Below are 138551 nucleotides of genomic sequence, written 5' to 3' on the forward strand. Positions count from 1 at the left end.
GAACAATGTATACAACAACGGAACCAACAGATAAACTAACGAACATCAAATATGTCCAGCTTCATGTACAAAGAAACAGAATCTTTGTCAATTACATCACTATGGCGACCGTATGGGATCTTAGGAAAAGCTGTCCATGTTGGTTTTGTTTCAGGAAAGGATCGAGATAAGCGGCTGATATAGTCTGTCGTGTCCTAGATTTCCATTTCTGGTGGGTATATAACATGGATGTACTCAATAGATATCTCGTTATATAAAGATAAGACGTCATCAATATATCTGAGACTGAAATCTAATGGCTTTGCAAGGTCTTCGTAACCTGTTTTGAGAAGTTGTTCGATAAATTCAACCTCATATAAAATATAACAACTATGCAATACAAAGAAGGTACGTACTCAATTTGCAATTCAATCATAGCAACTTATTTGTCCTCTTCTCGCATTTCAATCTCATATTAAACAGATTGCAGGCACTGATATCAAATTTACCACAGCTTAAACCTCATTAGGCGATGGCACCATCAGCTAATGACCCAGTACGTTTAAACGATGTCAGGCAACCCAGAATAAATTGACTCTTCAATCAAGAGACTTACAATATCCTGACAGTAAGTTACAGATATGGGTAGATTTAATGGATAAGATATTTGATTTAGCCAAAATGTAAATCTACTAGTCAATCATCGTGTCTTGTTAACCGTCGACTCTAAAACACATCTGTCGCTAGTTGTCTTATAGAATGCGATAAGCTGAAAATAGAATCTTCTTTAGTGAGATATTGAATATGACTATAATTACCTAAAACGTTCCTCCAGTCTCCTGATGATACTGCTGTCTACAACACATGTTATTAACCTTATGTTTACCAGTTGAAATCAATGAAAATATACTTCATATGAAACTAAGATAAAGCAATTTCTCAATATCTCAATGGGTCCACCCCAAATATTTACGACAATGATGGTGTATATTATCTTACCTGAATTGACGGATTTATTTCTTTAAGACAAACACATCATGTAAAACATGTAAAAGAAACAAATTACAAGAAATGACTGTACCTTAATGCAGATATCAAGACTACACTTTACACAGTGCTTAAACTGTACGTGTTCTCGTCTTGAAATGGATAATTTAAACAGAACAACATAAAGGAAATACCAATACGGTGACATTATCATGATTTAAACTAAAATATGAACAAAAGAAAGATTTACACGGAGACTCCTGAAAAAGTACACGAGAAAAAGACAGGGTGTTCCGGAAGAATGAGCGTATTCTGCTTCATCGACGACACCCGCCATGCAAACCTTGGCCAATCCAAGTATGTAATACCACGTTCTCAACTGAGATCAAGGTATATAAAAACAGAACCAACAGGTAAAAAAAGTCTGTCTGTAAACACTATAATATTTCCAGTGAAGAACTCTGCTGAAACCACCATATCCAATATTTCAAAAAGCGATATATTGGCGTATAATGCTTCAGTACATCAATTAAGCTAGTTACTGGTAAGTGACAGGGGCTTCATAAACAGCACAGAATAAACGACGTGTTACAGCCGCTATTTGCTCTACCGAACCTTGATCCGTGCTCCTTATCACAATAAATGTGGGTCTCCGACTTTTGTTATATTGTGAATTCAAGCAGGAGAATATAGATTTTGGAAGTACTTTAACGTACACTGATAAAAATGCACGTCTTCATGATAAACGTGTCTTCTTTGAGAACATATCCTTATCCTTTTCACTATCGCGCTATCATTCGTAATGAAACTAAGTCGAAATGAAAGCATTCTTGTTATAACAGTGTATTTGGTTGTGAAATGCTAAATGGAGCGCGTGCCATTCAAAACTGAAACAGTGATAAACTATACTGAAAAAGTGCAAGAACGATATAATAGACTTGTTACCGCACGAGGCTCCGGGCTCGGTTGCATTGCAGAGCACATACATACCTCTATGTGTGATAATAGGACGAGACTGAAAGAAGGAATTTTCTCTTTCGTACTTGCTGGTGTTGAATAATATACTCTATCTATCTTCTCCATTTATGTCTCTTTTTACATCCCTACTATGGCGCGAGTTGTACGTCGGTGCACCATTAACAAGATTGTTTAAATGACACAAGAGTGAATAGCAGCGTTCAAACAAAGTTAACAATTATGATACAGTAGAGACACGTAATAAGTTAAACTTCGTCATACACCAAAGTTGTCCCATGAGAACTCGTCCAAATCGTGGAACCAGGGAGGCAAAGGAAGTAATTTATACTGATCAGATGTCAAGATAAAAAAAGACAGCACGTTTTAGACATGGCAAATATGTCGAGATGTAAAAATAAACGATGTTCGTGATAGCAAGGCTTGATGAAATATACCTTGATTCCTTTACTGTTTCAAAGAGTAATCGCTTATGTACACGCGATCAGCGTAACGCCTCAGGACTTAGCTGAATGTGGGACAAGACGTAATTGAAAGATAATGTTCAAAAATAAGAGTGTTTGATAAATGTAAGAGGACCTAATGACATTCTGTGTGAAAGATAATTACTACACAATACTACAGTTCGTTTCATATACATATATGTGTATGTTTTATACTATCAATACACGTAATGCGTGACCAACGCTTAACAACGCTTGAGATAGGGCAATCCGTACCATACCCAAGTCTCATCTTACTGCAGCTGAAATCAACCTCCATAGAAAAGGATTAATGCATCGTCCAGCTCTCTGCCTAAGAGAATACGGCTTGTATCAGAACTCTTAAGACGATATACTCTCGATGATTACGTTTGTGTCAGCTGATATTAATTTAACAAAATGATGGTGATGTTACCACCATACATACTTTGGTTAATTAACAGCTTTGGTAGAATAACTTATACAGCATAACAATGAAAACAATCATATATTTCAAAGTATTTGATGAGTTACTGTTTCTTTATCTCGAACTAAGTTTTATTAGGTCATCCGACCCGAAGGGTCCGATGACCTATAGTCATCATGCTTCGTCCGTCGTCGTCCGCCGTGCGCCGTGCGCTGTGCGCCGTGCGCCGTCCGCCGTGCGCCGTCCGTAAACTTTTCATTCAAACGACTTCTTCTCAAATACTAGAAGGTCTAGGGGGCTAATACTTGGAACAGAATGGAGTCAAGCGAGTTATAGCCTATGCTAGTCGAGGATTGACGAAAGCAGAGCATCGGTACCCCACACACAAGCTGGAGTTTCTTGCTCTCAAGTGGGCTGTCACGGACAAGTTTTCGGATTACCTCGTCGCTTGCCCATTCACAGTCTATACAGATAACAATCCGTTAACATATATTCTTACCTCCGCCAAGCTGGATGCAACATCACAGCGATGGGTTGCAGCCTTGGCCGCTTATGACTTCAGCATCCTGTACAGGCCAGGTGTGAGTAATGCTGATGCTGACGGGATGTCGCGTCATCCAACATTGCCCAATGAGGAGCCAGTAATCATCTCCAAGGATATTATACAGGCTTTAAGCAAGGGCATCAACGCTACTCCTTACATCGAGACTGTTGCTGTATCAGCACAAGCACTTGGAAAAATACAAGAGACTGCAGTGTTACAGCCAGTTCAGGGATTGAGGGAAGAGCAATTACAGGACCCTTTCACAGGCTTTTGGATTCAGTGTGTGGAGTCAGGACTTAAGCCTGCCAGACATGATCTGCCATCTGCAACTGGACACCAAGCGATGTTGAAGAACTTTGAGAAGTTTAAACTCATTGATGGTGTACTTTGCCGGGATATTATAGATGATGGCACTGCAAGGAGCCAGATAGTCCTTCCAAGAACTGTCATCCCCAAAATCCTCACCATGCTACATGATGACTTCGGACACCAGGGTCGGGACAGAACACTATCACTTGTGAGGGACAGGTATTTCTGGATAGGAATGACAAAGGATGTGGAGAGATGGATCAAGGACTGTTACAGGTGTCTTCTAAGGAAAACACCGGCGAGAGTCTGCACGCCGCTAGTATCCATCAAAACTTGCCAACCTATGGAACTAGTGTGTATGGATTTTCTTTCCTTGGAAACATCGAAGGGTGGCATCGAGAACATTCTTGTCATGACAGATCATTTTACCAGATACGCCATCGCAGTGCCTACTCGTAACATGACAGCGCGTACTACGGCGGAAGTATTTTTCAGTCACTTTGTGGTCCATTATGGTCTTCCCCGTAGGATACATTCAGATCAAGGACCCAACTTCGAAAGCAACATCTTGAAGGAACTCTGCAAGATCACTGGAGTTGAAAAGTCCCATACTACCCCTTACCATCCTATGGGAAATGGGCTCTGTGAACGGTTTAACCGTACTTTACTTGGAATGTTGGGGACACTGTCAGCTGAGCAGAAGATTAACTGGAAAGCTCATGTTTCAAGTATGGTACATGCGTACAACTGTACCCGCCAGGAATCAACAGGACAGAGCCCTTACTTCCTTATGTTTGGACGGAACCCCAGATTACCTGTCGATCTTGCGTTTGGTGTCGGGAGTGAGCAAGAAGGTGGTACCGTTTCTCAGTATGCCGAAGACCTGCGTCAGCGACTACGGCATGCCTATGAGTTGGCAGTAGCTCATTCCGACCAGGCCAAAGCCAGTCAGAAGAACAACTACGACAAGCGGGTCCGCGAAGCTGTACTGAATGTGGGAGATAGGGTGCTTGTCAAAATAGTCGCCTTTGAAGGAAGACATAAGCTGGCCAACCGATGGGAAGAAGATCCTTACATCGTGATAGAGCAGCCTCGTCCTGGAATACCTTCCTATGTGGTACGGAGGGAAAACGGGGAGGGAAGAACAAGAACTCTCCATAGGAACCTTCTCTTACCCATAGGTTACCTGCACATGGACACAGCTCCACCCAAGCCACCAGAGAGGCCGGTTCCCACTCCTCGAGTGAGGAAACCCAGAGCGCCTGTTAGGGGAGAACCTTCTAGTGACGAAGGTTCCACTTCATCTTCGGAGGAGGAGGAAGTGGTAGTGGTTACGACTGATGTTCGACCCAACATCGTTTCCGGACAAGCCACTACCACAGTGCCCGAGGATGTTGTGCATGAGCAGCAACCAGAAGAGATAGAAGAACCTGTTGAGCAACCCGAAGAATTGGAGCCACCAGCTGATCGCCAGGCAAGTCCTGTGGCACCTAGACGGTCACTGAGGAGTCGGGCCAAACCCGCCTGGATGAGAGATGACCGATATGTGCTGAAACAGCAACTGGGTGAGCCTGAGTGGCGAAGTCGTGCCAGATTCCTTTCGGAACTAGTAGAAGTGGGATCTCTGGACAGACAGGATGACAGGGTTGTCTCTGTTCTTCTGAGTATTGTTGCTGGGAAGACTTGAGTTGTTCTGCCTTTTTGATTAATAGTTCCAGATTTACTTGATTAATAGTTCCAGATTTTCTTGTTTTTAGATGATTTTATTATTATTTTCAGTTTTGCAGGAAAGTTTTTACATTTATGCTATGTAAGTAGCAGCATTCCTAGGAATGTCTTTAGTCGTGGACGACATTTTCCGAAGCAGGGGAGGATGTAACAGGGTTATTTGTTATTGTTTTATTTAATATAATTACTTCATGTCGTAAGTACCAGCTTTCGCTTTGCCTATTTTATCGTTGACGTCGTTATATATATATATCCGCGTCCGTCCGTGTCCGAAGGTGTGATTGCCTTTGGTGGCGTTAGTGTCATAGTGTTTTATTATGTCTTGTGTTCTGATTGGTCAGTTGGTGTGGTCATTGTGTTTGTTGTTCTTTGTGTGGTCAGTTGGCGGGAATTTGCCAGATGACAAGTTTGTTTTGGAACTAGCAGTTGTGCTATAGATCTGGCTCCGACAAAGACAGACGATTTAATGTAAGTCTTATTATCTATAATGTCTTACTATTAATCTCACACTTTACTCTATTTATTTATTTATTTATTTATTTATTTATTTATTTGAATTTATGCAATTGGCAATGGCTAAACGTGTGTGATATGAAGTCTCATTGTCAAAGTACATGATGGTCAGATGTGTCTATCTCATGAGAGTTTTTTTATATATCTGTTGACTTTGTGTATATCGGTGTGTAAGAGTGTGTATGTTGTTATTTTTAGAATGTGATCCTGATCCTCAGTTTATTGAGTGGGGTTCGACGATCATCGGCCCTGCACTACATGCAGGTATGATATATATTGTTATATTTTGTAATAACCAAGCATATAGCCTCATACCAGATTATATGTATAATTATAAGAGATAAACGAAATGTACAGTGACATATTTCAGTTAATAAGATCGCTTTTTTAACTTGTACGAGTTACCTCCCCTTGTTGTTTTTTTTTTATAGTATGTAAGAGGCAAGAGTGTAATGTGTTCTATTTGTATTTGTTACAGGGTGTCGTCCTTATGATCGTAATAAATATACAGAACGAACTCCGGTGTTGTGACGTTTCTTGCAACCCCCGATTACACAGAGGATACTGGCATGGAGCTCTACCAAGTTTGTTCAAATGAATGACCTTGACCCACTTTAAAGGTCACAGGGGTCAAATATGTTAAAATCTTTAAACAACTTCTTCTCATTAACCAAAAGGCTCAGAGTGTAGATATTGGGCCTGTGACATGCTGGGATGAAGGACTACCAAGTTTGTTCAAATGAATGACCTTGACCCACTTTAAAGGTCACAGGGGTCAAATATGTTAAAATCTTTAAACAACTTCTTCTCAATAACCAAAAGGCTCAGATTGCTGATATTGTGCCTGTGGCATGCTGGGATGAAGGGCTATCAAGTTTGTTTAAATGAATGACCTTGAACAACTTTCAAGGTCACAGGGGTCAAATATGTCAAAATCTTTAAATAACTTCTTCTCAAATACTAGAAGGCCTAGGGGGCTAATACTTGGCCCATAGCATGCTGGCATGGAGCCCTACAAAGTTTGTTCAAATGAATGACCTTGGCCCACTTTCAAGGTCACAGGGGTCAAATATGTTAAAATATACAAAGGACTTCCTCTCAATAAGCAAAAGTCTATGAGTGCCGATATTGGGTCTGTAGCATGCTGGGAGGAAAGGCTACCAAGTTTATTTAAATGAATAACCTTGAACAACTTTCAAGGTCGCAGGGGTCAAATATGTCAAAATCTTTAAATAACTTCTTCTCAAATACTAGAAGGCCTAGGGGGCTAATACTTGGCCCATAGCATGCTGGCATGGAGCTCTACAAAGTTTGTTCAAATGAATGACCTTGGCCCACTTTCAAGGTCACAGGGGTCAAATATGTTAAAATATACAAAGGACTTCATCTCAATAAGCAAAAGTCTATGAGTGCCGATATTGGGTCTGTAGCATGCTGGGAGGAAAGGCTACCAAGTTTATTCAAATGAATGACCTCAACCCACTTTCAAGGTCACAGGGGTCAAATATGTTAAAATATACAAACGACTTCTTCTCAACAAGCAAAAGTCCATGAGTGCTGATATTGGGCCTGTAAGATGCTTGGAGGAGAGGCTACCAAGTTTGTTCAAATGAATGACCTCAACCCACTTTCTAGGTTTGGCTTGCTTTTTGTCAGATGACCGTTAAGGCCCATGGGCCTCTTGTTTTCTTCAGTATGAATTCGGATGCCCCTTCTGTGTGTAATCATTAGCTTGTAAGTCTTTTACGTAATTAAAATAATTTCTCCGCTCATATCTAGGACCCATCTTTTCGTAGTTTTGCTTATTTTCAATTGTTTTTGGTATTTGTAAAATGTCCATACTGTCAATCATGACGTTTAAGTACTGAAGTTCACTCAAAAGGGCATTGACCTAAGCAACCTCAGTACATAATCCGTGATGTGTGGTTTGCGCATCCCAATACTTGTTACCCAAGCTGAGAAATGAACTGGTCTATGTTGCTGTGTTTGGTTGTTGTGTCAGACTCAAATGGCTCTGAGTGATATGCGACGGGCCTTCCGTATGCTGTTCAGTGAGGTAGTCACAATGAGACCCCATCTCAAAATAGCACTGCCTATTGAATGGCGCGTTGAACTTATAACACATAAAATATAACTACATGCATCGTTACAGCAATGTATCTATTGATATTTAACAAAATATCTAATCTGAAAAGGTGACATGCCTGCGCTTTCATTTCCCTTGGCGAGATTGTCGGAAAGGACAATACTTGATATCTTTATATCCTCGCGTTTTACTTTTCTGTTCCCTTGACACTGCCACATTTCCAGTTTGTATGAGGAAGACTATACTTCTGTGCTCAGGTCATGATCTACCCAGGTTATTAAGACTGGTAAATATTGCTCCCCACGTGACACTCAGCACTAAATTGGATGCTTACGGGGGCGCTGTCTACGTTCATAAGGCCAATTTACAGCCCATGAACAGTTTCTTTTCACTTGAATGTCATTTAGACGGCACGTTGACGTGTCATCTCTGAGCTAATTGTGCTTTTGTGAGCATCAGTATCACTGCAGAGTGTTATACAGAAAATAACCCTTATTTATTTGTGTTTGTACGATTTTGATATGGTTTGTTAAGTCACAGGACAACGGTATCCTTACTCGGAAAACAATTAAACAAAATACTCTTAAAATTGTAATCATTATAGTATTTAGAAGAGTCGTTAACACAGAAAAGGTGGCTAAAATCACACAGCATACAAAAGAAATGGAAAAAAAAGTAATGTCAGATTTCAAAGTTGATAAAAGGGCAAACATTGTCACATGGATCTAAAAGCAGCATAACATTGATCATGTTACTGAAATACTGATTGTCTCCCTAGGGAATAGCACCTTTTGATGGGAAATTAAAATTTGATACTGTAGCGTCAAACAAGGAACTATACTGCATCATACATTTGTTTTATCCTTGCAGACTCCTCCGTGATGCAAAATAGCAGTCGACAGAAGGTTTTTAGGAAACTATCCTAGACTGATTGATGTGAAACTCGATACTAAATATATAATCTATATGCCAAAACCTATTCTAAAATGATACTTTCAGCGTTGTTCACAGCAGCTATAGTTACGAGGTGTAATTGTTGTGTCTGACCTCTCTACCACGGAAATAAACGGTGATAGATGGATTCTTCAAGAAGATACAGGTATACGTGTATCGTTTAAGTATAAATATATTTGGAGATGAAACTACGGTCTCTGACTTAAAATTCGACTCTTATAAGAGCAAAAGTGCACTTATAGTTAAATTGTTTTATCTAGGAAAGTCGAATGTGTCTGGGTACTTCCTAATACCACAAAAATAATTAGAAAATACCAACTTGTCAATTAGTCATAATCCAAACTCAACTAGGGCTGAAAATGAACAAAAGAAAGTTTTACACGGAGACTTCTAAAAGTACACGGAGACTATGATCAGGTGTTCCCGAAGAGTAAGCGTCTTCTGCTTCATGGACAATTTCCACCATGCAAATCCTGGTCAATCCGAGTAAGTAATGACACGAATGAGGACAACATATATAATAATGGAACCAACATGCAAACTAACGAGCATCTATCAAGTCCAACTTCATATTGCACTAAAATAGAATATTTATCTAGCTTCCCTATATTTTGCATCAACCTGATTCTTTTGAAACCCCATGTTAGGATCTGTTTGTCAGTTGACAACTTCTTGCACTAAAATCAAGATAATGGGATCAGGCACTCGAATATCGAATCAACTGCGATATATAAACACCATAGGTTTGGGAAGACGATTTATTGCTTTCCAGAAACGGAAAATTCACAATAAGGGAATAGAACTTATCATACAGCTTGATGGAAAGCTGCCCGTATTGATTTTTATATCTAAGACGCCATCAATATACGACATCTATGTCAGAAAATTACACTGTTGCCCTGTTATTTGAAACGTTTACCGGTCGCATGTGCTTTATTTATTTCTCAATAAAACAGAAATAGCTTTGTTCAAACCTGTTTTGTGGTTTAATTTTATGCTCACTACTCTGGGAATAAAAAAATATCGAATGTTGTCGGGTGTATCCACTGCAGTATAATCTGTCTACAAGGTATCTCTTAACACTTTTTTTACCTTTTTTAATGCGTTACTTGGCTATTTCGCACTACTTGATAACCGGTACCAATGCACGTTTGTTTACTTTTATTGTCATTATTTTGCGTGCTTGTGCATTATACTTCCTTAGTCACGCTAGAAGTCGATTGCTTGTAAGGCAATTGTACTAAAATGCCCTGAACATCAACACGTAGTTAATTTCAGCGATCAGTTATATTTATATTTCTTTCCTCTCTTTTCTTTTTTCTTTTATTGCCTATCGGTTATAAAGTGTGCCTTGAGAACAAATTTCGTCGATGAAACGGAAGACATGTACTTTTTCTTTATTCTCCTAGTACTTTTTCAGGTGTCTCCCTGAGAAGACATTACATTCCTATCATTCAGTCACGCGCGGTGTTGTCATTTCACACGTGTACCTGTACCTGAACATAGACACTGTATGTCAAGTGATATGCGATACGCCATGTCACTCTACTAGCGCGGAAGTCAACGACTCCAAGAGACCACGGCATTTGTTGTCAATTTTTTCTACACTGCCTGATACATTGCAAGAAAATAAAAAGAATAAACTAGACAGTGTGCAAAGTCTGTGGACTTCTGTAATGAATGACTTAATCAGTGTCTCCCCTGATACGCAGTTATCATCAACTCCCATGACGCATTGTATGGGAAACTTGATTCCGTACCATCAAATACGTAATGTGCCACCATCTCACAGTTTCGCTCAGTTTCCACCCCCGGGCAACTTTAGCCTCTCTGGTCATGACGTTGCTCGCATTAACAACGCAGTGAAGAACTCAATCATCACTGACATAAAGTCCGAGATTTCCCGATCTGTCGCCGAAGTGGTCGCCCCAGTACAATCCCACATAGACAGCTTACAGACTGAGTGTTCAAAACTATCTGATAGTAACAGGGCACTTGTTAAAGAGAAAATTGACCTTCGTGACAAGGTCGATGACCTTGAGCAGTACAGTCGCCGGCCCCTCGTTAAAGTAGCTGGTATACCTGAACAACCGTCTGAAGATACCACTGAACTTGTCATTGATCTTGTGAACAAATCTGGACTTGAACTCTCACCAGACGATGTAGAACGGTCCAGCATCTAGCGGGAAAACGCGACAGATAATAGTGCGGCTGAAGGGCTACCAGACTTAGATCCACCCCTAAGCTGAAAAAAACACCACGATCTGAAGCACGTATCCATAAATGAGGACCTGACCAAAAATAGAGGCAACATCGTGTGCGATGCCTGTGAACTAGTCCGGAAGCGTCTCGTAAAAGCATGGACATTGGACGGCAAAATAGTCATACTGGACGCGTCGGACGCAACACATGTGTTATCTAGCGGTCCTGACTGTGAAAAGTTCCTTCAACGCGAGACTCCATCTAATCTATGGAAATAAGAGGTTACTACGTTGTCAAGTATACTGGTTGCATTATATTTACATCGTGTCCCTGTGTGACGCTTACCAATGAGCCTTTAAGAGATGAAGTCCTTAATTTTTATTAATTAACTTACAATTTGTCCAGTCATTTACATAGTAGAAGTTACCAATCACACATAGTAAAATTAGCATATGTGTGTTATTTGTTACCTGAATTTCATTCCATATCTACCTATTGAGTTTTTGTAAACTTCATCCAATTAATAAATATACCTTATACCAGACACCTGAATGTTGATCAAGTACAAACGTATTTTAATTTAGTGTCCTAATTTGTACGAGCATTTCCATGCTATTCTATGATGTACGTTGTATCAAACTCCAGTGATTCACAACACAGTCCTCATTTTATATATTTCTTATTTTTCCCGGAATTCGCGACCATTCACAAAGTAATACGTAATAATTTCCCATAATACTTTGTCATTGTTAGTTTTCTTTCCTATAATTAGCATGTATAATGTCCAAAATGTAACAAAAACAAAAAACAAAAAAAAAAAACAAAAAAAAAAAACAAAAAAAAAAAAAAAAAGTAAACTTAATAATAAAGTTTTCTAATGTATTTTCATTCATTTTAAAAATACTCCAGTATCAGTTACTTACCCTGATCGTTTTTGTTATCAATGGTTTAAGTAGCAAAGCCGTTAAGCATGACGTACCCGCTGTGATGAGTTTGTTAGTTTCGATTATATATGCTTGTACACTTTCGCACGATGCATACAGGTGCTATTTGTTGTCATTTTTCCTTTGATTTTTTTTTATATATTATCGTTCTATATTACTACATATATAACTATTTCCCTTTGTCAGTGCACATACATATATAATACATATACCATATACATAAGTGTTGATAATTAACTGTATATATATATTAATGTTTTAGTTATTCCACTGATATTTTTGTGTATGGTTGTTATCCTATTACTCTATTTACATGTACAATAAGCTGTTTTGGAGACGTTGCGATATCTATATATACATTCATGTCCAGTAATACTGTTGCACAGTATACCTAACTATTCACCTTTTATTAAAACATCATTTTGTGCACACTACTAATTTCTCCTGATTCGCTCTGGGATTACTTAGAGGGTAATCTTTGTGACCGTCCTTGACCTTGATATGCTGTGTGTTAGGCTTTTGCTGTTGATTTTGTATCCCGTTACGTTTTATATCTGCGCATGCGTATTATATGTTGATCAATGGTACCAGCCTAAGTTATCTTACCATTTTATATTTAATGTTTTAAACTTATTCTGTTACTCGTACCTACAATGGTTTTTTATTCAATGGCATCTAGTATTATCTGGTGACAAAGAGTTTAATCCAGGTCCCTCCTCTACTACTACATCTGACTCCTCTCTATTCTCTTCTACCAGTGACCATATCAGTACTGATACTAACATTTCCTTTGTCCATCTCAATGTTCAAAGTCTCAAACATAAGCTCGATATCCTATATGCTGAACTAAACAATTTTTCCATCTATATCTTTTACCGAGACTTGGCTAAATGTTAACGATAGTTCATCAGATTTAATTTTTCCTGGCTATGCTGATCCATTCTGCTATTGTAGAACAGTCCGGATGGGTGGTGGTATATCTGTTTATGTCAAAAACCATACAACCGCAATTAGAAGGCGAGATCTAGAACTACCCACTATTGAATGTGTATGGTTGGAAATTGTCCTTGGAGCAGATATTTTTTTGTATGGTACATCCTAACTCTCCTGTTATTACGTGGTCTCACATATCACAGTCTATCGAACTAGCTTATAACACAGGTTTATCCAATATTGTTATAACAGGTGACCTTAATGCTAACATTTTAGATGATCATTCCATCTAGGTGATATACTTCTCACCTTTAATCTATCACAACTTGTAGAGTCACCAACTTTTAATACGGAATCTTCCACGTCCTTGTTAGACATAGTGTGTACTAGTGACGTTAATATTATTGGTAAATGTGTTGTTGGGGAAGGTTTTCTCGACAAGCCAGTTGGATATCACTGTCCCACGTATTGCTCTTTTAATATTGTAAAGTCGGTGCAGCATACATTCAGACATAGCGTTTGACTTTTTGATCGTGGTAATTTTAATTTGTTTAAAGAGAAATTAAAAGCTGTAATTTGGTATAGTTTTGATTGAAGTAGAAGATCTTAATGCTTCCGTTAAATCTTTACTAATACCCTTCTTGACATCGCCAAAATGTGTATTCCTTACAAAGCTGTAAAGATTAGATCTGACGACCCTCCTTGGATGACGAACGAAATACGGAAACTAATTCGGAAACGTATTCATAAGAAAGCCAAACGTAGTCTTAGTGATGCTCACTGGTCTAAATTTCGCAATATCCGTAATAAATGTGTTAATACAATAAAGCAGGCTAAAGTGAAATATATGAATAATCTATGTAAAAAACTTGCTTCTCCCTCACAACTCAATGCAAAGGACTGGTTGGAAAATGTACATTTACTGTTACCAAACTCTGGAAAATTCTGCAAACAACCTCTTCTTCACAATAGTACTAATGTTTCAGATGACTTTGAGAAAGCTTGTCTATTTAACTTCTTCTGTGGCCAATCATCTATAGATGAATCCAATGCTGTCCTCCCCAACAGTATCGACGAGTGTAACAATAATTTATCTGATTTTAACATATCTATTTATGACGTTAAAGATGCTATACAGAATCTTTATTGTTTTAAAGCTGTTGGTCCAGATCTCGTGAATCAACGATTGCTGAAAGAATCTGTAGATATCATATATAACCTTCTCTGTACCCATTTTAATAGATCTTTGAACTTTGGTGTATTTCCATCAGAATGGAAAAAGGCAAAAAGGCACGCCTGTACATAAAAAATGAAGCAAGTCTAGTCTTACTAATTATAGGCACATATCCCTGATATATATGGTTGGCAAACAAATGGAAAAATGCATGTATAAACATGTCTATAATTTCTTGCAATTACCTATCTGCTCTCCTCATATCGGTCGGGTTTTATGCATGGTGATTCACCTATCAACAAATTTCTTGCATTCACGATGCTTATTCTGCACTAGACAAGGGAAAGGAAATATGAATGGCCTTTTGCGATATAAGTAAAGCGTTCGACCGGGTGTGGCTTAAGGGCCTTCTTCTTACACTTTCAAGCTTTGGGATCCGGGGATCACTTTTAAGTTGGTTTGAAAATTACCTTTATGATCGCAAACAGAGAGTTGTTATCAACGGCAAAAGTTCCAATTGGTCAGAAGTAAAAACTGGTGTTCCCCAAGGCTCCATTCTTGGCCCCCTTTTGGTTCTAATTTTTATTAATGACATCGTTAAGGATATTAATGCCATCATTAAGTTATTCGCTGATGATACCTACCTGTATACCATTATCGACACTCCTAGAGCCAGCGCCGACATATTGAATAACAACCTTTTCAAAAATAAAGAAATCTATTACACTTCTCATTCCCCTCTTGTCATGAATAATACTGTCATTACGGAAGTTGCTTCTCATAAACATCTTGGTCTGTATCTGTCTGGGAATGGAAGTTTGAACGAACATTTTAATTACATAAAATCCAAGTTATCTTCCAAAATTAACATTTTGCGGAAATTTAAATTTACTTTAGATCGCAAATGTCTTCAAACTATGTATTTCTCATTCATTCGACCTATATTAGCTAAAGCCCAATCCGACTTATTGGAAGATCTCCAATTAGAAGCAGCTCGACTTTTAACTGGAGGTTCTAGGCTAACCAGTAGAGTAAAATTATATATTGGAACGAGCTGGCTGCCACTTGAACAAGGACGTAAATATCACAAAATTATTTGTTTTCACAAAATGGTGCACGGCCTTGCCCGTAATACTTACAGGATATTCTTCCCCAACGTAACAATCATATCAACGATCATAATACCCGCGTTGGCAGCAATTTTCGCCCAATTCCCTGTCGTAATAATTTATATAGTAAATCTTTTCTCCCATCTGTACTCTTGCATTCCTTGCCAGACCAAATTATATATAATATATAAACTTTATTTGTTTTACAACAATTGCGAAACAAGTTATTTAAACCAAATTAGAAAAAACAGGTGACCCCTTACCTTTTCACCTATCGATTTTTAAACTAAAAATCACCTCTGTGATCATTCACACGAAGTTCCATTGTTCTACTATATCGAAAGCAGGATGGGTCAGATTCATCATTCTAGATTAAGAATGGAATGTAGTTCTTTAAAATTTTACTTATACAGTAGAAATCTTATCGATAGTACTTTCCGTTCATGTATGGAAAACGAGGAAACTAATGGTCATTATTTGTTACATTGCCGTCTTTTCTCTCAACATTATTTACGTTCCTTTGCTGCAATAAATCGTCCAAATCTACTGAACTGTTACTATTCGGTGATGACGAGCTGTCAAATGACGAAAATGCATTTATCTTTTCATGTACTCAGGATTTCATCCTCAGCTCTAAAATATTTTACTGAATTTCTGATATTTCCATTACATACATGTCTCGGTCGGTCTTCATTGTGATTTAGTATTAAATTCTGTATTTGTGGTATAACTGAGCAACCCCCTCACCCCTCACATACACCCCCAACCTTACTGGTTGTTTTATACCTTGTTCTTATTTCAGAAATTGACATTAAATTCTTTGTTGTTTTAAAACGTGATATCATTTGAATTTCCCTAGATCAATATTCAAACAGAAGGTGAATACACCTATAGAACAAAAATCATTTTGCCGCCAAACATAAGTATTATTTTGTTATATTATCATACAAAAATAACAGGAGAATATAAAGAAATGAACAAAACCATACTCAAATTCAAAATTGATGAACAAATGGTAAGCCGTTAACAAAAGACGAAACAAATACACCGACACACCAGAAATAGATGTATAGATAGTATTTGTACATTTCTTTGCTATAGATGAAGTGAAATATGGGAAATGTGTCCAAACCGAGTTATTCCTTTATATTTTATCTATTTAACTTGATACCCTTCACTTATCAGGTTTATTTCTCGAGGTGATTGGCACGACATGACTTTTATTTATAAAGTCTAAAACTCTCATTAACTAAGTAAACGGTAATCATATTTAAAGAATATCCGTGTGGGTCACAACAGTTATTAGGCTACAAGATATTGGGGTCGTGTGAGTCCTATAAATGATTTAAGGCTTGTACAAGTACTGTTTTCAGGTTCTCTTAGAAATCTAACGACAGTATTCGATGTGCTTAAACACTTTCATTGTCCTCTCGACATATGTTCCCCACTCTATTGTCCCGGGGGCTCAATAAGACCAATATAAATTCAATTTAACAAAGCGATACGCGGAAGAGAACAGTCCTCGTTTACTGAGCGACCTAAACCACGCGTCGTGATTTGATGTACACAAAGGACTTGGACGGTAAATCTGTATTCGACTGTGTCCTGATGTGGTACACGTGAAGTGTCATCAACGCCCAGAAGAAAACATCAATAAAAGAATCAAGAGCGATTCTTTATTTCCATTTTCTCCTCATACATTTCTTTTATTATCGAAATGCTTTGGATATACATTATAGAGTGACATTATCCGTGTCTCGTGTCTATCATTACTGGCCATTTATCAGTCGTCTCAGTAAATTCGTAATTGTTGTGGTAGGTGGGAGTAAGTCTGACCATCGATGCTTTATAATTAACGACACTATATCTGTTTAATTTAGAACTTTTTTCTATTATTTTTCTATCCCTGGCTACGCTAAATCAACTGAAGTGAAAATGCAACATCGAACACAATCCAATCAATCCTTTTGATAATAAACATGATATTTGTATCTACAATAATGGTGTTTGTAGTTTTGATAACTAAATCCATTCACCAAAATCAACTGGAAGAAATGAGTTCAGTGATCACCATTTTCCCCACAACCAAAATAATCGAAATGCTATTGTTTTTCCCCTCTAGATCTGAAAAAAATTATATTCAGGTAACCTATACTATGTTTTTTGTTTCAAAAGTCAAACAAAACACAGGAGTTAAGTTTGCTCAAGTACTTTAAGATGTTGCTGGAAGATACATGAACATGTAACGAAATCTTCAGGAGATAAAGTGAATAATTTATTTCTTTGTTAAAAGCTTTTTGTCCGACGAAGCTGCTGATCTCATCTAGTAGGATTTCTCCACTCGACCTCGGAAAGTGGTTAGTTCTGAAACGTGACAGAGACAATAAAAAGGGATACTTATTGATAATGTAACAATAATTTTTTGAACAAAATCTGTCCAGGATAATTTTTGTTTTTTGTTTCAACTTGCATGTTTTTCATGTTTTGATCTGACTTTAATATGGAATGGTCCAATATAGGTTTCCGTACACTCGGGAGAATTTACTTAAGTCGTATCACGATATCACACAAATACATTTGCTTAGCGTTAAGTTCCAAATACAAAACATCTAACTTTCAAAACTAATTATCTATTCATTTTTTGTTGTTTTTTTTATCAGAACATTTCCTTGACATCGAGGTTCAATTACTGAACAAAGTAAACAACACCACGGTTTGTATCAGAACATTTATATGCAATGATAGTAATGGAACATTCAACGAACGATAAATATATTGCATGGTACAGAAATTGATTCCATCAGCCTTTCTCAGCTGAAATAACAAAAACACTAAACGGTTAAATTTACGACACTTTGTTTTCCGCAAATACTTGATTTATGGTTTCGTAAAGCTTTCACAGTAACCGATCCAATTCTCATAATGTACTTGCATTGTGTTTTACGAACAGCTTTATCATATATTGAGTTAATTATGGCCAGTCACCAGACAAGGCGACATAAAAACCAAATAAAAGATGTGTCTGTGTATAAAGACTTGACCCTATGACGCAAAAATCTGACTATCTTTGTAAGACACCGTCGTCTTATCGACAGCTGGATTTACCATTAAAAGACATTTAAGATTGTTGTAAAATGATTTTATAAAATTTAGGTCTATATACATATTATATCGTATTATTAATTAGCTGATATCTTACTAGCCCCGTTATAAAGCTGAGGTCAGTGATCGGCAGTGGGCCAATTTGACGCACCAAGACCTCATAATTTCAATTAATTTATGACATAGAGGTAAACATTTGAACACAATAAATTAACAATAGTTTAAGTATAAAAAGTAAAACCATTTAATTTCCTATCTTCAGCTCATCTCTTTGGTCAGGGAGAGGAACGGCGTCGGCATTCTCAGCATTTCGAACTTATGCAACTGTTATAACCAGTTATTTACGAATCAGCTACAGTAGTATTGCCTTAATACTCAGTCTACATTATGTACAACTAACTCTGCCAATATTAAATCATGTGACTGATTTCGAATTAGCGGCGAGAAAAACAAGATAGCGGATTGGAAAGGAAGCACCATCGATGATGTTCTCTAATTGTGTATGGTGCATAACTTTAAAGCAAGTTGACATTTAGACCACAGATATTGACGTATAAATAGATTAGCTAGTAATATTATAATAAATGAATGTTTTCAATCTTATCCTAGTTAGTTTCGGCCTCACGCCTATATGACGTGAAAACGAGGTCATTATTAAAATACTAACGATTAGTCTGTCTATGGCCTGCCTTTTATACTATTGATAAACCAAACAGAGCATCACACCTGTTCTTAACTTTAATTAGTATCCATTATGTATCCCTCCCATTTTGCGCATGTGTATTAACTACTCTCTTGAATAACGACTTCCCCATCATGTCCATTTGTTAATGTTTGTGTTGACACGAGGCGGTATGTAAAAAACCCACGGAAATGTAGCGCGCATTCCATTTGGAACTTATTCCATGTCGTTTAGTAGAAAGTTGGCCAATACTGGGAGAAAACTTGGCTAATATGATATTGGCTGAGTTGTGATAATTACATCTGTACTGGCGGAGTGTGACCGTAATAGTGTTGGGCTGGAAAACATACGAATATTGTATATTAGGTAATTGATTAATTATCTTATTAACTAGATGTGAACAGGAGCGCTAAGTATCGATCAGAAACAGACATTTTATTGAGAAAGAGAATTGGGCTGACTCTTTAATTAATTCGTTAATGAAATATGAGAAAAAATAAAACATTTATGAGCAAACCTTCTACGTAACTCTCCTCATTCTTTTTAAGCAGTAGAAAGAGTGTTAATTCTAACCAATAAAGGCGCACTTTTTAAAACATACCAGTGTATTCCGGTAGTGTTCTGATATTTGATATTCATATATAAGTAAACATTGTGTTGTTCAAAAGAAGTAAACAATATGTATGATTCGCTGACACCACAAGAACTTGCAACTGGATAGTTTAGTACCTCCCTTAAATAGGACATCCCGTATGGAGACAAAAGCCGATTTGCTGCAATTGCAACAAGAACATTTTATTCGAAACCTCGAAAATAAGCCGGCCTCGAAAATAAATCTAGTCTGTAAAGTAAGCCTGTGTTTTCTTATTTTTACTATTCAGCAAAATAAGCCTAGTCTTATTTTCGAGATTTAGGGTCTTTCGCTAACCTTCTTTCATAAATATTCTGCTAAGCATATCTTTGTTTCTTCTCCCAACAAAATCAGTATTCATACAACTACGGCTACGAAAGGGCATTGGAAGACCACCAGCGGTATTAGAAAGCTGTTACGCGGATCATGAACCCAGGAAACAACATCTTTTGACTGCAGCTCTAGAGCATTATATTGAGAGCTGGTTTCATGCATTAAAATTACGGGGTTTTAACGTTGTCATTCATCGACCTGTGTTTGCGTTTCAATGTTGTTAAAGTACAATTTCGTATTTTACAATTCAAATTAAATGAAAACAAAATCCGGAAAATCAATATATTTATTAACGGAAGTCGAAGCCAACTTTTGAAGTGACAGCTAATGCTCATTTCATCCGACCAGTTACAGTACTGGAACTCTCTATTGGTGTTATTTGTGAACACCATTAACTTTGTCATTGTCACCAAACTCATTCCGGAAACCTAGCAGAAATAATAAACACAAGGAAGCTGATTTTCCATACAGTGCTGCCTGAGAATTCATCTATGATTGACAGCATAAAGGACTACTTACTGAGTGACACGCACAAAAAGCCACAATGTGTGCGTGTGTATGTGACATACATGCATGGTGTATAGTGACTATCCATGTTCGGTTGTTGTTATCTCATCTAGCAAACATAAACTGGAGCATTCTCAAACTTTCTTTTTAAGTTAAATCCTAAAATTACTTTGTGTTTTAATGGCACCGCGTACAAATTCTCAGCTAATAGGAATTTATGCAGTTCTAATGGATGTTTAGGAAGGTATAATTCCAGATCAAAGTGCGAGAGACAGAGACCTGGTTTCATGGATGTTGTTAATGATAATAATAGAGATATTTGCGTTACAAGCCGCTAGCACATGTAACGTTACACCATTACATGGTAATAGGCCCCAGGCTACATTGTCAATTCCACTCACAACGTGACATGAACATGTCCATTTGTTTTCCTTTTTTACAATTTTGATGGCACATTGTTAGCAACAATTATGTATGAAATTCCTGTTACTATTCCATTTTATGAGGATGGTGTCAAAAGCTATTGATGTGTTCTACGATACATGATGTACTCAGTGCTATATCTATAAATGGAGGGTTTTAAAATCCTGTTTGATGTTTCTTTTCATTTAGTTGTTTTTCTGCTATTCCTCCGCTCTTTATAGAAATTATACATGTAAAACAACCAAAGCTTTGATAATGCAACCGGCGTTATTACCGGATTTGCTCATCGTCAGTGTAATGAAAAATATCATGAAAATACCAATATGGCAACATTATCATAATTCAAACTCAAATTCCATAAAACTAGGGCAAAATATGAACAAAAGAAAGATTTACGAGGAGACTCCCGAAAAAGTACAAGGAAAATAAAACCATATGTTCCGGAAGAGTCACCGTCTTCTACTTAATCGACGACACCCACCATGCAGACCTTGGCGAATCCTTGGTCAATTCTCAAATGAGAGCAGGGTATACAACAACGAACCATTAGGCAAACTAACGAGTACTAAATGCGTCCATCTTCATGGCACCCAAAGAAATAGAATATTTTCTCAATGAGATCACTACGGCGACCCTAACGATTTGTGTATCTGACGAAGGGTTTTTGGATCACAACGTTGTAAGGTGAGTGTATAGTGCGCATGAAGTGGAAACCGATGAACAAATAGAGTGTTTGCTATAGTTTTAGAACTTATCTAATCTCGTGAAATGATTTAAATCCCACCCATCTAAGGATTACATTTGATCCAAATATTGTTTAAAAGAAACACAGGCGAATAGCACATTTAAATACAAATTTAAAGTTTGATAGAGCCAAACAACAAATAAAACTTACTCATACCAATGTTTTGTTCCTCTGGGACTCGAGAGTAATGTCAAGGGTCTCAGTTTTGAAGTCTATAAGGCGACTGAGAAAAAACTCCATTGAATGATCGAAAGAAAATCTAAATGGGGAGGTGAACTAGCCTCATTATTCAATATTTATTTTGAAATTATCATATGTCAGATAATTTTAGAACAATGTCAAACACGTGTACATATTAATTCATTTTGAACTTTCATTTAAATCTATGAAACGCGACATACGTTAACGCACATAAGTGCATATACAGCAGTCATTAAGGTTTTTTTTATAACATTTGACGGTTTGTGTGTGTATATACTGGTCTATGAAGGCTCAATCGAATAGTGACATGGGTCAGAATATACACATAACTAACTTGAAGTTCTTACGAAAATAATGAATAAATAAAATCACCGAATTTATTGATTTACTAGTCTAATGCACTCACTTTCTAACTTTTGCTATTTCCTTCGATCAAGTTTAAATTTCGTTCATACGCCTCGCATATTTCCAAATTTAGGCCAGAAACACCACTGACGAGTACTAGAAACTTGTTGTACTGAGAGAATTCTGCAGGCGGAATTCAATCTGATGTTCAATGAATTCCTGCCGGTCACGTTTTAATCCATTGAAAGAGCGACACGGTTTATGGTATAAACATTTAATTGATCGTACCTTTAATCAACCTGGAGTTATTTTATTTATCTTTTTTTTAAAGTTTTATTTCTCCTGTCACGTTCTACCATTTTAGGCTCTAGCACCACTGAGGAGTCACATAAGGACGAACCAGCTGTATGCGTCTGTTTTATTTCTCCTGCCACGTTCTACCATTTTAGGCTCTAGCACCACTGAGGAGTCACATAAGGACGAACCAGCTGTATGCGTCTGTTTTATTTCTCCTGCCACGTTCTACCATTTTAGGCTCTAGCACCACTGAGGAGTCACATAAGGACGAACCAGCTGTATGCGTCTGTTTTATTTCTCCTGCCACGTTCTACCATTTTAGGCTCTAGCACCACTGAGGAGTCACATAAGGACGAACCAGCTGTATGCGTCCGTTTTATTTCTCCTGCCACGTTCTACCATTTTAAGCTCTAACACCACTGAGGAGTCACATAAGGACGAACCAACTGTATGCGTCTGATTCATTCGTTGTTTTATTAATTTTTTATTGGAAAATGCTTAACTAGCTGGTGCGTCTTTTTATAACACTTCATATTCTATTATACCAATGTATTGTGTCGTGAAGCTGGTAAGAAATGTAAACGATTGGGTTGTCATGCACTATAAACGTCTCTTTGATTAGACCTGTCTCATTTTGACACCATATTCATATAAACATTACTGTTACAAGCCCAAACCATAAAATAATTTAGATTGCGACGTTTTGATATGTAAATATAGAATTTATTCTACGTTCTCCTGTGATGACACTTCTGCTATGCTTAACACAAAATGCTACTTCACGAACAGGCTGTCGCAGATTCATAGCACATGTATTCCAATATCCGCTAGTCATCCTCACGTCGCCTTCTGATAATTGCAACGGGAAATTGATAGCAGATGAGGAACAAGGGGAGGCAGATACATTACATAAGGTTACTCCTTAGGCCAAACCTATATATTTAGTTGGTTACACTCAGATTTAAAAATAGTTGATACCTACGTACTGTTATCCTTTTAAGGCAATTGAATTATCCATCGAAAAACAATCCTGGTAAAATGAACTTTAAGGAAGTGTTCCATTGTTAATAACTATGATAGCTAATGATATTGGAATACGATAAAATACTGAAGTAATAAAGAAACGAAACTTAATTAACTATACAATATTTTATATTGAATATAAATAGCAGTATGAAAAAGAGGAATATTAGGACACCTGACATAATTCTCCAATAAATCTTAAAAATCCGTCATCTGTGACCATGTCCACATCCGGTTCGCCTAAATAACCAATATACAGTAACTGCACAATTGCATACATTTCAACTATTGTCAATTTTTCACTATCACCAGCGCGGGATCGCCAATATGTTTACAATCAATAATTGTTTTTACAAATATGTCGCGACCTCATTAGGCTTGCCGACTTGTGTGACAGGAGATTAACGGCAGCAGAATGGCTCAAAATACCGCTGGTAATGGATACCGTCGAATCCACCGAAAAAAATGAGAAAAAGATTATACTGAACATTTTCGTCAGGTTGGAAAGTAAGGATTATGTAAAGATTCTTTATACACAACCAGGAATTTTAATATGTGACGTTTCGGTGACCAGTACGATCCGTACGCTGTCACCTTCCTCAGACAAATGACCAGTAAAGCATGTACACAAAGGTGTGATATGTGTACGAGTTGTCGTGGAATAGCGTCGATTTCGGACATGCTGACAAGTGCCGAAATGACTGTTAGCGAATAGTAAAACCATTCGGCTACGCTTATTTTATTACTTGCTCATAGATGTGCGAGAGTCTATGAGCCCCCTCATCTCGGTTCTGAGGTTGGGGAGCACCGGAAAAACACCGAAAGCCAAGAGGAAAAGTTCACCCGATCAGAGAGGAAGCAGTCGGAGTCCCAGATAAACAAATCGGCAATCACTGACCATGCCATGCAGGAAAACCATGTGATTGACTGGGAAAACTCAAAGGTGCTCGATAGGGAGAACCATCTTCTGAAGCGACAGATCAAAGAAGCCATCTGGATACGCCGCAGCGGGGCAGTTCTGACAGGTGGTCCTATGTTCGAAGTTAACTATTGCATTTCACATTTAGGAATATTGTTCATAAATAGTATTCTATCCTGCGTTAAGTTGAAGTTCTTTTCATCCTAGTATACAAATATGAATAATATAACATGCTAAAATTTAACGTCCACAAGATTCAACATTCTCCCTTATTGACAGGGCGGTCGTTGATTCAGTCTTGTGATAGCAAAATCAAAACTTAAAACTGTCATGTGGCAACAAATTGGATGATAAACAGGAAATCCCAAAGGGATATTGGCGCCCACCATTGTTTGATCTTTATATACCCTTTGAAATTTGGATCTTTCCCCCTTCTTTTCTCTTCTCTTCTCTGTTTTTGCTCTTAATGATAAGACATTTGGACATTCCTTTGCGGAAGTATATGATAATCTTTACCTGCAAAATCTAAAATGGCCACACCTGGAAGCCATTTTGTTTCTTTTGATCAGTCCAAAAAGCAAACGAGCACAAGGAAATCAAAGGGAACAAACGTATGAAATTTAAGAGAAATCCATTCTGTAATTCAGAAATAGCTATAATTTACTTGGCAAAATCAAAGATGGCTGCATGTCGGCCATTTTGTTTCTCAGATCAGTCCCAAACTCAAAACTGACACAGCTAGGGGCCAAGGGAAACCTATATATGAAATTTAAGAAAGATCCATCCAGTACTTATCAAGAAATAGCAATAACAAACTTTCAATGTCAAAAACAAAGATGGCTGCCTGTCGGTCTTTTTTTCTCAGACCCGAAATCAAATGAGCACAACTAGAGACCAAGGGAAACCTACATGTGATATCTGAGAAAGATCCATTTTGTACTTCACAGGAAATAGCGATAGCAAACTTTCATATTCAAAATCCAAGATGACCGCCTTTCGGACATTTTGTTTATTGTGATCAGTTCAAAAATTACATTGGCACAACTAGAGATAACGGGAAACTTACATATAAAGTTTAAGAAAGATACACCTTTAACTTATCAAGAAATAGTGATAACAAACTTTCATAGTTAAAATCAAAGATGGCCGCTTTCTACCTTCCTATGAAATTTGAGAAAAATCCATTTTGTACTTCTCAAGAAAAAGCAATAACAAACTTTCAAAAATAAAATAGAAGATGGCCTACATTGGCATTTTGAGAAAGATCCATCCAGTACTTCTCAAGAAATAACGATACAAAAATTGTTTACGGACAGACGGTCACCATCGCTGCCACATGTGTCATAAAAGGAAAAGTACGTTAGCTAGACTTGACAGAAATTGTGTTTGTTGCCGTTAACACAGAAGACGGTCAACGTTCCAGATCCAATTGTCTTTTTAACGGCCCATTTCAGAATTACAGACAGCAAGAATGTGTTGTCATTGTCTCTTTGGCGAAACCATAAAAGTCGGCTCCAAAAGGGATCGTCTTTGATTCCTATACACCGGCCCAATGTTAACATGTCGTCTGCCATCATGGACGGATTTTGTCTTATCATTTATATTTATATATGATGATTCGTTTTCGAAATCAGCGGTAGAAGGCATAACAGAACATTTGTAGACCTTTTCCCGGCCATTTTGACCTCAAAGTCTGTCAACAAATGCATACTGTCGTTTTAAGAAGTAACACTCTAAGCATCTTTTCTGAATGTTTCAAACGGAACCGCTACCTTTATTAAACCGTCTTAACACATAATACCGAGCCGAAAGACAACATAACATATTTCAATCTCTAGAAAGTGTTCGCCATGAGGAATTCAAAATCTTTTTTCATTCTTCAATAAAGAAATCCTTAATCTCAATCTCGCCACATCTTAAACAAATAATGCTAATTTTTCCTTTATTTCCCTTAATGTTTTCAGAACCTTTTAACAAGTGCTAACAAATTTGATTAAGAGCACACAGCATTCTAAACTAAGAACCACGCATAATCACCTCAAGTAATTAAAAAGAAGAATCCGTAAATTTGCAGCTTGGGTTTTGTTGCTTCGTGTAAATGCTTGGCACTAATGCAATTGATTGGATTCTGAAAATACCACGATATTGTATTAGGATCGTTACTATATATCTTACTACAGATGAAAAGGATCCCTTAAAACTCTTGAGAACACGCAGGCCGTTCCATGTATCTTCGTTTGGTCACTGCAATAGAGCATCTCAATTTAATGGTGATATAGTAATTTAATTTGCGACACGTCTAAAAATAGGTCCGTTTTAGGACCTGACAATTTTGTTGAGCAAGTTGGCGTTGTCGTGACATTTAGGCGATACGGTTAACAACTAAAATATTTTCCCGTTGTCAAGCAGTCAAACAGTTTTGTAGTTAATATATTTCACTGTCATTTGTCATGTCTTGTTCAACCAGAATTTAAAAAAAAATCAAAACACTTATTAATACCATTGATTGCGATTAAATGGTTCACTGCCATATTGGCCAATAACTGAAAAAAACATCAATGAAAATACAACAGTCAACAGTCTTAATTTAAACTCAAGTTAGATGAGACTTAAAGGGGCAAAATATGAACAAAAGAAATGTTTTTACAATGAGACCCATCAGAAAGTCCAGGAAAACAAGATCAAGAGTTACGGAAGGGTCAGCTTCTTCTGCTTCATCGACATGTTTCATTTCCTCGTTAACTCCATACCTGATAATGAATCTAATACTGTACTATTTGTGAACATGACATAATAGTTCCTTCATCAACCATGTACACCTTAGTTCGGCTCCCTTTCATCATAATAGTACTAGACGGTCATTGTATGATAATATGAACTTTGCTTTTCAACAATTGCGAAACAAGTAATCAGCTTATATTAATCACTCTTGTTGTTCTGGATAGAAGCGGGCTAAAGGTCTTAGTATGGGAGGAAACCAGAGTACCTGAGGAAAACCCGAGTGGTCGGGCAGGGGAATACATACCTCTTCACCTCTGTTCCGGGAATCGAACCCCGGGCAGGTAGGTGAAAGGCGAGTGCGGTACCTCTGCGCCACCCGACCACCTGGTCATTGTAAGGACAGTGCAAATGACACTAGTAAAATTTACGACGGTATAGCCAATTAATGAATTTACCTGTTTCTTAAACAGGATTCGTTTCTCAAGGACTCTTGAGTGATACTAATGTCTTAATTTCGAAACATGGGAGGCGACTGAGGGAAACAATTCCACGTCGACCGTTCCATATTTCGATTTTCCATTTCAGGATTTAGTCTTTGGTATTACATAAAATTCTTCAATCTTTCTCCGTATAAATGGCTACACGTGTATCTGAATACCATTGAAACAATAGTATCTAATATGTTGTTGGTATTCTAGATTTAACGGATATTCTGAATGTGATAAAGATATTATAAATTATAAACATAAGACCGACTAAGTTCTACTTTGTTATGCAATGTGACACGATACAGATGTGTGTAGCAAAAGTGTTTGTAACTCTATCTGTGGATGATAAACCGATATGTGGAGAAAATTACTCGAAATTATAGCACAAACTGCCTTTATGTCCTCCCAGACATCACAGCTTAATTCAATTGTCAAACACTCTTTAATGACCCTGTATATGTTGTACCAAATCTTGAATAACTCTCTCAGATTTGGAGATATTGATTGAAATGTATTTTCCGAAAATAATAGACTTTCATTTATCATTTCTTGACATTTTCATATCATAATTAATGTATAATAAATTAGAGCGTGAAACATGTTTGAAAACATAAAATCATATTTTATTTTTCCTGCAATATTTCAGATATTGATCAATAAGTAACTCAATCACTAACTTATTAGTCCCCCTGTCGTGATCTTTTTGCTATTATGAACAGTTATCGTTATGTCTACTCCTGAAAATTGTCCATGATTTTCTCGAAGAAGTTTTCATGTAATTCCCCACCTGTCTGGTGCCATTAATTTTTAACGGGTGAAATATAGTTATCTTCGTGCCTGCAAATAGACTTTTCTATGAAATATTTCCATAAAGAGATCTTTTGGCCGTGTTCATGTTGACGCCGCCTTCAAATAATCTGTTTATATGACGTGATGTGAGGAACCCCCATTTAGTATTTTTACTTTAGATATGATAATAGTTTGAAACAGAATTTTATTTGAAAATCGATAAAACTAGGGCTACATATGTACATAAGAAATGTTTGCACACAGACCCCTGAAAACTACATGGAAAAGAAGACAATACGTTCCGAAAGACTAAACGGTTTCCACTTCATTGATGATACCCGCCGTGTAAATATTGGTCAATTCAAGTAAGCTACATATTTGTTGAACGCAAATAAGGTTAACAACTTCGGACAAAGCAAATACTAACGAGCACTCAAACGGCTAACCTCATATCACACTAGGCAATAAGATATTTCTACTCGGAAAAAGGGACAATGAAAAGTAAACAGTCTTCATCAACTTGCAGCATCCAAAATTCAGCGTTGGGGGTCTTTTTTGTTAAATGTTGACATCTAACACAAAGTCGTGATATTGAAACAAACCCTTGACGTGAAATCAACAGCGAAATGTACGTGTATTCACCATACGTTGAGAAGCAGAAAGGTTTAGAAAGACGTGTAGTGGAAAGTCGCCCTTGTTGGTTAAGTCGAAGGGAAAGATCTTGGTAAGTGAAAAAAGAACCTTTACTGTCCGAGATTTCCGGATTGTGGTGGGTATATACGATGGAAGTTAAATATTTTGCTATTTGAAAAAAAAGAAGTTATCAATGTATGTAAAATTGAAAGCGTTTGGTTGATCGGATTATCCAGGAATTCAACCTTATATGAAAACAAAAAAGTCAACCACAAGATGGACAGTTTTTCCCGTATGTACATATGTATGCTAATAAATGATTGGCCGATCTTCCCAAACAACATGACAGCATTTAACTACCTTTGGGAAAAAGGAAAAAAACATGCCACGTTTTAAATCATTTGAATTATGACACGCTTCAGAATATACACATGTGTTTGAGGTTCTTCGTTAATTATTTAGAGAATTACAAGTTCTATTGAGTTATGGCTCAGCTAATACATCTTCCTATCTAGAGTTTTGTTTTTGTCTTTGATTACTTGGATTTTCCAAAGTGCCCTCATAGGTTTTTAAATGTCGGCCCTTGTCATCACTGACGAGTCTAGAAGGAGGAAACACTTCTATGACGCAGTTATTGATCATGTGTCACTACTGTGTACCATTCTAAATTTGTATGGAAAGATGTTATTCACTCGTGTGTCTTTCAAACAATTAGAACAATCGCTGAGGATGCAGGTGGTAAACATGCAGGCGGACTTTCAGTCCTGTTTGTCGTAACCTACTTATTACGTTTGAGTTCATTCGAATGGTGGCACACTTCAGAATATACACACGTTCTTGACGTTCTTTTGAAACTTTCACACCTTTGTCAAAATCAAATCTCCTTACAGAGTAAATGTTTTTAAGAGAGGGTATTCGGAATTTGTCTTCAGCTCTTATGACCCTTTTAAAATCTACATCCGATTGTTTAAGAATCCAGTATAAAAGAGGGATGTCCGTATCCTTATCAGTAATGGGCAATAAATACAAAAGATTGTAAAAACTGAATCACGATTAACTTACGTTTCTTCTTTGGAGATATTGGATAATGCTTATGTAGGGTTTACTTCCTTATCGAGCAAGCCATGTAATAACGTCTGCAGATAGAAAATAGTTATAGCTGATAGTAATCTGAAGCTTTATATGTAAGCCCAATAACACAATTATGCAAATTGTTTGGCATCGGGATCTACGAATAAAAACTTGTGTTTGTTGTCCTTTAAGATGGTTAAACGGTTATTTCTTAACAATATAATGGACTTCCATGTAATCAACTGCGGACATGTTGGCAAAATCGATGATTTCTCTGAGGACAAACATATTTACATAGATATTTCATCATCAGTTTGATAAAATGCTTGCCATGTAAATGATTGTTAGATTGCTCATTACAATTTCTAAAACCGTTTCCTAGAAACAAATTTGTTATGGCACTGAGCTCAGACAATGGCGGAAGGGAGACAACTCCAACATAATTCTATTGTCAAGGTTTAGGCTCACATTTATCGCGGGACTGTCCGTCAACAATGTAATGTAATGCAGGTAGTACATGAACTTTATGTCGCTATGCTCTGCTGTGGTAGGCTGAAGGTTCCTGCTCTTTAGATGATACATTATACCTATAAACACGATGCAATCTGCATTTCGACGTCATAATTGATATAAGGGCGAGAAATTCAACAATCTACAAGGAGAATAGAGCAAATGTTTCCAACTTATACTCCTTCAGTGGGAATAATTGGGTTTTGGCCATTATGGAAAAGGGTATCGATTTTATAGAAACGGTAGGTCTAGACCCCATATCCGAAATAAAACAAATGATTTAAAATCTCATTCCTACTTTAAGAATGATTGTGCTTTCTCCCACATGGAGGACTATATACTTTTCTACTTCTAGTTAATGGACCTCGATACCTTTCATTGGCTGTTTTCATTACCGGAGTGTCAAAGTTATCGCTGACATCACTGATCAGAATATTATCAGTAAGGTCGTAGGCCGACTGATGAAGAAATACATAGTTTAAAACGCATTAATGACCAGTCATAATACATATGAACAAAAAGTTGAAGAGGGAAAAAAGTTCTGCATCAATTGATTGATTATGACTCCTATGCCAGCCAGTCCGAAGTGTACGACATCTTTGTCTCCCAAACAGATACCCTGGAATAAACAACTCGTCCCATACAACATGAAGTCACATCTTGATACACAACTACCTTGAGCCACGCTAAATCCCACCATAGAGCTACTTGTCAAGATCACGTGGTTTCAATACACTCCATCTGTTGTTGTACGTTAAAACTTTGTATTCTACATGACCAAACTATTTATATCTTATAATTTGTAGATCTGCCAATCACTGTATTTGATTAACTAAATGTTTGACTGATATGTCCTTATAACCAACACGTTTATCTGAAATACCTATATATTTAATATGTATTAACTTATATTTGTACATATCTATCGAAGATGTACACTACTGTATCGACCAATTATTTTTATCTATATTTATTTGACGTGAGATAAGTTGGGTTTCTTTTATTTTGCTCGAACTGTGAGCACGTGAGACTGTTCTTCACACGCGCGCACGCACGCACATATGTGGTGAAATCATTAAGACAATATCAACACATATACAAAGTTGCCTTGATGAACATAACGATAGAAAGAGAATATAAATTCTTTACATACTGAATTGTACATCATAAGTTATAGTACCGAGTCTCATCCAGCTGATGTGTTGGTAGATAGTAACATTCCTGTGTCCGCAACCTATGGCGAGTCCTGCCAATTATACAAAATTTGTCAAAATCCCTTAAGTCTTCTATGACTGATAGCGATTTGTAGGGAAACGTCGTTGACGGACGGACGCCGCAGTACACCTTAAGCTCTCTTGGCCCTTTGGGTCTGGTGAGAGCACCAGAGACGGTAATGTGCCCAGAGAAACTGTAGAAATATAATTTATAGTGCTTAGAATTATTGTTAGTAACATTCTTCGTGATGTTCATAACAAAAAAGCCAAAGGCACAAAATCTCATGATTATTACAAATTACATTTCACAAAAACGTGTTTGTAGTCTCAGTTTTCGATGATAATAACTTCGTTGTCGTATAAATATTAGTGGATGATAACACTGAAATAAAAGTTGCGTATTATTACTACATTATTTTCTGATGGGAATCAGTTCTATTTTAATGTTATAATGTTATATTATTGATTAACCTCGAATAACTTACCCTTGGTATCTTCTTTTTAATCTGAGGAAAGATTTTTCTGTCAGATGTAGTGGTAACAGTTTATCATTGCACGTGACAGATTAGCGTCGGGATGAAAATATTTCTAATGAGTTGGTACAAAAATGTACAAGTATTCTTTTGATATGGTTGGATATCATAACGTTTAAATATATCTATGTTGATAGTACTAGTCAACAAGTAGGTAGCTTGAAATGTATACTTCTATATGGTGGTTGACCCACTGTTCACACGAGGCTGATAACAACTGTATCACTAGATATAGAGGAATGTATGATCTGATAGGTACTACCCAGTAATAATATCACACTACAGAAATACACTAACAACATGAAATTCACAGCACTGGACTGCAATTATAGCTGGCTGTAACATGGATGGAAAAATGAATATGTCTGCGGAACATTCTTCAATCCTTTCTTCTTCCAGGTAGGTAAAGTATTTCAGAGCTTTAATATGTGATAAAAAATCCGTTCTACTGTATCATATTATATTACATTACATTACATTATATTATATTATATTAAATTATATATTATTTTATATTCTATATTTTATATTATATTATTGATTAAATTGAATGCTCGGATAGTAACCAGAATCTTTAAATTGATGACATATCAAATATATATAATATATACATAAAGGTTATCTTTATAGTTAGCTATCAATCTAACAGGTGCGATATTTTCATATAGTTTTTTTATGGCAATAAGTTGTAAGTTTATACAATATACAATAGGGGCAGGAGTCGTTATGTAATTAATAGAGGAGATCTTTCCGTGCCATTCTGTCTTCCTGTTCTTCAATCCCGTCTTTCTGTGCTCCATTCATTGTTATAGTGTCATTTGGTTTTATATTGTTAAATTCATATCAACAGGGGTCATTTATGTATACGAGGTGAGAGCATGTGCTAAGCTCGTGTGGTTAGTGGGGCCGCGATATATCAGTGTAAGCGTCCTTGTGATAGCGAGGAACTGAAGCCGAATTTATAGTTTTATCACACTGAAGTGTTCTGCGACTGAGCCAAAAGCCTCCCTCATAATGCCGAATGATCACCTCAAAAAGTGAGACAGTATCAAGAGAGACATTAGGGGAGAAAAGTTTCTGAAAGAATTGGGAAATGATATCCCAACTCTAGTCGCTTCTAACGATCACACAATGGAAGGGTTGCATGAATGAGATTAAGATTGTACCGAAGACACACAAATGAATAAAACCTTTCTATATATATTAACAGCTAAATATAGCGGAGCGAACTAATAAGTTATGCTGCATCATACAATTGTGTCGTCCTCCCACGACTCTTAAATGACGCTAAGGGCCTAAACATTTAAACTAGGACGAGTCTTGGGGAAAATCGAAATAGATCGAAAGAAATGTCAAAATTTAGATGGGAAGGTTCACTAGCCCGATAATCATTTCGTGTTTGTATTGTTTACCCTGTACTTATATTCGAAGTTAAACATAGTATACAGGTGTAATTATATTACCTGATAACAGTCCCTTATACAATGTCGTTAAGCACTGTACTACAAGGACTAGATAGCCCTATCATTGATTTTTTATACTTTGACCTTAGATACATGTTTCTATACGAGTTTAATCTACGCTAAAAACAAGAAAATACTGAAATCCTCGACTTAAATGAATTAAGAAAATCAAGAATAAATGAAGATTAAGGCCAGGTGTTTCGTTGATCCAAGTAGGTTACGTTATGTTCTAAAAAATGAGACACAGGGGAACAACGACGGAACTAAAGGCCATTCTAATCAATATTTACATACCTTACTTCATATTGCACACGGAAATATGTTTTTTTCAATCTTATTTTACAAATAGTTCATAAAATTAATTTAACTTATTTGGTATTGAGCTGCAGTCTCTACAAGCCCTGTCCCTACGAACGTCCAAATTATATCATTTTGATGGCTATGAACAGTCCAAAGTTTCTAACCACCTGCATCTCCAGAAACCCATTCCTGTATCATTTAGCTGTCGACATCTTTCATGGACGTTTAAACATTTGAAACAAACACATTCGATATATCCACATCGAAGACAAAGGGTAGCAGCCCTATTGTTCTATTTCGTGGTGCTATTTTCGTTTCTCTTGTTCCCACTACTTTGGTTTGACCAAAATTTTACCCCTAGGAAGAAGAAGAAAGCACTTCTCCATCCGTCACGCCTAGTCTTATTCTCCAAGCAGATTTTCCTGGGTGTAATGTCTGGAGACAAAGTGAAAAACTAAATAAACTCTTTTCTATGTCACTGTTTACACCTGTGTAAATCTATTCACGGATGTTAAAATATTGTATACTGTACGGTTTCAAAATGCCAGAAACGTGCAATTGTATCACCTATTATTCATGTGAACAATCAGAGGACACAGAGTTTTTAACGGAATCTAAAATTAGATACGACCTATCTTCTTATGAATCAGCGGGTCATTAACTGGTTTAGTTGCGAGATTCTTGAAACATGTATAAAATACAAACTAAATCAAAACAAACCAGATGACATATATTTCAAGATGATTAAGTTTCTACATTAATGACTAATTAATCTGGAATCGTGAATGATTTGATATCACGCCTAGCCTTATTTTCTTTTCTTGATAAAAAGACATACAAATAAAAGAAAACGATGGCGATGGGCATTCTACCTCGGGACCCATGGAGTGGAGAACGGAGAGTTTACCACTGTGCTACCGTTACGATACACACAATGCAGTGAAAAATTATGAAATCTTATTACATATGTAATCCCTCCAAATATGCAATGCAAAACCCGTTCAAGGAATACCAAAGGTAACAATCATGTGACCAGTACTTAAAAGGAGGCGTTTCAGATTTACATTGAATAATTACGCCAATATTGCAAACATGTTAATATATCCATATGTTCAAACCCTGTATTCAACTTCCTACACCTTACATCACCTCGAATAATGTAAATTACACAAGTGTGATAATTTATTGAGAAAAAATCCTTCGCAGCTTTCATTAGAAAGGGAAAAGGTAATAAGTTAATCTGTATTTCCCGACGTATCAGATACAACCCAAGTTTCATATGTTGCCAATGAGAACATACTGGCGATTGAAGGTCTCCTTTTGAGGCTAGGATACGCCCACCATCCTCCCTTTGGTGTATTTCTTATACATGTTTTACGGAATCGCCCGTGTGGCTGTAGACTCATTTGCATACAAGGTGCTTGTTCACTTAAAATATAATGCAGCTAATAAAAACAACCTATCGAGAGGTATTCTTGTTTTAAATATCAAACTATAGAGCAATAGTTTCGCGAAAAATTTCAAATGTGGTGAGATTTTGAAGCTATTAGGTTCTGGTGTACTGATCTGTTTTACATACGTTCGATATACGTTGCATATCCCCTTATACACAATTATATCATGTAAAAATATTAAATAAAATGAAGTAAAAGGAGATGAAGACCGAAATTTAGCACCACAATTTACAAAATGTAATACCCGATATTAGTTCACTGTCTGATTTTGCTGGTATTCTTAAAATACTGTACACTTGTATAACGAAACGAACAGATTTGAAACACCGCGTCAAACATTTCCCAAATGCATGTATATAGAACACAAAAGCGAGATTGATACACGTCTTCAAAACGAAACCAGGTGTGATTTGCGTGGCAGGCATGCGTTGTCACATTAAACAAAGCTGCCGAAAATAGTGTTCACCTTACCCTTGGTATGAATTTGGCCGTGATGTTCGTTACGGTATGCTGGGTTTTTGTTTTGTTTTTTTTTTTTTTTAAATTCTCGGGGATCCTTGGGAACTCATATTGACCTTTTCTTTATTTATGGAATATATTAATGGATTCCCCTGGTTTTATGTGCATGAAGCTAAACTATATGAGATATGCCATTCCAACAGGGTTGTGTTTTAATACATTAACATTTAATTTAAGTGCTGTAAATTGAATTCTGTCGATATGCTGTATGATCTAGAGTCCGTCTGTATGAATGTCAGGGTTATGTCTTTCCAATTGGTTTATAGAGACATATCTAATATAACCCTAAGAAATTTGCGCTTATAACAAGTATTCGTTTTCTGTTGATTTCTCAGACAGTGAAAAAAGTCGGTATCGAACCAAGTCAAAACGAAACGTTATAACGGTTTAAAAACATTAATTTGATTTAAACCTATATTGTAAATATTTACTCGATAGGGTAACATACAGTAAATTACATCTTATGTAGAAATGAAGGGAGAGAGAGAGAGAGAGAGACAGAGAGACAGAGACAGAGACAGAGACAGAGAGACAGAGAGAGACAGAGAGAGGAGAGAGATATGACAGGTAAGTTCCAGAGAGAGAGAGAGAGAGAGAGAGAGAGAGAGAGAGAACTCCATATATGGGTAAATCTAAAGTTAAGATATAACGAAAAGTTTGTAATTGAAGTATGTTTCATTTACACATACCTGAAAGCATTTATATATAGTATTTCTGTCGTACTGATACCTGATTTAATTGATTTGAGAGTAGGAGACTTCCTGATACACATATCTATATCATTTCACAATTGTTGTAACTGACAGGGGAACAACCCGCATTCGAAGATGATACAATGAAGTGTTTTGGGGTTTTTCTTGTAAAACCTCACAGATTTATGTTACGTTATTTCGGAATTCGTTGAAGGAAATGTGTCCTGATTATCGAGGGTCCAGTGTATATTTACCTTCCTGTTATGTTATAAAAGTGCACCTATCTATCTTTATATTGATGATACATGTAAGAAGATAGAGTCATGTTAACAAAAAAAATATTATTGAGGCAATAGTGTCACATCAAATAACTATAACAATTTAAAGGAGTGTGATAATTTTCTCACATCATTAACATTCACTTAATCTTTGTCCAGCGAGATATTTACATTGCATTCCTATAAAAAGTGATACAATTTTGGGTTGTTGTGCCTTGCTTTTTGGTTTAATTATTTGATTATTAAAATTCACTGAATATTCAATTGTTATTGACGACAGAGAATGTCTCCCTGCGGAACACCCTCTGACACTTAGTTACTATCACGGAGTATGTGGAACACCTCTCGACAACCAGTCGCTGTTTGCGGGACTGGAATCTGCCGCCATTCAAGCGCCGATTGATCATGTGGCTTTGAAAGTTCCGGAATTTCAACAAGAATACACACTTCAATATATCTTGGAACGGGTATGTGAATTTTGTTTTACATGTACGTATGTAAGAAACTTATTAAGATATCAAGAAGTGGGATTATATTTCTTATTTAAAGGTATATGGAATGAAAACGCATGAAATTATGTGATGTATATAGTTGCTCTGGTGATATTTTGTTTTTCTTGTTTGTATCCGATTACATTGTACTTGCAACGCATGTGGAATCAAGGCCCAAAATGAGAATGCCGCTGCAATGTATTTAAATGAGTTTTATATAAAAATCAAAAGAGTGGGCGTTGAAACAGAACCATCCAACACTAAATAACTGAAGAAAAAACACACGTCTTATAATATTCTCCATTATGCAAAATTTCAAGTCTTTCATTGCATGACAAGAAAAGCTATAGTTATCTGTTTCTCATTTGTTACAGAATTATGAGGAAAATACCTCTTGTATGTCAGTTTAGTATCATCCAGAAGAACAATGAGAAAACGTGTCTTAACAGAGCAGCTAATTCAATCTTACATCAATGAGAGACGTGAAAAAATGTATAAGAACATTTTTTGTTTGATGATGAATAATATTTATACCTATATATTCCTACTGAATGAAATTCTGTTCACCGAGAAACAAAGGATATCCGATATCTGAAATACAATAATGTACATGTATGTGTGTATGATAGAACGTATATATAGAACCGCATCTCCTCGAGCTAAAATATCTGTTGTGAAATATAAAGCACAAATAGAAACATGTCTCTCAGAGCTACAATATATGTTATAAGACAGAACTCACAAATAGAAACACGTCTCTCAGAGCTACAATATCTGTTATAAGACAGAACTCACAAATAGAAACACGTCTCTCAGAGCTACAATATATGTTATAAGACAGAACTCACAAATAGAAACACGTCTCTCAGAGCTACAATATCTGTTATAAGACAGAACTCACAAATAGAAACATGTCTCTCAGAGCTACAATATCTGTTATAAGACAGAACTCACAAATAGAAACATGTCTCTCAGAGCTACAATATCTGTTATAAGACAGAACTCACAAATAGAAACATGTCTCTCAGAGGCACAATATATGTTATAAGACAGAACTCACAAATAGAAACATGTCTCTCAGAGGCACAATATCTGTTATAAGACAGAACTCACAAATAGAAACATGTCTCTCAGAGCTACAATATATGTTATAAGACAGAACTCGCAAATAGAAACACGTCTCTCAGAGCTAAAATATCTTTATTAAATGTAGTGTCTTAGAGCTTAAACATATGTTTTAGAACGTGTAATTACAATCGTGCCTTTTAGATCACAAACATCTGTTATAAAATATAACTATAAAGAACTGTATCAGGGTTTTGTGCGAGGTTGATATTATTCCTTGTTGGTTTCGATATCTGGATTGACTGACAATCTATTTTTGCTTTATTGCTTTTACAAAAGTAAAATGCTTATTGGAAACAAGACTTAATTTCTTGGATCGGACGTTATCAACAACCACAATTAAATATTCATGTTTTTACCTCATAATAAAATTGAATAAACTTGAGTTATTACGTATCTCTATAAGGGACGCGAGATCTCAATAAGTTAGAAAGTTGACCTGTTTCGAGTCAAGTCAATGTATGGCTACAAATGTGACTAAAATCTTTTGTTAAGCGACTCTTACCGAAATATGAGCATTATTGGACTGCAGATGTGAATAACGTCATTGTTTTAGCGACCCTTCCCGAGAACACTATGACGCTTTTGGTGTGACATCATCTTCGACATACATGTAGTAAACTTTTCAAAGCCGATGTCTACTTACGCCAGATTTAAGTATTCAAGCACATGATAATCCTTCTCAAATACAAAAATATCACTTATTATATTTCAGCACCAGAGACGTCTGGATGCTCATGTTTGTTACACTTTGAAGCTATCAGGCAATAGCTAAACCAAACGTCAACCATTACTGAAAATTCAATTTCAGAGTTATATATTTCAGACAAATATGATAGCTAAGTCTTTGGTGAGAATGGGACTTAAAAAAGGTGACGTAGTTATGCTGAACGGTGTAGGCGATGGCGAGTATATGACACTGTACTACGCTACCGTGTCCTTGGGAATGCAGTTTTACGTTGTAAGTATCATTAAATAGCAAATTATAATAATGTTTAATAAATGAAATACATGAACTTTAAAGCAATTAGAAGATTGTACATAGTGCACACAAGTGAATAGCACCTTTCAATATGATTAAGAAAGGGATATAGTAGAGCCAAACAATGAATTCAACGGCGCCATACAGCTAGGACTCCTCAGTGCTGCTAAGAGCCTGAATTATAAAACCTAGGAGGTGACGGGGGGAAATCCAAAGTGATCGGGGAGGTCGACTTGGCCTGTATTCCAATAAATTTGGTAATTTTTTATGTATTGGTTGATTTCAAAAGAAAATAAAGTACATGTGTATATTCTGAATCGTGCCACTAACCAAATGAATTAAAGCGTTGCAAGAATATTATAGCAAACTTCAGGAACTAAAAACACCACTAACATTGTCTATCACCTGCATTTTCGAAAATTTTACAAACAACACTCAATTGAATAACACATTTCAATAACAAATTTGGAAAAAAACTTACACTTTATTCTTAAAAATAAAATGAAGAAGACATTTAAAATGGATGCTGTTTCGTCTTATTGCTAAGCACAGGTAATGAGTCAGTCTGTTATCGGCAACATTATTCATCAATTTCACCGTTGTACAGAATAGATTCCTGTGATACTATTCAATTTTGTTTATCCGCTTACATTCAATAGCTACTTATGTGCCCCATACAGTCAGCTTAGCTTTGACAATGGATGACATGTTGATTACATCACTTAGTATACCAGGACACAAATACATCGTGAGGAACATCTTAGGCCTAGCTGCTGAATAAACTATATATCCACATCTTACCAGCAACTGACACATAACACAATCATTACAGTACATTATCTTTGATAAACATTTGTTGACTTTTCATCCAAATGTTTTGATATATAAATTAATACTTACCTTTGGAGTCGAGGACTACGAAGCGCTGTTGAGAGATACTGGATTTTATCCATCATCCAAATCGGGACATCTTTAGATGACCCTGACTGTTAATAATACGTAACGCACAGATAGACCAAATCTAAACAGGTATTCAGCTAAGCCAAGGTCATCTTTGTAATGTGGAAATCTCCCTTTCAATGTTAGATCTGTCAGAAAAAAGACTTGGTATTATAGAAGCAGAGCATTATGATAGTGATATAGTACGTCTTACAGAGACATATCTCTCCCCAAACATGCAAAGTTCTGACATTTTACTGAATTCATACTCTTCTTCTGATATATACAGGCTTGATAGAAAGACAAGATCAGGTAGAGATGTAGTTGTCTATTACGACAGTGCTATATTTACCAAAAGAAGACTACATCTAATAGATGCTGACATAGAAAAGGTAAACAAGAAAATAAAATACTGCAAGGTTCTTTCTATCGACCAGATGTCAAATGTAGAATATTGGAATACGTTAGATCAAGGTTGATACGAAGCTGGACAAGTTTGATATTTTTTTTGTTTTCTTGTTGGCTCCGTTGTTGTGTACTTTGGTCTCATTTGAGAATGTGACATAACTGAATTGGATTTACCAAAATTTAAATGGTAGTTGTCGTCGATGAAACAGAAGATGTTCTCCCTTCCAGAACACCTGGTCTTATTTTACTTTTTCAAGAGTCTCTGTGTGGATATTTTGTTCATAGTTTGCCCTAGATTTATTGAGTACGGTTTTGGATTACGATGTTGTTCACATGTTGACATTTTCCCGTTGGTTGATGCTCTTGAGACAACGTATACAATACATCACTTGAAATTCTGATAGTTGGAGATATAAATGTAAAATTTTGTAACGTATCCATAAATCAACACTGAAATACACATTTGTTCAAATACAATCTTTTGAATCTTGTTGATAAACCAACAAGGTTAACACAGACTTCTGTTATTGTTATTGAATTTTTTTTCACAAGCAATATTAATATTGTGCAAAAACACAGTGAAAACATATGTACATAATACATATATAGTGACCACGCATATATTAAAATTATACATAATGATGAAAATGGATCTTTCAATAAATGAACAGAGCTCTAAGAATCTCTGATTAATCAACTTGACACATATGTGTTTTTAATATTCAGTATCATAAAGGTAAACCATGAACGAGAAATAATATTAGATGAAACCTCAAGTAGAGAAACAAAGTACACAAAAATGCTCAAGCGAGTAACACGACAGTTAATTGTATTTTTTTTAGAAAGGCGAGAAATGAAAAAATAAATCTAGTTTTTGTTGAAATAAATATGAAATCAAATTAAATAGCTGTCAATACCATGATATATTTATTTTCGAAATTTCTAAACCTATTGAGTAATGGAGCTGGTACACCTTGCGCATCTTGTTTGTGACATTTTGGTCCAGTCACTTTAGATTTTCCTCATTCTTCTTTAAGGTTTCAAATTTTATCCTACGAGTCCTAGTAGGACAGAACACATGTGATATCTACTTACTTCACTGACGAGTCCTAGAAGGACAGAACACATGTGATATCTACTTACTTCACTGACGAGTCCAAGAAGGACAGAACACATGTGATATCTACTAACTTCACTGACGAGTCCTAGAAGGACAAAACACATGTGATATCTACTAACTTCACTGACGAGTCCTAGAAGGACATAACACATGTGATATCTACTAACTTCACTGACGAGTCCTAGAAGGACATAACACATGTGATATCTACTAACTTCACTGACGAGTTCTAGAACGAAGATGTGATAGTGGACACTTTTGCCATGAATCGTTGTTTAACGTCCCCGTTCTTCTTATCAGTGGTTGTACTCACAAGTAAATAACATGATTTAGGGTAAGGTAAAGTGGAGACGAGCAATGTATTAAACTGCATCACTGTTTCGAGCAGTATTATTAACTTTCAGAAAACATCCAAATGAGCTTCATAATATCAAATTATAGAACACCATATCTTTGTTTCAGCCTACCATGCGATACCCGTTTGAGAAGTTCTTTCCCGTAAGTTTGAAGGTAGGTAATCAAATCAAAAACAGTTTTGTTAGTTTTAAGTGTTATGTCATTGAATGAGTTATGCATTATAAGTACATGTACTATTTTCCCCATCAGCGTTGTATTGATGCCGAAATGACGTCATTGTTTTGTATCTCGTTAAGGAATTAACAGACAATTTCAAAATACTTGCATAAAGATACAGATATACATTAAGTGAAGTTCGACATTGTCAGCAGATTGTTACAGTTGTTTGTTGATACGTGTTAAGTAGTTTGCTTAAAACAATTGCAAGATGTATCTGTAATATTTAATATTTAACACAACGTGTTATTTATGCTCTATACCTCTTTCCTTTTTCAAACGAAACAGTTTGCGTTTGGTTATGAACAAACCCGCCTATATTAGGTTTGTAGGCGAACCTGCTGTATTGGATTTTAAAACGATCCATCTGTGTAGCCCATCTGTAATTGATGTTTTGTTTTATACATGTATTTATATATGTATTTGACTTATAGACCAAAATGTCTGTATTAACTGACTGTATTTGAATGTCTGTATTAACTGATAGTATTTAATTTTAAGACCAACCTGTATTTATGACAGTATTTAATAAGACCAATGTCTATTAATATGTATTTGACTTATAGACCAAAATGTCTGTATTAACTGACTGTATTTGACTTATAGACCAAAATGTCTGTATTAACTAGTATTTAATTTTGTACTGTATTTGACTTATAGACCAAAATGTCTGTATTAACTGATAGTATTTAATTTTAAGACCAACCTGTATGAATTAACTGACTGTATTTGACTTATAGACCAAAATGTCTGTATTAACTGACTGTATTTGACTTATAGACCAAAATGTCTGTATTAACTGATAGTATTTGATTTTAACTGATTGACCAACCTGTCTGTATGAATTTAACTCAACCTGTATGAATTAACTGTATTTGACTTATAGACCAAAATGTCTGAATTAACTGACTGTATTTGACTTATAGACCAAAATGTCTGTATTAACTGACTGTATTTGACTTATAGACCAAAATGTCTGTATTAACTGACTGTATTTGACTTATAGACCAAAATGTCTGTATTAACTGACTGTATTTGACTTATAGACCAAAATGTCTGTATTAACTGATAGTATTTGACTTATAGACCAAAATGTCTGTATTAACTGATAGTATTTGACTTATAGACCAAAATGTCTGTATTAACTGATAGTATTTGACTTATAGACCAAATTGTCTGTATTAACTGATAGTATTTGACTTATAGACCAAAATGTCTGTATTAACTGATTGTATTTGACTTTTAGACCAAAATGTCTGTATTAACTGATAGACCAAAATGTCTGTATTAACTGATGTATTAATGTCTGTATTAACTGACTGTATTTAATTTTAAACCGTCTGTAAACTGTCTGAATTAACTGACTGTATTTGACTTATAGACCAAAATGTCTGTATTAACTGACTGACTGTATTAACTGATTGTATTTACCTGTCTTTAAGACCAAAATGTCTGTATTAACTGACTGTATTTGACAAAATGTTATTAGACCAAAATGTCTGTATTAACTGACTGTATTTGACTTATAGACCAAAATTTTAAGACCAACCTGTCTGAATTAACTGACTGTATTTGACTTATAGACCAAAATGTCTGTATTAACTGACTGTATTTGACTTATAGACCAAAATGTCTGTATTAACTGATAGTATTTAATTTTAAGACCAACCTGTCTGAATTAACTCACTGTATTTGACTTATAGACCAAAATGTCTGTATTAACTGACTGTATTTGACTTATAGACCAAAATGTCTGTATTAACTGACTGTATTTGACTTATAGACCAAAATGTCTGTATTAACTGATGTAGACCAACCTGTCTGAATTAACTGACTGTATTTGACTTATAGACCAAAATGTCTGTATTAACTGACTGTATTTGACTTATAGACCAAAATGTCTGTATTAACTGATAGTATTTGACTTATAGACCAAAATGTCTGTATTAACTGATAGTATTTGACTTATAGACCAAAATGTCTGTATTAACTGATTGTATTTGACTTTTAAGACCATCCTGTCTGTATTAACTGACTGTATTTAATTTTAAGACCAACCCGTCTGTATTAACTGACTGTATTTGATTTTAAGACCAACCTGTCTGTATTAACTGACTATTTAATTTTAAGACCATCCTGTCTGTATTAACTGACTGTATTTGATTTTAAGACCAACCCAGCTGTATTAACTGATTGCATTCGATTTTAAGACCAACCTGTCTGAATTAACTGACTGTATCTGACTTTTAGACCATCCTGTCTGTATTAACTGACTGTATTTGATTTTAAGACCACCCCAGCTGTATTAACTGATTGCATTCGATTTTAAGACCATCCTGTCTGTATTAACTGACTGTATTTGATTTTAAGACCAACCTGTCTGTATTAACTGACTGTATTTGATTTTAAGACCAATCCGTCTGTATTAACTAATTGTTTTTAATTTTAAGACCAATCTCGTCTGTATTAACTGACTGTATCTAATTTTAAGACCAACCTGTCTGTATTAACTGACTGTATTTGATATTAAGACCAACGCATTTGTATTAACTGACTGTATTTGATTTTAAGACAAACCCATCTGTGATTTTTGTCGGGCGCCTTGTTATCCCTGAAGTAAAAACTTTACTAAACGATATCGTCCTCAGCAAAAGCGATTTAAGGTAAGATTTTATGAACAGCATGCCAAGTGTACCAATCGAGATGTTAATTATTAACAACACACATGTTTTATATGTAATGATATAACCTAAAGGCACCGTAAACTCCTAACCCGTCATACATATCCTACTTGAAATCATGAAATAAAACGCATACGTTGCATTTAATAACAGTATGAATCGGTCGCAAGGAATGGCAAGACTCTATCAATTTTATATTTTCAGACCATCAAATCTTATTGATGTTGTATCCATGGAAGAAGCCTGCGAGTCTGGGTAAGGTTTGTTAAAAAAGAGGAAATTCTAACTTGTCAGCAGAATGATAATATAAACTCAAATTTAATAAAAGTATGGCAAGATATAAAAAAGGAAAGATTTACTCGGAGACTTCTGTAAAAGTACAAAGATGATAGGACCAGGTATTCTGGAAGAGTAAGTGCCTTTTGCTTCATCGGCGACAGCCGCCATGTATATCGTGGTTTATGCAGGTAAGTAATGTCACGCGTTAATTCTGAATAGTTCTATTCGGCATCATAATCGAAAAGTTGGCACAGGTTATTACAATACACCTAATTGTCTGCGTACTGTTGACATCAATACGTATGGCACATAAGTAAGTGTTGCAAACCAATACATCGTAAGTAAATATGCAATCGATTGATAACATAAGTACATTATAAATCTTGTAAAACTGCGTTACATTACAGTACATCAATGTAATATGTGAGATTTACACAGTTATTTGCGGTAAATGTACGTTCTACTTTCCTGGTGAATTTGTTTGAATAATATTCTACCTGCCAATAGCTGATCTAAATTGTTATCAACTTCTCCCAGCCATTATTGTCTGATTCCTTTTGTGTGTCTCACGTAAAGTACTAGTGAGTATTCATCAACATATACCTTTCATATCTGAATGTTTAATAGTCTCCGTGTAAATCTTTCCTCGGATCATATTTCGGTCGAATTCGTCGATTTTGACTTGGAATACAAGATTCCATGGTCGTTTATAAGAATCAATATAAAGAAACTTTAATTAATTTGAGAAGCTACAATAAGCATGCTGTTGATATACAATAGAAGTAAGAGGTTGTAGTTCATTCTTTTAACAGCGAGTCATCAGCAGTATGTGTAATGTGAATGTGTGTTCAGTAATAGATCGTCAGTTAGTGACCCGATCATCGGCGTTCATATCACCATCGCTGTTATGAGGATATAAAACAGCATTAAAAACTAATAGAAAAAAAAATTGAATGTATAGTATAAACCACATACATTTGTGTTATTAATACGCTTCATGCTTGTAGATGTACTTGTTAGCTCCTTTCTTGTATACATTCTTAAGAAATAACAGTGTCTTTGTACGATAGCTACACACGGTATGATGATTTCCTTGACTCCGGGGCGGATTTAGCTGACGACGCTCTCTCCTCATTGAGATCGCACATCAGTTCTGAAGAATCGGCCATTATATTAACAACATCTGTACGTATATAGAATAATCTTATCCGCTGAACTAATTATCTAGCTTTGTAAGGAAAGCCTCAATGTAGCGTGTTCTCATTGAAACAACACAGATAAAAATCATGATGAATCATTTTACAAATACAGACATTAATTCACTAATTAATTTTTTGTTAGGGGATATTTGATCTTCGGTTATTGATGAATAAATGCAGGCATATGTCTGCCTGAAGAATATGGGGGAAAATAGCGGTCAATCTAATATTCGAGTCGTTTATATCAAATAGGTATATGTTACTGTTACAGGGCACGACAGGTGATGTGAAGTTTGTTTGTCGCTCACAATTCTACATGGTGAATTTTATAAGATTTTACAACAGGCGCAACCCTAAAACTGTGGTAAGGTTTCATACATTATCAATTAGTGTGTGAAATGTAGCTCTACACTGAGAATACATTTACAAGTTTCTAAAGTACGAGTAAATGTTTGAAAATATTCTCTTACGTTTCACTGATACAATGTTTCCTTACTCTTGATCAGCTGTAGATATTTGGATACATCTTCATAAAAAAGTGGTATTGACATGATTCTTGTTCATTTTTAATTATTTGATTTGGTGACAAACATATAATAAGTTGGAAAGAAATTAAGATATTTTGACAAATAATTTGCTTCATTTTGTGAAGATGGGTACACAGTTGCATGTTTGCGTAAAGGCAGCCACGCGCCTGGATTTACTTTATATGACTTGGTAATGCTTGTTACAGCCTGAGATAGCCGGTGTTCGAAACCCCGTCACAGACGACGGAATGTGTGTAATTAAGTGCACAGAGGCGGTGTTTAAATGGCGGACGATGTACGCAGTCTTTGTCCCTTCAGATGTCGATTTCTACATGAACGATATCAGCTGTTTAATGAAATGCATAGAAGAAGAAAAGTAAGTTTATATAACGTTTACGTGTGGTATCTAACTGGATAAGTTACATTTACCCCATATCACGATTTTTACACAGGTCAAGGTCGACGGGAAAGGAGGTAATTAACATGTTTTGGGATCTTCATCACGATTTCATTCACAAATTTTGCCATTAATTTGTCGATTTTGTGAGGATTATTCATATCTCGAAAACATGTCTAAAAAAGTCTATCTGGAAATTTCTTTGGCTTTATTGTATGTATATTAGTATTTAGTTGGTTCAGTTGGACTGACTGTTGATTGAAAGTCTGGATTGTGATAATGTTGACATGTTCATATGTTCTTTGTTGTTTTTGTACACAATTGTTGCCTTCATAAATATATCATTTTGTATCACTTCAGATTAACGTGGTACAGCGGATACCCGTACGAAATTATTAAGATATTATCTTAAATCACTTCAGATTACGTGGTACAGCGGATACCCGTACGACATTATTAAGATATTATCTTATATCACTTCAGATTAACGTGGTACAGCGGATACCCGTACGACATTATTAAGATATTATCTTATATCACTTCAGATTAACGTGGTACAGCGGATACCCGTACGAAATCATTAAAATATTATCTTATATCACTTCAGATTAACGTGGTACAGCGGATACCCGTAAGACATTATTAAGATATTATCTTATATCACTTCAGATTAACGTGGTACAGCGGATACCCGTACGAAATTATTAAGATGTTATCTTAAATCACTTCAGATTAACATGGTACAGCGGATACCCGTACGAAATCATTAAAATATTATCTTATATCACTTCAGATTAACGTGGTACAGCGGATACCCGTACGAAATTATTAAAATGTTAGATTCTCCAGATCTGCATCGATACGACATAAGCTCACTCCGTGCTGGTAAGTTTTCGATTTTATTTTCTTTGTTACATGTGAAATATATAGAATCCATTTTGATTGTTACTTTTATGATACTATGTTACCTTCTAAAGTTGTAGTAACGGGCCAGAGCGTCAGTACCAACAATCTCAACAGGATCTGCGATCAGTTCCCTGACACTATGGTAATCACTTGTCTTTAACGTACTATGTTACGGTTTTTTATTCTTCACATTATTCATGCAAATAAATCCGAGTTTCTGAAATTTCCGTGGATTGTAGAAAATTTTATCTATTTATTTTTGGACCAAGTCTTTGCCCCCGAATAAAGCCTTAAATTATGTATATATTTTGTTTTACAATATTGCCGATAAAATCAATTTTGGAGGTAAAAGCGACATTCACAATACTTTCTAAAATTAACATATTAACATATTCATCTTGACCCCATATTTAGATTGCTTATGGTTCAACGGAAGTCCAGGGTACTATGACATCAAACTTGTACTCTACATTAGACCAAAGACGGAATTCAGTTGGATATCCCCTACCACATATGGAGGTACGCGATCGTGTTATAAGTGATCCGTAATGTTGGCATTGTTTTGCGCCAGTGTTAGTAATAATTTCTCTTAATTAATGTATACAAAGCTGCAACTGCGTTATGCTTAAATTGTCCATCTGTCGGTAGATTTAGTTTACGTTACACAAAACTGTCATATGGAAATAGCTGATAGATACGGTGTGAAGTCAAGGGAGGTAAATACTGCAAGAAATTTCCAGTTGGCAATATCGGCGTTGTGTGTTCATGCTTTCGCAACATTACAAACAATTTTATGGGTTTTTTTTATCAAATCAGTTGAAGATTGTTGGTAAATACGGCGAAACGTTGCCTGTTAACCAGACCGGTGAAGTCTGTGTTCGTGGATGGGCATCCTTCTTGTGTTACTTCAACGACCCAAAGACAACAGCAGCAGTCAAAGGTCACAGCAACTGGATACATATGGGGTGAGTCATCACGGATACGTATTGCCAGGTTTTATCGGATACATATGGGGTGAGTCATCACGGATACGTATTGCCGGGTTTTATCGGATACATATGGGGTGAGTCATCACGGATACGTATTGCCGGGTTTTATTGGATACATATGGGGTGAGTCATCACGGATACGTATTCCTGGGTTTTTCTGGATACATGAAGAATGAGCAACACGTACACCCTGTTATAAAAGAATCCTCAAAATTTCAAACAATCATTTTTTCATTCTCTTTATATTTAAAATCTTTTAGATGCAGTGGCATGATAAATGTAATATGGGTTGTTGGGAAATATGTTTTGCCTAAATCAAGAAATGTGCCTAAATGTAACAGTCGGAGCTGTTTAGTGATGTGTTAAATATGTAATATTACGTAATTAAAACTCGGGAGCGTACGTCTTTTAGGCCCCTTCTCATTCGTGCATTCCAGTGATGTTGGAGTGATGGATAAAACTGGACATGTACAGCTATTAGGACGGATGGCTGAATGTGTGACGTTTAAACACATGGGCGAAAAGGTGTTCCCTCAACTTATTCTGGACACAGCAAGGTCTCATCCAAAGGTCGAAACAGCAGTTGTAAGTAATTCTGTCTTAGAAGGTAAAATATTTAAATGGTTGATGCCCGTTAGTACCCTGATGGTTGTCGTTAACATTTGTCTTAGAAGGTAAAAGATTTAAATGTTTGATGCCCGTTAGTACCCTTGTGGTTGTCCTTAACATTTGTCTTAGAAGGTAAAATATTTAAATGTTTGATGCCCGTTAGTACCTTTGTGGTTGTCGTTAACATTTGTCTTAGAAGGTAAAAGATTTAAATGTTTGATGCCCGTTAGTACCCTGATGGTTGTCGTTAACATTTGTCTTAGAAGGTAAAAGATTTAAATGTTTGATGCTCGTTAGTACCCTTGTGGTTGTCGTTAACATTTGTCTTAGAAAGTAAAATATCTAAATGTTTGATGCCCGTTAGTACCCTGATGGTTGTCGATAACATTTGTCTTAGAAAGTAAAATATCTAAATGTTTGATGCCCGTTAGTACCCTTGTGGTTGTCGTTAACATTTGTCTTAGAAGGTAAAAGATTTAAATGTTTGATGCCCGTTAGTACCCTGATGGTTGTCGTTAACATTTGTCTTAGAAGGTAAAATATTTAAATGTTTGATGCCCGTTAGTACCCTTGTGGTTGTCGTTAACATTTGTCTTAGAAGGTAAAATATCTAAATGTTTGATGCCCGTTAGTACCCTTGTGGTTGTCGTTAACATTTGTCTTAGAAGGTAAAAGATTTAAATGTTTGATGAACGTTAGTACCTTTGTGGTTGTCGTTAACATTTGTCTTAGAAGGTAAAAATCTAAATGTTTGATGAACGTTAGTACCCTTGTGGTTGTCGTTAACATTTGTCTTAGAAGGTAAAAGATTTAAATGTTTGATGAACTTAGAACCGAAAACATTTGTCTTTCAAAGGTACCTGATGTTGTTGTCTTAGAAAGTAAAATATCTAAATGTTTGACCCTTGTGGTTGTCGTTAACATTTGTAACTTAGAAGGTAAAAGATTTAAATGTTTGATGCCCGTTAGTACCTTTGTGGTTGTCGTTAACATTTGTCTTAGAAGGTAAAAGATTTAAATGTTTGATGCCCGTTAGTACCCTGATGGTTGTCGTTAACATTTGTCTTAGAAGGTAAAAGACTTAAATGTTTGATACTCGTTAGTACCCTTGTGGTTGTCGTTAACATTTGTCTTAGAAGGTAAAATATCTAAATGTTTGATGCTCGTTAGTACCCATGTGGTTGTCGTTAACATTTGTCTTAGAAGGTAAAAGATTTAAATGTTTGATGCTCGTTAGTACCCTTGTGGTTGTCGTTAACATTTGTCTTAGAAGGTAAAAGATTTAAATGTTTGATGCTCGTTAGTACCCTTGTGGTTGTCGTTAACATTTGTCTTAGAAGGTAAAATATCTAAATGTTTGATGCCCGTTAGTACCCTGATGGTTGTCGTTAACATTTGTCTTAGAAGGTAAAATATCTAAATGTTTGATGCTCGTTAGTACCCTTGTGGTTGTCGTTAACATTTGTTTGATGCCCGTTAGTACCCTTGTGGTTGTCGTTAAAATCTTTGTCTTAGAAGGTAGAAAATTTAAATGTTTGATGAACGTTAGTACCCTTGTGGTTGTCTTTTTTGTTTATTTCGTATTTGTTTTGAAACGTGATCTAATTTATTTTAACTGACCAAGATCGCGTGTGTTGTCGCTAAAGCAGAAGACGTTTACTCTTCAGGAATTCTTGATTTTATTTTTCTTGTTTTTCTCCTCAATAGAATTTCGTATTTTACTTCTTGATATATAGTCAATATCCGAGGCGGACAAAAATGACCGATTACCGTTTGTATTGAAATGTATAAAGATACATTATACGGGTATTGAATCGTTCTCGTTTTATACAGGTGATCGGTATTCCAGATGATAGACTGGGCGATGATGTCTGTCTCTTTGTGGAGTGAGTTTTATATCTAAATCTCTGCCACAACCCAGAGTCAAATGTTTAAAAATAGTCCTTACTGAAAGATTTGTTTTTAATAGAGGGAAAACTTCACGACTTATTTAATCGTCTTCGTTAACTTTCACCATAACGACTATATGATATTACTTGTCAAGTCGACTTTCATAATCATAATTTGTTTTTCGTTGCCTCGTCTCATCATTTCCCTATTGTTGCCTTGTCTCATCATTTCCCTATGTTGATATACTGTCCCTATTATTACCTTGTCTCATCATTTCCCTATGTTGATATACTGTCCCTATTGTTGCCTTGTCTCATCATTTCCCTATGTTGATATACTGTCCCTATTGTTGCCTTGTCTCATCATTTCCCTATGTTGATGTACTGTCCCTATTGTTGCCTCGTCTCATCATTTCCCTATGTTGATATACAGTCCCTATTGTTGCCTTGTCTCATTATTTCTCTATGTTGTTGTACTGTCCCTATTGTTACCTTGTCTCATCATTTCCCTATGTCGATGTACAGTCCCTATTGTTGCCTTGTCTCATCATTTCTCTACGTCGATGTACTGTCCCTATTGTTGCCTTGTCTCATCATTTCCCTATGTTGATGTACTGTCCCTATTGTTGCCTTGTCTCATCATTTCCCTATGTTGATGTACTGTCCTTATTGTTGCCTTGTCTCATCATTTCCCTATTGTTGCCATGTCTCATCATTTCCCTATGTTGATATACTGTCCCTATTGTTGCCTTGTCTCATCATTTCCCTATGTTGATGTACAGTCCCTATTGTTGCCTTGTCTCATCATTTCCCTATGTTGATGTACTGTCCTTATTGTTGCCTTGTCTCATCATTTCCCTATTGTTGCCTTGTCTCATCATTTCCCTATGTTGATGTACAGTCCCTATTGTTGCCTTGTCTCATCATTTCCCTATTGTTACCTTGTCTCATCATTTCTCTATGTTGTTGTACTGTCCCTATTGTTACCTTGTCTCATCATTTCCCTATGTCGATGTACAGTCCCTATTGTTGCCTTGTCTCATCATTTCTCTACGTCGATGTACTGTCCCTATTGTTGCCTTGTCTCATCATTTCCCTATGTTGATGTACTGTCCCTATTGTTGCCTTGTCTCATCATTTCCCTATGTTGATGTACTGTCCTTATTGTTGCCTTGTCTCATCATTTCCCTATTGTTGCCATGTCTCATCATTTCCCTATGTTGATATACTGTCCCTATTGTTGCCTTGTCTCATCATTTCCCTATGTTGATGTACAGTCCCTATTGTTGCCTTGTCTCATCATTTCCCTATGTTGATGTACTGTCCTTATTGTTGCCTTGTCTCATCATTTCCCTATTGTTGCCTTGTCTCATCATTTCCCTATGTTGATGTACTGTCCCTATTGTTGCCTTGTCTCATCATTTCCCTATGTTGATGTACTGTCCTTATTGTTGCCTTGTCTCATCATTTCCCTATTGTTGCCATGTCTCATCATTTCCCTATGTTGATATACTGTCCCTATTGTTGCCTTGTCTCATCATTTCCCTATGTTGATGTACAGTCCCTATTGTTGCCTTGTCTCATCATTTCCCTATGTTGATGTACTGTCCTTATTGTTGCCTTGTCTCATCATTTCCCTATTGTTGCCTTGTCTCATCATTTCCCTATGTTGATGTACAGTCCCTATTGTTGCCTTGTCTCATCATTTCCCTATTGTTACCTTGTCTCATCATTTCTCTATGTTGTTGTACTGTCCCTATTGTTACCTTGTCTCATCATTTCCCTATGTCGATGTACAGTCCCTATTGTTGCCTTGTCTCATCATTTCTCTACGTCGATGTACTGTCCCTATTGTTGCCTTGTCTCATCATTTCCCTATGTTGATGTACTGTCCCTATTGTTGCCTTGTCTCATCATTTCCCTATGTTGATGTACTGTCCTTATTGTTGCCTTGTCTCATCATTTCCCTATTGTTGCCATGTCTCATCATTTCCCTATTGATATTGCCATTGTTGCCTTGTCTCATCATTTCCCTATGTTGATGTACAGTCCCTATTGTTGCCTTGTCTCATCATTTCCCTATGTTGATGTACTGTCCCTATTGTTGCCTTGTCTCATCATTTCCCTATGTTGATGTACTGTCCTTATTGTTGCCTTGTCTCATCATTTCCCTATTGTTGCCTTGTCTCATCATTTCCCTATGTTGATGTACTGTCCCTATTGTTGCCTTGTCTCATCATTTCCCTATGTTGATGTACTGTCCTTATTGTTGCCTTGTCTCATCATTTCCCTATTGTTGCCATGTCTCATCATTTCCCTATGTTGATATACTGTCCCTATTGTTGCCTTGTCTCATCATTTCCCTATGTTGATGTACAGTCCCTATTGTTGCCTTGTCTCATCATTTCCCTATGTTGATGTACTGTCCTTATTGTTGCCTTGTCTCATCATTTCCCTATTGTTGCCTTGTCTCATCATTTCCCTATGTTGATGTACAGTCCCTATTGTTGCCTTGTCTCATCATTTCCCTATTGTTACCTTGTCTCATCATTTCTCTATGTTGTTGTACTGTCCCTATTGTTTCCTTGTCTCATCATTTCCCTATGTAGATGTACAGTCCCTATTGTTGCCTTGTCTATTGTTGATGTACTGTCCCTATTGTTGCCTTGTCTCATCATTTCCCTATGTTGATGTACTGTCCCTATTGTTGCCTTGTCTCATCATTTCCCTATGTTGATGTACTGTCCTTATTGTTGCCTTGTCTCATCATTTCCCTATTGTTGCCATGTCTCATCATTTCCCTATGTTGATATACTGTCCCTATTGTTGCCTTGTCTCATCATTTCCCTATGTTGATGTACAGTCCCTATTGTTGCCTTGTCTCATCATTTCCCTATGTTGATGTACTGTCCTTATTGTTGCCTTGTCTCATCATTTCCCTATTGTTGCCTTGTCTCATCATTTCCCTATGTTGATGTACAGTCCCTATTGTTGCCTTGTCTCATCATTTCCCTATTGTTACCTTGTCTCATCATTTCCCTATGTCGATGTACAGTCCCTATTGTTGCCTTGTCTCATCATTTCACTAAGTAGATGTACTGTCCCTATTGTTGCCTTGTCTCATCATTTCCCTATGTTGATGTACTGTCCCTATTGTTGCCTTGTCTCATCATTTCCCTATGTTGATATACTGTCCCTATTGTTGCATTGTCTCATCATTTCCCTATTGTTGCCTTGTCTCATCATTTCCCTATGTTGATGTACTGTCCTTATTGTTGCCTTGTCTCATCATTTCCCTATGTTGATGTACTGTCCTTATTGTTGCCTTGTCTCATCATTTCCCTATGTTAATGTACTGTCCTCATTGTTGCCTTGTCTCATCATTTCCTATGTTGATGTACTGTCCCTATTGTTACCTTGTCTCATCATTTCCCTATGTTGATGTACTGTCCTTATTGTTGCCTTGTCTCATCATTTCCCTATTGTTGCCATGTCTCATCATTTCCCTATGTTGATATACTGTCCCTATTGTTGCCTTGTCTCATCATTTCCCTATTGTTGCCTTGTCTCATCATTCCCCTATTGTTGCCTTGTCTCATCATTTCCCTATTGTTGCCTTGTCTCATCATTCCCCTATTGTTGCCTTGTCTCATCATTGCCCTATGTTACCTTGTCTCATCATTTCTCTATGTCGATGTACAGTCCCTATTGTTACCTTGTCTCATCATTTCTCTATGTCGATGTACAGTCCCTATTGTTGCCTTGTCTCATCATTTCTCTGCGTCGATGTACTGTCCCTATTGTTGCCTTGTCTCATCATTTCCCTATGTTGATGTACTGTCCCTATTGTTGCCTTGTCTCATCATTTCCCTATGTTGATATACTGTCCCTATTGTTGCATTGTCTCATCATTTCCCTATTGTTACCTTGTCTCATCATTTCCCTATTGTTGCCTTGTCTCATCATTTCCCTATGTTGATTTACTGTCCCTATTGTTGCCTTGCCTCATCATTTCCCTATGTTGACGTAGTGTCCCATAATTCCTCTGTTTCGTTGTCGTTGTATCCTACCTCCATGCCATGCTCTTCCGACTTCCCCGTAAAATCCATTATTGTCTCATTAAATTCCTTAATGTTGTTTTAAGCCTATTTCTAACATAGGTTTAACCTTAATTGTCCTTTGGGTATCATTTCGTTGCTTATCGAGACTTTTATCGGAAATATCATTTGGTTTCTGAAATCCTTGAAGGCAGAACTCTTACAAAACACTCCACTGAGAAAAAGGAATCAGATGTTTTCAATGAGTAAAGGCCTCAACAAAATAGGTATCGTCATACTCCGAAATCGGATGAAATAACTGCATGTTGTCTTCTACATAGATAAACTGTTATCTCCTTATCTAATCATGGTGGAAATGTATAAAGTTGATTTCGTCTTCTAAACCTTTTGTTGTGTAGTACACAAGTGGTTAGATGAAGTAGGTTTTACTTTCTTAATTATAATGTGTTACGAGAGGTTTAGTAATATACATGTACGAACTGTTGATAAATTCCCATTTCTTTTCCTAGAACAAATTGTAACTAGTATACAATCTTTCCAACAGGAAAAAGCACTCAACAATTCTCACAGAAGAGGAGTTAGAATGCTACTTCCAATCCAAGGTAGAAAACTCTATAAATGTAAACGTTATCTTGTAATATCCAGGTATTTGGCTACAATCCGATTTCCTGTATAGACATATTGATTTAATTAAACGCTAGCTTCATTATACTTTATACCTTTCTGTTGATAGAAAAATCCATGAAATATATGCAGCTAAGTTAATTGTTTATATTTGCCTTTTTCTTGCCATTTTCATCATCAGCTGATGTTTCTACAATGTCCTCTATACTATACTGTGTTAGAGAAACTACCAAGGGTCGGTGCAAGAGGTAAGGTAAGTGAGATTTTCCTTCTAATCCTATGATCTCCTCACTACTGTACTCTATTAGAGAAACTACCAAGGACTGGTGCTGGTGTCAGGGTAACTAGCTTCTTGTCCTATCAATGTTTTACAATGTTATAGTTGAAGTGGTACCGACCAAGGTATGAAAACATATGGTTTCTTTTTGTGTGCAGAGCCAACGGTTTCTTGGCTCAAATATCTCGGTAACAATTTCCCGTGTATAGATAACATCTAGGTTTACAATCTTAAAGAAGTATATAGTTTTAAGGAGCTTGATCGACACATATAAACTTTGTAACGTGTGTATTTGTAAATATTTAGACCCTGCTAGAGTTATCTCCCTTGTCATGTGTTCTAACTGAAATAGCCGAAGGAAATATTGATTGAAAGTTAATTCTGTCTTCTATATCAGGCTCTACCGAAATATTTCAAATGATGAAACAAAAGTATATATTCAGTAAAAGAATGTTGCAAAAAAATCTATACGCTATATATATATATGATTACAGAAATTATCAAAAGCTGCGCTGTCTACTTTCAAGTTATTTGTTTCTTAAATATATTATATGTTTGTAAAAATTGACATAAATGTATAATACAGTACACATTTAATCTCATCTGAAACAATGAACTTTGTGACAACGAATTTTCAGAAATATTTTTTCTGAAAATTTCTTCGAATTCGTGTCCATGGAGATATGGTTAAAACATTTATCATCTTGGTGTAACATTTACTTTGGAAGTCATCGCTTATGTTCTAAATCCTGTATACGTAACAAACATTCTGTATGATACATTATGATACTGTTCTGTATGATACATTATGATATTGTTATGTGTATGATACATTATGATACTGTTATGTGTATGATACATTATGATACTGTTATGTATGATACAGTATGATAATGTTCTGTATGATACATTATGATACTGTTATGTGTATGATACATTATGATACTGTTATGTATGATACATTATGATACTGTTCTGTATGATACATTATGATAATGTTATGTGTATGATACATTATGATACTGTTTGTGTATGATACATTATGATAATGTTCTGTATGATACATTATGATACTGTTATGTGTATGATACATTATGATACTGTTCTGTTCTGTATGTATGATACATTATGATACTGTTCTGTATGATACATTATGATACTGTTCTGTATGATACATTATGATACTGTGTATGATACATTATGATACTGTTTGTATGTATGATACTGTTCTGTATGATACATTATGATACTGTTATGTATGATACATTATGATACTGTTCTGTATGATACATTATGATACTGTTCTGTATGATACATTATGATACTGTTCTGTATGATACATTATGATAATGTTATGTGTATGATACATTATGATACTGTTCTGTATGATACATTATGATACTGTTATGTATGATACATTATGATACTGTTCTGTATGATACATTATGATACTGTTCTGTATGTATGATACATTATGATACTGTTATGTATGATACAGTATGATACTGTTATGTATGATACATTATGATACTGTTCTGTATGGTATTCTGTATGATACATTATGATACTGTTATGTGTATGATATTCTGTATGATACATTATGAAACTGTTCTGTATGATACATTATGATACTGTTATGTGTATGATACATTATGATACTGTTATGTATGATACAGTATGATAATGTTCTGTATGATACATTATGATACTGTTCTGTATGATACATTATGATAATGTTCTGTATGATATTCTGTATGATACATTATGATACTGTTCTTTATGATATTCTGTATGATACATTATGATACTGTTATGTGTATGATACATTATGAAACTGTTATGTATGATACATTATGATACTGTTCTGTATGATACATTATGATACTGTTATGTGTATGATACATTATGATACTGTTATGTGTATGATACATTATGATACTGTTCTGTATGATACAGTATGATACTGTTATGTATGATACATTATGATACTGTTATGTGTATGATACATTATGATACTGTTCTGTATGATACAGTATGATACTGTTCTGTATGATACATTATGATACTGTTCTGTATGATACATTATGATACTGTTATGTGTATGATACATTATGATACTGTTATGTGTATGATACATTATGATACTGTTATGTGTATGATACATTATGATACTGTTCTGTATGATACATTATGATACTGTTCTGTATGATACATTATGATACTGTTATGTGTATGATACATTATGAAACTGTTATGTATGATACATTATGATACTGTTCTGTATGATACATTATGATACTGTTCTGTATGATACATTATGATACTGTTATGTGTATGATACATTATGATATTGTTATGTGTATGATACATTATGATACTGTTCTGTATGATACAGTATGATACATTATGATACAGTTCTGTATGATACATTATGATACTGTTCTGTATGATACATTATGATACTGTTATGTGTATGATACATTATGAAACTGTTATGAATGATACATTATGATACTGTTCTGTATGATACATTATGATACATTATGATACTGTTATGTGTATGATACATTATGATACTGTTATGAGTATGATACATTATGATACTGTTCTGTATGATATTCTGTATGATACATTATGTTACTGTTCTGTATGATACAGTATGATACTGTTCTGTATGATACATTATGATACTGTTCTGTATGATATTCTGTATGATACATTATGATACCGTTCTGTATGATACATTATGATAATGTTCTGTATGATACATTATGATACTGTTATGTGTATGACACATTATGATACTGTTATGTGTATGATATTCTGTATGATATATTATGATACTGTTCTGTATGATACAGTATGATACTGTTCTGTATGATACATTATGATAATGTTCTGTATGATATTCTGTATGATACAGTATGATACTGTTATGTGTATGATACATTATGATACTGTTCTGTATGGTATTCTGTATGATACATTATGATACTGTTCTGTATGATATTCTGTATGATACAGTTCTGTGTGATATTCTGTATGATGCATTATGATATTTTTCTGTATGATACATTATGATAATGTTCTGTATGATATTCTGTATGATACAGTATGATACTGTTCTGTATGATATTTTGTATAATACAGTATCATACTGTTATGTGTATGATACATTATGATATTGTTCTGTGTGATATTCTGTATGATACAGTATGATAATGTTCTGTATGATATTCTGTATGATACAGTATGATACTGTTCTGTATGATACATTATGATAATGTTCTGTATGATACATTATGATACTGTTCTGTATGATACATTATGATACTGTTATGTGTATGATATTCTGTATGATACATTATGATACTGTTCTGTATGATACATTATGATACTGTTCAGCATGATACAGTATGATAATGTTCTGTATGATACAGTATGATACTGTTCTGTATGATACATTATGATACTGTTCTGTATGATACATTATGATACTGTTCTGTATGATACATTATGATACTGTTATGTGTATGATATTCTGTATGATACATTATGATACTGTTCTGTATGATACATTATGATACTGTTCTGTATGATACATTATGATACTGTTATGTGTATGATACATTATGATACTGTATGTATGACATTATGATAAACTGTTCTGTATGATACATTATGATACTGTTATGTGTATGATGTATGATACATTATGATACTGTTCTGTATGATACAGTATGATAATGTTCTGTATGATATTGTGTATGATACTGTTCTGTATAATATTATGTATGATACATTATGATACTGTTATGTGTATGACACATTATGATACTGTTATGTGTATGATACATTATGATACTGTTATGTGTATGACACATTATGATACTGTTCTGTATGATACAGTATGATAATGTTCTGTATGATACATTATGATACTGTTATGTGTATGATACATTATGATACTGTTATGTGTATGATATTCTGTATGATACTGTTCTGTATGATATTCTGTATGATACAGTATGATACTGTTCTGTATGATACAGTATGATAATGTTCTGTATGATACAGTATGATACTGTTCTGTATGATACATTATGATAATGTTCTGTATGATATTCTGTATGATATTCTGTATGAGGATGTTTTCCTGCTTTATATTCCCTAGTCCATTGTTATATAATATGTTGTAGTTATTTGATTAACATTTTACATTTTTGGTAGGTACATCTTGCGAAACTAAAGGAAATGGCTACAAAGCGGATCGCAACAGACAACAAGGAAGAACAATGGAACAGATGAACTCATCTAACTGGGATTTCTAACTATATGTCTTCCCTACACTAAGATTCCATGTATCGTCAAGGATGGAATGGTTTTGACATAAGTTGAGCCTTCTAGATTAGTTACATTGTTTAATGTAACTTCTTATCCTAAACGCTCAATTAATTTTTCCTGTAAGTCGGACTGGAAATTTACAGCGGTAGAATTAATTTGTGACCGAAAGTGTTTCCATGGTATTCGTCCATTGACAAGGAATGACGATAAACAATTACGACATATAACTGTTGTAAAATATTGTATATTGAAAATGAATTTATAATAAGACAATTTTCATGTCTGTTACAAACTATACTTGGCAGCATCGTGAATGGTAGAAGTTACTAGTCATTTAAAACTTGATGACTTTTTACCATGTACTATTGCGATAAACATAACTTACTATTCTATGTTTTGCAAACAAGTTAAGAATGTAAGCCTTTATGAAGTAAAAAATCAGTATCAAGCTTTTTGCTGATGCTCGTTTTTAGAAAGGTTTTATTTTAGGAAGTAGGTAAAAAGCAAAAAATGTAAATCGTGATCATCATGTTGCCGCGCTACTTGTCCGATACAGCCGCCAGAATATATGGAACATGGAGTATTTCATTTTTACATAGTACTTTGAATTGTTTATAGTTACTGAAGGCTGTATACTCTGTCTATAGCAAACGCTCTGTACATATAATATATATTGTCTATTGAAATAATGTCCTGACTATATCAATGGTCTTTTGTTCTGTGTGTCTCCATTGTTCCTTTACATTGAGCTCAAGGTCTGTGTTTAGACGAATGTTTATGATTCGTGTAACACAGTTAGTTATTACATTTAGCCAGTGACGGATCGCGCCATGAACAGCCACAGCTAGGTTGCCGCCATATTTTCATTCGCGTAATAGATTTTCAAAGGCTAAAATATTTCTCAACGTTTTCAGCAAATCCTGTCTGTTAATGGTATGAATAAGTAACATTTTTGTGTGAACAGAAAAATGAATTTACATCAAAACATTTTCGTATGCATATGTTTTCATTAATTTGAAATAGGTCGGACTATATTTTGTTGCGTACTGCGAAGTGATAATGAGCGAATAATGTCTGCGCCAGCTTCGTCCTTTTACATCAGTCCTAGATATGCCAGTGACTTGGCTATTTTGCTTGTGAAAATGTGATAGATATCATATTTAATAGTGTCTTTAATGACAACAAATATTATTCACTCGAGTGTCTAATAGTTTTGTATCTTACACTCCTGCTACGTATTCGTGAAAGATACTAAAATACCAACATGTAAACATAATTATAATCAAAATTCAAATTCCATAAACCTAGGGCAAAACATAATATAAGATTTACACGGAGACTCCTCTCAAAGTACTAGGATAATAAGACCATGTGTTCCGGAAGGGTAAACGTCTTTTGCTACATCGACGACGCTCGCCATTTAAATCATAGTCAAGTAGATAACGTCGAGTTGAATAAGAACAAAGTATACAAAAATGGAATCAAGACTAATGAGCATCAAACAAGTCCAGCTTCACATCACACAAAGAAATACATTTTGTATCAATGAGCTCACTATGACGACCTTAAAAACTTCCCAATAATTTTCATCAATCTGCACTGAAACACTGTTTAACGAGTTTATCCGTCAATTGACGACTTCTTGCACGAAAAATAATGGGAAAGGCCATTGAATATCGAATCATCTGCGAAATGTAAACACCATAGGTTGGGGAGGCAGGGTTGCTGCTATCCAGAAATGGAGCGTTTTTATTAGAAAAATAGAAATCATCATGTTTGTCATACAGATTGGTGGAAAGTTGTCCATTTTGGTGTCGTTGTAGGAAAAGATTTAATATATGTGACTGATGCAGAGGAGTTGTGTCTTTGACTTCCAAACCTGGTGGGTATATACCCACTTATGTAGATTCACTAAACCTGTTAACATGGTGCGAAATAATTGTCTTGTTTGATCAAGTAATGTTTCACACACATATATACTTACAGATGATGAGACACATGTTAATAAATAATATTATGAAGAGTTGTTGTCTTACTTATTCATCATGTAAATTTTGAAATACGCACTATAAACAATAATATACCCAGTGAAGTCATTACCTTTAAGAGCGAGAAAAGAGCAGATGATATGACCAAGTCATTATCTTTCTGTGTGCCAGTTACACATCAGCGTTTAAAAGAGATCGACATCCTCCATTATTGTAACTCTAGAGTGTGGAACAATAGCTGAGGCACCAGCTAGTATAACTGGTTTACAATAGTAGATCGGGTTACAATACGTCTTCCTATATTTTCTGACTTTTAAATTTTAAAACCTTTTGCTGAGAAGATACTAGTTTTGGCGCAATCAAATTTTAGAGTTAGAGTTTAGAGTTAATCATCAAGAATTTTGGTCTTCTGAGCAATTGAGTTTGGCGCTTAGAGGCAGTTGTGGTGTTTACTTTTTTGGCAGAAGTCGGTGCACAAATTTTAGATTTTGACGATCTAAAGCCTTTTTCAACAATCACATTTTAATTTTTTATTGAAATTGCCACTCTATTAAACGCATAATTTTTAGTGATATGATGAAATAAATATCAAATATTCAATGCTAAATAGTAAACAGTATATACGACATCTATTCAATTTATACCAATTAGTAATCGTGGTATATACATATACACCACACAGTAAATTCACAATCATCAGAAACATAAGGGCATTTTTAAGCCTTTCAGAATTGGTGTACTTTATTATAATATCAAACCATGCCTAGTTATATATATATATATTACCTTGTTTTATTGCGTTTTAGTTCAGATTATCATTCTGTTGACATTTTGGCGTTAAAAAGGTTTTGGTAATTGATAGGTGTTATATATCATTACTATAACTTGAAAGAGGATTTCTTTATCGGAACAACAAAGATGATATAAAGACATTATCCGCTCTTCAAATGAATTTTCAGTATTCATATGCCCAACGGCATGCTATTCCCTATTAGTCTAAAGAAAGTAAGTACATCAGTAATGAACTTATACATGCTAGGCAGTGACATCAAATCATAAAAATTTCAGAAATTTCAGAGCTTGCTTTCAAACCCGCAGGAAAAGGTAAATTAAAGAGATGTTAACCTGGATTTCCAATTCCCGTCATTGATACCAATGTTTTCCGTAATGTCTATGCCGGTATTCGATTTCCCTCTTCTCATACCAGTGCAGTAAGGTCAGTGTAGCCCACAGCTTTCACACATTTACTGCAGCAGCCCAGGTAGTCTGAAATATCATATGAAAAAATTGTGTCAAATTGTTACGGCGACATGGTACAATATACTTATATACTGATACGGTCATTTCATCCCACTGGTATTTGTTTTAAACTCACAGACCCCTGAATATGGCCTTAGTCTTGGCCATGGAAACATGAGTAAACGAATACATTTTCCGATAACATAATTATGTCATTTTGTCTTTTTATTGTTATTTCATATTTTTGATCGACCTTTAAAGAGGAAATTTTTAATTATATAACATTTTCTGGTTGTGTCCTGTGGATAAGGCCTACCAGTTATTCACCTTTTGTTTTCCTACCCATCTTTCTGATGTCTCATTATGCTAAACCTAGCTTTTGACCCAAGAGTGTACGAGTTTTGTTGCCTGACCGAGGTAAACCAAATCATATGAAATCGGTATTTGATGTTTTCAGTCCAACGTTTGGATTTCGTTGAGTGATAAAAACTGTTTGGCCTCGTTATCAGTATGACATGAACGTAGCCCTCAATTGACTCCAATCAAGCAAGCTTTTGGTATCAATAGAATCCTCCGTATTGTAAGTATGTTTATTCAACACACATGTACTTGATCTATTCGACCTGTATTCTATCAATATCGTTTCATATTAAACACATTTCAGAGGTGAAGTCATGACTACAAACGACACATACACCACGCAGTTAATTCGCAATTGACAGGACACAAACACCACGTAGTAAATTCACAATCATAAGACACATTCACCACGCAGTAAATTCACAATTGACAGGACATATACACCACGCAGTAAATTCACATTTGACAGGACACATACACCACGCAGTAAATTCACATTTGACAGGACATATACACGACGCAGTAAATTCACAATCAATAGGACACATTCACCACGCAGTAAATTCACAATTGACAGGACATATATTCACAATCAACAGGACACATACACCATGCAGTATATTCACAATCAACAGGACATATACACCTCGCAGTAAATTCACAACTGACAGGACATATACACGACGCAGTAAATTCACAATCAACAGGACACATACACCATGCAGTAAATTCACAATCAACAGGACACATACACCTCGCAGTAAATTCACAACTGACAGGACATATACACCACGCAGTATATTCACAATCAATAGGACACATACACCATGCAGTATATTCACAATCAACAGGACATATACACCACGCAGTATATTCACAATCAACAGGACACATACACCATGCAGTAAATTCACAATCAACAGGACACATACACCTCGCAGTAAATTCACATTTGACAGGACATATACACCACGCAGTAAATTCACAATTGACAGGACATATACACCACGCAGTATATTCACAATCAACAGGACACATACACCACGCAGTATATTCACAATCAACAGGACACATACACCACGCAGTATATTCACAATCAACAGGACACATACACCACGCAGTATATTCACAATCAACAGGACACATACACCACGCAGTATATTCACAATCAACAGGACACATACACCACGCAGTATATTCACAATCAACAGGACACATACACCATGCAGTAAATTCACAATCAACAGGACACATACACCTCGCAGTAAATTCACATTTGACAGGACATATACACCACGCAGTAAATTCACAATTGACAGGACATATACACCACGCAGTATATTCACAATCAACAGGACACATACACCACGCAGTATATTCACAATCAACAGGACACATACACCACGCAGTATATTCACAATCAACAGGACACATACACCACGCAGTATATTCACAATCAACAGGACACATACGCCACGCAGTATATTCACAATCAACAGGACACATACACCATGCAGGACACTCACCATAGTTAGAACACTTATTTTTTTCTCGTTTTGGAATACAATGTAATTGTTTATATTATTGTTTGTTGTAAAAATGAATGGAAATTGACAAATGGAAGTGCCAAGAGGGAATATCTTTTTTAACATTTTGTCTTGTTTTCTACATTAATAAGATCAGAAAGATAAGGCCGTACGAATGTAACAAAGAGGTATATAGGCCCCTTGTGCTGTATAAGACGACGGATAGGCAACCCTGAACGTTGGAGAGTTAAATAGATTTCTGTTTGGATTTAAACCAAACAAAATGTTTGACACGAAATTACAGACAGCCATTCAGACAAGTATATGGAGAAGATCAGCAAGACAATTGTGCATTCGACTGTTCACGAAACCACACTTTTAAATATGACAAAAGCAAATAATGCTTTGACGAAGTGACAAATCAGGTGCAAAAGTGTGTCAGAAAAAGTCACCATGGGAAACAGCAAGAAAAATAAATCATAAACCATATTTTTTTTTGGACAGAAACATAAGGGCATTTTTAAGCCTTTCAGAATTGGTGTACTTTATTATAATATCAAACCATGCCTAGTTTTTTTTTTATATATATATTACCTTGTTTTATTGCGTTTTAGTTCAGATTATCATTCTGTTGACATTTTGGCGTTAAAAAGGTTTTGGTAATTGATAGGTGTTGTATATCATTACTATAACTTGAAAGAGGATTTCTTTATCGGAACAACAAAGATGATATAAAGACATTATCCGCTCTTCAAATGAATTTTCAGTACAGATCATATGCCCAACGGCATGCTATTCCCTATTAGTCTAAAGAAAGTAAGTACATCAGTAATGAACTTATACATGCTAGGCAGTGACATCAAATCATACACATGTCACTGCTTATTTCAAAATCTGAAAAAAAAAATATGAATATATTGATTTAACATCGAGAATGACCATGTTGCTGAAATTTCAGAGCTTGCTTTCAAACCCGCAGGAAAAGGTAAATTAAAGAGATGTTAACCTGGATTTCCATTCCCGTCATTGATACCAATGTTTTCCGTAATGTCATGCCGGTATTCGATTTCCCTCTTCTCATACCAGTACAATAAGGTCAGTGTAACCCACAGAATCAAAACCAGGATGATCACAGCTTTCACACATTTACAGCAGCAGCCCAGGTAGTCTGAAATATCATATGAAAAAATTGTGTCAAATTGTTACGGCGACATGGTACAATATACTTATATACTGATACGGTCATTTCATCCCACTCGTATTTGTTTTAAACTCACAGACCCCTGAATATGGCCTTAGTCTTGGCCATGGAAACATGAGTAAACGAATACATTTTCCGATAACATAATTATGTCATTTTGTCTTTTTATTGTTATTTCATATTTTTGACGACCTTTAAAGAGGAAATTTTTAATTATATAACATTTTCTGGTTGTGTCCTGTGGATAAGGCCTACCAGTTATTCACCTTTTGTTTTCCTACCCATCTTTCTGATGTCTCATTATGCTAAACCTAGCTTTTGACCCTAAGTGTGTACGACTGACAGGTAAACCAAATCATATGAAATCGGTATTTGATGTTTTCAGTCCAACGTTTGGATTTCGTTGAGTGATAAAAACTGTTTGGCCTCGTTATCAGTATGACATGAACGTAGCCCTCAATTGACTCCAATCAAGCAAGCTTTTGGTATCAATAGAATCCTCCGTATTGTAAGTATGTTTATTCAACACACATGTACTTGATCTATTCGACCTGTATTCTATCAATATCGTTTCATATTAAACATATTTCAGAGGTGAAGTCATGACTACAAAAGACACATACACCACGCAGTTAATTCGCAATTGACAGGACACATACACCACGTAGTAAATTCACAATCATAAGACACATTCACCACGCAGTAAATTCACAATTGACAGGACACATACACCACGTAGTAAATTCACAATCATAAGACACATACACCACGCAGTAAATTCACAATTGACAGGACATATACACCACGCAGTAAATTCACAATTGACAGGACACATACACCACGCAGTAAATTCACAATTGACGGGACATATACACCACGCAGTATATTCACAATCAACAGGACATATACACCACGCAGTATATTCACAATCAACAGGACACATACATCACGCAGTAAATTCACAATCAACAGGACACATACACCATGCAGTATATTCACAATCAACAGGACACATACACCTCGCAGTAAATTCACAATCAACAGGACACATACACCATGCTGTAAATTCACAATCAACAGGACACATACACCATGCAGTAAATTCACAATCAACAGGACACATACACCTCGCAGTAAATTCACATTTGACAGGACATATACACCACGCAGTAAATTCACAACTGACAGGACATATACACCATGCAGTATATTCACAATCAACAGGACATATACACCACGCAGTATATTCACAATCAACAGGACACATACACCATGCAGTATATTCACAATCAACAGGACACATACACCATGCAGTATATTCACAATCAACAGGACACATACACCATGCAGTAAATTCACAATCAACAGGACACATACACCTCGCAGTAAATTCACATTTGACAGGACATATACACCACGCAGTAAATTCACAATTGACGGGACATATACACCACGCAGTATATTCACAATCAACAGGACACATACACCATGCAGTATATTCACAATCAACAGGACACATACACCACGCAGTATATTCACAATCAACAGGACACATACACCACGCAGTATATTCACAATCAACAGGACACATACACCACGCAGTATATTCACAATCAACAGGACACATACACCATGCAGGACACTCACCATAGTTAGAACACTTATTTTTTTCTCGTTTTGGAATACAATGTAATTGTTTATATTATTGTTTGTTGTAAAAATGAATGGAAATTGACAAATGGAAGTGCCAAGAGGGAATATCTTTTTTAACATTTTGTCTTGTTTTCTACATTAATAAGATCAGAAAGAAAATGCCGTACGAATGTAACAAAGAGGTATATAGGCCCCTTGTGCTGTATAAGACGACGGATAGGCAACCCTGAACGTTGGAGAGTTAAATAGATTTCTGTTTGGATTTAAACCAAACAAAATGTTTGACACGAAATTACAGACAGCCATTCAGACAAGTATATGGAGAAGATCAGTAAGACAATTGTGCATTCGACTGTTCACGAAACCACACTTTTAAATATGACAAAAGCAAATAATGTTTTGACGAAGTGACAAATCAGGTGCAAAAGTGTGTCAGAAAAAGTCACCATGGGAAACAGAAGAAAAATAAATCATAAACCATATTTTTGTTTGGACAGAAACATAAGGGCATTTTTAAGCCTTTCAGAATTGGTGTACTTTATTATAATATCAAACCATGCCTAGTTATATATATATATATTACCTTGTTTTATTGCGTTTTAGTTCAGATTATCATTCTGTTGACATTTTGGCGTTAAAAAGGTTTTGGTAATTGATAGGTGTTATATATCATTACTATAACTTGAAAGAGGATTTCTTTATCGGAACAACAAAGATGATATAAAGACATTATCCGCTCTTCAAATGAATTTTCAGTATTCATATGCCCAACGGCATGCTATTCCCTATTAGTCTAAAGAAAGTAAGTACATCAGTAATGAACTTATACATGCTAGGCAGTGACATCAAATCATACACATGTCACTGCTTATTTCAAAATCTGAAAAAAAATATGAATATATTGATTTAACATCGAAAATGACCATGTTGCTGAAATTTCAGAGCTTGCTTTCAAACCCGCAGGAAAAGGTAAATTAAAGAGATGTTAACCTGGATTTCCAATTCCCGTCATTGATACCAATGTTTTCCGTAATGTCTATGCCGGTATTCGATTTCCCTCTTCTCATACCAGTACAATAAGGTCAGTGTAACCCACAGAATCAAAACCAGGATGATCACAGCTTTCACACATTTACAGCAGCAGCCCAGGTAGTCTGAAATATCATATGAAAAAATTGTGTCAAATTGTTACGGCGACATGGTACAATATACTTATATACTGATACGGTCATTTCATCCCACTGGTATTTGTTTTAAACTCACAGACCCCTGAATATGGCCTTAGTCTTGGCCATGGAAACATGAGTAAACGAATACATTTTCCGATAACATAATTATGTCATTTTGTCTTTTTATTGTTATTTCATATTTTTGATCGACCTTTAAAGAGGAAATTTTTAATTATATAACATTTTCTGGTTGTGTCCTGTGGATAAGGCCTACCAGTTATTCACCTTTTGTTTTCCTACCCATCTTTCTGATGTCTCATTATGCTAAACCTAGCTTTTGACCCTAAGTGTGTACGAGTTTTGTTGCCTGACCGAGGTAAACCAAATCATATGAAATCGGTATTTGATGTTTTCAGTCCAACGTTTGGATTTCGTTGAGTGATAAAAACTGTTTGGCCTCGTTATCAGTATGACATGAACGTAGCCCTCAATTGACTCCAATCAAGCAAGCTTTTGGTATCAATAGAATCCTCCGTATTGTAAGTATGTTTATTCAACACACATGTACTTGATCTATTCGACCTGTATTCTATCAATATCGTTTCATATTAAACACATTTCAGAGGTGAAGTCATGACTACAAAAGACATACACATGAAAAACATTTTGATAAAAATTAGAAATCTAGAAATTTCTACCTTCAGGACTGTGACTATGGTCGAAAGTTCGAATCCTGCGGGGTAGATACGAAAATTTCAACATTATTTCAATACATTCCACAGGAAATTAAAGTGTATGTGTAATAGGGTCAGGCTGATAAAACTCGATGATGTACCAATGACAGGGGTTACGTGGAAAGTCTTGTTTTAACAATTTCCGTGTCGAATTTCCTTAATCATTTTGACTCAATAGATTACTTAACACGGACTACTTAAATATGTGAATTTAAAGAGTACGGATATGGTTGCTTGTACCTCTCAAGAAGTCCTACCATTCATGTGAGCCATACCTATAATGGTTATACATTGAGATTTATTCATATCAGTCATTTCTTGTTGAGCAGATAATGTCTTATCTTTTTTATGATATAATAGGGTATGTGTCGTCAATCTCTATCAAAAGACACCGTTTAACTAAAAAAGGCAGGTCAGTGATTGGAATCAAGCTTATTACTTGATGTACATTAACATCGATCACCACTCTACCGTTTGTGGTTAACGTATAAATCGACAGTCTGTTAGACAATAATACAACCAAATATACTCCACCCTGCTTTCATGTCGAAACTTGAATCACAGTCGTCAGTTAAGGAGAGATAAAAACGTAAACAAAATAATAAATCTATTTATATTTTCCAGTAATGTTCATTTTCCAGACCTCTAATATTTCTATTTTCTTCATTTCTAGCCGTTTAGAGAAACGTTAGTTTGTTGGAGGATCGCTAACTCTAACTGAATTCGTCTTTATATAAGGTCTTAAAAGCTTTTGTTTGCTATTATAAATGAATAATCTACAGCCTGAGTTAATATCATTCTCTTTTTATAACGTTCTTTTCTACATTTTTGCAGCTCATTATTTTAATAAGGGAATGGTTTCCTCGAATCCGGACATATTGGCCCTCGTTTTCTGTGGAAAATTGAGGGAAGAATCGATTAGGATCAAACTCAAGGCAGTCGATGTCTACTTCTGATATTTTCCCAGCAGATTCCAGTTTTTTTTATAAACATACAATCTCCTGTTACCATTTATCACAAATCATTTTCGTTCATGACGCATTACTTCCATGCAGGGAAGGTCACTGATACGGACGTGATCACAAAGGATATCCATTCGAAAATCGGCAGCTTATGCTGTCTTGAGTGAAGCGTAAATCAGACGGGCGAAGTTTAAAAACGCCAACCATATTGTCTCAATTGGGAACCCTCGACACTTTAAGCAAGCGAGAAAATACTCGCTTGCGGAAAGTGCCGAGGGTTCCCGATTGCATATTGTTTACGTATTGTTCCATACTTTCGGTTTGTAGAGAAAGGCTATTGTTGTTTTTCTATTCATTATTGGTCCTAGATTTATTCTATGATTATTTTTTTTTCAATTAACATCGAATATTACATGTATAAACTAAGTGTACTGGAAGAAATACACCTTTCTATGCTGTAATTCAAAATGTGTGTCAATAAAGTTTGAATATAGAAATATACAACTATGTTTACTGGGATAAATTTCTAAATTTATAAAAACATCTCTACTGACACTTTCATACTCCGATATAAAGGAAATTCTGACATAGAATTTAAACTATCGTTAATCATACGATATTAACTGTACAAATGTGTATGCTTATACAGAACACGCCGTACGTGTTTTCTAGCTATCGTTTTCAAACCTCACGTCCTCTTTTGTTTTGCAGGGATTTTTTATCATTCTTTAAGCTTACATACACTGATGTCAAGAGTGCAATGTTGATAAGAATGACAGCAAATTTTTCGCTAGAAGTCTCGCTTATCATTTTCACACATCAGGTAAACTGTTTATTTCTCTTTAACAGAATAATGTTTTATATTGTTGTTTTTTAGAAAGCCAGATAAGTAACTTTATTTAGGCTGGATATAAAATGTTGCAATTGTAAAATTAAGGATGGGTTGATGATGAATGATCAAACAGTTTGTTAAAGACATACAGTGTTGTGTACAGAAGAATTTCAACATTCGATATAGGCGATAGTAAGATACAATTTCTCTTTTAAACGACTTTTCGTAAACAGCTCGGAAATAGGTCATACAACAATAGATTGTGAGGGGCCATGTTATAGTGAATAAATATTGGGTCCTTGTAGTGTTGTCTAGATGCATCATTTTTGTTTTAGATTTAGATAATCTACGCTGTTGCCACGTTCATGGCAAACATTGGTCATTTAAATAAAAGGCAGCTAAGGCATTAGCTTAATTTATGTATCGGAAACACTATACAAGATATTTTTATTGTCAATTTTTTTGTTCAATAGATATACGAGTTATTTCCCTTGATTTTCTTTCCAAAAATAACTAAGAGTTATGTCCCTTGAATTAGAGGGTCATCTGATTGGTCAGTTACTTTCGCGCGGATGCTGAGACCCCTCTCATAACGCAGCCATCTTTAATTGTATCAATACGTAGTTCAATTAGTGGATTGGATTTGCATTTGTTATGCAAAATTTACCCACCCACTTCCACCCTATTGTCTCTTCTATAGTAACGTTATTTATTATCAGCAATTGTGGCGGTTATTTTTTTGTTAACCCCACATTGGCTTTTTATTATAATTACTAAAAAATAATCTTTTGTTCATTTTACGGTTTTTGTAACTGTAAGATTTGTCACTCTCTCTGTAAGGGTGGCCTTTTTCATTCATACTCATTGTTGTGTCGTTTCTTGTCGTAGTGTGCAGATACATAAATGACAATTAACGGAAACAATCTTTGTTAGTAATCAAAACCACACCGAACCAGCTGTGAAGTTTTTTTCTTTGTCGATCAATAACATTATACCACAGATGTATTTGGCTATACGTAATGGGTAACACGTGATGTAGCAAACGTTCACCTTGTCGCCAACGAAATCTTCCTACTATGATCTATGATAACAAAGATAACAGTCAGGTATCTTCATTTCTCACTTATCATCTCCAATGACTACTTGTAAAGTTCACGATTGTAGCCCACTGTTGTGGTTCCGGTAACAGAAAGTGGCGGTATTGATGATAACTAATTAACAGTCAGGTATCTTCATTTCTCACTTATTGTCTCCTATGGTTACTGGTAAAGTTCACGATTGTAGCCCCCTTGTGGTTCCGGTAACAGAAAGTGGCGGTATTGATGATAACTATAGTAAAACTTCGATGAGTCGAACTTCGATGAGTCGAATTTCTCGATGTGTCGAACTTTTTGCCAAGTCCCGATTTTTTCCCCTATATAATACTACTAATTTCAAATTTATGACGCGAACTTTTATGAATCGAAGTTCTCGCCATGGTTAAGAAACCATAAGAAATCACAACACATGAATCGAAGTCAAAAATTTTACCAGTACGAGTGTCCCATGGCAGTTTTCACACCTCGGCGGAAGCGTGAACAATGGACAGGCAAGGGCTAGACACAAAGTGACATTAATCACTGATCATGTCTGATTGTCTACACAAGCCGTATTTTCAAGTCATTAACCGTTAAGTGGTGTGATTATGGCCTGATTGTTTGTTTGTCCACTGGCGACGCTCGATAGGATAAATGGTGTTGGATACACACGTGCGGAACACACGTTAGATGTTTACCGCTATGTGGGTGTATATGTTAGTGGAAATTAACGCATTGTAAAAACATGCGATATAGTGCTAAGATATGTAATGTAAATTGTACATATGAATTCTTTTCCTTTCTCCGATGTTTGATAGATTATGCGAGCGATCAACACGAGATATTGATTGATAAGGGACTCTGCATATAAGACAAACGGACACAATACACATCAGGTGTATTTTTTGTGGTTGGACGGTCACCATTCATGAGTCGAAGTCCCGATGTGTCGAAGTTTTCTCAGCGGTCCCTTGAACTTCGACACATCGAAGTTTTACTGTAATTAACAGTCAGGTATCTTCATTTCTCACTTATTGTCTCCTATGGTTACTGTAAGAGTTATTGTTTGTAGCCCATGAAATCCTCCTACTATGGCTTATCAGAACTAATTAACTATCATGTATATTTACTGCATGATTTGGTCAGTTACATTGTTTAAATACCACTAAGGTATTTAGCGAAGTGCTGTTTACTGCATTAAATACAACCAATATGAAACAATTATTTTGTAATATTATATATTTGTGATGTTGCATAATTCATAAATTTGCACCAGAGCGAGATTGAATCTTATCGAGGTAATCATTATGTTTTATGTACATCTATATAATGAAAATCAACTATAAAAATAAGACATGAATTAAATAAATAATTGAAAAACAAATCTAACATAGGGACAGTTTCGTGTAAATAATCTCCCGTAAGAGTTTGTACACTGTGCAGGGTTATTTTGTGCACTGTGTAGAAAGTACATATCCGATATCATTAGCATGTACGCCGTGTAGGCGATTTGTCACACATGCACACACATACACAGAGAAAATAAGCGTCTGTGCAGGTTATTTTGTACATTAACAAACATAAAAATAGAAGAGACAAAGACTGAAGTACATATCCGATATCATTAGCATGTACATTGCGTGGGCGATTCTTTGTAAAACTTCAACTTGTCCGATGTGGTAAATGTTTTCTACACGAAATGATACATATCACCAGTATTAAAAGATAAACATAACCCTGTATGCCTCTCACATAACAAAAGTGTGGGTCTGACACCGGATCATTGGAGTAGAAATCACAGCAACACTATTCCTTTTAAAGTATGACGCACCAGGAATTATCTAGAACAAACAACACATACGGCTGTGTTAACATATTGGTATATCTAATATAACAGTGGTATATTGGTCTCAATTTAATCACAATTATTATTCTCTTTATTGCCCCCAGAGATGAAGATTACAGAAGAATGTTGAACATATATACAAAGCGTACATATATAAGCATACATATATAAATGATTACAGAATATGAATAACATAGATACACACTTTATGCTTTAGGAGTAGGCATATCAAGTGCAAATTAAGCGAAAGGGGGTATTTTAAGGTATACCCAAAGAGTTTCAAAATACAATTTTCTGACACAAATCAGGTAAATTATAATGAATTGTTAAGTCACATGACTCCTACAAAATGTACATGGACTATTTGTTATCCTTATCATTATATATATTAAAAATTATAATATAGTTTACACATCTTGAACACACAAATACAGGATTTTATCCTGAATTCAATCAGCTCTTCTGCACTGATTTGATAGTTTACATTTCCTCCAATCAATATATGTAATAACTGAAGGTCTGGGAGAGAGTGTAAATAAACACTAAACAGAATATCAGTGGTATTAATTATACAGCACCACAGTTGGTCCCTCAACTCGGAAGTATAAATACACTGTAGCACTGGATGTGTCATAGGGTCTTGATATAGAAACCCACATTTGTGACATAATTCCATGGTAGTCAAGCTACGAATGGTTACCACTATTTTCATTATGTAATGTATATATTTTCTGTATTGAGGAAATCGAAGTGCTAACTTCCATAAAATACTAGGTTTGGGTTGGTTATGTATTTCTCTAAACCTTGTAAAATCATCATCAAACTTCATACGTTCCTTTAGATTGTATTCTTCATATTTCATTACAGCATTATATACTGTTGTTTTCCAATGGCTTTTCTTTCGAAAAATTCCAGTTTCTACAAAAGTATCTAGATTTTGAAGCAGTGAATACTTTTTTAATATTTTGACTATGTCTGGGATGAAACCGATCTGGTATGGTCTACCTAGTCGAAACAAAAATAGTCTGGTAATGAAAACTTTATAAACAGAAGACATTGTTTTCAATCTACACAATCTTCCAAAAAATAACAACTTTCTAATGTCTATATATGCTTCGATAGAGGTCCAACCAAGTAAAGATGTACACATATCTGTTCTGGTTCTCTTTTCAAACCCTTGAATAGATTTAACAATAAAATGTTGCGCCCTTTCTAGCATTATTATTTCGGTTGTTGTCAATTGCCAAAGCTCACATCCGTATAAGGCTGATGGATAAACTTTAATTTTGATAAGCTTCGCCACTGTTAAATGGTTTAGAGCACAAGGATGTGCACCAGAACGGACAAGGGACATCGTACCCGATCTTAACTTATTACATGCACGTGCTGTTCTCTCGAATGAGTTCTGTTTACAGTTTAATAAGATACCAACATGTGTAATGCCATTAGTCTGTGGTATAATACAATTGTACAGATAAAGCTCATTATACACAGTGCAAGTTCTACTATTTGGGTTTGTGAAGGTAACAATTTTGCTTTTTACAGCAGAGAATGAAAAACGCCATCTTTTACTATCATTTTCTGAAGACTTCTAAGACTCGTACTGACCAAACAGATGTCGTCTGCTTGAGTAGGAACATTAACATTTAAATCAACAATTACTGCTCCTGGGCCAGAATTCTCTATTTCATTTAGTAAATCGTTAATAAATACTAGGTACATTTTGGCAGACAATGCCCCTCCCTGTAATATTCCACGTTCCATTTTGAGCATGGAGGATTTTAACCCATTGAATAAAACACAACTTTCAACATTTGTATACATACATTTTAGTAAAATCCACGTCTTCGCATTTAATCCTAATTCATAAATTTTGTACAATTGTCCAGCGTGCCACACAGTGTCGAACACTTTGTTACTATCTAAGAAAGCAACATGGACGTTGGAACCATATTCAATATTGTGACTTATACATTCTTGAAGACTGAATGATGTGCATAGACTACACAAATCTTTTTGATAGGCAGACTGTTGTCTATTTGGAAATACACGGGAATTTAAAACTCGTTGGATTCTTTGTGCTAAAACCATTTCAAACATTTTAAAAAATACAGGTAATAATGTGATCCCCCTGTAGCTGTTGGGGTCTTCTTTCTTTTTACCTTGACCTTTATACAATGTTATAATAATGCCTTTTTTCCAGTCTTTTGGAATGTATTCGTTTTTTATGACATTATTAAATAAGGTGGCGATATATTCAAAAAGTACTGTTCCACCATGTTTAATGTGTTCGTATACTATACCGTCCCTCCCTCCTGCTTTTTTTAGATTTGAGACCTCTAGACACCAAGGCAATTTCTGAAGTGGTAATGCATTCGTTCAGGTATATGTCTACCTCATTATGAACTTTCTTTTCAATTTCGTTCACGCGGTTTATGATTTCTCTTTGGAACGTGTTGTCCAATTCTTCATTCGGTTTATCATGGAACAAATTTTCGAAATGTGTCGCCCACGCTTCGACGATATTTTTTGGGGTCTCGTAAAATTACATTGTTGTATTTCATTTCAGTCTGAAGTGTTTTGCTTTTACAAGATTTACCTTTGTATAAATGCCAGAATGAATTCTGGTCAAGTTCACTGGATTTTTCTATTTCATTAAATTGTTCAGACATATACCTATTAAATGCATCACGAAGTTTTCTTCTGAAAGAAGTTTTGCTCTCTTTATACTGCAGAAAACTATGAGAGAAATTTCTAGGTTTTCCTTCATTTAGCCATTTTTGCCTTTTAATTTGCACCGAAGTGTACATTTCTGACAATTCTTTAGACCAATATGGTTTTAAATAGCTTTTGTACTTTTTTATAGGCAAGGTAGAGTTGGAGGATTGCAATATAGCTGAAACAATATCTTTGGAGAACTGGTCTATGCATTCGTTAGACATTTGTCCGGCAGGCAATTCTATTAACTTTAAATTATTTCCCAACTCCAGCATATAATTATTAATATTACCGTTATGCAGGACTTTTTTCCAGTTATATTTCACAAAATTTGATGTATTTGATGCATTACACCGATATAGCAACGGTGAGACCTTTATAGAACATACAATAGGGCTGTGCTCAGACACATTCAAAGCTTCATCATCTAGTACTTCACATGAATCAACTAAGTCAATCTTATTTGACTGGACAAGAACATGGTCAGTACAAGTACAGTTACCCGTCTGAGGCCAAAATGTATAAACAGGTCCCTTGCAGTCTGATTGTACGTTGGCAGACAGTAGGTTCATTCTATCTAAAAATGATCGGAAAATTGTGGATCTCTCGTCATCTTTAAATTGGTACCGGGGACCCTTAATTTTAACATTTAAGTCACCTATAACTATCACTAGTCCTTGTTCCGAATAAACAGAGACAAGCGATTCTAATAGGTCTATGTGGTCAGTGAACATTTCAATAGGTCTCGAGGAGGCTGGCATATAAGCCAGAAAACAATATATATGCTCCCCATTCTGAGTTTGAATCTCACTTCCAATAACTCTCGGACTATCCACGGGGATTTCTTGAACAATTAGCGATTTGTCTTTGTACAGAATACCAACACCTCTAATACTACATCTGTAACGTAGTGGGTCAATTTCATAGACTGGTTTTGCTATATAAGAGTAACCGCTACTTTTAAAAGTATCAAAAAAGGACATGCTATATTCTCTCAACCAGTGTTGTTAGTGGAAATTAACGCATTGTAAAAACATGCGATGTAGTGCTAAGATATGTAATGTAAATTGTACATATGAATTCTTTTCCTTTCTCCGATGTTTGATAGATTATGCGAGCGATCAACACGAGATATTGATTGATAAGGGACTCTGCATATAAGACAAACGGACACAATACACATCAGGTGTATTTTTTGTGGTTGGACGGTCACCATTCATGAGTCGAAGTCCCGATGTGTCGAAGTTTTCTCAACGGTCCCTTGAACTTCGACACATCGAAGTTTTACTGTAATTAACAGTCAGGTATCTTCATTTCTCACTCATTGTCTCCTATTGTTACTGTAAGAGTTATTGTTTGTAGCCCATGAAATCCTCCTACTATGGCTTATCAGAACTAATTAACTATCATGTATATTTACTGCATGATTTGGTCAGTTACATTGTTTAAATACCACTAAGGTATTTAGCGAAGTGCTGTTTACTGCATTAAATACAACCAATATGTTTTATGTACATCTATATAATGAAAATCAACTATAAAAATAAGACAATTCTAAGGCGATTCTTTCTAAAACGTCAACTTGTCCGATGTGGTAAATGTTTTCTACACGAAATGATACATATCAAAAGTATTAAAAGATAAACATAACCCTGTATGCCTCTCACATAACAAAAGTGTGGGTCTGACACCGGATCATTGGAGTAGAAATCACAGCAACACCATTCCTTTTAAAGTATGACGCACCAGGAATTATCTAGAACAAACAACACATACGGCTGTGTTAACATATTGGTATATCTAATATAACAGTGGTATATTGGTCTCAATTTAATCACAATAATGTTGACGGATCATCATTAGTCTTTCCCAGGTTGGACACCCACTTTGAGAGAGGAAGGAGCATTGTTCAGTATTATAAGACCTTTTCATGTGTGTGGGTTTAGTATAAGGATATTCCATCCAACAGGCCACAAAATGTCGTAAACCTTAAGGTTAGGCCGAGGGATTTGTCACATTTTGTGACCTCGAGGGTGAAATGTCCCATATGAAAGTTTTTTTCTCTCTCATTTCTTATTCTAAAATTTTGGGGGAAAATATCAGCTTCAGACGTCCGCAATGTACGACCAAGGACATCATATTACATGAAAATCATATTTTTATTAAATAATTTTTTTAAATATGGAAGTGATGTCTCCGTAACTAGATTTGGCTATCAAATTAAAACTATATAAACAGTCACTGTTTAATTACATAGTATGTTTTGTATCACACGATAACGTCAGTAAAGGGAAGCGACGCGTCACATTTATACGCGAACGTGCCTGTATTGTATGAATGGATACATGTGTAATACAAGAATAGCGAACCTGGATGCATTGGCCTGGACAAATTAGTATTACACAGGTAGAAATAAGAGAAAAATAATGAGTTAAACGTGTTGCAAACCGCAGTCATATATTTAGAAAAACAAGTAGAGTTTATTCTCATGACAGATAATAAAAATTCCATCGGATACATTTGGACATTAAGTTGACCATTTGTCGCTTTAAGAAATATGAAAACTCCGGGTCAAACTATGTCCTGTGTACCGACTACTACGCATTTTGTACACATGACTGTGCTTTAAAATCATAAAAATGAGAATAGGCAAGATTGAGACAGATCGGAAAATCATTTATGTCTTTATGAATTTACATTATACTGAAAATTACAATGCATGTTAAATATGATTAACTGACGTAAAGAACCTAGGATAATAAACGTTACTTACTTTGTTCCGGGGAGGGAGGCCTGGGTGGCGGTGTATAGCTTCTGACGGATGAGGCTCTCAAAGGGGGGCTATAATCCGCTGTGGAATAGAAGGAACTTCTGTCTGACCTGTACATGTGCATCGAAGCGCTGCTGGAGGGGCGTATTCTTGGCTGCCTCCAGTCATTGATACATCGACGTAGTTTTTCCTCTATAAATGGGTCGCCTCGTATCCGAATAGAATGTCCCATATTCTTTGTTGAAAATTGTTTATTAAACACATTTTCTTCAAATTCACGTTTAACTACTTGAACTCTTTGCAATTTCCCGATCTCTTCTAGTTTTTGAAGAAGATAAAGTCTGCGGTTACCTCTGACAACAAACCAATGTCCACAGTAATTCATGGCAACCAATGGTGGTATCTCACCTCTGACGATCCGGACCTCGTCATTCAGTAATTGTCGAAATGTTTCATCAAGAGTGTGCCCATCAGAAAATTTGCAGCTCACACTGTCATGTGTAAACCTTAATTCTGATGGTCGCATGTGCTCAGTTCCTAAACTCCTCCCCATCTTTATATGTAGGTTCTTAGTTCTATATTCCAATCATTCTTTAAATGTGTCCGCATCTATAAGCCACGTATATGTCAGGACAGGTATACGATTCTCAGAATAAAGACAGCTCTACTTTCGGTTTGTATTCCAAGGTATTGATATGTTTTAACAGAATATTATACACCATTAAATGATGGCATCAGCAATACAGATACACATGCTACCTGTATAAACAATACACCGGTGTATCCATAAATGTCACGTGGCACTGGCAATCGACCAAGAAACTGAAGAGGTCTTCAGGAAACCGACTTGTGTGTATTCTATTTTCCGAGAAATCATGTCTTGTTTCGCTTTCACAATGACGGTGAATTATATTATCCAAAAGCAATGTCTTCACTTGTGAATATACATTTTTTTTATGAAATGAGAACATCTTACAATTTAGCCACTTACATAACAATACAAAGTATTCAATTGATCATATAAAGCCAAACAACAGGAAGAGTAATCTACTAAAGCACCGAGGGTATCGCATGTATTCTGAAAGCAGGCTGTTTTCAGAAAATACCAGCCCTATTTAGAAACAGAATGCGGACGTCACGTGATGTTTACAATATCGATCGATCATTTGAGCATTTGCTGAAAATCCAGGATAACGAAACGAGCATAAAGAATTTTGTTAGTATTTTATAGAGCTGACTATGACATCTAAATATAACAATAAATGTATAATTTGTATCTATAAGATAAGTAGTAATTACCTATCAAGGTAAATATGAAGGAAACATTCCCGTAACAAATAAGACATATTTGGTGAAGAAATTTAGTCCAGGGCTCAGATTTTCTTTCCGAAATGGGCGGGCTTAAAGATTTTTATCAAAACGAGGTTGATGTATTGAAACAGTTTTAAATGTTTTAGCCAGTCTTATGGAGACGGGAAATGAGTGTACTATTGGAATTGATTGGTTCCCAAGGTCGCCAACAACAACAAATGTGTTACATAATAACACTAAACACATATTTGCTAAAAACACATGCATAAGTCCTACCAGATACGACCGTTTTAGAACATTATGTTGCTATTTTAAACGATTTACAATAATCAAGTCCGAGAAAATGAAAGGAAAAGTAGACATATTACCTAAATATGTTTCACCGAAGTATGTCATACCGTAAATGTGTTTATACAATCTAAAAGCACATTCACTTGGTGATCAGCAGCGTCACAACTAACATGGTAAGTTTATAGAAAGAGTACCCATGTTTTTGTACTATTCATGTTTCCCCCAAGTACTTACAATTATGCTTAATTATGGCGTATCCTACCTAATTTATCTGTGATTGTTAAAGATAAAATGTATATAGTACTTGATGTAAAAATTAGAGCTAATTCACCCCAATCACGATATTAACTGTTCTAAGGCACGCCCAGGTTTAGATTTATTCATCGTCCCTCTTATCACAGTAATACATGGACGATGGAGAGACAAGTGTCATGACTGCTTCCATATTATAAACATTTGTTTGTAGGATAGAATCAAATATTGATCATTGCTTGTTGAGTCACACAATATTTATGAGTTTAATCAACATGCTAAACATGAAATGTCAATGTCATGTTATGTCTGTTCCTCATTTCTTGATGTACAGATCTTAATTTGACTCAGAAAATTAAATAACTACATTTGTATCCTCTGCGGTCAATTCTGCTCAAGAACGAACAAAATATACAACGATGTGTACTATGAAAACAATGGTCTTACTGTCAATGATTTGCAGTCATTGTATCCATGCAATAGGTGTGTATATTTACATTTCAGAGAGTCTGAATCATTTCAGAGCAAATTTTCCTTTTTTTAATTGTAAAATGATAGATACGTGTATTTGCATGGCGGTAGTAACTATAATTCATGGGCTATATTACAATAATTGAATATTTAGAGTTTTATTTAACGGAACTGTTGTCAGTAATGACATCACTCTTGGTAATTAGGACATCACTTGAAATAAAGAAGTCCTTTCAGGGAAAAAAGATCCCTGCAAATATCTCCAATGAAGGAGCGATTAATGCATACAGTGGAAAACTCTCCTGGAGTGCACCCCCAATGTTAATATCGTTAAATATCTATAGTACAATTTTAATTTACTCAATCCTTCTTTCATGTCACAGAAAATCTAAGACGTGATGATGAAAAGCATCAACATTTCCTCTGAAGCTGCTTGCGATGAGGTAGCAGAGCCATTATACACAAACATCCAGAGCTTGACCAGGTCAACACCAAAGATATCAAACATTTCTCTACTGCCAATGCAGTCGAAAAAAATAACCGAATGGGGTGATAAAATTCTGCCGGTCGTGGCAGTACTCTTGGCTGTATCGTGCATTGCACTAGCCGTCTGTACTGTGATTCTGTTTATGAAGTTAGAACGCGTTCGCAGTGAGGTAAAGGATTTTACGAACACCACAAACGACCGTAGAATTTGTGTCAAGTGTGCTGACCTCAATGTTTCTCGGTTCGGTCCAGATGAGAAAATTGCTCTCAACTCGTTGGTTGTGACATTTGATGACAATGGAGAAGAAGTCTGCTGTGCTAAAAACTCCATACAAACCAAAGCTCTAATGGAATTGGTAAGATATGTTTCATAATTGATATTTACTCTCTAGTATTGGTCGGTCAAATAACATGGAATTTGTTATCTAGATTAGAAAACATGCTGTTTGGTTTAACTCACTCTTATCATTTGTAATTGATACAGCTTTTCTTTGTGTCATTGTTTAAAACACATTAGCACAAGACAATTCCATTCAGATTCCTCCTCATATATCACTATCATTATGAAAAGTTTGTTCCAAATATCGTTATGCATATTGAAAATAATCTGTGTAATTGCTGATATAATATAATTGTTTATTTTTATATTCTAATAAGCTAATGCTGGAAACAAATTGGTACGACAAAAATTATTGGAGGCATACACACATTTGTGTTTATAATATATAGAAATTGTATAACGACAATACGATCAACAATACGCACCTTCTCTTCCACTTTCACTTTGTATTGATTTAACATTACACTAAACACTTGACATATTTAACGTATATCACGAATACAAATCACATTATTTTAGATAATTATAAGATTTACGATGACGATAACTTGGTTTTACTTTATCGTATAAGAATGCTTAAATTAAAATTAGTCAAAAGTTTTAAAATAATATTGCATACGGTATGTTTTTATCTCTCCTTTTTTAGGTATATGTGAATTCCAAGTCATCTTGCGTTCAAGGTAAGTTACAAATATCTTACAGGAACTTCTAAAACATCGAGAGGTGGCATTTCATTTTAAGCAAATAATGGAAGAAACATATTCAGAGCAAATTGAAGGTAAAATCGACCGATCTATGGTTCCTATGTATGGAAAATAGAAAACCATGTCGAAATATATACCATTGTCTAGCTGTTCTAGGGTTGGAGACTCATGAGGTACGGTACACTGTTCACTGTTTCACTTCATCATCTCACCTCAGTTTACGTGTGTTGATACTAAATATATTCCGCTACCTTGTAGGGTTGACACAGTGAGCAGCTTCCCAGTTTCCTCATCACAGCCAGAGCGTCTTAATAATGAGAAATATACCACTGACTTTTAGTTCTAGTATTTAGGAATCACAAGATATTGGGATATAAGGTAGTGATACCATTCTCCCCTTCATCACAACCATGTTATCATAACACATCATACATTGTTTCCCTATTTTACCTTTTTTTGGGAGGTGAACCCCAGGATACAGTTAAATGGTTCCTTGCTCACCCTCATCAAGACTGGGGTATCATAAAACCATTGTCCTACTGTTGTAGGGTTAAACAATACAGATGCACAGTGTAGTGGTTCCCTTCTCTCTCAGCCGACAGCCGGGTTGCCATCTGCACACCTCCTTGCTGGACTTCAGATCACTGGCCTTCACAACGGTAAGTACCCCCACAAAACGTCCTATATCTTGTTTCAATTATTATCTTACAATTATATAATTAATCTTATATTGTAATCTTATTCTGTTCGTTTGATATAATCGCAGTATCAAATTATGAGACGTCTTACTGTTATAATACAGTTGTTTCAATGTTTGTAATATTGATATTAATTATTAGCACGAAGAAATGGTCAATGGAAATATCAAACAAGTGTCAATACATAGCAACAACACTGGGCCAGCTTACACACCGACACCATAAACTAGCAATATGCTTTGATAGATATGTAGTACCAGAATGTAGAGAATTTCACTATTTCTTAAAAACGCATTGATCATTTTTGTACCTTTATAGACACCAACACTGCTTTTGTCCGTAACTGGCGTACAAATGATGTGACGTCACATCTCGAAGGCGTTCGACTGACCACTGACAGACTCGTCATCAAGGATTCTGGCCTTTACCTTGTTTACAGTCAGATAGGTTTCTCAGGGCACGTCGCCGCGTCTTCCCTGAGATCTGCCATCCTCCTATACCACTCTGTATACCGATACAGCGCCATCTATCCTAATGGCGGGAATCAGTTACTCATGCAGAGTGTGAGGACCATGATCCTTGACCCCGTTAAGACACACAGCGACATCACAAGCTTCATGGCGGCTGCTATCCAGTTAGCGGTGCGGGATCAGATATACATCAAAGTGTCGAACATTTCTCTCATATCAGGAGACGAAAAAGCCAGCTTCTTGGGAGTTGTAAAATTCGAATAAAACTACAGAAAATGATAGCCTATTTGAGGTATTCGGAAGGATTTATTGTACAGGTAGTGTTGAAAATAGTTCTGATAATTATTATTGATTAAAATCATTAAAATAATATTTCAAAACAACATGTCTTTCTAATACGTACCTAGTAACTAGTTTAAAGCTGTATTCATACAAAGAAACTTTTGTGGAAAGAATTAGATATACCTTTACATCATTTTTTCATTAATGACATACCTTAAAAGCTTAAAAACAAACCAACCTCAACAACAGGCCTTTCCTAAAAATAAGTCTGCAGTTTCTAATAAATATGAACCTGTATCTTCTTACTATGAAAGAAATTCAGTCGCGCCTTATTTTTGAGGTTTTATAGTATCGGAAAACCAAGAAATTGTTTTTGTGACAACATAGTTAATTCATCTAGAAATTTTATTTTGCACTCATGATATATTCAGGTTGTACCGTTTTATAAAGTTTGCTGTTGCAGTTGCCGTTGAGTGAAGGATTGTAGAGTGTTCTCAATTCATTCAACAGATGTAGCTATGTACAGCTCTGATATTCAGGGTATTACAGAGCGACTTTTATAAATTTGAAGCAATTATATATGTATGAATGTTAAACGTGAAAATTAACTTAATATCAAACCAGTTTGATTTATCCTCATTTGTATCCAAGGTTCGAACATTATATAGGGTCTTGTATCACTGACGAAGAGGACGAAACAGCTGTATGATGAGTTTATTTCACCAGTTGGCTCTACTCTGTAATTCACTTGAATGGCTTGTGGACAATCTTCTATCAATCATTTACAGATAAGTGGATATCACTCAAGGACAAAAACAGTCGCAGGATTATTTTTTTAAATACAGCTCGCAATTTCATTTCCTACAAAACAGTATTTTTTCTGCTTTTGAGAAGAGGATCTCATGCATTAGTGTTGCAAGAACTTAATTTAGTTTGATATAATACAAATGTAGCCACCAATAAGAAAACCAATATGACACAATAAATATATTTACTATTTTCTTAATTATACTGTTCTCATCACTTAGATAGCTAGTGATCCAATGCTGATAACAATACACATGGCTACCATGCTATGCGGAATCAAACAAAATAGAAAAGAGTTGTTCCCCTTGGACTACTGTATTTCTCATCAAGGATTTATTTCATTTCAAACCAGTCTTTTCGACATTATCATTTCAACTCAAATGTCACAATGTCATCACACAAATCGTAGCAATACGCTATATATAATCATCAACATACAATGACAGGATACCGTAGGATCACCATACTTATAACGGTTTTATATCATCAACATACAATGACAGGATACCGTAGGATCACCATACTTATAACTGTTTTATATCATCAACATACTATGACAGTATACCGTAGGATCACCATACTTATAACGGTTTTATATCAACATACAATGACAGGATACCGTAGGATCACCATACTTATAACGGTTTTATATCAACATACAATGACAGGATACCGTAGGATCACCATACTTATAACTGTTTTATATCATCAACATACAATGACAGATACCGTAGGGTCTCCATACTTATAACTGTTTTATGTCATCAACATACAATGACAGATACCGTAGGATCACCATACTTATAACTGTTTTATATCATCAACATACACTGACAGGATACCGTAGGATCACCATACTTATAACTGTTTTATATCATCAACATACAATGACAGGATACCGTAGGATCACCATACTTATAACTGTTTTATGTCATCAACATACAATGACAGATACCGTATGATCACCATACTTATAACGGTTTTATGTCATCAACATACAATGACAGATACCGTAGGATCACCATAATAATAACTGTTTTATATCATCAACATACAATACAGGATTATAACTTATGTTTTATATCATCAACATACAATACAGGATACCGAAGGTCTCCATACTTACTTATAACTGTTTTATGTCATCAACATACAATGACAGGATACCGTAGGATCACCATACTTATAACTGTTTTATATCATCAACATACAATAACTGTTTTATGTTTTATATCATCAACATACAATGACAGGATACCGTAGGATCACCATACTTATAACGGTTTTATATCATCAACATACAATGACAGGATACTTATAACTGTTTTATGTCATCAACATACAATAGGATCACCATAATAATAACTGTTTTATATCATCAACATACAATGACAGGATACCGTAGGATCACCATACTTATAACGGTTTTATATCATCAACATACAATGACAGGATACCGTAGGATCACCATAATAATAACTGTTTTATATCATCAACATACAATGACAGTATACCGTAGGATCACCATACTTATAACGGTTTAATATAATCAACATACAATGACAGGATACCGTAGGATCACCATAATAATAACTGTTTTATATCATCAACATACAATGACAGATACCGTAGGGTCTCCATACTTATAACTGTTTTGTATCATCAACATGGAGCCAAACGATAACATTTTAAAACGATATCTTAACTTCTTATATTTCTATTTGATCACTCGATGCTAGATTAAATGTAGTTTCGAAGACTTATTAATGATTCAATTTACAATAACCTCAGAAAATGAGAAAAAAAATAAGCAACGAAGTTGGTCACACTGTTTTTCATTTGACAAGACGCAAAGGCAAAGGAGTGGCGGTAACATCAATCTATTTTCTTTGGTCAGCCAATCTCATTGCACTCCCTACTGATTTTATCACGAAATCCTGCTAGAAATATAATAAATACGGATAATATTTAGCCTTTCTAGCGTCACAAATATTTTACAAAAATTAGTCATCATTTATGTTGAGTTTTACATAAATTGATGCTTTATCTAAAATAAGATGAACTTCACAACCTTTTGAAAACTTTTACCTATAACAATGGATTTTCCAATGTCTAGTGATGTTAGTGAACAGGCTCCTTCCTTGTACCCGTGTACTTCCTGGTAAAAATCCTATAGGAGATAAACAGTGATTTACTGTTAAATAAGAAATTGAATGTCATCTGATACATTGTGATTGGATATTTCGTTTAATACGAGATCTATCATATAAGTTTGAGATAATATCTTTAGTGCTGGCAGTTTATGGGTCCTTGTGAACCATTTAAATAAATGGATGAATGCCAACCAAGGCACAGGTAACTACAACTTAAAACTGCACGTTTTGTATAGGTGGACATTCTGATGATCGATCGCTGGAAGACACTTGTTAGCATTAGATGTTTAGATTTCATAAACTGAGTTCCTATATCAAAACAAGATGTATTTACATTTATATATTAGACGGGCTTAAAACTGTCAAAATAATTCGAAATAATAGAAAAGAAATAATAGAATAAGGAGTATATCAATGATGAACTATGTTAAACAGATTATTTCTGAGCTTTCAAAACTGTCTCGTTTTTATGTTACAGCTCAGTGATTATGTTACAGCTCAGTAACTGTTATAGCCAACAACAACCATTCATTGTCTCCTTCCTTGTGTACAGTTTACAGTGAATCTATGCTGTCCTTGTGTAACCAAGATATGATCCAATAGGCAGAGAGTCCCCAGTCCAGTTTTGTTCTTTTTATAGACGAAGGTTACCCGGGCTGTCAACGAAAGAATTAACTTCCGCGTATAATTTATAGAAATCAATAACAAAAGTGACATGCATGTAAAACATGTTAGATGTTTTGTGTTTCACTGAGTGGTAGTATATAGTAATTGTATTAATGTATTATATAATATATATTATATGTATATATATGTCACAATTTCCAACACATCTTGCTGAGAGAATGGCATGTTAACAGATTGGGACTCCAAGAACACTACATATCTTTTCAGGATATGTTTCCTCGCTATATCTTGCATCTTTCAAATAAAATATTATTTAGTATATAATTGATGAAACGAAATTATACACAGTATATGTAAAACATGTGAATATCAACAGATATAAAATGGAGGATGTTAAAACCTGATTTCGCTTAACAGACTGTAACACACAAATCGAAATTAACTCCCTTGTTTACAGAACAAGCCGTATTTTACTGTTATCACTTATCACATTAACAATTATCAAACTTTGATTTGATTGTTTGATTTGGTGTAACGAATCTGCAATTTTCTGAACATTACGTAACTTTAAAGAACTCTGCTATATGATATCTTTAAATATTGTCGACATTAAAATATCTTTCCTGCTGTCCGATTGGACAAACAAAATAGATGGAAATCCAAAATTTGATGTTATTGTGAAAATTGTTTTATCCGGAAAAGTAAGCATCTTCTGCTTCATCGACGACACCTACCATGTAACAGTCAAAGACAGAAGCGTCTATATTATGAAATAATACATTGAGAAAGTGCGTTTCTACACTGGAACGCATTACTTATTACCTCAAAGCCAGATCTGATCATGTATGTATTCCAATCTATTTTTTCGGAAGAAGGATCGAAATCCTTGTCAAATTAAAAATAACAAAAAAAAGATAATTCCAGGCGAAACTGTGCTAGGAAATAGACTTCGTGTGTGTGTGTGTGTGTGTTTTTAATATACATTTATATGCATACTCATCTGTATATGTAATTACAAGTGAAAGATATTACCTGTAGGACTACAGATATACATGCAACACGATGTGAGACTTACGTCACGTTCAACATACAAAACCACACAATCATATTTCTACTTGTTATTAACATGTTCTCAGCTGATTGTAATATATCAACACTAGCTTATATAAGGTAGCATATCCATACTTCTGAATCAACATTTCCGACTACAGACACTCCCACATGTATGAATACAGCACTTTATACCTGTATACATATCACATATTTCAATATGTATTTCATACCCATTTACACAAACTTGTCCATATACCATAGACATTTTTTTAGCATTCAGTTATGTACACTTGTTTGTACCTATATATATATTGTGTTTCACATGAAAAGATAAGATACATATTCACCTTCATGTATGAGAGGTACATAGTATAGCATTGTAGTTATACTTGGCGCTAAGTATATAAAATATCGCTCCAGACTTTACAGTAACACATACACATATCCACAAATACAATCGATAGCATTTCAACTATTTCATACCTGTATACATTTTACATACCTATCACCATTTAAGTAGCGTTAGATATCCTCAGAAATTCATTTACAAACATTGAATAATGATATGTCTAATAACAACGTGCTGTTGATGATTTATTTCTCATTGCTGTTTAAGTTTATCTGATTCACTGTATATGTATCGCGAAACTTTTATCTTATCACGGACTTCAATATTATTTGACACATTTATTGAAAGACTTTACAAAAGACACAGAAGACAATAAGATATTTCAGTACAAATTAACAATTTGATAAACAAACAGATATCTTAAATAAAGTGTGTCATTAGCCATTATTAGATATTTGAGAGGTTCGTCCTAGTGTAAGCTATTGTAACACGGACATGCTCTAATACGCTGAAAGTCTCCAACACATTACTGCGCTATTTATAAACCAGGGTTACCGCACTTGGGACACATTTATACTTACGGTATATAGGTCGTTTTAACGAAAGTGTGATCATGTTTAACCGATGGTGAGTACAGGCTCTTTCAGTTTAATCAAGTTTACTATTATCTTTTATTCTATAATCCAATGACATTCGATAGTTTAATCTGCTTTATATTTTCTTATTTATTTAATTACTTGAAAATCCATTTCCTTAGATTTTAAACAAATAATTTGATAAATTACTTTCAAGGAGTGACATTATCAAAAAATATTTTAGAACTGATATATTCTAAAATAATACCTTACAACTGGTCGTTCATTTCACTTTGTATTCATTACAATGTCCATGGTTTTAATTAGATTATTTTTACACGGATGCGTTCCCTTACGATTTGTTTAATTTGAACTTGTGATATAATATATTACAGTACATATTGAAAATCCGTCTCATTCCTGATATGATATATTACAGAACGTTATTAAAACCTGCACCATGCCATATAAGTATGATTGTTTCAAGTCAAATTTTTAAAAAAAATTTGACGTGTTGTAATTTTTTTTATTCTTTTTGAGCTCTTAATTCTATGATTAGTTAGTCTAGTTTGCCACGGTTACAAAACCAACAGGCAAACTAATGAGCATCGAACGCGTCCAGTGTCATATCGCACCAAGAAGTAGAATCTCTTTAAATGAGATACGTATAACGACCGTAAATACCCCTCGTGACTTTCGTTAATCTGTATCCCACAAGACGTGGGTTATTTTCTTCAATGAAATACATATTTATTCGTGTTAGAAACTAAGGACTTGTTTTAAAGATAGACTTATCTTAAAAGTCGCATTGTTTCCAGTATTTCGGGTATATGGAATAACGAAATAAAATGAAAGTGAAAGCAGTTTTCTCTGAAAGATTATTGCGGAACCAAGCAGAAGGTGAAAGAAAAAGGTGGATAGATAGACGGTATTTTTTTTTATATGATAACAGGCATTGGACGAATTTTATTGCAGTTTAACTGGTGTTTTATGATTGGACCCTGAACATCACGGAGAAATATTTTCATCGTGGCAGATGTATCTAGTAAATATCTAGTGATCTGAAAATGAATCATGTTACAAAATGTAAACACGGAGAAGGGAGTCGATATCCTCACTTTTTTCCGTCAATGTTAACCACTGAAATTGACGTCCGGTACAAATTTATTTCATTTTGCTTTGTGAAAGGTACTGTTATCTTAAAGCCAACGCAATGGGCCTGTTTTGTATAAAACGTAGACAAGAAATCACCCCTTTAATCATCTGCTTGCGATTTAGCGCTATATATATACCACAAAAACGTATTGATTTATTATCGTCTACATGATAACATATTATATCACTGCCGATTCTTTTTGACATTATCCGGACATTTGATTTCTGGATGACAGTTTGATAATAACCGGAATTATGATATTCCTGAGTAAACTATTTTATTTCTGTCCTAACGCTTTGTATTAAATGTATAAAATATTACGAAACACACACTTTTTACGATAATACGACTTTGGTTTTCAATAAAACAGACGGTATCGTTTATAAACTTAAAAAAATATCAGCACGAAACCATGCAACGAAATATCCTATACCAAATAACCTTGGAGTCTTCCGGGTTCCTGGTAAAACCAGCACTGCTGTTATTCGTGGTAACGACTGGGAGTTTATTGCAGGGTTAAGAAAATTCCAATGGTCAAATGTGTGATTCACATGACCATAAGGTAAAGGGAAATAATACATGCATTATTAATTGTTACTCTAGTCTCGTTATAACTTACAACATAATTTTACTCTAGTCTCGTTATAACTTACAACATAATGTTACTCTAGTCTCGTTATAACTTTAATGTTACTCTAGTCTCGTTATAACTTACAACTTAATGTTACTCTAGTCTCGTTATAACTTACAACTTAATGTCTCGTATAACTACTCTCTGTTACTCTAGTCTCGTTATAACTTACAACTTAATGTTACTCTAGTCTCGTTATAACTTACAACATAATGTTACTCTAGTCTCGTTATAACTTACAACATAATGTTACTCTAGTCTCGTTATAACTTACAACATAATGTTACTCTAGTCTCGTCTCGTTATAACTTACAACATAATGTTAGTCTCGTTATAACTTACAACTAATGTCTAGTCTCGTTATAACTTACAACTTAATGTTAATCGTTATAACTTACAACATAATGTTACTCTAGTCTCGTTATAACTTACAACATAATGTTACTCTAGTCTCGTTATAACTTACAACTTAATGTTACTCTAGTCTCGTTATAACTTACAACATAATGTTACTCTAGTCTCGTTATAACTTACAACTAATGTTACTATAGTCTCGTTATAACTTACAACTAATGTTACTCTAGTCTCGTTATAACTTACAACATAATGTTACTCTAGTCTCGTTATAACTTACAACTTAATGTTACTCCAGTCTCGTTATATATTACAACGTAATAATACTCTAGTTCTGGTATAACTTACAGTGTACTTTTCATTATTTTCTGAATCAACCTACTTAAGGAATCCCAGGTTTCCCCCCGTGTTTGATTTATTGATTATTCGTTGTAAATTCATGAATTACGTGGAACGTATTGACATAACGTTGCCGATATGTACGGGAATGTTTTCAGATTTAGATAGCGTTCGGTCTGTTCCCCTGTTTCTTATTTCACATCTGTTTACTTTTATATCGAAATCAAAGTCCGTTCTGATTTACACTAAGGTCTCGATTCTTCGTTCGTTTCGCGTGAAACATATTGGCTTCGAACTGAATTCATGTTTCAATTTTATACAAAAAATGGCAAAAGTTACAACTAATGAGGTCGTCTTCTGTCAACATTACAGCGTATAAAATCTGGACGCCAATAAACGAGAACATTTACAAAAAGGAATTCAGTTATATTAATGCCAACATCTGTTTATTTTTCTCTTACTGAAACCACAATTATATAAATGTTTCAACGTGTATAGATATATCATATTTTACACCAAGTACGACTCAAGTACTAATTATCAAACATGTCCGCATCAGTTTCATTGTTATATACATCTCAACTAGATAATTTAAAACATGACGGATCCGAGTGAAGCAGAAATAAAAATGTACTATATAAATTTTACTGGAACAAGAAGAACATGCTGTATCAGTTTATATAGGATAAAACCTGTGTCCTAAAGTGTCACATCAATCAACGCAGAGTAATAGAAACAACGTCTCTCCTCAACACACAATATCCTGTTGTCGTGTTATAAACCGCTGTCAGTTTCCAGAAAAGACATCGGAGTGATATAAAGCTGAAACAGACAACTCTTCTCAGAAATAAGGAAATGACTTTCGTTTTTGTTTTAATACCATGCTTGAGGTGAAATGACGAATTTAGTAACGATGTACTAGCGAGGATATGTGTACAGTTTGATTGGGACCCTTAATATCAATAAGGTAAACTGTTTTATAAGCTATCTATATATACCTGGTGTACTCATTGCCACCAACAGTAAAAATATATGGTGGCTATTCTTAAAGTTGTATACAATGGAGGCGTTATATAGCCACATGGGCTAAGATCATTTTTAAGGTTAGAATATTCCGCGTAAATTTACAAATTTAACCTGATACTGATGTTGAAATGCGTGAGATAATCACAGGGATTTTTTTCAAGGAAAAGTGTATTATTACGTAATGTTTCATGGACAGAAAAGTTGTTGTATAAACACAAGAGGTAATGTATCTACGTATTACCCATCAATTCACGCGATATTTGTATGGACTTAAAATCGTGGTTACTATTTGTTATATATATATATATATATATATCAATACATATCTATAACCATATCGATTTTTCTATTTGTGTTGATAATATCAACCTTGTTAATGTAACACGAACGGAAAACAACTTCCGTGAAAAGTTCCTCGTATATAACAGTGATATTTCAAATATATCTACATGAACAGATAACAACAGTTTCGCTTTGATAATTATGGCACATGTCGTGATAATAAATTACTTTAATAAATATATGTAAATTACGTGTATTTTACCTATATCACGAATAAAGTATGTTGATTAGATACACAATGGGTACCACATATAGGACATCATCTAATGTCGAGTTCTATCATTCAGATTGGTTGTTAATTGTGTATTGTAGTTATATAAAACCTTCAAATCATCCTAATCAGTCATTAACCCTAATTCTAATATTGTACTACAATATAACAGTCAAATTACTGCTGATAACTGTTCAATAACCAAACCGGAAAAATACCGACATGTTATCAAAATCTTACTTCAATTTTTAAATTGATAAACAGAGGATTTATCATGAACAGAAGTGAGTGTAACATAGAGACATTTGAAAGAATACAAGTACAATGTTTTGGAAGGGTAAGCGTCTTCTTCTTCGTGTAAATCTTGGTCAATCCAAGTAAGGGTTCGAAAAAACGGATCCACCAGGCATACCATACTGCACAAGTCAATACAACATTATCTGTAAAATCGTTGTGGTACCATATAACAGTGTCGGTTGTGAGGTCGGCATTTCTGCATCTAGAACGAAACAAAAGCTTCTCCTGTTGGTTACGTTGCTATTGAGGTTGTGGTAAACAGCTTCAGTAAGGTCTGTCGTGTCCTGGTGAGTATGTATGATGAACATGGTCAATAAAGTTCTCTCCTTAATACATCACAGTATATCTAAAGGTGAAGTTAGAAGACATGGCAAGTCTTTCTGGTTTGTTTATTTTAGAGTCTCTTCTTATTATTCAATATTGTCTTGTTATCGGTTATATTTATGACTTGTAACGATAATTTAATCTACTAAAGTAGGCCTACAACGTATCAAAGGAATCGCCCCTAAGTATTGCATTTCACTTGAATCATGAAGCTGTTATTTGGGGCTGCTGCACCTCCCCATCCAGATTTTGACTTTTCTTTGGATTTTCTTCAGTCGCCTCCTAAGCTTCAAAATTTAGGCCCTGGGCATCACTGACGAGTTCTAGAAGGACAAAACAGCTGTATGATGCAGTTTAATTCATTGTTTGACTCTACTGTATCTCTGCTCTCTCTACTCTAACTCTGAATTTGTATCAAAAGGTACTATTCACGTGTATCTCTTGTAAAATCTTTGGGGACAAAAGTGGTGAAACACTGAAAGGCATTTACATAGAGTTAAACAAAACTCTTTCCTACCAAGATTGATAGGAGAGAGATGTGGACAAAAACAACATGAAAATATCAGCATTTTAATCTCCTTACGGAATCAATTTGTACCATAATACAACTTACTCTTCCAGAACAACCAGTGTTATTCTCCTTGTACTGTTCATGAGTATTCGTGTAAATCTGGTTTTGTTTCTTGTCCTAGTTTTATTTGGCTTTTTAATATGAATCTATTGACATTTTGTATAAGATGTATAAGAAAGCGACAAGTCGCTATGGAAATCCTACCATACAACATAGTCACGTGTACACTTTGTATCATGAAACTGAATATGATTTGGAAAGTTCCGAAAACAAAATATTTGAACAGTGAATTTTATAATTCCATAAATATTACAGTGTAAATGCACGTAGTAACACCAAATGTAACTGTCACGCTTTAAGTGTGTGTTGACTTCCGTATTCTGAATGACATAACGTGATCGAAGTTAAAACAGATATGTTGAAAACTTCTTCCTTGTTTAACAATATCTGGATCGTCTAGTGACACCAAATATCACGAGATCAAAAGACCAGAAATTGATCTATCTATCACATTAATTCGTCCTGTTGGCAAAGCCGGTCTCGGTAAGTATATTTAGATAACGTCTGTGGCAACAATAACAATTTTACTCTGATTTTTTTTTTATTTTAATGATATACGTGTCAAAACTCATTAAAGCTCCTTTGCTGACATTTGTTCTGAAAACTCTTCATCACCATAATTTTGAATCATTTGTAGTCATGATATTATTGAACTAACTTCATGTAATGTAATGAAAATATTGTCAATATCATCAAAAGTGTCGTTACCAACACATTTCCTTGTGTACATGTTAACATCAGCAGAAAACTTTACCTTATCAATAATACTACATGTCACCTTGTACCCATCAATAGTACTACATGTCACCTTGTACCCATCAATAATACTACATGTCACCTTGTACCCATCAATAATACTACATGTCACCTTGTACCCATCAATAATAATACATGTTACCTTGTACCCATCAATAGTACTACATGTCAACTTGTACCTATCAATAGTACTACATGTCACCTTGTACCCATCAATAATACTACATGTCACCTTGTACCCATCAATAATACTACATGTCACCTTGTACCCATCAATAATAATACATGTTACCTTGTACCCATCAATAGTACTACATGTTACCTTGTACCATCAATAATACTACATGTCACCTTGTACCCATCAATAATACTACATGTCACCTTGTACCCATCAATAATACTACATGTCACCTTGTACCCATCAATAATACTACATGTCACCTTGTACCCATCAATAATACTACATGTCACCTTGTACCCATCAATAATACTACATGTTACCTTGTACCATCAATAATACTACATGTCACCTTGTACCCATCAATAATACTACATGTTACCTTGTACCATCAATAATACTACATGTCACCTTGTACCCATCAATAGTACTACATGTCACCTTGTACCCATCAATAGTACTACATGTCACCTTGTACCCATCAATAATACTACATGTCACTTTGTACCCATCAATAATACTACATGTCACTTTGTACCCATCAATAATACTACATGTCACGTTGTACCCATCAATAGTACTACATGTCACCTTGTACCCATCAATAATACTACATGTCACCTTGTACCCATCAATAATACTACATGTCACTTTGTACCCATCAATAATACTACATGTCACGTTGTACCCATCAATAGTACTACATGTCACCTTGAACCCGTCGTGATCTTTAGTAGCTTGTTACTTTCATGATCTTGTTTTGACTTTTTTAAGCTATTCCATTCTGTGTAATGTCAAATGAAGGATGGTAGTGGTTGGTTTTATGAATAATTTCATGATCTTACTACGGAATGTACAACAATAGACCAATGTTTTAATGGAGGCTTTAAACGGCAGTTTTGATTCATTAACTCTTGTACAAGCAATCCGTTATGAACACCTGTACTACCATGTTTTATATTTGCAGATACCAATGTTACTGTTTCGCGTGTAAAAATGTATCTATTAGATCATATGTTTGTGTATATGGTTTCACCGTCATGCTTATTATTGTAAACATATATATCAGGGTTTGTTTCTAAACATACTGCCATGTTAAGAACAAGTACTTCAACTTTATATCACTTCTTTACCTGAAAAAAGTCATATCTGCCTTTCGAAAATCGCTCCTTATCAATGTCATTGTTTATAAAAACACGTGAGCATAATTTCAATACTGAACTACCCGAATAAACAACGGTACAGATAAGGGTTATAAAACAGGCTCTCATTTTAACCTACCTAATCAACACGCTATCAGACATACACATACATGTATGTACACGTATCGCTAGACATCGGCAGATAAATAAAACACTGTATGTGTATAGAGATGATGATCATGTAAAAATTTATATCAATTTATTATTGGGTACAACAGGACAAGGATGTGTAACGAAAATCGAGGAAAAATCACGTAAGTTTTGGTGACTGTCTCTATACCGTTATAATCACTTATAGTATAAGTTATTATACTTATATAAAATTACAAGTAGAAGCGATAGTTATGTAAATATTTTCGGGAAGTTGCTCTTTGGTATGACCAACAGTACTAGTTATAATAAAACGTTTACCTCTCCGGAACTACCAACCTTCTCTTGTGACATTTTGGACAGTTTCAAAGGTCAAAAACCAGGTTACAAATATGAGTGTTAAGTTTTTTACGTTTAGACGCCAGAGTCAAGAACGATGTGTAGTACACGTATTAGCAATGCTTACTAATGATGATGTCATTAACCCAGTTTATCGTTGAGAATAAGTGTTTCGGGGACTAAGATTCCGAGAAATATATATTAATGATGATGCGAAACGGCTACCTTTATAGCGGGCGCGGCGAGTACTTATGGTACGGTGTGTGGAAATTTAAAGAGGGTGAAAATGTAAACCTACGAACTGTATAACTGGTAAGTCCTCCGACCAAATGACTGGTTGTAGAAAACGTATTCCGGTCAACAGATATTCCTTAAAGCAATCATATGATTACATTCCATATTTTTATTGTATTTCATGCGATTTTATGAGACTGTAAACTACAATTTGGAGTGGTTAGGTCTGTGTAGGAATACAGTTTGATATCGCCCAGGTAAACTACAGACAGATTTTACTGATCTGCACGTCATCGTTTAATATATAGGAATAGTAGCACGGTTCAGATTATACACGTGCACTTGACGTTCTTCTAAAATCAACAGATAAATGAAACTTACGGAATTCGGAAGGGCTAGTGCACCTACGCATCTAAATTTTGACATTTCTTTCCATCACCTTGGGACTTCCGCACTCACCTCCTCGATTCAAAACTTAGGTCATAATCATTACTGACGTATCTAAGAAGGACGAAACAGCTGTATGATTATTAGTCAAACACATTTTGGCCACAAAATCCTTATAAGCACCATAAGTGATATGAACTATGAGATTATCAAGTTTGTCAATGTCGTCTGCATAAATGTTTATTTTCGTAAAGACACATGGAGGTATAGCTCCGTACCATCTGATTAAGGACCGCATCACCTCTTAATTAGATATCAATACTCAATATGGCTTTATTCCATACAAGCGAAAAATGTAAAATACCACACAAATTAAGATAAGTTTATACTCGGATATTCTCGCATGTTCTCGGATTTGAACTCAAGAACGCCATTATTTGATTAAAGATAACAAACTGACGAAATGACATATATATCAAAATATAGTATGGAATTATAACCAGATAATATTATACGTCTGTATTAAGTTGTGTTGTATTGTGTTGTAACGTATTGTATTGATTTGTGTTGTGTAATTGTTGTTGTGTTGTATTGTTGTTGTGTTCTATTGTATTGTGTTGTATTGTTGTTGTATTGTGTTGTATTGTATTGTATTGTTGTTGTGTTCTATTGTATTGTATTGTTGTTGTGTTCTATTGTCTTGTGTTGTATTGTATTGTGTTGTATTGTCTTGTATTGTGTTGTGTTGAGTTGTGTTGTATTGTATTGTAGTGTATTGTATTGTGTTGTGTTGTATTGAGTTGTCTTGTATTGTATTGTGTTGTGTTGTGTTGAGTTGTGTTGTATTGTGTTGTAACGTATTGTATTGATTTGTGTTGTGTAATTGTTGTTGTGTTCTATTGTATTGTGTTGTATTGTTGTTGTATTGTGTTGTGTTGTATTGTATTGTGATGTATTGTTGTTGTGTTCTATTGTATTGTATTGTTGTTGTGTTCTATTGTGTTGTGTTCTATTGTATTGTGTTGTATTTTGTTGTGTTGTGTTGTGTTGTATTGTATTGTATTGAGTTGTGTTGAGTCGTGTTGTATTGTATTGTATTGTGTTGTGTTGAGTTGTGTTGTATTGTGTTGTATTGTGTTGTGTTGATTTGTGTTGTATTGTGTTGTGTTGAGTTGTGTTGTATTGTGTTGATTTGTGTTGTATTGTGTTGAGTTGTGTTGAGTTGTGTTGAGTTGTGTTGTATTGTGTTGTTTTGTATTGTGTTGTGTTGCGTTGTGTTGTATTGTGTTGTATTGTATTGTGTTGTGTTGATTTGTGTTGTATTGTATTATGTTGTGTTGAGTTGTGTTGTATTGTATTGTGTTGTGTTGAGTTGTGTTGTATTGTTTTGTTTTGTATTGTGTTGTGTTGTGTTGTGTTGTATTGTATTGTATTGTATTGTGTTGTGTTGTGTTGTATTGTATTGTATTGTATTGTATTGTATTGTGTTGTGTTGTGTTGTATTGTATTGTATTGTATTGAGTTGTGCTGTATCATGTTGTGTTGTATTGTGTTGTATTGTATTGTGTTGTGTTGAGTTGTGTTGAGTTGTGTTGTATTGTGTTGTTTTGTATTGTGTTGTGTTGTATTGTGTTGTGTTGCGTTGTGTTATATTGTGTTGTATTGTATTGTGTTGTGTTGAGTTGTGTTGTATTGTGTTGTATTCCAATCGACTGTACCCTACCAGCTGCTTAGATAAAAACCAATTAATAAGTTTGGATAAATACATAAAAAAATAAATCCGTTTAACGTTTTTAAAACCCGTTATGCCAAGATCTTTTTGAAAAAGAGGATTTTAACAAATCATGATAAAATCACATTCGGTATCCTGTTGATCTAATTTCTGGTTTAAAGCACCGGACTTCCTGAAACACGGAACGATACGATACGGAACGGAACCATACAACACATAAATACGGAACAGACTTAGAACAGTTGTAGAAATACAGGTAGTCCAGTCCAACAAGCTATCATTACTAGCCCCCGTGACCATTACCAAGTGTGTCTTGCAATCAATACGGCATCAAAATGACAATTACTGATATCCGGACGGTTGTCTCTGCTTTAACAAATACTTAAACAAGGACCTAACTCTTAGCGAGGCCGTCCTTGTCGTCGAGAACACATTGCGCTCTTCTATACCTATTTCATGTTATACATTAAATTGAAGTGAGATGTTGGCAAGAAAACAAAAATTAAAAATAATAACAAAATAAAATAAAGTATCAAGTACATATTATATGTAGTACTGATTCAAATCTAAGAAATTCAAAGACCATACTTGAAAAAAATGCTACACGCACGTCCGTCTTCTGTCCTCTTAGACTGCTTCACATATGTCTGTCCTCCGTCTTCCAGGACAGCTACACGTACGTCCGTTCTCATGCAATGTATTTTTTTATATTTTCAGTAATAACTAGGAAGCAACCAAACTTGTCACTGATGCAAACCCGATCTACATCCGACAACATCCGGTCAGGGGAGGCCCCAGTAGACGACTGCTGTACAGCCTGCTGTTGTTGTTGCTGTTCGTTATGGCTGTACTTGTTCTGTTGTCGCAGTATGAAGAGGACGCTACGTATGAAATTGTTATGGGTCTATATGGTGGTGCTCGGACTCACAACGGGAGTAGTAACGGGCGTAGTAATATTTGGCAGTGTTCAGACGGAAATGGCCATGTCGGACATGCGTGTTATAGATAAAAAAATGTCAAATGTATTTTGCGATAGTGTTGACATCGAATCCGATAGTTTTGAATCTAAATTTGATGCTTTTTTCATGAAAAATACGCCTGAAATTCTTCCAGATATACAAAAACCATATAACGAGAGTTACACGCAGTTTGTCGAACAAAATTCGTTCGTAACTAAAAGGTTTTACTTACTGACAGGGTCGGCCGTAACACTTACGGGATTTGTCAAATCATTTACAGAGTTAAACTTGATCCGAGGCGAAGACAACTACAATAATTACGTTGACAGTGGTAAACAATGCATGGATTGTGTTGAAGACTCGTGGAGCCTGCTTGAAGACAGGGATAACAACATACATATAGATATTGAAGACACAGATGTCTACCTCTTTGTATTTGTGAGTAGCATTGAAGATACATGGATAGACATGCGGTTTAGTCTCCTTCGTACTGTATACGACACTAGCAATCATCTAGATGTTTGTATGGATACAATTACGTGTGTGTTTGATTATGATATTACAGATTCTAAAACCCCTGTGGTTATACTTTACGCCAAAGCAAGCAAGAAACATCATTACGATGAAGGTAGCATCTTTATAGAAACTTCCTGCGTGAGTAGAAGTTGGATATTTGTTCTCATTTTCTTTGGAATACCGACCTTTCTGTCTATCGTAATTAGCATTTTTATTTTCCGTCGTTGTTCCGACCCACAACCAGAAGTTACGTACAATGCTGTAAGATCAAACGAGAGGACGCCGTTACTATGGGATACCGCTCGGGCTCCAGCGGTGGTTATTCTTCCACCAAAATATGAGGACATTATTGGAACAGACAATGATCTGCCATCATACGAAGAGGCAACTACGAGCACGTGCAATGTGAACAATCAATCTAGTAATCAAAATGATGTAGTACAGGAGAGGTAAAAGTTGTACATGTACATGTGATATTTAATAAAACTCTTAACATTATATATACACCAATGACGGGCCAGAATATTATATTGATATAAACAATCAATAGGATTAGACAGCAGGCTAGAGCCTATATATGTCGTCTTCCAAGACAACATGGTGGTCAGACATAAACATAGCACACACACACACACACACACACACACACACACACACACACACACACACACACACACACACACACACACACACACACACACACACACACACACACACACACACACACACACACACACACACACACACACACACACATCCTCACACACACACACACACACATACACACACACATCCTCTCTCTCTCTCTCTCTCTCTCTCTCTCTCTCTCTCTCTCTCTCTCTCTCTCTCTCTCTCTCTCTCTCTCTCTCTCTCTCTCTCTCTCTCTCACACACACACACAATCATAAATTTGACGGTTTGTATTAATTATCATACAACAGACACGGACATACTGTTGGTATTATTTTACAAAAGCCAGGAAGGAAGGGTGGGAAGGAGAGGTGTTAAAAACACATACACAACAAAAGAATAACGAGACTGTAGAATTTGTTTATTTGAGGAAAGAATAATCCCAGATCATAAGCCTGACCCATTCAGATGTGCTTATAAGCAAATTTTCTTCGTCTGAACTTTACAATTTACATAACAGAACACAAATACAGCAAAATGCATTAATACATATTAACAAACTTTTTTTCATTTTTCAATACAATAATACAATGCAATATACAATCTAATAGAGCGCCGAATAGTACAATACGATAAATACAATAAAACACAATACATTAAACACATACAGTATTCTTTATTAACTTTTTACCATTAAATGTATGTGCTATTCAATTCCCAATGCATCAATTTATCATCCTAACTGTTTTATCAACATATATATTTTATCACACGTGGTATAACATTTAGCATATATCGATTGGTTGACCAGAATGACCAAAAGGGCGCCTCACGCACTCATTAAAATTAGAACGCGCAAGAAATAGTTCACGATTGTAATGATAATAATTTGAATTTGGATTTCTATCCACTTTTTCTTTGAAGATAACAAAGCAATTGATTTCTTATTATAATTTGTAATATTCCCATGTGTATTTCTGAAATTGTCAGGTTTGCATATTAATTAGCGGTATTTCACTAAAAGTGACATTACGTTTTAACTAATGGCGTGAACAAAACTGTTTTTTATTGTATGATAGAAACGGGTTACACAAAATCGTTCTTGTTATTTCTTTCGTTCTCGTTAGTTACGCGGTTTTCCAAAAGTTACAAAAATCCCCAGACTGTCTCGCTTAAGCTCGATTAAAAAATGTACCTAACTCGAGTGAAAGAAATATTACATACCATAAACACTCGTTGTGTAATATCTATATATCATATTTGTAATGTATATTAAAGATACAACATTAAGAATGTATAAAAGACATGGCTTGTGATAAATGAATTCCCGTATAAAGTAAGAAAATAATTGAGTAATTCTCTCTAATTCCAACGTGTGACTCAGTTGAATTTCGAAGGGTCACTAAGGACGGTTCCTTTCACCGAGGTATGCTCAATGTGCACCAACTAAAGGCAACGACCCTTCGGTTCCTTTCACCGAGGGTTGCTCAATGTGCACCATCTAAGTGTCACGAAGGGCGGTTCCATTCAGCGAGGTATGCTCAATGTGTACAACCGAAGTGTCACGAAGGGCGGTTCCTTTCATCGAGGTAAGCTCAAGGTGTACCACCGAAGTGTCACGAAGGGCGGTTCCATTCAGCGAGGTATGCTCAATGTGCACCACCTATACGTTCACTGTACATGGAAGTAAATGATCATCGGATAAAAGATGAAACAGAAACACAATAGACAGATGCTTGACATCAAATCATCCTAATTAAATTGCAGAATCTGAAAATTGATTTGTGATGCTGAATATCATAAAAAATTATAATCACAAAGACACTGACAACATGTAGGTTAAGTAGTTACCGAGAAAAACACTTTCTACAAACGACCGCCCCACACAAACATAAATACACTAACAACATGCAGGTTAAGTTGTTCTGGAGAAAAACACTTTCTACAAACGACCGCCCCACACAGACATAATACACTAACAACATGCAGGTTAAGTTGTTCTCGAGAAAAACACCTTATACAAACGACCGCCCCACACAAACATAAAAACACTGACAACATGTACGTTAAGTTGTTCTGGTGAAATGATAAATGATTATGGCAAAGACAGTATAGTTAAAATATTACCCAGGAGTGTAACGCAATATAATAATGTTATATTGATGTACAGTAATAGTATATCTATCGTGCTGTCCCTAATCTAAGTCGCATGATAATGGGGATTGCACCAGTGCGAGATTCTATTCATCATAACATCACGTGGTGCCCGAACACAGACATGTGTCTACCGACCACCTGACTCTGATATATCGGACAAGGACATATCCATGTGTTAGATACCAACAAGGAGTCAAACAGCCATTGTTACAAGAGTTTTTTCTTCGGTTTATGAACATCATCTCCTAGTTACGTAACTGCACATAGGGATATTCGCGGACAGACAAACCATGTCCGTCTGTCGTACGACCGTCTATACGATGGATATGGATGATAAATCCAGGCTATTACTATGCACAAAGGATTTTTCAAGATTCACAAGTGAACATCAGCTGTAGATTAATCGATAAAACGTAGATAAAGAGAATACATAGTCAGTGTTATAAAATATACGTGGTGCTTTATGAGGCTAGGTGAAGAAAGACAAAAGAGGTGAGCCACTTTTGTCTTTTTGTCTCGAACCTAAATGCATGTTACATTTTTTGACAAGGGCATGTATTTCTCTAGACAATCTTAACTTCAAAGTGTGTTGTTAAAACTTGTTAACGGTTCATTTACTTGACGTTGGCGATGACGTCACTCTTAAGAGGCCTGGTGACATACGCGAAAATAATTGCTCCGTGTGGAAACGAATGTAAAAATGATTGTAGGGGATTTTTTAAAATAAACTTCAGCGCAATAAACAGAATCGCTAACATTAACGGTTTTTCGTTTCTTAAATTATAGTAACTTAGAAAGCAATTATGGAGTATTAATGCAAGCTCCAAAAGCAGGATAGATATTTTTACATGTGCGTTGTCTTTGTAGAATTTAGATAGTGTAGGGGTCGTAAGTTGGAATTCAGAAAGGGGGATAACTATGACACTCCAAATGGACTTTAAAAACAAATGTATTGATGACATGGTTTATGTACAAGGACGGTTGTAATCAGCTAACAAGTCGTGTTTGTAGGGCGAACATGAAACTAACACTCTTCGGTATAACCCTTGCCGATAACCAAAGTATGTCAGTGTAGTGTTATGAAAGTATTAGACAAAGCTGAGCGAAAAGATAACGGTTTAACACACGTACAATGTTGTACGTGACAAATGATCCCACGTGACATCAACCACCTCGGTGACACACATGCAGATCTATTGTACTCGGATGACACCATGACGGCACTTGGGTAAGAGGAAGTAACTATACTTATGACGATGAGAAAGATTGTACATGATTCGACTGAGCATTAAATCCTTATAATCCTCAAATGTTCCAATAAACAGACTAGAAATAAATGTGGGGTTCCCTTGTGCTATATAAAGTTACATGTGCGCGACAGTTCTCATTTTGAAAACTTTACTTTTTGCCTGGTTTCACTATCGACAAATCAACACCCTCCCCTCCTTTTAATATTTGTTACGAAGGCTTTCTGAAAAAAAAATAAAAAGGTTTACAGACGACTATTCATTAACTTCACACTTTACCAAGAAATTGATTTATTGAACTTGAAAACAGAATACGAGTTTGAACATGAGAACATTGTAGGGGTGTGAAAAACACAATGTAAAAGTGAAAATGTCCGAATGTGATACTGAAATCCAAAAGTCAAGAAATAGCTGAGGTAATATGGAATAAAAACATCAAAATCGGAAACTGAAATATTTCAGATTAATCCTTTATCGGTGACAGGTACCCAATATACAACAGCTATCGACTGAAGGGAAATAACATTAGTGAAACACTCGGAACTAAAGTTAGAGTGTCCCATTGACTTAAGTATACACTGTAAACAATGACGTTTTTTCATAAGTTGTCATGAATTATTTTGATATATTATAATTAATGTCAACGATTTTTGTTTATTTGATTAAAACAAACACGAAAAAACAAAATGCTTCCAAATTCTTATGATGACGTTTGTTATAAGAAATCATATCAGAAGGAGATTTATTATGCACAACAACAAACAAAAACTAAAATATATTCTTTAAAAAACAAACATACATTACTAATACACCGCAACTAAGAACTCATTCCATACATTACAGATTACGTTATTGAAATAAGCTCTAAAAGACTATATGAAGTTTTATAAGAAAAAAGCTACATGCGCTTGTGTGCATGTACTACATGTTACAAGGGAGACAATCGAAAGAAATACTACTCTCTCAATCTCCCAAAGAATCGTCACTCCGTTCGGATGGACAGTCGACTGTTATCATTGTGAGAAGCACACTAGAAGAACTCTCCATATATATATATACATGTATTTTCTAAAACGGGCACGTGAAAAATTACCAAAGTGGAAATTCTATTAAAAATGACAAGACTGAACAGAATATCGCATGTGAATGGAGGCTCTATTTACAACATAGATAAACAAATTACTTACACAGCTACTATATACATCAAATATAAAGACTTTTTTTCAGTTTTTATATAAGAGTTTTTTTAAGATTTTGATAAGATGGTTTCAAGTTTTTAAAGTTATTTCATTGTTCATCGTGATGTCGACACTTGGTATTCTAAACCGAAACTCATGTTAACGATAGAATAATATGGTTTGAATGTTGTAATTTTGATGGCAATTATAACCGCTGTAAACGTCAGAGCCGTTTGTCGGTTGAAACGCTCTTATTCCAATACTTAACCGTATGTATAAGATTGCACACTACCTATAACAAGTAACGTTTCCTTTGTGTTGTTAATCGATGTGTAAAATGCATTTTTTTGTATTCAGATATTTTATATGTTTTATATCTGTTTACACACCAGGAAATAACCGTCAACGAGAAAACTTTTTCTCACACTTCGATTTTGATATTTATTTATTTATGCTTTTATTTTCCTGCTGAATAAAGAAAATAATTGTCATTCAATGGACATAACACGCACTGAAGATTCCGTTTTGGCGGGAAAGATTGTCAGACTTGACGTAAACCGGAATGTAACATCAGTTTTGTTGGTAAGGCCAAACAGAGAATATGCACCGGAAATGAAAATATTTCTTAAATAAAAGTCAGTTAATAAACATTAATGACGATATATAATGTAGTTCCCTTCATTCTGAAGATTTTCATTATATACATTATTATTACTTTAAGTCGATTATCTGTTCAAATATTCGTGTTAAGTATCCCCCAACTTTTTATAAATATGACAGGAATTCTGAGTCGCCGAATGGTACTAAATATCATTTCTTTATATTTCTATTCCTGAAAGTTTATACAATTTTTATATATAAGTCCCTGCGTAGAATAGAAGCTTTTCATATGTATTCCAAATTCAGATGCTGCAGCATCTAAAATATTTTTAAAAAGTGTTCCATTTTAGGTATTCTCCTATCCTGCGACACAGTAGCATACACAGTTATCCCGTTGGGGGCCTCTGGTAAAAATACGGATCACCGTCACTCGGCTTGGCGTTTAGAGTAGGTGTGTGTCAAAGTCCTTGACCTTTTTACATGCCACAGCTCAGGAACAAACTGTAACCATACGTCAATGTTGATAGTTGTACAACATACAAACAGAAGATGTTATAACAAGGTAAATGTTAAAAAAGTAATTCAAATTAATTTGGTGTCAGTGTCTGACGGCTATTGAACGTTAAAGAAATCGCAACTGTCACCGTGTCATAAACATGTGACACTGTGAATGTACCTTGGCTAGACGAATGCTGACTGATTTTCTTGTTTTTACTTTCTTGCCTCTACAGTAGTGGTTGTCCGACGTTTCATTTCAATGGAACTCGTGTTCTTATAGTCCTCTCTTGCCCTCCTAAAATGAGCATACTCAAGTACTGATATTAAATTTTAGTGACAGAAATTTTCAGTCTAACCCTCCATCAGCCATTGAAGGGTGATAAACATACACGGAATAGTCACGGATGCCTTTGGACGTCGACATGTGATTATGTTTATCAATGTAGCTACGTGGGTTGTTATTTTTGCACTTTTTCAGTAAAGCATTTTGACGTTATAAAATGGTGTATTGTCCATGAACTAGGTACATTTAATGATAGAAATAAAACAATCACAATCGTGTCCACAGCACCTGTGGGAACAGTGTATACAGAGAATACAAGGTCAGTGTCTTAGTTAAAATATCAATTGTATTGGAGCAAGCCACTTTTATCTTTCTTTCCCAAGTCAAAATGCCAAGCATAGCATCTGTATGATTAGAATTCCACATCCTGTTTTTCAAAATACCTAGCTTCTGGTATGGAGTGGGAGAACCTGACTAAATGCATGATATACAGTTGTATTATGTCTTTCCACACATTTACTGGTGCAGGATCTCATTGTCTGACCACAGAGTCGAGTTTGGGGGAGGGGATCTCCTGCAGCATCAGTTTTGTGATGTCACAACTATAAGAAATGCATGTCATGTTAGTATAACAACATCTCATCCTAGTAAATAGGAGACAGGACATCTAAACCCACAGTTTAAGATTTTGTGCTGCAAATGCTTATATCTCATAATCGTCAACTTCATTGAAGTTCCCTATCTTGCCTCCCTAGGGATTAAAAGTTTTATTTATTTCAGTCTTTGACAGATATACTGCAGCATCTAAATCCCAGCTCTTGAATAAAATGTTTTTACTGAATATTAACCTTGTACTGAGACACATTTGCTTAAAATCATTCTAACACTTGTAACGTAGAGATGAGAGCTGATTTTATTTCATGCATTGAATCATTTTCGGATGTATAAATACATATGATTTATAAAATACCTGCGATACATATTGATATTTGTTTCTTCTAGAATTAGACATCCATCATGCCAAGACGAAGGCTAAGGGCCCGCAGGTCAAGAGTGCGATATGATTCGCCAGATGATTGTTGTACCGGCTGCTGTGCAATATGCTGCTGCTGCTGTTGCTGGAGTCGATCATTGGTTTCGAGAAAATCTCGAATCAAGATGTTATGGATGTACCTTCTGATTTGCGGATTGCTCATTGGTATAACTGTAGGAGTCGTCTTCTATGGCAGTCTATTCTCAGATTTTACAACCTCAGACATGAAAGTTGTAAACCGAAGGCTATCACACTTGTTCTGTGATAGTGTTAATATTGACACTGCTAATCCTACCAGTAATTTTGCCTCTTTTTCTGCGTATCTCGTTGAAAGTCCACTTAAAATAGAACCAAACCTCAAAGAAAGTTATGGATTTGAACTGTCATTTAATTTTGAAGAGCGGTGGTCATATGCTACCCGTCAGTTTTATCTACTGTCTGGATCATCGGCAAAACTGTTTTGTCCTCACGTTACTGGTGTAATGGATGTTGTCATTATTAAAGGTAAATCAAATTACACAGAATTTATAAGAGACTCCCCAAACTTTAACTGTATTGGATGTGAGTTTGCTCATGTTACATTTGGCATCAGACATTCTGGAACATATTCATGGACATTTTCCAACACAGATGAGTACTTCTTTGTATTCATAAGTCATGAAGAGATGTGGGCTGAATGTGATCTGGATTTAGCACGGACAGTGTATCAAACTGATGTCAGTACCTCCTCATGCTTCAAAGTCACGACCTGTCAGTTTAGTCTTGATTTAAAAGAAAGTCATCCTCCCAAACAGGTTGTAGTGAAACTGGAGCCAGACAAATCTGCTTCAGGTAACAGGTACATGTACTCAACCACCTCTGTTCAGTCAACCTGTGTGGCTCGTCTATGGGTCTACATCCTCTTGTTCTTTTGCTGTCCAGCAATTATAAGTATAATATTCAGCGTACTTATCTATAAATGTTGTTCAGACATGGAAGAAGAAGATGATGATGACGATGAGACTTCAGATGAACAGTCTCCATTGCTGTGGGACAGTGTGCCGAGTTATTCTGGAGTTGTGACAGAACCTCCAAAGTATGAAGATATAATTGGTGACAATGATGACCGTTTACCTAGCTATGAGGAAGCCATTGCTTCTGGGACTGTCTCTGGAAATCCTACAGTTACAGGAAATGTGGGGATAAACCATGAAGAACCATTTCAGAATGTCACAGTGAACCAGACAAGTAATCTTGGACATGTCAATGTCATTGACCTTGACACTGCAGCCAGTGTACCTGACTACAATGTGAATACAACGGGTAACATCCAGACAGCTGACCCTCTCAACAGTGTCTCTGCAGTGTCCAGTAGTGTAAACCTTGACGAGACTAGCCGTGTACTTGTGATGAATCTGTCTGGTGAGACCTCCACAAATGACCTTGAATCACCTCGAGTTGATGACCTTGAATCGTCCAGCATTGACAATGACTCAGGTTCTTCTGATTCAACAGATATTGTCGTCCATGGTGACAGTCCAGAACAAATCAGAAATATTTCTACAGATCCAGGAATAGATACTGCTACCGTGAGAAGCTGAACGAGAAATTATAACTTTTAGATATGTGATTTTTCAAAGAAACAGAGGTATTAATTTCTAACATTTTCTGTGTCTTCCTCTTTGAAAAAAAAAACAAAAGAAGTCTTTTCAGGAAGGCACAATGTAAATCACAGTTAGCAGAGATGTCATGATATTTATATATACAGTAGGGCTGTTTTAATATCATTCCCCTTGTTATCCAATGGCCTTGACATTAGCATAAGGGATGTTAAACAGAGTAAGCTCCATTGAGACGTACCTCTGTATAGAAACTTTAGGAGAAGCCATAGCTAATTGTAAATATCATGAAGGATAATTGATTATAATGCTCATAGTATTTTGAGTACTATTTAATAGCATTGAATTTCATTTTTGAGAGAGGGAGGGGGGATGTGATAATTTTGTATAAAGATGTATTCACTGTTGATTAAGCCAGATCAAATGTGTCATCTCCATTATTGCAAACTTTGCGGATCCATATTATTTTGATATTATTTCTCTTTTTGGAGTAAATCTTCCATGTGTGTGTTAAATATGGTAATATGGTTACTATATTGATATCTATTTAATTTGTATAATCTACACTGTGAACTGTATTAAGTTCTTTTTTTCGGAAACAAATTTTTATTTCCAGTTTTCACAACTAATCATTAAAATCTTAAATCTGTGCTTTGTATTTATGATTCTTCCAAAGATATGGCTGTTAAAGCATGTTGGACGTTTGTATTTAAATAACAATATTATTCCACTCTTTAAGGTAAGATAGTATGTTTATATATAGGGTTAGACAAGACAAATATCATATTTAAGTGCAATTATTCTTGTGAGATTTAGTAACACACTCAGAATACAGACTTAAGCTTTACTATTCAGGATGTTATATAATGTAGAGTGATTTATCATAATCATGTATATTGTATGTGATGTTCAGATACCATATACATGGATTGTATTTGTCCTGTTATAGATGTGATTTACATCTTCTACTTTGTGCCTGTGAGATTGTGTGAGTGATGTACTGGTTGTAAGTACAGCTGTACACCTGTGTGAGACATGCACTGTATCAACACATGTAACTATATAACTCTGTGTGTAATATTCTAATCAGGTTTGTTATTATGTAACAAATGATTAATATAAAATGCAGCTTGATGTATGACTAGACTTGGAAAAACTTTTCCTATTGTGTCTCTATATCAAGCATTTAGAAATAAGTATTTAATAACACGGGTGTCTGGCTTCTGTTCTGGTACACCTGTGTATTAATGGACGTGCTATGTATATAGTTATTTAAGTATAACTTTGTTAATACACATGTGTATTTGGTATGACTTAGATTGATAACTGAGTAGTTATGTATGTGTATGCGATATAACTTTGCTTTTATTGTACATGTGTGTATGTGGTATGAGTTAGTTGTGTCTGTGTGCAGTTATATATGTGTACATGGTATGTCTTTGTTGTAATTTTACACATGTGTATATGTTTGTAGTTATGTTCTGTACACATGTGTGTTTGTGTAATGTATACGTATGCGTTAACTTCGCTGTAGTGTGCATGGTGAATTTATGTATGTGTACATTGTACACATACATGGTAGACCATAATTATACACAAGTATATATATAAGTAAGGGTAGTTATGTGTAAACATGATATTCCTTATGTAAGGTATACATAATTTATATGAATATTAATTACTGATGTAAGGTTAATTATGTGTAAACATGATACCCCTTATGTAAGGTATACATAATTTATATGAATATTAATTACTGATGTAAGGGTAATTATGTGTAAACATGATACCCCTTATGTAAGGTATACATAATTTATATGAATATTAATTACTGATGTAAGGGTAATTATGTGTAAACATGATACCCCTTATGTAAGGTATACATAATTTATATGAATATTAATTACTGATGTAAGGGTAATTATGTGTAAACATGATATTCCTTATGTAAGGTATACATAATTTATATGAATATTAATTACTGATGTAAGGGTAATTATGTGTAAACATGATACCCCTTATGTAAGGTATACATAATTTATATGAATATTAATTACTGATGTAAGGGTAATTATGTGTAAACATGATACCCCTTATGTAAGGTATACATAATTTATATGAATATTAATTACTGATGTAAGGGTAATTATGTGTAAACATGATATCCCTTATGTAAGGTATACATAATTTATATAAATATTAATTACTGATGTAAGGGTAATTATGTGTAAACATGATACCCCTTATGTAAAGTATACATAATTTATATGAATATTAATTACTGATGTAAGGGTAATTATGTGTAAACATGATACCCCTTATGTAAGGTATACATAATTTATATGAATATTAATTACTGATGTAAGGGTAATTATGTGTAAACATGATACCCCTTATGTAAGGTATACATAATTTATATGAATATTAATTACTGATGTAAGGGTAATTATGTGTAAACATGATACCCCTTATGTAAGGTATACATAATTTATATGAATATTAATTACTGATGTAAGGGTAATTATGTGTAAACATGATACCCCTTATGTAAGGTATACATAATTTATATGAAAATTAATTACTGATGTTATTTGTTTAATCAGCCTGTTGAGTCTTTCATTACCAATATACATTTCCATTCATGTCCTGTTTATGATAAAATAAATACCAGAACCTTAATTAATGAAGCATTCGTGTGTTTTAAATTTTCATTTATAGTGAAACCAAAAGCTACATGTACATATGTATGTGTTATAAACCTTCTCTCCCCATGGTTTAATTATAATCTTGTTTTTTAAATGTTGCAAATGATAAACATATCCAATTTGTTGTTTGTGAAGAATTTCTAATATTTAGGGAGATCTCAAACTGCAAATAGTTTACCTTACTGGCATATATTCCAGATACAGGAGTCTGTTATCTAAATCCTTGGGGACAGACGGTGGGGACCAATGATTGAAAAATACAGTTATAGCTTTAAAATATTTTGTGTTCTGTTGGGATGAAGCTATTTCTTCTTGCAAAATTTTGTCTAAAAGCAGGGAGGACCTTTTTATATCAATCAACTTTATTGCATTTTTACATCCAATTACAGAATCAAAGGCAAAAAATTGTGAATTTTCTAGTGGAAATAATTCAAACTTAGTTAGAATTATTAGTACAGGATGACAGTTTGTTGGTAAGCAGATATTGATCCCGTTGAACCCTCAGGGGCTGAAATTATATCACTTAAGTTTTACTATGATCATAATATTGCTATTTCTTATTTTGTGACTCTTAAAAACTACTTACATTAAGATGTATCCTCATAACCTTTATATTCAATATTGGTTACCGCAGGTTATCGTCAAGGACATAAGTCCACTTGGTATATATATACACACACATGGATAACTTTAAAGGTATAGCTTATATAAATCCTCTCCATTGATGATAGTATATATTATCAGTACAAGTATTTTACTATATTACAGTGACATTTATTCATACACACTCTTTCATTTATATTCATGACTCACTTTTTACCTGTAAGATTTTGGGGTCACTAGAAGACAACATACTTATTGGATATCAAAGTGACTCTAAGTTTTGTTTATTTTATGTCTGCTTAGAAAAGCAGCCCTATTTTACATTTAAAGATAAAAACTTTAGTTTTTAAATTATAACAATATTTACCTACGCAGAAACATCAAGGAACATTTTTAGCCCTACTGAACCTTCAAGGTATCAATTCTTACTCATTGTTTTGCCAGTCATTTTCTATATTACAAATGAAAGAGTGAAAAGTAACTTTCATCCTCATACATAATGGGTCTGGTCTCCCGGGGCAAGTGAGACAGGGCTCATTAGGGGAAATCTGGCAAATATTTAACACATATACAAACCCTTCTGTTAGAATGACAAAATTTGGTGTTAAGTATCCTTGTGTGAAGGGGGTATTAGGGACAAAGGGGCAGGACCCAGTAAAGGAAATACATGAATTGCTTAAAACTTCTTCTTGTAGCATGAAGATATCTTTGACCAAGTTTGGTAAAAAGCATCATTACTGATTAAGAATCAACATTGTATGAATAGTGGGTCTGGCCTTGTGGGGATTGCAGTTTCCTTGCTTGTAAGGAACCCAGTTGAAGAATGATTTTAAAATCCTTCTGTTTGGATTAACTTATTTGCACCAAATTTGTTTTCAAGTATTGGGCTCAGAGGACTCAATTTTGTATAAATCTTTGGAGAGGAATGATGTAGATCAATGTGGAAAACAGTGGTTGAATATTTAAACTCATTATTCTGTTTGAATGAAGAATTAGACAATCTTCTATTGAGAAATACTTCACAACATAATTGTAAGCAAAAATCTTTTGACGTGAATACCGAAACAGCTAGGTTCGCGATACAAGCCCAAAGTGCCTGTCGTTGGTTTTGAGTTTGGATAGTCCTGGCCTTTGTGCATCATTTCACATCGCTGTGTAATATAGTAAAGTTTGATATTCTTGACAAAAAGAGACTTTATATTGTTTTGCGTCCCTACCGTCCATTACTTATTGTCGTATTGGATTAGGTTTTTGATAAAGACCTAGTATATTGTCTCATTCTCATTATCAGTTTGTGTCTACATTGTTTTAACACCATATCAGAATTTCCGCAAATAGCAATTTTCCTGTTCGCCCAGTCTTCTTGAAACCTCCTGTTAAGTGGTCACTGGATTACTTTTCTAGAAACACAATTTCTATTACATATCATATCTAATATCATTAGGGACTTGATTCACGACCATAGCTTACATATGTATGACTTTGTCTTTCGTAGTTTGGAAAGACCTGTCCTAAATGGTACCCAATGTAAGGTAAAAGGACTTTTATTGTCATCACTTACATATATCACTTTTGTCAAATTTCTCAGATCATCACACTTAATTTACATTAACTGTATCCAAATTAAGGATTGTTTATTGCCGAATTGGATACTTTCTGATAAAGATCTAATCCATCCATTCTGTTCAAACATCATCAATTTGGGTTTACATTATTTTTCTCGGTACTAAAATCTTTCACACCATATTGAAATTCCAGCAATAACCTTCGGTTGTTTTTCCTATTATCCAGTCTTTATGAAACCTTTTGTTATTTAGCCACTGTATGGAATTATATACTGAGTAAGCTATGTTTGACACCATGGTCGTAGAGGAAAACCCTAGGTCATTGATCGCCTTAGATCAGAACTCTCCTACCTATCAATATTCTTTATTCTACTAACTTGGTATTGTATAAAATGTACGTCTAGGACACTTTCTCAGATTGTGACAACAAGTTCTCTGTCCTTGCTACAAACTTCAGAGATATAAATATATCCAACAACGTGTCATACTCTCCTTTATTTATGTTCAAAACTTAATCACCATTGGGCCAAGTTAATAACATATCCAATTAGCCATAGTACTCTGAAATCTCGTTCAAAGTTCATGGTCTTTAGGTTCAGAGCTGAGTGTTTTAGACATGATATATCAGAATGCTGTTACGTGTAAATACACCATAAAAAAAGACGTAAGTAAATAGGGTAGGTCATATAAAATAATCGTTGTTTATTATGGCATGTAGATGTAGTTTAATTCAGGTAAAGGTAGCAGTCAAATGAAATTTCAACAATCATGATTCAAAATCGATGAAACAAAGCAAAGTGTTAATACAGGAACGATTTACCAGGATGTTATCGACAAAGTTCATGGCAAAGAAGAAGAATGGGAACTTTAAACTTGTTTTCCTTCGTCCGAGATATCCATATTATAGAGTTAATCCAGGAGATGGTACGTTCTATACCTGGATATCAATCGAGCCAAAAGTACTAATATCGAACACCTAACTTCACACCACACAAGGAAAGAGAGCATTTCTCGATGAGATCATTACGTTCTCCATAATCTTTATCATCATCCATCTCTCTAAATTTGTTTTTGGTTTCACGGGAATCACCAGAGTAGAAACACTCCGTTGAATGTAGTTTCAGTTGTGGTACATAATTCAACATTATACATAGAAATTGGGGAATCAGGATTGATTATCTAGAAATGGGAAATTAACGCTGGCGAAATCGAAACCATCTTGTTCATCGCATTAGGTATTAACTTGCACATATTGAGGTAATAAAGACAGCTCATTTAAAATGCTCTGACAGGTATATCCGGTGGACATGATCTATACATTTCTTATTATGAAAGTCAGAAGTTTATCAATATAAATATGAAATTCAATGACTTGTCGAGGACTTTGTAACTAAGCTCTGAGATACTTCAGCTTTGTAGGTCAACAAATTAACACAGCAACAAGAGGAACACCATATGTCAAATTATAAATAATTACCAATTGTTTACATTTTTTACTAAGTGTACTTTGCTTCTGTGGTCGGGATCAATCCCTGTTAGGCGTTATTTCGTAATATTATTATCACAAACAGCCTCCTCATTTATCATGATGTGTTTGGAGTATTACTATTATAAGCGGTATGATATCGTTTTAATTATCACTGTTGTTGGTGACGTTGGGAAGTTTCCACATACGTACCTACGTCAACTGCATGTGATATGATCTCGGGTCACGAGATATATCTATTACTACAGCTGATATGAGCAATATATATCACTATATCTCTATTGTTTTATCGCTAGGACTGTGTCGATATACACTAGGACTTCCATATTATTAGTCTAAATTTGTTCTTCAGAATCTCTGACAAATATATAAAGGTAAGTGATATTATCCCATAATCCGGTTGGAAAAGACAATCTTAATTTTTATCAGCAATATTTGAAGTTGAGTTCCTTTATATTTTCATTAATTTTGTTTGTACTGAATAAGTGTTTGTCTTACATAAACATCATCAAGTAGGTCAAATGATTTAGAATGATGTACTATTAAACAACGATGAAAGTCAATTGGGAAAATCGGACCTTTGTCACGTGATTAAGGCATCTCCCACTAAACATGTAATAATCTGAGGAAGTGGTGAAGTGGGACATACACATCACGATTGGGCTGTTATGTCTCTGACTCTTTGGGAACTTTGATCAGTCGCCGCACAGGCATCAAAATTTAGATTCTTTGCATCCATGAGGATTCTTAGAAGGACGAAAGAATTCCTTAAATCTATCGCCTTTAACGTTAAATTGGTATTAAAAGGGGTGCTATTTAGTATTGTTTTTTGTACTATATGTTGTCAACAGGTCAATCATGGTACACGGCGGAGGATCCTGTTCCGGTGGCGGTTTTAGTGGTGGAGGATACAGTGGAGGTACATTTATGTCTACAAACAATTACTATGGTGGTAGCAGCAATGCAAACTCAGAGGAGTGCGCTAAGTGCATGACAGGTGTATTTCGTTGTCTCGGCGTGTGTATCTGCTGTAAAGGTCAAGACCATTTCCACACCATAATGATCTTCTGGGGATGGGTTATAGTATTATTCTTGATAACAGGATTGTCGGTGGGTCTTGGAAGGTTCGGATCTACAGATATTCCCGTCAGTCCCTCAGATATGGTCATAATGAAACGAGGGATCGATCCGGTTTTATGCGAGGGAGTGAGCGTGCGAACCACCCTCCCTGTCAATACATATCTTCTTCCATCAGCTCCAAACATTGCTTCAGAGCGTGTGACATATTCTTTTAATAAGACAACATTTGTCGACGAGGACAAGTATGAGTACTGGGGTTTCTACCTTATCGCTGGCTCAGATATCGAAATAATCACATGTACAAGGTACTATGGCACCATGTATATCATCAAAGGGGATCGTCAGTTTGGTCACTGGAAGGAAGACAATGACGATTCAAGAAATAGCAAGACGAAAAAGACTATAGGGGGCTGTAATTATCCGAGTTACCTCAATACAAGGGTTTCTTATCACATCAGCAGCACGGATGAGTACTATTTTGTGTTTGCCAATCATGACTATTTCATGTTAGATATTGATATCTCGTTCAGGCTGAACCGCACGGTGTATGACTTGGGTGAACGTCAGAATATTGTTTGCAGCAACTCCACAGCATGTGACGTAACATTTTTGGGAACCGATTCCTCGGAATCCATTGTGGTATATGTACCGCCTTCAGACGAGTTTGATTTTGACGTCACTACAAAATGTTTGACCCGAGACTATCTTTTTGTTGTGATATTTCTGCTGATACCTGTCATGATAGGTAGTTTGTTCACTATCTGTATGTTACACAGAAAACGGAGAGCTGACCGCATCTCTATTAGATCAGCTCATGACGGTCAACGCCGGACTTTTACCAGAAATTCTCTCCCTCCTCAATACCAGACAATGCGTGAAGAGTCGGAACCGAATCAGAAACTAACTGCTCCCTACTATGGTTGTCAGAACGACGGAATGACTGTCAAACCACCTTCCTATGGTTGTCAGGACGATGGATTGGCCGTGAAACCTCCCACCTATGAAGAAGCGGTCGCACGAAGTGATAGAGTTTGATATTAAGGATATACCTATTTCGGTGTTGAGACTAGTAAGTTATGTAAAAGATGATTATACGGGCAAAGGTTTTCAAAACAGTACCTTCAGTGCGCTATAGGTCATTTATTTGTTTAACGAATTAGCAGTGTGCTTTATGTGTGTGCCATCAATTGCTTTCGTTTTTAAGCATGTTAGTCAATAAATATGTGCATTAACGAAGTTCCCTTTTGGTGGTATATTGCACCTAACAGAAATGTTTTCAACTCTAAAGAGATGCAGGTACAAACAAATATTTATTGATCAAATATGTTTCAAACTAAGTCTTGTTAGATCTGCATCGTATTGTGAACAGAAAAACGTAAATATAAGAGATGGTTGTGTGGATGCCATGAAAAAGAAGAAGTGAGAATGAGAAGACCGGAAGAAGGGCAGGGAGGAACTACATATTCTTTTTAAGAGAATCGTTACCTTAAGTAGAAATACTAATCATAATGCTTATTGGTCTTATCTAAAAAAAATCAGCTTCGGATGTTAAATTTATTTTTCAGAATGTCCTGTATCTGCAACTAGATTAATATGAGGACATCTTTAAGAGATGATATGGCTGATGTACATATATTTATAATGTTTGATATTTAAGCACTCTAGCTATGTATTAATGTCAAGCGATTGAATTATATAACACATGAGAGTACATTAAAATTTGTTCAGTGGATAGGACATTCTCTCATATTTTATTATTCATGTTTAATACTGTTATATCAAGGGCAATATAGAGAGGATCACTGCAATACAGACAGGCGTGTGTAGAAATGTGACGAGTACCTTCCTAACTGACGTTATTGCCTGATGCAATATATATACACACGTTTACAAATAGTTATTTGCAGTGACTATTTTGTTGTAATTATTAATGGCAATCTTTGACAATTCTTGGTACTGAGAGTTCATTTTCTATGTTATCTCGTCGAACACTTGCATGATAAAAAAAAATCCGATTTTTGTGTAATATGGTAGTACATTGTTGACGTCTGATATTTATACAACATTGAATATATAGAATGAGAAATGAGAGAAAAAAATACACTGTGATGTATCGGGGTGAAGGACGGGATATTTCATCTTCGAGGTAGCAAAATCTATTAAAATAGTCGGGTTTTACATCTTGTGACCTTCGGATGGAATATTTCTTTCCTATCCTTTGACACATTACGCATGAGTCTTATAATAATACAAAAACTATGTTGATTGTTATTTAAATTAAGAAAATAAAGGAATATCTAGTTCTTTTCTTTGTTTCGTATTTTTCTTTCTCTCGTTTTCCCAAATGCTGCGATAACATATGAGGTACTGGTTCTAATCAAAATTGTTGAAGGAATTCGTCAGGAAATAAATTGAAAAATTAGCAATGATAGTTAAAGGAAATACATCCTGTGAAGGACCTGACTGTTGATTAGTTGAAGACTTTTTAATGCATTCGTTACTACCATAGATATCAGTTATATATTTGAAAGGTATAAAGTTCTATAATAACAGTTCTAAAGATAGCAGCTTGACACGTCACTGCGGTTGCCTCGTTTTGGAATTTGTAAATAGTTATACCAACGCTATATTTAGAGGGATTTCCCGAGCAAGTTGAGTAGTCAAACCGGATATTTAAGATGTACTATAAGATCGAGACAGCATCTAGACATAATTTGGAGTGTATACAACACGTCTATTCAATTTCTAAGATTCTACTTTCTAATTAAGCTTTTATGTAAAGGTAAAACTTGGCATGCATGTTAAAAAGGCTGTGCTATTAATAGTAATGAGTCACACAGGTTTCCTACTCTTTCACATGACCTGTAAACAAGACATTTGTTACAGACGTTCCTATGAAGGACAGCCTATATAACTTCCTGGTAAGTACAGACTTTATTTACAACTAAACAACGTGTTTACTAGTTAACGTAGCCATGTTTAAATCACATTGTGTGCTTGTATTTAGACTTGATCTTCAGGATACACAAGTATCCGGCAGAGTTACTCTGTTTTATACTGTTGTATATATCTATGGAGAAGAGATGTAAACTTCATATAAGTGTGGTCCATGTGCCTTATGAATGGTGGTGTCCTATACAGGTACATATTATAACCTAATTTATTGTCTAATTGTCGCTCTCATATTTCCACTAGACGCCTTAATATGATGTATTGTAATTATACATTTATCATATGTTTATTGTCTGTGGTAATCAATCGTGTGTGAGTGAGGATATAAATACATGTGGTTATTAAAATACCACGGGGGCTTGTCCCAGTTAGTTCCTATTGAGTTTAATTGGGCGTTTGAAATACTGGCAAGTCACTGAGACCTACCTAACCATAGCCTACAACTCATCAAGCCAAGCCCTTGTGACTAGTATATCAACCTCTGTATAATTGTAACATGAAAAACCTTTATTATATTCACAATTAATACAGTAGGTCGAAGATGGAAACTTGTTCAGACGAGTTGACAAGAAACAATGAAAGATTACGTATATATAATTATATATATGTATATATATAGAATTATTAGCATTTACACTAAATATTACAATATAACTAAACATCGTAGTAACCAGTTAAAGGTCACCAGGAGGAACATCATGGGTATAACAAAACTAGGTCACCTAATTCCTATAACAATATTGACACGATGACAGGCCTCGACGTGGTAGTCTACTCAGCAAATACAAACACGTGTTGTCGATACGAAGACTCGGTGAATGGTCACCAACAGATATTGGAAATGAAGTGACTGGTTTGTTGATATTCCATGAGGTGTCTATGACATCAAGTATACCAGTTACTTAAACACTAAGTTTAGGAGGTGTATTTCAGTGAAAAGGAAGAAATGTTCACATCCAAGAACAAGAAACACCACTTAACAGTCATGTGATTTTCTCTGTGTCAGTCGTTTTCACCAGACAGATGTATAACATATTGGATCTTTTATCTATTAACATTAAATGATATTGCTATTGGATTTTATAAAATATCCTCGTAAAACTGTCATATTTTCAACACATTCATAATTAGTTTTCTATGTTCCAGTTGCAAGATTTGCTGAAGATAGCAACTAATCAAGAAATAGCATTATAAGTAAGTATATCATTTTACGAATGAATTTCCCCTCAGACTGTAAAATACTTCAACTTTTTGAAAAAATATATTTGTAATTGTATGTTTAAGACATTGTCTAGTATTGGGTTACAGTCCTCAACGAAACGAGGAATAAGAAAGAAAGAAAATATATTTCCTGAGCAACCGAGAAGTATTCGGGAATATTAGCCAATGTAATGCAGACTTGAAGTCGCCTGTCGATTAAGTATCACATTTTGTTTAATACGTTATATTCAAACCAATTAAAAATATCAACGAATTTACCCCCTCCCCCTCGCGTCTTCCCATTGATATAGAATATCTGATCATATGTTTGTAACACATACAAATGATAAAGTATATTCGTGAATTATCATTGAATGAGTACAAAGTGGTCGAAATCACCACCTTTATTTATTCAACATGTACAATTGCATACATATACACTGTGACCTTTCTTTACAATTAAAGTTCTACGGCAACGCTGGATATCCTACTTTTTTATATTCCTGACAGGTTGATCATGGTTCACGGCGGTGGATCTTGTTCCGGTGGTAGTTCGTCTGGTGGAGGATTTACATACATCCATGTATCTGCATCTAATCGATGTCGCTCAAACAGAAGAAACAGACGCGGTGAAGACTGTACATCTAACGACTGTAAGAGGTGCTTTCTCAGTCTTGGTCTGTGTTTTGGATGCAGAGGACAAAATAACTTCGTCAAGATATTCAAAATTTGGGCTTGGCTTTTGATAATGTCCTTTGTGACAGGATTAGCTGTCGGGTTCGGTCGGTATGGTCCAACAAATATCCCCGTCAGTCCCTCAGACATGATGCCGATAACTCGAGGGATCCATCCGTCATTTTGCGAAGGTGTTAAAATTGAATCAACTCTACCTGTTAATACGTACCTACTGCCATCACCACTCGTCATGTCGCCAAACAAAATTGCACATTCCATCACGCAGACGGCTGTAATTGTGGGGGACAGATACGAGTACTGGGGATTCTATCTCCTTTCTGGCTCTGTCATAGAAATAGATATTTGTGGAGATAATGTTGGAGACTTGTACATCATTCAAGGCGACAGAAACTTTCATTCTTGGAAGGAGAATAACTACGACCCGGGGACATACAAAAAGACGGTACGGACTAAGCCTTGTGCGCAGCCACGGTATGCCAAGACTAAGCTTAATTACAGTGTCATGGTCACTGATGAGTTCTACATTGTTTTAGCCAATCACAAACGTCAACCGTTGAGTTCTAGTATCACGTTCATTTTAAATAGGACAGTTTACGATTTGGGACGTTATATAGAGTTTTACAACAGTTCAAAACAATGTACCATTGACGTTTCGGAAGATAAAGCGATTGTTGTTTATGTCCCAGAATCCGACGATTTTGATTTCAGTATCAAAACATCTTGTGTACGACGGACTGCAGTTTTCCTGGCCATATTTCTAATCATTCCTCTGGTCATTGGTGTTCTTGTGACTGGAGGTATTGCTTATATGATTTGTCGCGCCAACGCGCTGAAAAGAGACATTCACAGACGTGAAGGGCATGCTCTCATATCCACGCCACCAGCTCATGAATATCAGACACTTGTAAATGACTTAAGGAACGAGCCATCAGCTCCATCATACAACGATGTAATGGGTGATCCACCATCATATGATCAGGCGATGACATTGCAGAAAAATTGACATGACAAACTTACCTCACGCTTCTGTGGTTGATGATACTTTCGGGAATCCCGTGATATAAAGGAAACACAGATCTGAAGTCAAAGTTGATGAAATCGCCCTCTTTACTATGATTTCATAATATTTGTTGTATACATCATTTATGTAAATGTACTTTTGTCGTTGAAAGTGCTCCATTTACTCAAATTCATATCTCTTTTGAAAAGATCTGATTTTTCCGCTATCAGCGTCAATGAAATTTTATAATAACAAAAAACTAAGCACTTGCGGTTGTTCTTTTTCGAAATCCGAAACGTTTTGGTATACATAGTTTTCCCTATCTGTATATTACCTCTATAGGAACAGTTCGTGAGAGAGAATACCATGCTCTTACGGTAAACCCTCTTCCTCCTGAATACCAGATAATGCAGTGAGAGTCGGAATCAAACAGGATCCATGAGATAGCTGTCAAACCGTATTCCTGATAAGAAAAGCGAAAGGTTTACTGCTCAATGTCTCTTGTCATGTTATCCATATATATGACTAGTAAGCAGTATGTTATAAATCGATATTTATTAAATATGATATTATATAGACATGCAGACGTGTGTGTATGCACTTAATTGTTGATTTTTATTTTAGTTAAACTCTTAAAGGGACACCATGGTGAACTATTCTTAATAATACTGCAATGATATATGTGGTACATGTTATAATGCGAAATCGTGGTTGGAATTTGCGGAGAATCTCTATCTGTCAATAAATAATTGAATTTATTATAACATAAATATCAGTTATCTATATGGTGTTAGTTTATTATGTTAGATATGTACTCTATCTATAAAAGGTGTTTCTAAGTATCAAAATTAAATTCTTTATATAATCATTTATGTCATGATATATTGACTACGGAACTACTTTATACCGGATTCTACTAGTCACCCACTATTCACCCGTATTACTCAACATTCTGATTGCTGATCGAACCTTTGATATGTCTTTCCCTCTTTTTGAATATTTTCGTTTGCTCTGAGAGTATGTATGTGTGTGTACTTAAGACTTGGGTGGTCGGGTGGCACACCCGCGTTTCACCTTGCCGTCCGGGGTTCGATTCCCGAAATGGATGTGAAAAGGTATGGGGTCACCTGCCCGCCCACAAGGGGTTTTCCTCGGGTACTCCGGTTTCCTCCCACACTAAGGCACCTCGCGCACTTCCATCCGAGAGTAATTTACATAACTTAGACAAATTTGCTTCGCAATTGTTGTAAAACAAATATTATTAATAAACTTAAGACAATAGAAATAACTTTATGTCACCCTGTATATGTTAAATTATATTTAAATATTCAATTAAGTTTTGGAACGTCTTATTGTATATTGCTAATGCCAAATTGAAAAGTATATATATGGTGATATATCTTATCATATTGGTTCTAAAAGAAATCTAAAATGTTTTCCTTCTTTCTTTGATATTACATACATTTTTATTAAATGTAAAAAGCTAGAGTTTTATCTCTTTACTGCTCAACGCCTTCTTCCACGTGTTAGTGTAAGGAACGACAACTCTGGGTAGAAATTGTAAGGGTAAGTGAGAGTGTGATGATATCCGTCCCGGTATTATATACATTTGTGTGGGGAAAGACTGATACAGGCACGACCTGTTGTCTTATCCATTTGTTAATACTGTAATTATATCTTATTATGGGTAATTGTAAATATATTGTATTCCAACGAAATATGGTTTATTTGTTATTGTAAACGATATGGTGCCCAGAGTGAAACGGTGGCAAACAAAAATAGCGATTGCATTGTAGTCACAAAGCCCAGAGGTGCCAAACAGTGATAAGGTTATCCGCGGATTAGGAGAGGAAAACGGTATTATGGATAGAACGATTTCAAACAGTGAAACAATTTCCATTTGAATGAAGAATTGTTCTTAGTTCGAGTAAATCAAAATTGGCAAGTAAGTGCGCGATATACCGGTGATCTCGAGAGGAAGAAAATTATGATAGTGAAATGACAAAAGTTTTAGAATTGCACTGAATAAAGGTAGGCTGCAATAGTTGCAATTACCAGCAAACGCGAGTTAGAGTCTCGACGCAAATAAAGCGGCTTCCTCGTTTGAAATTTGTGCTATATATATGAACGTCGTTACATAAAGGGAATTTCCAGAGATGTTATAAATACCAGGGGTTTCTACTGATGACAATTAGATACATTCAGTTTCTGATAATAGGGCTATTAATAGTGATTTGTTATAACAATCAGACTTTTTACATATACTTGATCTGTAAACAAAACATTTGTAAGCTCACCTGCTTATATCGTGGCGCGAACTCCATCATCGTTAATCATCGGAGGAGGGGAACCAATTTTTATATGAATGGTGAGTCTCGGTCGCCTGCGGCCTGAGAGTGGGGACCAAATGAGATATATAGAAGATACTTTACAATTTTTTCTGTAATATGGTACATTGATATAACTCTTGAAATCCATTTTTGTTGCAATAAAAATATTTCAAATATGCTTGGTTTTAATTGGACTCAATTTTAAGCAAAACAAGGGTCCGCAGAGGGGCAGTGTCAAATATGGGAAAAAGAGGAAAACGTTTATAATCCTTGTTTTCCAGCTTGGGTGAAAGCATTTTGTCAAAATTTGAATTTCATTTGGGATTTTTTGTTTTTATGTCTTTGGAGAAATGTAATGATATTATTGTGAAAAAAATGTCTTGAACTAAAAGCTGAAATATCCAGATGCGGGATACGGGTCGTGCGTATAATAATGTAATGTAATAGTATATCATACAACCCCTCATCCCCCAGAAATATTGTCACTGGCCACTACTACACTTTATTATAAGGTACTAATTTCAGAAAGAAAGAAAATATTCTCTCTGGCAAGAAAGAGTGTAAATTAGTTGTAGGAACACATTATGGTGAAGAACTCAAATACAATATAAACTGTAGTATTTCATGGGCAAAGCATTCGACTCAAGATAAGATTACGCACACTTTTAAGTTTCATTTTTTGTTTGTGTGTTTTTTTGTTTTTGTTTTTGTTTTTGTTTTTTTTTTTTTTTCGTTTTATTTTGTTTGTTTTGATTTGTCAACAAGAAATTTTAATTTCTGCCTGTTGTCAATCTTTTTCACAAGACAGAGGTATACCATATTGGATTTTATATCCATTAAAATTGCACATTTTTTTCTGTTAGATTATATATTTTATCCTCACAATATTTAGATAATGTTGACATATTCATTATGAGTTTTCTATTTTACAGTTCCAGATTTACGAAGCATAACAACCAATCAGATTTACTTTGGAATTAGCATCATAAGTAAGCATATTATTTTTGAGAATGGGTTTCTCCTATGACTGCATGATCTTCAGTTTTATTAAAAATTATTTCATTCGTGATTATGTTTAAGACATTGTCTTGTATAAGATCATAGTCAATAGTAAAAAGGAAGAAAAATATCGTCAGCAGAAAGTTATATACAATGTTTGTGATGAATCTGCATATTATATTTCAACCGGCATTTAAGTAAAAAGACTAGAACTTATCGGGAGAATATTTGCAGATGCAGATGTGAGATCGAACTAAATTACCGTATTTTGTTTATATGTTATATAATATTTACATCAATTAAAATATTAACGGAAGTGGAACATGCTGCGGTATAGAGTTCTCTGTATATATACGGAATCTAATCTAACACTAATAATGTGAAATACGTACATATTATGTATCTCAAATATGCAGCTGACCACTTCTATCTACAAAATATAAGAATTATCACTGAGTTCCATGAGATGGTCCAAATTAGCACCCTTCCCTTGCAGTTGTTTTTCTCTCGCTTATACAGAGTTCATGCCTATTGTGCCACTACGTAAACTAGTATAGTTACACTTTAACCTCATAGTCTCTACTGCTTTAGTAAGTACTGCACTGGGTGGTCGAGTGCACTCGTATTTCACCTAAACACCCGCGGTTTGATTCCCAGAATAAGTGTGGGATCAGTTGCCCGACCATGGGGGTTTCCCCGGGTACTCCGGTTCCACCCACAGTAAGATATCTCGCACGGTTCCATGCGGGCAGTAAAAGGTGGTTAATATCAGTTGTAAAAAAATTGTTTCGCAATTGTTTTAAAATAGATTAAGTTTATTTTTCATTTTTAATCCTGCATTTATATATTCATGACAGGTTGATCATGGTTCATGGTGGCGGTGGAGATTTTTTCTGTTTTGATATATCTACATCATCTACATCAAAGAAACGAAACAGACAGGGGGAAGACTGTACCTCTGACGATTGTAAGACGTTCTTTCACGGCCTGTGGTGATATTTTGGGTGCTCAGGAAAGAACTACTCCCGCAAAGATATTTCAAATTTGGGCTTGGCTTTTGATCATGTCCTTTGTGACGGGATTAGCTGTAGGGTTCGGTCGGTATGGTCCAACAAATATTCCCGTCAGTCCCTCAGACATGATGCCGATAACTCGAGGGAACCATCCGTCGTTTTGCGAAGGTGTTAAAACTGAATCAACTCTACCTGTAAATACGTACCTACTACCATCACCACTCGTCATGTCGCCAAACAAAATTGCACATTCCATTACGCAGACGGCTGTAATTGTGGGGGACAGATACGAGTACTGAGGATTCTATCTCCTTTCTGGCTCTGTCATAGAAACAGATATTTGTGGAGATAATGTTGGAGACTTGTACATCATTCAAGGCGACAGAAACTTTCATTCTTGGAAGGAGAATAACTACGACCCGGGGACATACAAAAAGACTGTACGGACTAAGCCTTGTGCGCAGCCACGGTATGCCAAGACTAAGCTGAAATACAGTGTTAAGGTCACTGATGAGTTCTACATAGTTTTAGCCAATCACAAACGTCAACCGTTGAGTTCTAGTATCACGTTCAATTTAAATAGAACAGTTTACGATTTGGGACGTTGTATAGAGTTTTACAACAGTTAAAAACAATGTACCATTGACGTTTCAGAAGATAAAGCGATTGTTGTTTATGTCCCAGAATCCGACAATTTTTATTTCAGTATCAAAACATCTTGTGTACGACGGACTGTAGTTTTCCTGGCTATATACTAACCATATCTCTGGTAATTGGTGTTCTAGTGACCGGATGTATAGTTTTGATGATTTGTCGCGCCAACGCACTGAAAAGAGATATTCACAGACGTGAAGGGCATGCTCTGCCATTCACTGTAAATGATATCAGAAACGAACCATCAGCTCCATTATACAACAACGTAATGGGAGATCCACCATCATGTGACCAGACGATGAAATTGCAGGAAAAGTAAATTTACACCATTTCTTTCGTGGCTATTAACGCTTGTTTATTTATAATTCGGTCAGGACTGGTTCTGGATCTTGAAATGGAAAACCATGTTCATATCACGCAAACTAGAATCAAGATCTCTTCATTATATATAATTTTATAGAAACGGAATTTCATTGATTTAAGAGCTACGGAATGCGCTGCCCTCTTTGCTATAATTTCGTGTTAATGGGATATAAAGGCATTGTTTATACTTTAATATTTTTCTTCTTCTAATGTCCATCTTTTTAAAAATGTACTCTTGCCCTGTTAGTGTCAATGAAAGTGCAAGATTTTCCTCCAATAATTGAAGTGTGTGGAAAGGTATGAAATGATAAAGACTAAAACTATGACGCGGTGATATATACTGAAGTGTAACTAGTTTAGTACATAATATATACTTAATATGTGTAGCTATAACTCAGAATGGGATTAATACTGTATATGTGTATTTTAATTCATTTTGTGTTATTATTTAATATATGAAACTTTGACTCAGCACATTGTATATATAAATATATTTACCAATAGTTCAGTATGTAATATATACTTAATACATTCAACAATAGCTCAGTATGTAATATATACTCAATATATGTATCTATAGCTCATTAGCTGATAATAATGAATGAGTGTAATTATAACTCATCATTTTAAACATACTGGATATTTAGAAATAACTCAGTATGCGAAATATACTCATTTTTGTACTCTTTCTGTTGAAGTTTAAAGGTGATATAGACATCTGAGTTGTACACGAAAGTATGCAATCGGAGAAGAACAAACTGAAGCAAATTAACATAGTATTGAATAAAGTTTTTATTATGCCATACATATTTAAAGTGAATAAAACATGAAAGCAAACGAAATAAAACTTTAAGAAATTGTTGCCAATATTATAATAAACAAAATGATCACAAACCCGATCAACACGAGTATATTCACAGAGAAGCACCGAAATATATACTGTATTGTTAATCCTTCACTGACAGGCATACAATTATAAGTTGTGGACGTAGATTGATGTCAAGCTCTGCAACACAGATTGAAACGACAGAAAAAGGCGACAGTAATTAAATTACAGAATGGTATTTTGCGTAGTCGATTTAAATGTGTGCTGTTCAAAATTCAACATGTTTAGTTCGACACAAGGCCTTCGATCGAGGTAATGATCTGTATATATCGCAAGAAGAAATAATTCGTAAACGCTGTGTTCAAAGAAACACTGAACTAAGAATATGACTGATATGTAAAGGAGATCGAACGAAGCATTATACCCTATAAATATCACAAACAGCCCCTCACAAATTAGGGCAATCATTAATGTCACCAACCTTTGTTTATACTAATTGATCTAGGATAATTAATGTCACCAACCTTTGTTTATACTAATTGATCTAGGATATCTAATGTCCACACATGTGTTATATAGTACTCCATGTTTTCTGTCATAACTGTCGTATGTTTAGATTCTCAACACCAAACAAGATGTGTTTCTGATATCATACAACAATTTTAACAGAGGACAATATTATTAGGAATTTGAATAAGGTGACTTTAAAGTAAACATCATTGGTACCTGACTAATCGGACAACTTTGTGGTTGAAGTTGTTTTAAAATGAATAATCAGGTAACAAGATACGGTTAAATTCGGGAATGTTCTTGTCATCAATTGTGAATACAATGTCATCAACGTATAATAGCAAGGAAAGCAAAATTAGTAAAACAGTAACACAATAAAGCTTCCAAAATACAAATAAACATCAGAATAAAAAATACAGAAATTATGCAAATATGAAGTCTTTATGGTAAGTAAGGTGAACTGCAAGGTCAAAAAATCGAGAACTGTAGTGTCGACCTATAAGTGAACATGAACGATAACAGACCCGTGATCTGGAATGTGAACATTATTGAACTGGAATGGACCGTCATCATGCCATTTTAGTGCACCTTCGCAAGATCGGTTAACTCGAACGTTGATGTATCAGATTAGGTAAGACAAGCCAGGATATCGCTTTACACAAAACGTTAAGGAATTAAACATCTGTCAAACACACCTATAATGTACAGTTATTCCGTACAGAACAGATAATACATGTTAAAACATATTCTTGCTATCATATTTGGTCATTTCACAAACTTAAATATAAACTTAAGTGTTCAAAACACATAACACGTCTACATCAGGAAAAATACACAAACAACAACTATGATCCAAACGTATGGCAATCTTTTTGACATTCCATGTTTCTTTATGGCGAATGCTATGTGACTCAATCTTCGTATATGGATCTCAATAATGGAACGCATTCAAACTGACAACAAAAATGTGTCATTGAAATTATTTCAACAAAAGGTACATATAATTAGTAAATCCTATACTACCTCCATATCAAAAACTTTCACGAATAAACAAAAAGAACTATTATACGTATTTACACAAAACCAGTAAACGCATCACAGAAGTACAATGGATATCTGGAAGGTATGATTACAAATGTTCTCATATACATGTATAAAGTTATATAAGATTGTATTAAAATAGTAACACAACATCAGCAAAATAAAACTTGTTTCTTTGATACAAAAACCCTTGTAGAATGTGACATTATATTCCAATACACTACTGTATCCGATAAGTGTAAGGCAAACTAATGGTATAGAATTACTGTTTAAGGCGAAATGATTTTATTGTTGCTTTACGTCCTATTTACAGCCAGGGTTATTTAAGGACGTGTCAGGTTAGGATGGTGAAGAAATGTTCCCGCAGAAAAACCACCGATCTGCTGCCAGTACCTGGCAACTCCCACACACGTAAGTTTCGAAACCGCGACCCAGAAGTGGAGAGCTAGTGATAAAGTCGATCAGTCGCCTTAACCACTGCAGCGAAATGAGCAGAGATTGTACGCCATATCTATGAGAGTTATGATTACAATGGAGAAAATACTTGTATATGGAATATGACAATTCACTGTCTCTTGACTGATGGCTGAAGATATGATAAAATGTCAGTCCAGTGAATCTTGTCATATAACTTGAGATAATGTATAAAGTCTGCCAGTCCCATGTATCTTGTCTGACAGCTGGATAACGTAAAAAATCCGCTAGCCCATTGTATCTCGTCAGACAACCGAATATATCTAAAAGAAATGTTTGCCAGTCCAGTGTAAAACGTTTAGATGAAGGTTGTGTTAAAGGTAAAAGCAATTACATATCATTGGAATAGCGTGTCAGATGTTTTAACGATTAAATTTTAATTATATAAACGTTATAACTGCTAAAAATCAAGCAGAAAGTTGTTAGGCTTAAAATATGACTAATATTCTACAAATGACAATAAAATCAGTTCAATGTAATACTTGGAATGAAAAATTGACGGAATAGCAAAACCTCTATTTTAACTAAAAACAACTCTAGGAAACATAGTGTTATCTGGAATGTCTTTCAACACTTTCTTACAAACTTTCCACGCTATTATATACAACATTCAATCATAAGACTGTCAAACATTTGCCTGTATATATCTGTACATGTTTTGAGTGAGTACATACTTATTTAATACCAGCCCGAACTTCTTATTTTATCTGAACAATTCAACAATATTGGGACTAGATCGATATTCCGTATACATCAATGAAACGTTGAGATTGCCCTTGAAATCATTCGTAAACAACAAACTACTTGGACATAATTTTGTCACGTGTTTTGTAATGCAATATCTACATGCCTTCATATTTAACTCAAAACACAAATAATGTATTGAGATTTAAATGAAACTATATAAAAAAAAATATCGTATTGTAAATGTTATGGATTTAATCGATTGTGCTCTCCTTGTCGTACACCAGATCTACTTATCTCCATACCACTGTCGAATCGTTATCACGAAAACAGGAGTAATTCCTCTTAGAAGTATATAAAGAATTAGGCTGGTATCCTTAACACAGATTTAAACATGCCAAGGATAAAACACTAAAAATGACTGTAATTACACCAGGGACTGATAATGTAATGAAATGATCTCCCTACCACTCCTAGTACTAGAAATAACATGTAGTGATATAAAATGTTAAAAAGGCATTACTTGTATTGATGTTGGAATGGTGAATATGTTACTATCATTCAAGCTTGTGGAATGTTTTACGATTTTAAAAAATGTGTTAAAAACATTGAAAGGAGAAAAAACAAAAAAATTACAATTAAATTAGTAATTAGTAATTAAAAACATACACTGAAGGATCATGAAAATGTAAAATAACAACGATATGGAATGTAGTAAAAATTTGTTTACATAATGATAAGGTACAAAACAACACTGCTATGGCAAACTGATCAGTGAAAGACATGGCACCTATGATACAGTGTAATACAAAAATTACTGTACACAAATCATACTTACAACGCAGTGCCTACTGTTGTACATATACATGTGGCCTACATACAACGCAGTGCCTACTGTTGTACATTTACAATTGTCCTACATACAACGCAGTGCCTACTGTTGTACATTTACAATTGTCCTACATACAACGCAGTGCCTACTGTTGTACATATACAATTGTCCCACATACAACACAGTGCCCACTCTTGTATATATACAATTGTATACAATATAGACAAGGCAATTAATACTTCAATAGAAATGCGTATATGTGTCTATATTTATTCAAGTTATTTAAAAAACGCAATTGTGTTCAGTAATACAATGCAAAATGAAAAAACATTGAGTACATATTGAAAATTCAAAATGAAATAAAACTTCAATTTCAATTTATGATCCAAAACGTCAATCAATGATAGAAATTTAGAGTAAGACAGTTATTTCCTTAAATCTTATTTTAAACGATTGTATTAAGAACTTGCTAGGAAGATCCAGTTGATCGTGGTGGTAAATACGGTACATTTTCTTTTCACCAAACAAGAAGTTGTTTACTCTTTCATCTCACATTTAAAATGTTTTCCTCTTCTCGTTTAGTTTTGTAAGAAACATTCACCGATACTATTTCATACATTTTGATGATTGTTGCAAATTAAAGTTAAAGAATTCAATCAATCTTTAAACAATCACACCCTATTTGTACAAAGCTGATATTACATTGAAAATCAATTGAGCAACATGATATTACAAAATGTAATCTTGAGTATAATTCTTCATTAGCATGATGGTATGTTTTATCCTTTAAACAGAGGTAAACACACAAAGAACCATGTAAATTAGCCATATATCTGTACAAAAATTAATTAAACTGTATAGAACCTATCTTCTACAAAGTGGAATCAAAATGTAACTTCTTTATAACAAAGCATTTAACACTACATGGCTTGTTTAATATCTTGGTCTAGGTTGCGCTCCTGCACGCCACTAAACTCACGCATGCGTATTGTCAAAATTCGAGTTATAATTCTGCATGGCTACACACACATATAAGCGGTAATACTTGGATGATTTAGTGATATATGACAAACCAGAATTTGGCATCTAAATCGACACATATGTAGCAACACTTTGCTGACTTCAAACGCAATATGAAAATGTTTAATTTTTTCAATATTTCCCGAATATTGATTCATCCTTTACCTGATTATTTTCGAAACATTCTGATTAAGGCTGGTGTTACTATTTGAAAATATCATACAGGTATTGTAGTAAGGTTAATATTTTGTATCGCTGTCATTACTCGAGTGGAAACAAGTACAGACTATGACCAGTGTTAGTCTAGATGTTATAGCAAACCAAGTACATATATAGACACAAATTACACATGTTATGTCTATATCAAGGTAATTTAAAGATGGTATATATACTTAGTCCGAAAGGTAAATCGATATTGAAAGATATAAATTACATTGAAATCTCCATGAAAAGATTTCTACAAAGGTTTGCGAAAAAAACAATGCAATCATTTTAAAAAATGACAAAGACACCTTTACCAAATGCACAGAACAAAATCCATGTTACTAATGAACAGGACAACACTGATACATTTGTATATTACAATGTATTGGTATCAATTATAGAAAAAAGAAATGGTGACTCAATGGTTTATCTGTTTCATTAGATCTAAAACATATCATCATTACATGTATCTTGTAATGAGTAAGGTAAGAAGATATACTATTGTATTAACTCTCTAACATAAATCTGCTCAAAGTGATAATAACATAAGTATGATATCTACTACACGTCAACATGACAGGCGGGGTGGGTTTATAGGGAGTCCATTTATTTTAGATGATATACACTTTCAAGGCCTAAATATCACTTATAAACTAGCTGCACTGCAAAGGAAGAACACTTTGTTTCTAATTTAAATGTCATTCAATATCACCTGTAGTTTGTAAGCAATTGAAATAAATTATCATGCGTTACAGGAAAAATCCGAAATTCTTAACCAAGTATTATTTGGAATATACAAAATACAAAATGTTTTGCATGATTTGGAAAA

General features: G+C 35.0%; 7 protein-coding genes across 11 annotated transcripts; 6 read left to right on the forward strand and 1 right to left on the reverse strand.

Annotated features, from left to right (window-relative positions):
• Window positions 1–17586: 17586 nt before the first annotated feature.
• On the reverse strand, window positions 17587–82399 carry LOC132563327 (uncharacterized). Of its 5 annotated transcripts, none has more exons than XR_009554794.1 (5): window positions 81693–82388; window positions 70573–70736; window positions 64729–64869; window positions 40697–40884; window positions 17587–17689 (listed from the first exon to the last, which is right to left on the reverse strand). XR_009554794.1 is itself a non-coding variant. In XM_060228087.1 (4 exons), the coding sequence occupies exons 1-2, from the start codon at window positions 82240–82242 to the stop codon at window positions 70591–70593; spliced, it is 696 nt and encodes a 231-aa protein (XP_060084070.1). In that variant the 5' UTR covers window positions 82243–82389; the 3' UTR covers window positions 61838–64797; window positions 67884–67896; window positions 70573–70590. The 5 variants fall into 5 exon arrangements, 3 of the variants coding, with proteins under 3 accessions (XP_060084070.1, XP_060084069.1, XP_060084071.1); XR_009554793.1 differs by lacking the exon at window positions 17587–17689 and adding an exon at window positions 29139–29251; XM_060228087.1 differs by lacking the exons at window positions 17587–17689; window positions 40697–40884 and adding an exon at window positions 67884–67896 and having other exon boundaries at window positions 61838–64797; window positions 81693–82389.
• LOC132563326 (medium-chain acyl-CoA ligase ACSF2, mitochondrial-like) lies at window positions 47312–61579 on the forward strand. The gene is made up of 11 exons (XM_060228085.1): window positions 47312–47359; window positions 47729–47898; window positions 48713–48804; window positions 48897–48967; window positions 49240–49344; window positions 49642–49790; window positions 50252–50399; window positions 52257–52309; window positions 56915–56972; window positions 57176–57247; window positions 61502–61579. Exons 1-11 carry the CDS (start codon window positions 47312–47314, stop codon window positions 61577–61579), a joined length of 1044 nt encoding a protein of 347 aa, XP_060084068.1.
• A 2013-nt stretch (window positions 82400–84412) lies between the features above and the next one.
• Window positions 84413–86976, forward strand: LOC132563316 (uncharacterized). Its single transcript, XM_060228075.1, has 4 exons — window positions 84413–84856; window positions 85487–85520; window positions 86093–86203; window positions 86561–86976. The coding sequence occupies exons 1-4, from the start codon at window positions 84413–84415 to the stop codon at window positions 86974–86976; spliced, it is 1005 nt and encodes a 334-aa protein (XP_060084058.1).
• A 16560-nt stretch (window positions 86977–103536) lies between these two features.
• On the forward strand, window positions 103537–104715 carry LOC132563317 (uncharacterized). The gene has a single exon (XM_060228076.1). It carries the CDS (start codon window positions 103537–103539, stop codon window positions 104713–104715), a length of 1179 nt encoding a protein of 392 aa, XP_060084059.1.
• Window positions 104716–110552: 5837 nt separating this feature from the next.
• Window positions 110553–115171, forward strand: LOC132563313 (uncharacterized). Its single transcript, XM_060228071.1, has 2 exons — window positions 110553–110635; window positions 111857–115171. Exon 2 carries the CDS (start codon window positions 111872–111874, stop codon window positions 113465–113467), a length of 1596 nt encoding a protein of 531 aa, XP_060084054.1. The 5' UTR covers window positions 110553–110635; window positions 111857–111871; the 3' UTR covers window positions 113468–115171.
• Window positions 115172–120702: 5531 nt separating this feature from the next.
• LOC132563314 (uncharacterized) lies at window positions 120703–121959 on the forward strand. The gene has a single exon (XM_060228072.1). The coding sequence runs from the start codon at window positions 120703–120705 to the stop codon at window positions 121957–121959; it is 1257 nt and encodes a 418-aa protein (XP_060084055.1).
• A 2088-nt stretch (window positions 121960–124047) lies between these two features.
• LOC132563318 (uncharacterized) lies at window positions 124048–126898 on the forward strand. The gene is made up of 3 exons (XM_060228077.1): window positions 124048–124065; window positions 125023–125070; window positions 125587–126898. The coding sequence occupies exon 3, from the start codon at window positions 125594–125596 to the stop codon at window positions 126773–126775; it is 1182 nt and encodes a 393-aa protein (XP_060084060.1). The 5' UTR covers window positions 124048–124065; window positions 125023–125070; window positions 125587–125593; the 3' UTR covers window positions 126776–126898.
• Window positions 126899–138551: the final 11653 nt, after the last annotated feature.

The sequence above is a fragment of the Ylistrum balloti genome, unplaced genomic scaffold (assembly GCF_031769215.1).
Source record: "Ylistrum balloti isolate Yb309-2 unplaced genomic scaffold, AGI_CSIRO_Ybal_v1 Utg371680, whole genome shotgun sequence".
Taxonomy (NCBI): Eukaryota; Metazoa; Mollusca; class Bivalvia; order Pectinida; family Pectinidae; genus Ylistrum; species Ylistrum balloti.

Excerpts from the sequence above, each read along its gene's own strand:
- LOC132563326 (XM_060228085.1), top strand. The coding sequence starts at position 47,312 with ATGGTGAATTTTATAAGATTTTACAACAGGCGCAACCCTAAAACTGTG. Across the intron at positions 48,968-49,239 it reads ATCAGTTCCCTGACACTATG|ATTGCTTATGGTTCAACGGA; the intron begins GTAATCACTTGT and ends CCCCATATTTAG. Across the intron at positions 49,345-49,641 it reads ATCCCCTACCACATATGGAG|TTGAAGATTGTTGGTAAATA; the intron begins GTACGCGATCGT and ends TTATCAAATCAG.
- LOC132563313 (XM_060228071.1), top strand. The coding sequence starts at position 111,872 with ATGCCAAGACGAAGGCTAAGGGCCCGCAGGTCAAGAGTGCGATATGAT.
- LOC132563318 (XM_060228077.1), top strand. The coding sequence starts at position 125,594 with ATGGTTCACGGCGGTGGATCTTGTTCCGGTGGTAGTTCGTCTGGTGGA.
- LOC132563327 (XM_060228087.1), bottom strand. The coding sequence starts at position 82,242 with ATGGGGAGGAGTTTAGGAACTGAGCACATGCGACCATCAGAATTAAGG. Across the intron at positions 70,737-81,692 it reads GCCTCCCTCCCCGGAACAAA|ACTACCTGGGCTGCTGCTGT; the intron begins GTAAGTAACGTT and ends ATGATATTTCAG.
- LOC132563314 (XM_060228072.1), top strand. The coding sequence starts at position 120,703 with ATGGTACACGGCGGAGGATCCTGTTCCGGTGGCGGTTTTAGTGGTGGA.
- LOC132563316 (XM_060228075.1), top strand. The coding sequence starts at position 84,413 with ATGATGAAAAGCATCAACATTTCCTCTGAAGCTGCTTGCGATGAGGTA. Across the intron at positions 84,857-85,486 it reads CCAAAGCTCTAATGGAATTG|GTATATGTGAATTCCAAGTC; the intron begins GTAAGATATGTT and ends CTCCTTTTTTAG. Across the intron at positions 85,521-86,092 it reads CAAGTCATCTTGCGTTCAAG|GGTTAAACAATACAGATGCA; the intron begins GTAAGTTACAAA and ends CTACTGTTGTAG.
- LOC132563317 (XM_060228076.1), top strand. The coding sequence starts at position 103,537 with ATGCAAACCCGATCTACATCCGACAACATCCGGTCAGGGGAGGCCCCA.